At 36.5% G+C, this 144,179-nt stretch overlaps 2 protein-coding genes across 2 annotated transcripts; both read left to right on the top strand.

Moving 5' to 3' along the window:
• Positions 1–67,651: 67,651 nt before the first annotated feature.
• G2E3 (G2/M-phase specific E3 ubiquitin protein ligase) lies at positions 67,652–88,815 on the top strand. The gene is given in 18 exon segments (XM_031049071.2): positions 67,652–67,693; positions 69,770–69,969; positions 70,304–70,355; positions 71,391–71,488; positions 73,473–73,574; positions 74,131–74,255; positions 75,956–76,121; positions 76,772–76,878; positions 77,792–77,908; positions 79,298–79,422; positions 79,513–79,642; positions 80,327–80,452; positions 81,559–81,775; positions 81,777–81,870; positions 82,542–82,723; positions 82,880–83,052; positions 85,853–86,052; positions 86,862–88,815. Coding segments are annotated over 17 exon segments (2,280 nt in total). The 5' UTR covers positions 67,652–67,693; positions 69,770–69,936; the 3' UTR covers positions 87,095–88,815.
• Positions 88,816–91,813: 2,998 nt separating this feature from the next.
• SCFD1 (sec1 family domain containing 1) lies at positions 91,814–141,203 on the top strand. The gene is made up of 25 exons (XM_034062126.1): positions 91,814–91,871; positions 94,084–94,154; positions 94,980–95,068; positions 95,964–96,054; positions 96,835–96,957; positions 98,148–98,235; positions 101,639–101,728; positions 102,887–102,942; positions 103,866–103,951; positions 105,639–105,738; positions 108,846–108,985; positions 109,924–110,014; positions 110,370–110,443; positions 111,901–111,982; positions 118,560–118,656; positions 122,425–122,495; positions 123,286–123,365; positions 124,054–124,116; positions 125,140–125,215; positions 126,515–126,568; positions 131,154–131,206; positions 133,654–133,687; positions 134,898–134,963; positions 138,802–138,870; positions 139,857–141,203. The coding sequence occupies exons 1-25, from the start codon at positions 91,841–91,843 to the stop codon at positions 139,878–139,880; spliced, it is 1,899 nt and encodes a 632-aa protein (XP_033918017.1). The 5' UTR covers positions 91,814–91,840; the 3' UTR covers positions 139,881–141,203.
• Positions 141,204–144,179: the final 2,976 nt, after the last annotated feature.

Here is a 144,179-nt window from a genome sequence, read left to right as displayed (position 1 = left end):
ACAATATAAGGTATGCATCCTTTGTCAGTGGAGAGACAGCTGTACTGGGCTGCAACCACGGTCAACAGATTTCAGCTGGCCAGCAGACTTCAACTGGCAGCAGAATCCCCTTTCAGCACAAAGTCAGATATCAAACTACTGGCTATATGTGCCCCTTATGGCCTACAGTTCTAAGATTACTAAGACTGCCTTAGGTTATAACAGGGATTTGTTAATACTCTTTTTATAAAAGCAGAAGACAGAGGATGCTTTTTGTTCTTGATACTTCCATCCTTTGTTACCACCACATCTTAATTTACCCCATAGACACCCCTTCTTCCTAAACGCAGACCAGTGAGAGGCTTTAAATTTGTATGACCCCATTGGGTCTCACTTTAGAGGAATTGTCAGGATGTCCTGCCTACTCAAGGACAGGAAAGAAACATTTTTTATTGAAGACTAAAATTCAGACTAAAATCTGAATAAGTTAAGATAGGAATTATATAAAAACACCCCTGAGGATTTCAGATCCTATTGATTCTCTCAAGTGTTTTCTAGCCCAGTCTTGATTGACTACTCAAGTCTTGATTGGCTTTGTATAGTGCTAAAATTAACTACATCCTTGAAAGCCTTATTAAATGTCATTGGATATATTCAAGCATTTACATGTTTTGGTGTTTGGCCTTGTTTTGAGCAGTATAACTTAATCAGCAGCCATGTAGCAACACCCAAGACAAGTACAATAATAGCCTTGTGTTCTATTTTCCATTAATTGAGATGGAGCTTGCACTGCCTTCCATTGCACTTGTATTCATTTCTCTTTTTTCTATAAACAAGCACAGTAATATATTTTTAATTAGCAATGAAATAATGTATATAATAATATCAAGCTGCTTTCATCAAACTCCACATGATGATGATAAACGTTGATATTATACTCAATTTGGAGTCTCTCCTATTTCTGTCGTTACATTTTTCAGGACTTGGAAGGCTAACCCCATGATCTAGTTTAAACAGATGCAAATTAGGATTATAGCCAAAATATATTCTGAACCAGGAAATGTATTACTGAGTTCCATGATAATGGCTTTTTTAATATGTTGAAAAAATGAATGCAGTATGCTACTTTCATTTTCAGAAATCAGTTACAGAGTGTTGTATTGTAACCAGAATTTTTGGTGGGTTAGGTTGTGGGGTTTTTATGCTTTACTTTTTTTTCCAAGAAAACTCATCATTTGCTGTACAGAAATCCAATTATTTATTTCACAATCTCTGTCCAGGCTTCAGTTGAAAGAGTATTTCAACAGTAACCCTGGAATTACCATGAAGGAAATATTATTCAGCTTTTCCATAGCATCCATAACTTCTTAAAGTGCCTCCACTTACATCAGTCTCTTTCTTTGTAAAATAAGGTTGAATTATACACTTATTTTGAGTGTACTGACTTGGTAGATAAATGGAGTGTTCTAGTTACACCTGCAGGTTTTTTAACATTTTTGAGAATTACTCTGCACATTTTTACTGCTTATTGCAATTTCTGCTCTACAGGTATTTCTTCTTGGTAGGTATATTTCTCAAAAGCAGAAAACTACACTCCTTTTTCATAATCATTGTACATCAAAGGCTCTCAAAAGCAAATCGTTAGCCAACTGTGGACGGGATTGTTACCAGCAAAAGCCCAGTAAGACTTTATGGCAAACAGGATTGGCAAGAATACTGTCAAAATAGCCTTTACAATGGCTTTCTTTTTTTAACAATATTGGGTATAGCAGTGTGGCAAGCTGACAACCTTTGGAAACTACCATCAGAAGAGTTGTTCTGTATTTCTGCCATTTTTTCATGGAGAGACAAGGTCCTAAGTTTGAGGAAACTGTACCTGGAGAAATGAACCCTGCTAAAGACAATGGCAAAATTCTCAGTGATTTCATTGGCATCCAGACCTAACAACGAAGTGCTGACAGACAAACCTATAGCATAGTTTATTGAAGTACTTACAGTTCAGTGTTTAAACATGCTTATATGAAACCTTTTGCACTACTTCTTAAATATCAGGTAAATATATTATTAATAAAACGTTTCACCTAGGATTTCGTGCTCTAAAGAAAATGCTCATAGCTGTTGAAAGACTTAGTCTTTGCAAACTACTTGCTTTTGCATCTTAGGCTAACATTTCTTCTAATTCTCATTTAAAAGGATTCTTAATTTCAATCACTCATGTAATTAAAACCATTTTAATGAAAAAAAAAAATAATTCTATATAATAATACTGTAAGCATTCTGTCTCTTCAGAGATGTCATTGTTTAACCCCAGCCATCAGCTAAATACCACGCAGACACTTGCTCACTCCCTGGGTGGGATAGGGAGGAGAATCAGAGGAAGGGAAAACCCATGGGTTGAGATTAAAGTTTAATAATTGAAATGAAGTGTAATATAGTAATAGAAATAGTAACAACAGTAATGATGATAATAGTAGGGAACAAAAAAATAAGGTGAAATAAAAATTCAGGAAATACAAATGTTGCACAATACAATTGTTCATCACCTGCTGACCAATGACCACCCTGTTCCAAAGCAGCGTTCAGTGGCTCCTGGCTAACTCCCCCCAGGTTATATACTGAGCATGACACTCTGTAGTATGGAATACCCCTTCAGCTAGCTTGTGTCAGGTGTCCTGTCTCTGCTTCCTTCTGGCTTCTCCTGCCCCTCCTCACTGGCAGAGCATGAGACACTGAAAAGTCCTTGATCAGAGTAAGCACTACTTAGCAACAGCCAAATCATCAGTGTGTTACCAGTATTGTTCTCAGACTAAAGCCAAAACACAGCACTGCACCAGCTACTAGAAAGAAAATTAACTCCATCCCAGACAAAACCAGGACATTATCTACACTTTATTCCATACCATTTACATCATGCTCAGATACGACACTTTCCATTATGCCATCACCTTTTCAGTTTCTTGATATCTGTACATACACATATCAGTCTATGGATCATGACTATAAGATGGACTCAAAGAAGCTATTGAGTTCTTTTAGTCCATAACTTTTGGCTCCATCTGTCATAAGAGTCTATCAGGCTAGGAGAGAAGGTGTGTAATGTTGGATTATTGCCTCCTGAAGCCAGCGCTGATTTCATCACTGCTGCGTTCATCTGGTTTCATCATACTTCATTCTTCATTGACTTGATGATAGAAAGGAAGACGGGTTCAAGCGCCCAAGTCCTGAGCAGTAGAGACAGGAAGGTGAGGCACCCAGTGCAGTGATGGGAATCTAGTCACCGTAAATTTGATAATATACAGTATAATATAGCAGTTAACAGCATACAATTTAATTAATTGGTTAACTACTTAATAATTTATTAATTCTCACCCAAAATCTAATCCCCTTGAGGTACACACTGGACTTGCCCATCCTCATATTTTACCCATCAAGTGCACCCAGATCCTTGAGCAAAAGCAGTCCCACAGATGGGTTTGCCTTTACCTGAAGAAGGAATAACCCAGACTTTTCCCCGGCAGATTCTTTTTTGTGCACCACAGGAACTTCATCCCCTTCTGCAATACAGAAAACTTTTGATTGGGATGGTCAGGCCCAATTGGTAGATCCTCTAGCCACCAACCAGGTGGCTTTTGATAAATGTGTATCCCAGTGTTTGAAAGTCCCAGCACCCATTGCTCTCAGTGTAGTTTTTAACAGCCCATTGTACTGTCCAGTTTTCCCAGAGGCTGGTGCATGGTAGGGGATGTGATATACCCACTCAATGCCATGTTCTGTGGCCCAAGTGTCTATAAGGTTGTTCCGAAAATGAGTCCCATTGTCTGACTCAATTCTTGCTGGAGTGTCATGTCACTACAAGGCTTGTTTTTCAAGGCAGTGCTCCAGACAGAGTGTAAGTTCCTAGCCAAGCACAGTATATGTTTCCAGCCACCCCATGGTTGTTCAAGCACATGGCACTTGCCTTGGCAGATTTGTGGGAGTGTGATATAGTCAATATGCCAGACCTCCCCGTATTTATACTCCAGCCATTATCCTCCATACCAGAGAGGCTTTAACGGCTTTAACTGCTTGGCTTGCTTAACTGCAGCACATGTTTCACAGTCATGAATAACCTGGGCAAAAAGTGTCCATTGTTAAGTCCACCCCTCGATCATGGGCCCATCTGTATGTTGCATCTCTGCCTTGATGGCCAGAAGTGTCATGGGCCCACTGGGCTAAAAATAATTCACCCGTATGTTGCCAATCTAAATCCATCTGAGCCAATTCAATCTTAGCAGCTTTATCCACTTGTTGGTTGTTCTGATGTTCCTCAGTGGCCCAGCTCCTTGGGTACATGAGCATCTACATGGCGTACCTTCACCACCAGGTCCTGCATTCGGGCAGTTATATCTTGCCACGGTGCAGCAGCCCAGATAGGTTTACTCTGTGTTGCCAGTTGCTCTGCTTCCACTGCTGCAACAACCACACAGGGCATTTACTACCATGAGTCAGTATAGAGATAAAGTACTGGCCATTTTTCACATTCAACAATGTCTAAGGCCAGCTGCATGGCTTTCACCTTAGCAAACTGACTTGACTGGTCTTCTCCTTCTGCAGTTTCTGCAACTTGTAATAGCTGCAGAAACTGCTCCTTAGAGCCTCCTTAACTCTATCCCAGCCAAAACCAGGACAAGAGGTAAAGCAGCACAAAATTTTAATGCAAGCCTCTGCCTGGCTGTATTAAAAGTGTTCAGCCAGCTTTAAATCTGATTAGTATAACTGTTACAGATAACAGTGAAATCACTTATAATTGTAGATAGTCATAGCAACTCAATATTCACAGTCCACACTGTAGTAACATAGGTGTGATACTTAAGCAGACAGACACAACTATTCCTTGTAATAAAGTATTTAATTTTGTTATTAGAATAATAATAGGCATATCAATTCTCTTGTTAATTACACTTCATGTTAATAAGATCATATACAAATACCCTTTCAAGCAATGCATTGTAAATATACCAAGCTACAGTTCCATTTAGAGATGCACAATATGCCAAAAGTATCTGGCATCAGTATTTCCAAAAATGGACACAGAAAAAAAAAGAAGAAAAAGAAACCCTATGAAGAACAAAGCTGTTGGCAAAGAGGGCAAACCTCTATATGGTAGTGTTTAGAAATAATTGAAAGAGGCTTGTTTTGGTTTTTTATATAATAGTAGTTCTCAGAGTGCTGAAATGCTTTATTTAATGGTGATAACGAGGATGATAATACTGATGTACCAAGAATTAGCTGGGCTGACACAAGTTGTGCAGGCCTTTGTCAAAGTATTGATTCATTATTCCTTTTCTTCCTGACGCAAATCCCTTTTGATATCCAGCAGAGCAAATAAAACTTCTCTATTGTGCCAATTCACTTGTTCAAATCTCTGCTGTTAATCACACTTTATGCACAAGAGACAAGATATTTTTATGTATCAGAAAAATTTAGAGAGGTGGTAAATGCATTTTTTTTTTCCAAAACCAAAAGCAGAAGACTAACAGATGAAATGCTGACTTGAAGCTCATTCCTGTGTCCCCATTTCAGGAAAGCTGACTGATCTGTTTACTGGCTGAAGGACTGGACTTAATATGAGCAGGAAATATGTAAGAAGGAAGACTTGGAAAAAACTAATTCATGTAGGGAATTAAAGCAAATGTGTAATGCAATTATCAATACCAGACACAGAGAAGGATTTATATTATTTCATGAATGTTTTAACTTTTGAATAATTTTTTCTCTTAACATTTATTTATATACTTTACATAAAATCTGAGCACTAAACAAAGCCTAATGACTGAACTTTATCTTAATTTCTCTAAGTATCAAAGCTTTACATTTGAAAGAAAAGACTGATAATTTGTCATAAAGAAAAAAGTGTAATCATATAAAGGAAAACGAAGCAGAAGGACAAAGATGAGCTTAAGCAGCTGGCATTTTGTATTGTAACTGCAAAAGATAAAATGGTCTGTGCTTGTAATATAATTATCAGGTTTCAATATTATCTTAAGTTCAGGTATAGTTATGAGAAAATCTGAACCCTATACACTTAAATACTTTAATTAAAATACAGATAAGCAGTTCCTAGCTGTAAAATACTGTGATTATGCAAATAAACAACGTGAATGAAATATGAGCTTGGAAAATGCTAGGGCATACAAGATCTGCAAGTTGTAGATGTAAATAAAACATTTACTACAACACTGGTAATTAGTGCAATTCCATGAGCAGAAATTATAGAGCTGGAATAGAAATGGAATGGAATATTATGTTTCTTAGTAGTATATTTCTTCTCTCTCAGCACCATAACTGTAAGAAAAAAACAGAACCAACATTTTACCTCTGTACAAAATACAGGCAGAAGAAAGGCTGACACTGAGCCACCACCAGAATGTGTAACATTATAGAGAAGTGCATGGTGGCAGAAGGACTGGGTAGAACTAAAACTGAAGTCTAAGCCAAATTTGTGAAAATTTCAGGTTCAGGGTTCCAAATCAGCTGTTCTCTGTCTTTGCAGTACATCTGACATATAGGATCACAGAGCTGGAGATAGCAGTTCTGGACAGAGCTGGAACTCAGATTAATTTCAGTTAAGTATAAACATCCACATCTCTTTTACCTGGTAGTAAGTTACTACATAAGACTGAGTTTTCAGAAGAGCATGGGATATTCACTTTTGGCGCCAATTTCTGGACCTCACAATGGAGGGATGTCTGAGATAGTCTTTCTTTTTATTCTGTGTTAATTTGTAAATGACTGGTGTGGACAGGGTTATCCTGTCTCCCATGAGTTGAACAGATAGAGCAGCTGCCTGCTTTCAGTATAAGGACTACCAAGAAGGCTAGCACTGCAAGAAAAAGCTACAGCTTGGCCCAGATGGCAAGTTACTTGCTCTGAAAGGGATTATAGCAGGAGTGATCACTAAGAAGCCTTTCAGACTGGCATGCAATCAGACTTCATTTATGACTAAGAGAAATCTTAACTGCAAGAGGCATTCCTTCCTGTTTCCCATTGTTTCTTGATACATGTGGTTCTTGATACACCTACAGTTCTGAAAAATGTCTGCTGGAAGAAACAGGTCTACAGACGAACTTTTCTGTTAGCTTAGCACAGCTACAGATAGGAATTCTTTTTCATGAAGAATCATAGCCTCTTAAATCCTTTCATGTAATGACTATCTACATATTTTATTATAGCCAAAATTCTCCTATTTCAGCACTAGCATTTGATCAGGGACAAATGTTTCAGATGCAAATGTACCTGAAACAGCATAGACAGATTTTGTCTCCTTGAATACAAGCATTATCGTATAATATCTCATTTTAGTATTTCCACTGATCATACACTATGTGTATCGTTGTGAACATTTTGAGAAAACAAAAAATTTTTAGTCACATACAGTGACATTCCAGTGTGTTGGAAAGTTATAGGATGGCAATTTGCACAGTATTAAACCCAGACAGTGAAGACATGGAGCTCCAAGCGGAACGTGATTCTGAAACCATTCCTTTCTAGTATCACTTTCTGTTCTTTGCAATGAATTTTTAGAAGGCTCTATTTTGCATTCCTGAATTACTGTCAGGGAGGTTGTGCATATGTGAGGAAAAAGAATGTCATCTTTAGAAAGGGAAATGAATTGTCTTACCAGTGAATTAAGGATGTGAAAATCAACAGATTAATAGGACAACATATAAAATATAAGTTCCTAAGAACAGCTTTGTATTAAATCACTGATTGATGAAAGAGCTGTGAAAAAGTATTTATTCCCCACTTTTCATGTCAAATTATCTTTAAAAGCATGAAGCCATGTTAATACTTTCAATGATCATGCTCTCTCTTTTACGTACATAGCATAAAGATTTCCTAAAAAATGTGAACTGCACATTGGCTGTTACAGTCAGGAAAATATTTGTTTTGCTGTATTTTTCAGGAAGCTAAATAATCTATATCGCGCATCCAAAATAAACTATTTTTGTGTATACCAGTTATTTGAATTAAACACTTTCATAATATACATCTTTCCTGTTGAATGTTTTGAATGCCTCATCAATGACAGATGAGAAAGTTTTTCACTATTTACAAAAGGTTTTTAGCACAAGACTATTAAGAATTCCTTTTTTAAACCAGGTTCTTTTAATGTTCTTTTTTTCATATAACAAGAAGACTTAAAAATAAATTTTTTTTCTGCTTTTTCAATCAAAAATTCTTGATTGAAAACTTGAAAGTTTAAGACTGTAGGCATTACATTGAGGTGAGCACAGTTTTTACTGCATATAAGCTAACCTTTCAAGGATTTACTAAATTCACTGTCTTTAAACCTGGGGTAAATTCTGCCCCTGGGTCAGCGTGTGCAATTCTCTTTGAATCTGGTGCGAATCCTATGTGAATGACTCAGGCAGGAAATAGCCTGTAAAAGGGACAGTTTTGCCTTCCAACAATTCATTCACTACAAAAAGAGGCTTTAATCGGTCTCCAGAACAATTCACTGTCCAAGCGAAATAGTAAACCTCTGATATTAAGCTGGGAGAGATGATTAATCTTCAATATAAACTGGAAGAGACACTGTAAGAGGAAGCTGAAGCTCTTCCCTGTGTCATGTCCTCTGCTAGAGACATTCCTCCTGCAATGGTTCAGGTAAATAAGGCCATGCCCCATGCTCAGCAGCATGATGGAAGCAGTCTGGGCTACCAAGGACATCAACACACACAGTGGCTGATGCATAACTGCCTTGTGATTCTTTGCACCTGCTTTTCTTCTGCAGGGAGGCTGGAAAATAGACATTACCTGCCCACCCCAAAACTTCCACTGTAAATTCACACTTAAGACATAAAAAAACGTAATATGAAAATGGGAGCTCACCAGTGTCACTGGTCTGGAGTTTTTCAGCCATAACATTACTTGTGTCCCAAAAATGCTGTCCTGTGATCAAACAGAGCAGCTCCAGACATGACTTTGTCACTTAGAAATCAAGGTTGAAAGACAAAACCATATTTGTACATCTCATAAAATGTATTGACTCAGTTTAAGCCATTTCTTGATGTCAGTACTTTTGCACTCTAAGTTCAAGAAAGGAGGTTTTGTTACATTTGGTACAAAAAAAGGTTATCTTTTCTCTGAAAATAGAAGTGCATTTGGTAGCTTTAAAAGAAAAAACTTATGTGTTGATCTACACAGTATGACACTGTGCTAACTGTAATGTGTAAGCCACGTATAAACCTTTGCTTGTGAGGGTCATTTCTGAAGTCTTTTTACTGTCTTGTGCTTTAAGTTCCTGAAAAGTTCTCAGACAAAAGTGAAATAGAAGATTTGAGTCAAAAGGAAATGATACACATTATAACACTAAGTGAAAAGGCACCAAGTAAAGTAAAGTTTTGCTTTTGCATCTATTTTACAGAAAATGCCTATCACAAAAATATAGCAGAAACAGGTTTTTACTCCTTTACTGGAAATTGCTTTTGGAAGCAGATGAGCGTACTGAATGGGTTAACCAGAAAAAAAAACCTGCCTTACAATACCTGCCATCTGTGATTATTATAATCTCACAGACAAATATAATTACAGTGTGTGATGTCTGTTTATGTCTCTGAAAGCTTTGATTGTGTATTCTTGCCTGTATTACACTGCAAAACAGATAAACAATTATATTCTATAGTAACTCTAATCCAGTGCTAATGCCCTGAGCTATGGGTGTCACTTTGAATTGCAAGGATTTATGTGATACTTATATCTGGCTTTTTCAGGTGAATTTGACCACAATGCTCTTAGAGTTATCCTCATTTGTAGAATTTAGAAGCTGATTAATAGACTGCAGAGAGGAATGCAATTACTTAAATAAAGAGCACATACAATAAAATCATAGTTACTTCAGAGTTTCATTATCTGATACAGGAATGAAAAAAGAGGTTGTAGTAACTTTGTAATCATTAAAATATCAAGGTAAAACTTCTCAAATTTTAGAGACAGTGTTGATTTTAACCTAGAGTAGGCTATGTACAAATTCATCATAACATGTTAAGAATGTGAATGTTGCATTCAAAATTAAAGCTCTTAGGTGGCATAGACCAAACCTCTACCTGATTCTCAAAAAATTCTGAGCACTGGAAGGCAAGGAACAGAAGCAAGTAAGTGGGCACAGTATTTTATTTATATTTATAAATATTTTTTTATTTGTATGAGCATTAGGTAAGAAATGGACACACAGAAATGAACACAAATTTTGTATGCAATCTCTTGAGATGAAGCTGAATCTCTGATCTAGAGGAAACTAGTTCAATAGTCGAAGGTTTCCAGAGAGATAATGAGACCTTAAAATATGTTCTTACACTATGTGATGCACACATACAGTCCACATGAAGTGTCACATCCTATTTGATACATACATAGGATCACACATGCAAATGATGACACAGCATGAATGCTCACTCTAGTGGGGGTGACAAGTCACTCCTTAGCAGTGCTCACATTGTAAGAGATCTTTGTTTTCCCCTCTTCCTAGCTGCCATGGGGATAAGAAAAAAGATGAACTAGAAGAAGTTCGTGTCAGAGTCCTCTCTTAGGATTTTGGCTGCTTAGGCTTAGAGCTAGCACTGACAGTGAAGCTGTGCTGTCTTCAATCAGAGAGCTGTTTGAGCAAGAGCTGTAAGAAGCCTTAGCTGAGGCTGTTCTCTTTTACTTGGGAGCTGTGTTACAGCTGGCAATTGCCCTTGGTCCCTGCATGGACTTCATAGCCATGTGGGGTGGCCTGGCCACATACCTCACTGATCTGGACGTAACCAACTGACCTGGCTTCCAAGGACTTCCTGGCTTGTCCTTGGACCTACTGCTATTCTTACTGTTCATGGACTTGCCTGCTGGCTGACATGTTAGCTAACTGCCACCTATCAATCACACCATCTGCCTTGCTGCCACCCTTGGGTGGCAGAACAGCCTGCGCTTGCTGATCCTTCTCTTTTGGAGCACAATGTGATCACAGTTTGACCACTGTTAGAATGAAGAAAACACCTGAAGACTATAATGGTTACATTTCAGTTCACCTTGTTTAAGCTTAGCTTTTCATTTCTGTAGAAGTTTCTTTTCAATATGCATTTCTCCTGTGTCATTAAAATTTTGTAGGCCCTTGAATTGAGAGGTTGATAATTGGTACTTTAATGAGACTAAGGTAAAGCACTAGCCACTTTGACATTTCAGTTTTCCTATATGTAATGTGCTTACCCTCGTTTAAATGTATCTATTTGGAACTAAATATGTAAGTCAAGCCTCTGAGTACAAATAATACAATAATGTTTGTAGGACACTGTAGTAACAGTGTAGATGCATTCTCTGCATCATCACAAATGTAAGTCAGAGCAGGCAATATGGACATAGCAGGCACAGGGTCTTGATACTTTCTATATAGACATAGCATATAGTCACAGAACTACAGTAAAGCAAAATGAGCATCCTCATTCATACTGTTTATGCTCCAGCTCTCTCCATGTATATAGAAATAAATTCAGACATTTAAATTAAAGAAAACTTTGGCACAAACACTCAAGCACACTCTACTAAGTGTATGGGGTTTTTTGCTTCTCATGATTTAGAATCCAATAGCTAAGAATGTTTTAAGACAGAGGAAATAGCTTACATAAAAGTGAGACTATGCCAAGCCTGGTGCTTAATTTAACCATACAGCTTTTTGCCATTTTTTTTTTCAATTTGTTAATTTCCTCATTGTCTAAAATTAAGTTGAGCTTTCACGAATGGCCTTTCCAATTTTTGTATGCCTGTTGTAATAAAAAGGTGAAAACAAAACCAGATACAGATACTACAGCCAGGATCCTAAAAGAAAATTTTTAAAGTTGTAATCTAGTTTCAATTCCTTAAAAAAAAAAGAAAACACATATATTTTTTCTCTTTAACTACCTGCTACAGGACTGACTGTGGTTCCTCACAACCCTGCAAGTTTCTAATACAGAAAGTGGTATTTATGCTGATATTGGTTTGTGTCATTTGTCGACTTTGTAAATCAGTTGTATTCATCTCTCAGATACCACGTAAATTTCCTAAGTGAGATGCTGAAACATGAAAGAATACATTGAGAACTGTGGTCTACTGGAAAAGCCCAGCTTGTATTGTACATGCAGAAATTCAGTCAGTCAGTAAAATTAAAGTGCAAAAAAAAAACCATTTTTGAAAGTGAGGAGGACCAGACTCAGGAATACAGATTATTCTGGTGCAGTTTTTTAAAATGCTTTTCCTAACTGAAGCCAGGAATAACAGACATAGACAAGATAAATAAAAATTATATATGCATCAATTAACAAATTAAATATCTACTTTGAAAATTGTTTTATTTAACACTTGAAGACTTCAAAAAGTAAAATAGATGTTATCTAAGTACAAGGCAGTTTTTTCCTGATTTCTTAAGTGTCTGAATCTGTTCAAGAATACAGGAAGGGAACAAAGTGCTGGTGTGCTCATCCAAAATAATGCAATTTCTATGCTTTTCAAATGGCAGAAGCAGATTGTTTGCAGATACTTACTATGCATATACCTGAATTCCTTCATGGTGAGCAAGCTGGTGTTGTAGCATACGAATAATAATAAAAGCTACCCAAATGTTCAAAATGCCTTTCAAGTGAGATTGTTAAGATTCTACTGTTTGGCTCTGTGCATGTATATATGTGCCTGTATAGATGTGTCCCTGAGACTCCCAAGAGAGCCAGAATAGCTCGATACCCAGAGGATCACAGCTGGTTACCTTTTAATACTCGTTTAGCTTGTAGCCATAAGGGTGTAGTTTTGTATAGAACCTGGAAACATGTTCAATGATGAGTCCTCACTCTATCTATATCACTTGTTAAAAAGTTTTGCTCCAACATTTCTGCCAAACATAAGTAGGTCAGGTTTGAGAAAAATCTAATTAGAAATGGGTCTCAGTATAAGCTCTATTTGAACATTTACTAACAGTGTTATATTCTTAAATGACGTGCAGTAGTGTGAACCTTTGACTGAGAAAGAACACAGAAGATGCTACTTGACTGCAGAGATAAGTGGCAACATAGTTATGCATTTCTCTACAGCTGGAATGATCAATTCTTCTATCACTTCATGATACAAAGACACATATTAACATTAAAGTTCCAGCCACTGGTACTTTACTATTGAATCATACAAAAGCTCACTTTTCTACAGATCTTAAAAAGCAGCTGCCACAGTCTGAATGTTTAAGATGAAATATTTTCTTTGGAAAGTAAGTTTATTTTCCTTTGTTATTGTATTAAAGTCACTAGCAAAAAGAATAAATGAGGATAAATTGATAAGTAGTACAAAAAATTGAAAATTCATTCATAATAAAGTAACACCCCACATTTCAAATAAAAGTTCTGGCTTTTTAACGTGAAGCTGACCTAGCAATTTTTATTCCTGAGTCACAGAGAGAAATGTTGCTGTTCATTGGACCATTAACAGCATGAAAATCTGACCATTTTGCAGATTTATGGAATCCCAGTAGGATATTCTTTCTAAATATAAACTATATGCTATACTCACAGGCAGAGTCTTAAAATAACACTAATTCTCTCATATCAGCATTGCCAGGAAAGCATTGATACTTTGAACCAGTGCTGCTGGGCAAGTCTGTAATTTCAAAGCTTGAATGAAATCTAAAACTCTTAATACAAATGTGTATCAAACACCTTGATAATTACCCACAAACAATATTATAAATAAATAATTTTTTCGGTAACTGGAATGTTATCTGAAAAGATCTGACTTCTTAACCACTTCTTTTTAATCACTGTAATTACTTTTACTCTAGGAATGACGACATGCACAGAGTGCATAAAGGGAAAGCTATTTGTTTGCAGACAGTCTATATATAAAATATAAATGTGATACTGTAATTGGCTACAGGTTTAGCTTTTCCATGATCACTCTCGCACATGAAGGTTTTCAGAGCCATTCTACTGGCAGTTCAGTGGATCTTCAGTCTACTGTAATTTTGCAGAAACCGTTGTGAATAAAAATGCATTCTCTGAATTAAGAACCAACTATAGACTACATATAGGATATAGTTGATAACATATGTCTGTAGATTCCTTTTATTTACGAAACGTTAAGTTTCAGCAGAATTGCATCTGGTTTGCATTTCTGAGGTAGAGGCATGCTTGTGCACATATTCTATATCTTTTTCTACATTATCCTGGGATTTGGAATCATACTAAAGCGGAACACTATTTTGTCAGCTTTTTGTAGTGGAGAGACATAAAGTGACCTTTCAAGTGACATTTTCATTGTCTGTGATAGGGAGGGGAACCAGAGGAGGGCACAGTGGAACACTTTAGAAGAGTCTCCATCAATGATGATGTTCAGAACAAAACTTTGATCATTCTGCAGGGGAAGATATGGCTGGCTCCAAATGCCTGAGAGCACTGAGGTCCCCAGTAGCAAACCCCCAATCCCCTCTCAAATGCACTCACACCCCATACTTCTGTCCACTTCATCTACTTATTAGTTAGTCCAGTTTGATCTTTGCTGGTACTCACATTCTTTCTCACACATCTGAACATGCTTCAGTCACTGGCACCACAGACACACAGATCCTCCAACCCATGGTCTGACACCCATACACACACATGTACACAGAATAGAAAGTCCTTCAAGCAGTAAAGACTTGAGAAGAAATTTAATAGGGAGAGGACAGACTGCATGGATCAGGAGCAAGGCGTAGCCACACAAACATACCCTATTTACGTGTGATAAACCTTTTTATTCCTTTATTTTTCCCACACTGGTTCCTCCCCAAATCGCCTAAATTCCTCTCATTGCTTGCCCTTACTTCCTCCCTTAAACATCCCATAGAAAATCCTCATAATGTTTTCATACTTTAAGGCAGCAACACCCATCAGTCCAAAGGATGCTCCAGCACTGACTCATCTTGATGGGTTTCACCCCTGGCCAATGGGGCTCAGGCTTTCCTGAGAGGAGTCTGATAGTATGGCTATTCCTTTTAGGCCTTAATTTGCACTCCTTACCTGCTTTTGTGTCCCTGTGCTCCTCTGATCAGGTGGAGATGGGCCTTTGATGGGCTGCTGTCTCCTGCGATGTGCCTGGAAGAAACTTCATAGGGTGAACAGACGTAAACTCTTAGTGCAAATTTAGTCTAAGGAAAAAGGAGAGAACACTAAAGACCCAGGTAATTTGCTTGCAAAGTAAAAGTCGTGTTGACTGTTATGCAGTATAATTGAGTTGGAAACAGAATGCGTGTTGGTTCCAGTGGAGTTTCTTGAGTTCCAGTGGAGTTTCAGCTGCTAGAGTGCAGTCCTTCCAGACCTACTGGGGATTTAGGACAGAGGTGTCTAACCTATGCATTACCATTGCTGATAATTCTATGACTGTTCTATCAAATCTATTGAACATGTTCATGTGGTTTCCTTCAATTTTTACTCTTGCAATCTTCTGTTGTTCATTTTTGTACCACTTTGGAACTTACATTAATAGGCAGGACTCTCATTTGTCATCTTCAGTAGCAGAATGATGGTAAATTAACTTTTCAGATTAAATTCTGAAACCATACGTTATAAGAAAGAATCCAAGAGAGTACTGTGGGAGAGAACCCTCAACCAAGGACAATGCTGTTCCTGAAGGATACCTTTCACATGTAAACCATACCGGGTGTTAGAAAGGACTCAGGATTACACATTTAAATTACTTTTATAAAGGTATGGAAGGATTTCAGAAAGCAATCCTGTATACTGTTAAAGAGAACACACAGACAGCATCAGAATGGATATGATCAGGGGACTGGAGACCTCCCATATGAAGACAGACTGAGAAAGTTGGGGCTGTTCAGCCCAGAGAAGAGAAGGCTGCATGAAGACCTCATAGCAGCCTTCCAGTATCTAAAGGGGGCCTATAGGGATGCTGGGGAGGGTCTATTCATTAGGGACTGTATTGATAGGACAAGGGGTAACAGGTTGAAACTTAAACAGCAGAGGTTTAGATTGGATATAAGGAAGAAATTCTTTCCTGTTAGGGTGGTGAGGTACTGGAATGGGTTACCCAGGGAGGTTGTGAATGCTCCATCCCTGGCAGTGTTCAAGGCCAGGTTGGATGAAGCCTTGGAAGTCATGGTTTAGTGTGAGGTGTCCCTGCTCATGGCAGGGGGGTTGGAACTAGATAATCTTAATGTCCTTTCCAACCCTAACTATTCTATGATTCTATAACATTAAACATTGAGCTAAAGGGTACTGCAACTCACTCTTAGTCTCTCAAAGTTTACATCTGCTGCTGCTGCTGAATTTCCACAATATTAAACATTCAGTAGCTAGACAGGGAATTATTTTAATATCATCAGATTAAGTCAATAGAAAACACAGATATTACATTAAAATGTTGTTAGATGTCTGCTGGCATGACTGAAATAAGTATTTGGCGCAAAGTGTTCAAATGAGATGACCTGGAAACAAGAAGAATTTGGAGATCCTAGATCAAATTATTGTCTGTACTACCCAGGTTAAAATGGAACTACATGTTGAGGGGGCAGTTTCATTGTATGTAAGTCAACTATGAAAATAAACAGATTGTTGTAAATAAAGAGTAAGACAGAAATAATACTTCTTGTATATAAATTAGTAGTATGCTCTCCCATTAAACTGATTTCAGTACTGACCATCTTACCTCAAAAAAGGTTACATCAATAATAGAAAAGGGTTTCAAAAAACATTAGTGAAGAAATGTAAATGGCTTGGCAAATTTGAGTAATGTGAAAGATCAGCAGTTTCAATCGAATGAAGAAGGAAAGAGTAAAATACATAGAATAAGATGAAAGAAGATAATACATGTCATAGATGTACAACCTAGGGAACACACTGCCATGCAATACTAACAGTGCCTAATGAATTTCAGATTTGGAAGTCATATAATCTTTAATGATAGTGCACATAAATCAGCATATAGAAAGTTCAGAAAAAGTACTTTTCTCTAGGTAGATTACTTCAGATATGCTTATGTGGAGCCCTTTGTGACTTCCCAGGAAGTGTCTGCCAATTTATAAAGAGGAAGTGGACTGAAAGTGTAGAGAATTTCTGGTTCACAATATGTATGTGTGACTGTATTTTATTAAATAAATATCAGAATATTCTCCTGAAATATGGTTAAGCACAAGTTCAATTTTTGTACCAATATATTGCCTCCTTTCTTGTTTTGATCCCTCTGCATTTGGAATCATGAAAGCAAGAAATTTGCTGAGTCTTCCTGATTTTTTTCCTGTTTCAATGTTCCTTTTGTGAGTTCATTGTAATGCACAGAGTAATACTAATATTTTGTTATTGAAAAACAGGAGGAAATGCACTGAAAATCACTTTAAAGTTTCCCTTAGGTTGCTTCATATTAGACTTCCCCCACTCTCAACTCCTCCATATTTAGCATGTTTTAAAGGAAGGCAATTTATTGTCACCAGAAACAGTATTCTTAGTAAGGCACTATGAATGATTGCTGTCACAGCTCAGAGATGTATTTCATATTCTAAGGGCTGGCTCTAAACAAAAGCATCCTTTATTCTCAAAGAAGTGCACATAAGATCAAAGTATTAGCAAGGCTACTGTAGCTGATCTCAGCTATAACATATTCTGTATGTCTAAAATTATTATGATATTTTATTTATGTAAACACCATTTTAAAACTTCCAGATGAGTGTTAACTAGTTAATATAGGGCTTCACAAGATCTTCTTGGCAGAGAAAGCTCTCATTGCTGCTAGATAAAGCAAGATTTTTTAATATATATTATTCCTCAGCATTAGTGGTGGGCTCCAAAGGAGCAGTTATCTTGAATATCACTGACAAATCACAATGTTGGAGTAAGTTCCATAGTGCTACCAGGATATTTGCAGTTCATCACACTCCCTTTTACGTTTACTAACTTTGATGTTAATCCATGAGTAGGATGTCCTTCAGTGAATGAAATCTATTTTTATAGCTGTTTTAAAACTTACTGGATTGCAGGCACACCTACTGAAATCACTCAACCAACTGAAGAAACAGAATGAGATTTGGATTATAGGGTTTCAGATAATACCAACTCCCTTGTGAAAGGTATGTTATTTCTTCTCTTTGTTCTGCTTTTGGAAAAGTATAGCTGTGGGTTGGTGATTTTTCTCAATTGTATAGGTCATAGGAATTATAAAGGTTTCCAAAGTAAAATCACATTCTGTGTCCTGAACAAAGCTAATCCAGGACAGAGTGGTTTGCAAAGGTATTTAGTATGTTACATATGATTATCATTAGTGTTCTTTCAAAAACATAGGAAGATGTCCTTTAGCTATCTGTTCAAAGCAATTCAAATATTTCAGTTTTGATTAATATTTAACAATATAATAAGTTATCAAAGCTCTTAAAATGAATGACACTACACAATATATTACACAACCATCAAGGGTAGAAAGCATTTTTGTCAAAGTGACAACCAAAGCTGATTCCTTACAGCAGGGATAAAAAGGTTGCTGCCCTGCTAATCAAATTCCTTGAAGTCAGTCAGTCCTAAAAAGAGCAACTGACTCAAAGGATTTCAGCATGCACATCTTCATAAGCTGAAGGTGTGAAAAATATTGATGCTCTAGAGAGAGCCAGCCGACTACAGCTGAAAACCTGGCATTTTTCTTTCAAAAACCTTGATGCCTTCTCCCTTGGTTATCTATGGACTGCTAAGGCACCGAAGTTGATTTCAGTGTAGATATTCACATGCTAATTTTTTTCAGAAAAACCTTTTGTTTCCAAGAAAAGCTGCATGAACAGGCCCTAGAGGAGTACATTTTGAGTATAGACAGACATAGATGAATTTAACTGTATTTTTCTACTAAAATAATGCTCATTCATCTGAAAAAGTTGCATTCATTTACATTCTGTAACTTTTGTGTGTTAAAATATATTGAGTGAATATACCCACACTAATGCTGAAGAAATATGTAAATTTGTCTGTATGTAACGAGACAAGGGGGGGAGGGGGCACAAAATGGAATATATAAACCTTTAGAATCAGTTTCAAGTAATGTTAAGTCTGATGGCTTTATAACAGTAGCAATGGAAAATTACTGAAGTGCATGATACATAGAAAAAAAACAGAGTACGGCTAGAGAACATACTGAGAATTCTTGTACAAGATAAGCCATTGTAGTTGACGTAGTTTTAGGCCCTATGGCCTTAGTACAAAATGAATGTAAGAAAAAAAGGCTAGAAGAACAGGACGCAAGGATAAGGAGTATCTAGGAATGGCAGGTGTCCAGAACGGGCTACAGTTAAACTACTGATAAGCAGAAGGACAGGAGGATTGGTATGTCTGTGGTGTTAACGAACCACTTAACCTGGTATAAGCATCTACTGCGCGTGCTTCAAAGGCTGCCAGAAGTGATGAAGATTGTTGGAAGAAGTAAATGACCCTCAGAGACCACCACCACAATTTTGTTGGCATGCGGGAAACTTTCTGGAAAATTATGTAATTCATAAATAGCCTCATGAATATGTATGCATGCCCAGAGACTACATAAGAACAGCTTGTGTAGCAATACAGGGACACACGTTAGGAGGAGCTATCCCCCGTGTCTCCTGGCACCACAATAAATACCTGCTTGTCAACTTGAAAACTTTGTTGGCAAGTTTGTTGTGGAGTTTTCTCCAAATCAGTAAATATAGTAAGAGGGGCAGTTTATACTGACCTAATAAGGCTTTTAGCACTGTCCATCATAGCTTCAGAAGCTGCCGTAGAATGGACTCAGTCAGAGATCAGTATGATCAGACAAAAAGCCATTTATTGCAAAGCATTAAGTCCTTATATACTATTGCTTACACACACAGCAATTTGGCATATCATGATTGGATACTTGTCTTGAAGACCTTTAGTGACTAACATATAATTGGTTAAGCACAGGTGTGAGAACTTGACCTCGAAAGCTTGCCAACAGTCCACAGTTCTCATCACTCAGTGAATTCCAGCTTCTTCTTATCTTGCTTGCTTAAGCCTCCTCGGGCCTCTCATGGCCTTGCTGTATCCCTCGGAGTTATTCAGAGCTCATGTACCAAATATCCATTCTCCTGTGAGAACACTGTCTCCACAAGAAGCAAATTAAGGTACAGTGACAGAGTTACTACTAAGTGAACTAAAAATCCTTCCACATTATCTAGCTAGAATAATACATCATTACAGGTTCCACAAGCATATGTCCCGTGTTTGGTTCAGTATTTTTATCATCGATCTTCATCATGGAATAGAAAACAGGTATCACATTTGAAGACGACACTACTTAGAAGAAGTTGCAAGTATAATGGAAACCGTAGTTGTTTTCAAAAAGGTCTTCATAAACTGAAATGGTAATGCTGAATGAAAAGAGGCTGATGCTCAACAGGAACAAATGTCAAAGTTTTACATAAGGGTAGCAATGATTAGCTACATAGAGACAGTATCAGGTGAGGGAGTTCTGCAGAACACAGTCTGAAACAGCAAGTCTCCTTGTTGTTCAAGGCATGTGAATTATCCTTTTGGTATGCTTGATATCATCTGGAGAACTCATCCAGTCTTGGAGAATGATACTTTAAGAAAGTTGTGCACATCTGGACAGAGTCCAGAAAACTAAACTGGACAGAGAAACTAAAATGGACAAAGATCTGGAAAACATGATGTACAATTACAGGTTGGAAGAAAGTTGCTAACAATGACTGAGAGAAGGCAGGAAGGAAGGGAATATGTTATTAACCTGGTTTAGGCTGGATAATATGAGAATAGCCTAAAATTGCGGGAAAACAAAATTTAAACTGGACATTACAAACTACCATGCAAATAAGATGTATAATAACATTCAGGTTTAGGTAGATTCAGCTGATTGTAGAATTGCCAATAGCTGCTTGAACTCTAAAGACAGGTTTGGTGGCTTAGTTCACCAAAACTCAATATCACCCCAAATTTAGTTTTTATTAGCCAGTCTTCATTAAAAAAGAACAATAAAGTGACAAGATCTTAATTGAAAGCATTAATCCCATTTGCAGAAGTTTGATTGTCAATTTACACATTTACATGAAACATAGAGTACAATTAATCATAACAAATATGAAGTTACCAATGAGTAAGCATTGCTTTAGGAGGTGGGAAAGAGTATTTTGCTTTTTAATTTGTTAATGATTCACTTCTGAGCAACACCAAGTATTTCAGCAGGTTATAATGGCATCTAAACATACCCAGAAGACCTTGGCATTTTCAAAGCTGGGAAGAGAAGGCAGTGAAATGATGAAAGGAAACTTTTCACCACTGAGTTAATATTAAGAAAATCAGAAGGAGTGTGGGGGAGGGGGATTTTGAATATGAATAGCTCTCAAAGATAATCTGCTATAAAATTAATATGGCTCCCCACTGACAGAGTCCTTTCCACTAACGCAACTTGAAGATGCAGGGTTGTACATCAGCCAGAAAAAATGAAGAATATTTCAGCTTTACAGCTAGATAGAAATAGGGCGAATAAACCTTTTGGAACTTACTAAGTACTTTTTGAACTTACTAAGTACTAGGTAGAGGTACAGTAATCTCTTCATTTCTATACCTATTGTCTTAATACCTGTATTATCTTTTTTTGTTTGTTTTAATCTTTTAAATGAATACATTTATTTCACCATTGTCTTAAGACAGATGGATTTAGCTGTTCTATAATAAAAGTTCTATTTAATTTTCAAGTATGTGCTGAACCTGCAGAGGGGACCAACCAAGCACTCTGGCATCTCCCAGCATATTATTGGAAACTGTCATTGTGTCTGCTCTCACTGGAGAGCTGATAATCTCGGCATCTACAATTAGAAGGATTTTATATGTCACCAAACAAATTGTTTGGAATGTGTCAGACCATTTCTAAATCCATTTACTAAAGCCTTTTAGGACCAGATTTCATAAGATACATCAGGAGTACTTCAGATTCAGTTCATTCCGTTTTGCAAGAGGAGAGTAGATTGGATGATTTTTTATGTTCCATTCCTATTTTCCAAAAGCCTATGAGCCTCACTCAATGAGCAATCAAAGAAGGTATTGAAGCATAGCTAGGTGACAGAGATTATCTTTAATCCAGTTAACCTAGTAGGAGCAATGAAGAGCTCACAGACTTTTTAGAGCTATACAGGCTTTCTGGCATCCAGGATACACAATCACAGGCTCCATTATTATAAAGTGCCAAGTTCCCTGAGATTTTTACCTCTAACATATTCTCTTTCTCTAAAGTCAACCACAACAACCTTACTGGAGACATAGCTATTTTTTCCATCAAGAATATTAGAAGGTCCTTAGTATGTGCCTAAGTTCAAATGAGACAAATCTTGGCCAAAGTGGGTGTCAATTTTTATACCAAGCATACAGCCCATATGCAACTGAATTATCACAGATTAATAAATTTGCATGATTAACTGTCGTGGTTTAAATCAAGTCCACACACAGCTCGTTCATTCACTCCCCCCCCTTGCTCTCCCAACTACCAGAGAGTTAGGAAGGAGAATCCAAAGAATGTAGCCCCCATGGATTGAGATAAGAACGGTTTAATAGCTAAGGCACAACACAAATCACTACTGCCATTACTACTACAAATAATAATGATACAGCCAATAACAAGTGAAGAGAATACAACACCTCACCAGCCACCGACCCACAACTTACTCCACCTTGCTCGACCGAGCACCTACCGATACCTCCTCCATCCCCCCAGAGCTCCAGCCCTTCTGGGTCTCTCCTGGTTACACCCTGGGTATGACGTGCTATGGTATGGAATACCTCTTTGGCTAGCCTGGGTCAGGTGTCCTGTCTCTCCTTCCTCCCGGCCTCCCCTCCTCCCTGGCAGAGCATGAGCACAGAAAAGGCCTTGGACAAAACAAACATTTGAGCAGTAACTCAAAACATGCTCGCTATCAGCAAACATTCTCAGCCTGAAAGTCAAAACACAGCACTGCACCAGCTACCAAGAAGGAGAAAAAAGACTGCTACTGCTCAAACCAGGACATTAGCTTAACTGTGATTGCTGTCTCCGTCAATGTAGTCTGCAGAAAATGAAAGAAAATATTACTTAGCTTAAACTGAAATGAGAAATTAATACCAACATTTGCCTAGTTACCTATGAAAAAGAACAGTACCTTATATATCCTCTTCTATGTTGTCATCTAAAAAGAAACAAAAAACACAACTTTTCCAGAAAAAGAGATCACTGAGAAAATCTGAGGTATTCCACTTTATAATCACTCTTTGTATGTTTTGGTCTATGTTTTTATTTTTTTACCTATTTCATAAATGTAATTGATAAACAGAAACCTTATAAAGGATTTAAAAGTCTGTGTAAGAAAATATGGGCACTGAAAAGAATTTAATCAAAGTCTTTTTATTAATAGCATGCTCAGTTACCATAGCTCAGCCAGCATACATTTATTTTCACTGTGGTCTCTTTATTTTTAGTCCAAGGCTTTAGTTTCTTAAGCCAGACCTTGCAACACTGAACGAAACAACTCAATAAAACAAATTTGGATACAATACTCAGAACTGGTACTTACTGCAATATCCAGTGTTGGTGACGGGCTGTCTGGAGCCCTGCCAATGCTGATTTAGCAGTATATGCCAGCTCAGTGAGTCAGAAACAGTTTCTACATGTGCCAGCTCAATTGTGCAAGGTTGCTCAGAAATCCCTTTCAATTTCCAGGCAGAATAATTGCTGTATTTCCAATCTACTTTCCTTAGGAGAAAGGAACAAAGGAAAGGAGAAGCATCAATAGAATGGCTTTTACTATCAAATTTGTAGCCTGCTCTGGAAGGTCATTGCTTTGAAAATATTTCACTGTAAGTGAATATTTAGGTCATGTGATTGTGGGTGCAGCTTTCTGTCATTCAAGTCTGAAAGAGTGAAAAATAGCAATGGAAAACAATAAGTGCCATAAAGCAGTAGGAAAAAGGTTAACAAAGTCACTTGCTTAGGAAAAAAATAGTTTAGCAAAGACTCAGGAATGTACATGTGTGGTTCTATGTAAATTTAGCCCACATTCATATCTGAGAGAAAAAGAGAAAGATGGAACACAGGTGTGATCTTTTTAAATATGTCTTTAATGAAATCTGGGAACAGAATGAAATTATCTGGTAACAGCATAGCTGTTGGGATAACACTTTCCCCTAAGTATAGAATGAGTTTGCAGAAAACACCAGTTTCAGTCCAATTCCTCTGTTCAGCTCACTATGAAATATGTAAACTGCATTTTTAAGAACCAAGCCAAAATACTTATTCATCATTTGCCTGGGACAGCGTCATTATTAACTGTTTAAATAAAAAGCAAATTCTAATTTAGTCTTTATGGAAGCCAAAACTAACTGGGATAGGCCTATGTAGCTCAGTTTAAAAAATGGTAGTAAAACTGGGTAAGAGGATAAAATGTACATAATAATAGTCACTGAAATCTGCAGCCATCACTTCCTGAGTACCTGTGACAAGACCAGTACAATGTAAAACAAAGGAAAGTTGGCATCTACTCTGATTTCTATATAAGGAAATTACAATCTCAGTAACTGAGAAACGCCATTGTTGGAACACCCAGACCCATGTTCCTTATCCCAAAATCTAGTTATTAGCTGTAAGGGGTGATTGAAAAAAAGGAATTCTCTATTCCTAGGTTTTAAATGAACAACCAGCATGCTCAGTTAACACTATTTTTTCCCAAGGGGAGAAGCATCTCATTGTGCTCCCACCTGTCTTTCTCATGTGACAAATGACCCTTAATTCCAATGGGCTTCAGAGTCAGATGACTTCCTGCTATTTTTAACCATTGAAAGATCCCTCTCAGCATTTTTGTACAAGTCCTGCTTTCTTTTCTGCTTCCACCATTGATTGTAACAAAGCTGGCTGACCTTCCCATCAGAATTCCTTCTTGATGAGTTTTCTATGCCTGTTATCTTTTATTTCATGTCTCGCCTTTGCACAATACCAAGCAGGCTTCTGTAGCTAAGGCCTAGTTTATACCATTATAATCACTTGAAACACTGAAGAACAGTTTCCTTTACTTGCTTCTAGACATTATTTACCTTCTACACTTCTCCAAAAGGAAATACTCAAGAGTTCTTAACAGTTGATGAGGTGCTTATAATAATTACTTAGATGGCACAGTTAAAAACAAAAAAAAATTCTTTTTTTTAATGCTGACCCCACTTCCTCATTAATACAGCTCAAAGCAAAAACTGAAAGATAAAGATGCAAGGGGAATTTTTTTTAGGTTTAAAATAATTTTACTGTTGTTAATGGCAAACAACCATTTTAACAAAATCATCAATTTAATTTCATTTCAGTGTATTTTAAATCTAAAGCAAGACTGAATGGGGTTTTGAGTGCTTCAGCTTCTCCTTTAAAATACATGCATTCAAAGACACACACAAAAACTCTAAGTCCAAAAACTGTTAAAAACTATAAAATCAAACATATCTCCAAGAAGAAGAAATAGATACAAAGGCTGAATTTCCAAGTCACCATGCAATCCATTTTCCACAGTGTGGTTGTTCCTAAACCACATTCTCACATGGCAAAATTTAGCTCACAATAGACCTGAAACTTCTCTGAGAGAAATGCAGCTGTCTGAAAGGTGCGGCAGGTGTCATAGCAAAACATTGCATCATGTAATGATATTGTAAGTGTCATAGTGACATATTAAGCCAGATTTGACATCTGACAGTCTGTGTAGATCAGCTACTGAGCTATGCAAATACATAATGGGGACAGATAGTACTATGCCCTCTTTGCAGGATAGAAACTAAGTTCCTCTTGGCAAAGCACAAACTTTGGAACAAAATTAATTAACAATTTAGACTTTATTTCTGAATTATATGTTTCTTCACCCAGGGATATATGCATTGTTAAAGGCTATAAGGACCAGCAAACTTCAGCTTAAGCAGGAGTAATTTGTGTGATCTTTGTCAATCAGTCTTTTTTCTATTACTGAACTAAGTTTTATTATTAATGAAATGTCACAGTACACGTTGGTCAAATGACTTTCAATATAAAGCATCTATCTTTTTCCAAGAGCAGCTTTGAAATGACTGACATAATAGGGAAGATCTGAAGAACCTACTTAATCTGATAGCTGGCAAATGCAATACTGGGCACAGTGTGTTATGTTGTCTACATCGGTGGCAGTTCCTTATATTTGTCTACATGTATGCCATTAAAAAAAAAAAAAAGAGTTGAGAACAGGGGACTTTGATACTGATGGATCAATGGATTCCTAAGAATCTAGCTGGTATTCTCAAGAATTCTCAACATAAATGTGAGACAATCATGCAGTTATTTCTATACCTTAATCTCTTCCTGCAGTAAAACTAGTGAAGAGTGGAATAAGTCAAGTAAATTAATTTAGTGCATTTAAAATTACAATGCAGTAGATTGAATATTATTCCAAAAACTAGGGGGTGTAAGGCAAGGTGGCCATTGACCTATAGAAGGAACAGCGATACATACTAGAGGGGGGTTTTACTTCAGTTGTGATTCTGGCTCCGATTTTCTGTAAAATGTTGAACACCATGTTCTTTCCAGATTTTCTAGTAACAGTGCTTTGGTTCTGTCCTTTCCAATGAGTCTGTTTAAAGATGCTGGAGCATGTCCTCTGCCTTTTCCCCTACCACGCAGAAAGCAAGATCCTGTTTCTGCTGATTGCACTCATATGGCCCTACCAGAAGAGAACAAGATCTGCTTGAGAGCTTTTGCAGTCAAAAAAAGATCATGAAGATTTCAGTTGTTTGTAGACTTGCCTTGCCAGTTCATTCCATACTGATAGCCATAAATTGGGCAGATTACTTAACATTTATAAATATACATCCCTCAGAAGTTCTTTAGATATTCTGACAAGTAGCTTCACACTTTCAGTTCAGCAGTCCATCCTGTCTACTTGATACCAGCCTTACGAAGCTTCACAAGACCCATTTACCCCTATCATGCCAAGAAATTTTGCATGCAGTCCAAAAGATACCTTCTAACTTGGTCTGCAATGAATCCAGAGGAATAACCCATATTTTTATCAACAAATTGATGAATAACGCGATTATATGACAGCAAGAAAAACCTGAAGCCTAATGCTTTTGGAATGCTTGGATGTTGTGAGACAGGGTATCCCAGTTGCTAACTAGAGTCTGCTGAAGTAATTTAAGTAAAGTAATTATATCTGAAAGTTTTGGGCTAGAAAAACATGCAATAGATTGAATGTGAGCATGAATGGTGAGGTTGTACCATTGGGCTGTTTTATGACAGTGGCAAATGAGCACTCCCTTATTTAGCTTTACTGAAATCTGTTTACAGTGATAGACTTACCTAGTTATAAACAAGAAATAGATTCATGCTCCTGACAAATCTAAAATTCAAGGTTTATTTTTGAAATTAAATTTGAAAGTATTGAAATGAATATGATTTAAGAAATTATTGGAATGCAGAGAATGAACACAGAAGACTTGAAGTAGGATGCCTTCATTATTTAAATGAAGAATATATAGGGTTATGTTATAATCAAGGCTTCATCTGTTGAATTGAAATGTGTGAACCTGCATGGGAAAAAATGTATACATTTTTACATTAAACTGATAAAAACTTTCCGAATATACCCTCTCTATCTTTTCTTTTACAGATACATATCTGTCAAACTCGTGATTACTAAATGCAGTTCTATCACATAAAAAAATGTATCTGTGACAAAGATGAGATGACTGTGAACAAGGCCAGCGACACTGAGCTACAGCAGGACAGAATAAAGCAGAAGGTTTGATAATGAGAGATTACACTTTCCAGCTATTCTTGAGGACCAGAGACCATTGGTTTATGCTGGCAGCAATTTCCCTAAGCCATGTGAGATGGCATACCTCAAGCTGTTGCAAATGTAGGCTGAACAACCCCAAGCCATGGCTCTTGGTTGGATCTAGATTCCCTGGGGTATAAAATATATTGAAAAGGCTCCTAAATAGGGGCTGATCACTTAATTTGACTGTTTGAATGGAAGTCCCACATATTCTTCAATCACTAACACTTGTTCACAGCTCCCTTGAAGCTTAATAATCACTTCTGATTTTTTTTTTAAATTAGATTAACTGCTCATGGTTAGAGTTTTACAACTGTAACATATCAAACGTGTTAAGCAGTACTTATGCACTGTCCCCTTTTCTAGGTTCTGTAAAGCCGCAATGAACAAAGGTTATTAAGTTCCTGCTGTGTTTAAGTTTCCTACAGGTCAGTTTTAATAAACTGTTTCTTTAGAAATGTACAGTGGCCACATTAATCCGAACTCCTTGAAAATGGAAAAGTTAAATCAAGCTTTCCTAAAGAACTCTTAAAAAGAGAAATACATTAGTATTCATTTGTAAATATTTAAATAGTCCATAATTTATCCTTTTCCTGTAAGGAAATTGTGGTTAATTGCAATGGTTAAAGATTGTGTTGTACATTTTTATGAAGTAACAATAATTATAGCATTTTGTCCTTTAAAATGTCACTGCAAAAAAAGTCACTCAAGGTTTTCAGATTTAGCGAACAAGAAACACGTTATCAAAATACAAACTCCATTTATTATGCAAATTCTATGTCAGACATACCAATGACCCTTTTAGTCATTCCTCTACAGGAGCTGGTTGATTCATGCTACTAATCTAAAAAACATACAAATCACAGCACTAAGAAAAAATTCTTTTCATAATGTCAGATAATGTAAACTTTATCATAAAATACTTCACAATTACATATATATTGTATTTCAATTTAAATCCAGTCAGGTGTTCTGTAAGTATAGTGTGCCTTAGACTGAAGTAAGGCATTTATCCTAAAAATGTACTGACTTTGTTCACCTAATTATGTTTAGATATGTAAGGATGTAAATGTGTATATGTGTGTCTGCTCGTGTGTGTATCATACAGACCATTTGTAAATTGCCATAAAGATTAGTCACCTAATTAGTTGCTACTGTATATTATTTTTAAAAGATCCCAATAGAGGATACATTGGCAAATGTTCAGACCATCTTTATGTTATTACATCTAATTGTAACATCAACACATTTAATTATCAAGCAAGCATGAACAATTATGTCATTACTTTGTAAACATACATGAAAGGTTAAGCATCACTGCCGTATATTGTAAAATATTAGTAATATCATAAAAGACAACCATATCAAACTTTTTGCCAGTCTTTGGTTTACTCGTCATTTGAGAAAGTCACAATAATGAGGTTACTAACAGAGAAGATTGTTTTTCTGATGGAGAGTATGTATCTATTGCATCTGAAAGTTTGAGAGACATCTGCATTATCTTTTATCTTGTTGAAATTATTCATACAGGCATAAGTAATACACCCTTTACAATTTATACACCCTTGACAATATTTAGTCACATACATGCCACCACAGAAAACAGAAACAAAAGTTAATTTTCCTTCTGAAGAGGACTTGTGAAATATAACTTACACACATCTGAAGATACAGGAGAGAAAATAATCTAGGTTCATAGAAGCTGCACAGTGCTTTTTAATTTGTTTGAAACAAGATAAGGAGTAGTAGGTAGTAATTTTATATTATCACTTTAACACATGCTCCTACACGAAAGACAGTAATTTTAGAAAATGGCTAGAGTTAAGGTTGTCTAGCACTTTAGCATTTTAATATTCAGTTTTGACTTGCATTAAATCTGCTAAATTTTCAAACTCTGGACTGAAATTTTTACATCAGGTGTTGGATGGTGAATATTTCAGAAAGGTTTGCCAACACTTCAAAAGCCTTTCATAAAAAAAATTCTTAGCTCATGTATGCTTTGGACCATAAACTTCAATTTTGTCCAGTCAATTACAGTCAAGTTATAAATTTTCAGGTGGCATAGCTAATGTTATACTAAGGAATATCACATACTAGGTCTTAGGAAGAACCTTTGAGAATTGAGCAATATAATTTCCTGAACAGTAGGCATATTTAACTCAATAGCATATGACACTATGTGCAATAGACATCCATCAACTCTATCCAGCAGCTGACAGGCCCATACAGTCCAATGTACTCCAATTGAAAGAGATGAGGTGAAATCTAAAAGTGGTTTAGGCATGTCAGCATCAAACCACATACATTCTAATAAACCTACTAAGACCACAGGCTCATTAGCTGCACGGCAGCAATCTGCCAACATAACTATACTATTTCCCTCTTAATTGCTCCAGAGTTCTTTTGCTGTGAGAAAAATACCTGTGAAGCATGCTGGGAAAATGGCTGTAACATCACCTTAGAGACAATAGCCTACTACTTATCAGTTATTTTCCCAGATATACTGCTGAAGTTCTGTGTTGGTGATTATATACAAGATGCAACATGATTCCTATGTAGGTAATTTTTCCTATTCATTTTCTGGCAAAGAAACTGAAATCGTACATATTGCAGTGCAAGAATGTTAATTTTCTAAGTTAGAAACTAAAAACTTAGGAAATGCAAGAATTAGGGTTGATTCAGCAATGTTAATTCAGCCCTCACACATATGTTTTAAGCTGTAGGCCTTATCTGTCTGTTCTTGCAAGAATTTTTTCACATTTTGCCTAATTGAATAGACTACACTATGTTCTGCAAACGTATCGAGGATAAACTGAGGGAGAATAATGACCAAGAGAAAACTGATTCATCCATCATGTAACTAGGAAAGTCTCTAGGAGCAGAGTATGTCTGGAAATGGTAAGTGAAAGATACTGGATTTGAGTTGTAACAGTGGGAACTAAATCTATCACAAAGTTCTAATGTGATGGTAATCGAGACACTGAAACCAAAATTTTCACATATGGCTGCTAATGGCTGCTAAAAATTGCCACATTTTCTGGGTACCTATTTGAGTCATCCTTGGCAGATACACAGAAGTGCCAAGTGATCACAGCTGTGACTGAAATGAGTTGGATCTATGCTTGTTATTTAAAATGCTCTGCAAAATCAGGCCCAAACTCTTTCAAATTAGGAAAATATTAGTGAAAACTTGATCATTTTAATTTTTTCAAAATTCTAATTTCTGGTACAGATTTCCTCAATATTGGCAGAATTATTTTACAAGTTCTTGAGTTTTTAATCAGCTTATGGTTTTAATACAGAATTTTTCAGTGTTTTGATGTAGCTTGCATAGGTAAGACTTTAATGCCCACGTACAAATGACCTATATTCCACCAAAGGTCCTGTGCCTGGTGTCAAATTCAGAAATTACATTAATGCTTGCAGTGCTTTTACTTGGAACAAGCTGATTTAGCCTCTGAACAAATTTGGCACTGTAATGACTGACTGTAAACCTTAGCTGGTTAAACAAAATTTCAGATGGTCACAGAGATGCTATTTCCATTGCATTATATAGGAAGTTCATTTCCTTGCTTGTTTTCATTGTTCCTACACCCGCTGGAAATGTGGAGTGTCTTCGTCATTTTCAGAAACTTACAGACAGCACCATGCAAGGACATATGTTGAAGACAGAGATAATCAAGCATACATCAAAGATTTCAGTTTCTGACCTCTGGGCTTCTTCCAAGCTAGCTTTCATCTGAGATGTGATTTTGTTTTTTTTTTTTAATTAACTAAATTAACTGACACTTTATTTCCTGGTGGTAACAATATGATGTTTATAAGCAGGGTATATCCTGTATATCCTACTTTGCAAAAACAGAGTTTTGGTAGGAAAACTTGGCTATTTCTAGACAGTGGACAAAATTAGCCTTGGAGGATCATAGAATAACAGAGTGATTGAGGTTGGAAGGTCATTAGTCCCACCCCTTGCTCAGGCAGGATGAGCTAGAGCAGATTGCTCAGGACTATGTCTAGTCAGGTACTATCTTCACAGAAGACTCCAAAACCTCACCATACTAACACACCTGTACTCAAGTTAGCTATATTTATTTCCTTCTTGAATTGCCTAAAAGTCCTCACTGCTAAGTGGTTATGCCATTATAACCTAGCACAGACCAGTTTTCATCAAACTCTGACCTACTTCTATGACAACTACTTTCTTAAATTTAATGCAAATTAAATACAATACCTTCCAAATATGATAATCCTATAAAATAATATAAGAAGCAGATTAAAACCATATAGAATGAAAGTCACAATAATTTTGACTGAATTCAGTCTCTGTTTTTACAGGTTTTCATCCACTGTCCTGATTTAAACAGTATAGTCTGCATTTTCTACTCAGGCACTGAGCCTGTAAAGATGTAATGCACACTTAATTTAATAGGTTTCATCTCCATTGAATTCCAAAGCATTAGTTTTCCATGTTGTAAAGTTGTAAATGGTTGTTCCATCATTGTAGAACTGGTGTTTGTGGTCTGAGAATCAAAGTTTTCTGCAGCTTTGTTGAAGTCTGCTCTTCCTGAAAACTGAACTTTTGAACACTATAATGTATGATGACATATAAGCCGATAGTATTGCTGTTAACTGTGATGTGCTGCAAGTTACTTTCTTTTTAAAGTCTAATATATATTCCAAGTTATTGTCGGCAAAACTGTTTGGCATTTCTCTTTCATTATTGCTCTAAGCAGGTTTTATGAAAGATAGTTGTTTCATTACTGTTTACTCTCTTTTTCTTCAGAATGTATGGAAATTTGATAATAAAGTGTATGTTCTTCTGTAAATCTGAGAATTATTGATCCTGATGAAATATTGTAAAAGGTATTGCAGTAGTTAAGCAGAAGACTGGGGAGAATGAAGAGGTTGCAAAGTCTGTTTGTCACCAACACAGATAATCAAAAATTCATACAAAATTCATCATTGCTTTACAGCTCAGGCTATTCAATCAGTAAGAGGTAGTGCTGGACAGGGTGTATATATGTGGGATATGGTGAGTTGTGGACTTTATAATAAAGGAAGGTGAATATTTAAACAAAGGAAAAGGTTTGATCTTGGAAGAGAATGTAGAAAAAGGGAGAATAGTACCCTGAGCCTCAAAGTGTTATGAAGACACCAAGTGCTGAAGTATTGGACTTGAGTACAAAATGATCAAACAGGAGGAAAAGGAAATCGTGATGTGAAATGAGGGAGTATTTCTGAAAAGAGAGCTAAAGTTCTTTTAGATCTTAATGACTGGAAAATTATGGGAGATTCTCAGCTAAGAATGGTTGAATCACGTTGTTGAAACTGAGTGCAGAAAAAGTAAAATAACTCACATACAGAATTCGTGGTGTGCATGTTGACATAAGAGGGCAAGACCTGCGATAGATTTGAATGAATGAAATTGAGAGTGGAGACAGGGAAGAGGTGACACAGTGATAAAAATTTATCCCAACCTGTCCTTACTACAGAGTGTCCCAGTTTTCTATTTTAGCACTGAAAGTGAGATGAAGAGTGCCCTTTTTTTTTTTTTTCCTGAGTTTCTGGCCAGCTTCCTTTTCCCTGTGCCAGAATGTTTCCCTGAGAACCCCTGAACACAACACCCCAGTTTTTCACTTTAAAAATATGATCAGTCTGCAAGGAGATAGAAAGAATCTGCAGATTGCCACTGACTTACCAGTTATTTTGGCATCATTTTCCACATGACCTATCTTGGAAGCTATAACTCACATTGTGAGTTATGCTTCCGAATGGAAGCCTTGATCTTTGATTTTGCAGCGCCAGCCAGTCTCATAATTTTGATCTGAGTAACATCTTGGTCTGATGTTTCTCATATTTGCTATCTTTGCTTTCAGGTCCACCAGTGTAAATATACTAGTATTCAGTTAAGTGTCTCAGTCTATAGAAGTACAATTTATTTTGAATTATAGTCTACCATATCATGAGGGACAATAGAGGTTCAAAATACACACTGACTCTCTAGAATGTGGTTAGTCTCTTGGTAACCATCCACCTTCATCAGCTGAATGAATATTTAGTATAGCTATCTGAAAAATAAACACTGATTTTCAGGCAGAGTGATTCCAAATATGTTATCACAGCTAGAAATCTAGACTCTTACCAAAAGCCTCTGGATGTAAATGTAAATTTGGTATACTAAGGATAGAAGTTCATCAGAAAGAGAAATAAGACCATTGTTCTTTGACAGAAAACATAAAATAGATTCCAACTTCTTCATCCCTACTAATCTGTGAATTCCTTGGGAATTCATTTTCAACATAAGTCCAGTGCAGAGGAAACAACACAATCTCTTGGTTCCTCAAAAATTTGCCATCCTACTGGGATGATGGTGCTTCTCCCTCTTTCTGGCAACGAATTAAAAGGAAAAGAACTTTCCTTCTCCATTTGTGCAGAGAAGGTATTTCGCTACCATCTAAAATGCAATTTCTCCCATAATGAGTAAGCTGTAGCGCTTAGCTTCCTTAAACAGCCTCTGGATGGAAGTGCAATGTGTTCCAATACAGTTTGCTTTCACATGTGCAATTTGTTTGTGACGCATGAATCCCCATCAATATGCCTTCTGTAGAAGATGTTACAAATGCCATCAATCCTTTATTTGTATTTGAATCACATGTATAAGGCACTGAGATTTCATAAGATACCAAGCAGATTTTGAGAGGACAGCAGTTTTCATCTCCAGAGCAAAAAAAAAAAAGAAAAAAAAAAGAAAAAAAATCATTTATGTGCAAGATTTTAGTGAAAAGTCAATGTGAAAGAGCAACATAAATTCCTGACAAAGCCTCCCCCTTCCAATCCCTCCCACTGCCTCTCCGTTGTCATCCTTAAGTATCACCTCTTCTTTCCATCAGGACTGGCACTCAAGGATACCAGATGGCAGCCTCAAGATTGTAGCACCCTTTAATGTCTGCCCTTTACTGTCTGGCAAAAGTGTTGACATTTCTGCCTTGAATGAGAACTGAAAACATTTAAAAATATATTCAACATGAACAGTCAGTGTCTAAGATGTTGTTTACACACTGCTAATGGGCTTTGACTTTAATAGAATGCTCCCTAGGTCTGCAGAACCCATAGTCAGGTGTGAACTGGGTATTTTCTTCTGTTATTTCCATTACATTAGAGAAATAACCAGCCTTGCTGCCCAAGTACTTAAGAGCTGCACATACTATTTCCATCATCGAATATGAAGGCACTATTCTGGGGTTTCTTGCAAGCACCAACCAGGCTGTTAGAGTACAACCTCCTAGAGCAGCCCTCAGGAAGCTCTGCCTCCTCCTCTAGGAGGAGTTCTTCATTGGTAGGATCAGGAAGAGTACAGGCTCTTTTAAGGGGCAGAACTAAGAAGCTCATGTGCTGTTAAAGACTTGAGTCTTGAGCAATCACTGGATCTTAATACTCACCGTCACAGGATTTTGTCTTTAGTTGTGCACTGGTGTTCAGCAGGTAAATTGTACAAATGTCCCTTCCTTGCTGAAGGTAAACTTTATTTATTTAGTTAGCTGAACTGAGGACAAAAATAAAGGAGTGAATTGTTAATTCTTAAGAGTAAGCTTCAGGGAAATCTCTGGAATTCTTTTTTTCTAAAGGATTCAAAGCTGGGACCTGAACCCATATGACTGGTATTTTCTGTAAAACACTAAACAGTCTCAACATACAGTACAGCAGAGTTGCAAAAAGCTCTTAGTAAGTCATGGCATTGGGCACTGGCTGAATGCACCCCTGACACTTTTGAAGAAAGCACTGCAACTCCTGCAGCTCATTTATAGCACAGGATTATAGTTGATGGACATTTAAAAAAACTGTTTGTCTCCTCTTCATCAGGTAGCTCTTACTATAAAGTTTTGAGACAGCATTTCCTGGTTTACATGTTTGCAGAATTTTCTTTTTTGTTGTTAATTTGTCTTTAAATTATTCCCAGTTGTTAAAAGGCAGAATTTTCCCATTATCAATATATATGACCCTTTATTCTTCAAATATGTGGAGCAATTCAAGACATATGGGTGACAAAATGTCAAACATAATTTACCAACAAACCCCTTGGATTAATGTATACTGCTTAAAGATTTAGCACAGAAGGACTACACATGTCTGGGAAATGAATACTACTTTCTGCTTGCAAACCCTGTATTTTGACAGACCATATTGTCTTGAGATGGAACATTGGAAAAAGAATGAATAATTTAATCAGAAATAGATGAGACAAATAGTGTAAGGGACAGTACATGGATTTCCTTCTTGAAAGCTGAAGTCTACCCATGCTTCCCATGACCAGCAACTATTCCACACTAAACGGTGAGCTAATCAGAAACAGGTTTCTTCCTGTTAGTTTCTACACCAAATAAATAAAACATTTAGATTGCTAGCAGATGCAGTGAGTTGCTCCATGGATTTAAGGAGGCACATAGCTTCCAGTGCCCTTACTAAAAGCCCGTAAGATTGTTTCAAAACTACTCCCAGCTGATCTGAAATATTTTAATCTATTTCTTATTCAACAAAACAATGAAAACAATAGGGTTCATTTCCATGAACATGTTACGTAAGTTTACTTTTTATCTGGAATAATATTCCATATGATTTGTTTATGAGAAAAAACAGAACACTATTGTACTTCATTAGACATCTCCCTTCTCTTCCTCAGCAGCATGAACTGTAGAGCAGAGTTATTTTTAGACAGAGAGAGCAGAGTGAGAAAATTTGTGTCTTATTTAATCAAAAATACATATATTAAGAAATAAATATGAATGGTCTCCTTTTATCAAAAGAGGAGGAATAAGCATGCAGGACACAAATGGCTTATGTCAAGGCGTGCTGTTCCTGCATTTCCTTACTCTTCTTTCATATTTCAACTGTTGGTTTATTTCATCTTCACATTAGGACATGCTGAGTGATAGTTAGTGAGATGTAGCGGTTTTAAATTCGCACGTCTGAAACCTATTTATTGGTATTTTGATGACATCTAGCGGTGACAAAGCTGTTAGACAATTTTACGTCCTATGCTGATGGGTCAGGATCATCGCATTATGAAGAATGCTTGTAACTGTGGGTGCAAGGCTGGCATTTTGCAAGCTATAGAAGAAAAGGTTCAGCAACAGTCCTCTCCTATCACTGCCTAATGATAAGGGGCAGCAAATTCTGGTACTTTTCAATACAAACGAACTGTTATTCTTGCAGATTGTTTTTGGGATTTCAAAGTCAAGTTCCACGGATATTGTTAAGAGTGGTAGCAAAATAGCAGACTAGCAGCAGGGTTAGCCGATGCCATAGTGAAACCTTGATAGCCAGCCTGTTCTTCAGTCTCCACCAACTGCCAACAAGATAAAAATACTGTGTACAAACTGTAAGTGCTTGTATGTGACAAAGCAATACCTGACAGAGAGCTGCAGAAAACATGGTGGGCTTAGATGTGCCTAAATGAAAGAAAACGAATCTCAGCTGCCCTGGTTGTGAATATCAAACCAGTTTTACATATGTTAGATGGTTGCCTTTGTTAGAATTCACATCCATATCTGCAAAATCAGTCTCAGGCCCAGTGTATGCAATAAAGTAAAAAAAGAAATCAAGCTGTGAGAATTCTCTTTTCTCTCCCTCAGAGAATTAGTGTTGAATAGAGATACTTTGGTTGAACAGCACTATTTTCTACAACACAAACATTTTATTTTTAATAAATATTTATGAGGAGTTGGCAGGGGAGGAAGAGGTTATATTTTGTTGATTAGAAAAAAACAGTGATTCAATAAATGACATTACGCTACTGGCTTTTCTGCTTTTGTTTCAATACTATGAATATGTAGTGAGAGCGTGTGTGAGTGTGTGATTGTGTGTGTGTGTGTGTGTTTGAAAGAGAGAAAGAGTGTGTGAGACAGGTGGCAGTGGGGTTGCTATAGCAATTACTTGTCACTAATGATAGGAGGGTAATTACTGCAGCAAATTCCCACATAGCTATTCAGCACACAAGTTAGACTATTTCCCATCCTAAAATATTCTTTCTGTATTTGCAAGATTACCTTTCTCACCAGATGGCTACAGGCTACATTTCTAAAATTTACAATAGCATAAAACCAGAAGTTCATTAGTTATGGTGTCACTGGCACCAGAATTCAGTCAGCCTATTTTGAAAGAGGCAGTGAAGTTCCATCTTTTGGCATCTACTTTTCTCGAGACACAATACAAAATTTTGTTTTTCAGAACGCTTTTTGTAAGTTCAATGTCAAAAACACATTGAGGTCACCTTCAATTTAGCATTCGAGTAATCGAGATTAGTATGTGATTGAGTCTGACTCATCACTTAATTGCACAAGATGTAAATCAGGTTTTTCTGCAGTGAACTAATAAAATTAAACTATTAATAACTGTGCAAACAACTGCAAATCAGGCCATGTTTGAAGGAAAATAGACTCAGGCTCTGAGAGAGTCATTGGGAGAGTTTCATTGCAACATGTTCATTAGTATATTTTTCGCTTCCTCTCTTTCCATTATTTGTAGCTTGACAGTGGCTTGTCACCTCATGCAAATCAGAAGAAAATCTACATTGCATTTCATCTTTAGGCTGGTTCATTCTGCAGTGTTTAAAACATTTATAAAGGAATAAATATAGATGGAACTTCTTTGCTAATATATATAATGTAATTTTTTGTTTTTTTGTAATCATCACTAATGATATAGTTTCAAAAGGTGTGTGTCTCATTTCCACAAAATCATGGTGTTACCTTGGCTACGGTATTTCTTAATTATTCTTTCTTTCTTTAATGATTCTTTTTATCCTTTTACCCGCCTTTTAACAATGAAAATATGGATTACGGACATTACCTTTTAATTAACTGGTGGCAAATATGTGGCATTACAAGCTGCTTTAGAGAGTTCATTACCCCCCCCCCAGCTGGCTAGACTGTGAGGATGTGAGGGAATAGACAAAATTTTCTGTCATTTCAAGAAGATAAAGTAATGGATTTCATAACTACAGGCTGGAAAGATAGAACCTAGGCTTCCTAGGAGGATGAGATTGTCTATTGTGCCATAATTAACAAATGTTTGATGCACTCCAACATAAGTGCATTTCTTTCTGACTCACTTGTAAAATGTTAAACTGTGACTCTCTAGTTACTGGTATTGAAAACAGTGCAAATCTGCTTACCTATGATTATTTCATTTTCCATCCTTTAGACAAGTTACTAAGAAATTAATGTTTTCCCTTTCTGTTTCTCCAACATTGCATTTTATTAATGTAAAAAAAAGATAACTGTTATTTGGTGGACTAGTATTGCTAAAATAAACCCTTATAAATGCAACTGTTAGCAGTTACCTTTTAGTACAACTGAGTTATTTCAATTCATAGATAAAAACAGGTTAATATGCTGGAAGTTAGAATTCACTTGCCAGCTGGTGACCTTGTACAGTAATTAAAACAGTACTTGCTATAACAACATCAATAATTGTATGTTTAAAGAAGATTTTCACAATTTCCTTTCCTTTGTTTATGCCTTAGGTGAGCATTTCATAAATGGGAAGGTTGATTTATAATCTGCTTCTGATGTGTGAATCAGTAAATCTTATGAATCAGTTTCTCCTCAAAGACAGCTCTTGAATTCCCAAGGATTTTATGAAAAGCACTTCCCATTTTTCTCACTAAAAATATATAGTTTGATGCCAATTAAAATTCATTGCACAGTCTATCCAGTAACCCTGATAATCAGTAAAAACATATCAGAGAGCAAGATGGTTTCTCCAACTGAATGGAAATCTCAACAAGCAGTTAACCTGCAATAGGAAGAAACTCATTACTGGGATAGCTTGCTGCCTTGCAGCACTTGAAAAGCTGATTAAAGAAATAATGACGTGAAACGATATAAAATCCTGGCAAAAGTGCTAGGGAGGATGATGACAGATATTTCAGCTTGCAACAGTACTTTTTTTTTTGCTCAGAACAACAACAAAAAATATTGATTTGACCGCTACACGTTATGTTAATGTACAAGAATGACAATTTCTTCCCCAAATCCCCACATTGCTTTTATTATTTCAGCTCTTTGACTCTTGATGACTCAAGTTGAAGTCCCAGATGGACTTCTGACCAGCAGGGTAGCTGATTTCAGAATCAAGAGAGAGAGAAAATGTGTAAACTTGGTAAAGCGCTCCACAAGCTCCAGCTTGCAGAGCTCACAGAGATTGCAGCCCATCCAGCTCACAAACTCTCACCTAATACAACATGCTGTAAGTTGTGAAAAAATGTGTTTAAGTATAAATAGTCTCTACTGGCTTCAGGAAGTAAAACTGTTCCCTTAGTTTAGTCAACACATTGCTTGCTGGGGAAGCTGAGAGGCCAATGTCCTAGGCTCACCAGTGATTTCTCCCTGCAAAATGAAAGTTAGCAATAATTGTGAGTATAATATTGTCTATTAGGTGGTGCATAAAGGCTTGCATTGTATGTACATACTGTAATTGTATAGAAAACATTACAGAGTGAGCCTGCTTTTAGCTTGAAGCCTCATACAGTGGTAATTAAGGAGAACAGTCTTTTGATTTGCTACTATTTGCAGTTCTGCAGGAAAAACTGAGTTTAGACTATCTTATGCTGTGCATTGTTGCCATGTTTAATCTTTTGATTCACTAGGAACAATTACATGCGACACCTATGGGGAATTTAATTGCTTAGCTCCTGCTTCTACAGCAATTGTAATTATGGTGCAGTATTATTTGGGGGAGGGGGGAGAGAAGAGGGGAAGGAAAAAGAGAGAGGAAAAAAAAGTGTGGTGTTTTTTAGAACATAGCACTGAATAATACCAAGGTTAGATTTATACAACAGCATAGCTCTGAGAATTAGCTTCCAGAATTAACCCTGTGTTTCTTTTGATGGGAGGCCAGGCAAAATAAAGCATTGGTTATTCTAAATATCCACATGTAAAGCTTTCCATTCAAGCCTATCAAACGCATTTATCCTCCCAATACATGTGGGAGTTAGCACAGCTTCTTTTTTTTCCCCCTCCTTTTCCAGCTGAGGAAACTAAGGCACAGAAGTGTGCTGCCTGATTTGTCTTTATGAAAAATCCAAAAGACAGCAAATTAGTATGTGAGAAATTTTTAATTTCTAGCATTTCGAAGTGCCTTTTAGGGGATGCAGCTTTGAAAGAAACAAAATGCACAAAACCTTTTTAAGCCTTTTTAAGCTATACGACACTCAAAAATTCTGTAAAATGGAGCATAATAAATAAATGAATAAATGTTGCTGTGCATTATTCTGCTGATAATTCCTGTTGAACAGAATTGAAGATGTCATTGTCTGAATCATTCTGCACAATCCCAACCAAAGGAAATTGTAGACAGGATTATCCTATTGCATTCTGAAGGAAATTTTACAGAGAATCCAAGGAGCACTACTGTATTAGAATTTGTTCTTTTCCTTATGAAAAGAAAGAATGATCACGGATTTATTTGCAGTAGGCATTTTTACTTCTTTCATCATCATTATGATTTTCAGAACTGATCTTGATGGCAATTAACGTAGAAATTAAACTGTCACTGCAAAGCCCTCCAGTGCCTTCATAAGTCAACACTAGTGGTATACAGATCAAAATCAGAACCACAGAATAGAGCCCATTGTGGTTGAAGTACTCATAACATTTAATAGTTATGCTGAGGTTTATTTGTCTCAAATAAATACCAATCATGCAGAAGTGAAATTCACTCAAAAATTTCCAGAAGATACCTGTTCTCCTTGAACATCTGCTATAGTCCCCTTTAAATGATATGCAACATGGCCAAACACGTGCCCTATAGATAGCAAAAAGGAAACCCTCTCCTTTGGTATAATTATACTCTACCAGAAATATACGTTTAAGATAACTACTAGGTTTTTCTCTTTGCAGCCTATCAAACATAAGTTTAGTCATGCCAGGGAAGATATAATGCTATAATTGCCTGTATGAATCTTGGTAGCATTTAGACAATGTGCTGCAAAGTGAAGGTGCACAGTACATACTCCTGCAGATCTGCTGCTGTGATTAACCTGAAAAACTTTGTATGAGAAAGAAAGTAACTAAGAGAAATGTGTTTTCTTCAGATAATTATTAACTTCTTTTGATACTGACATCAACAGAACTGACAGGATCTTCTGAAAGTCAAGATTACCTTTCTGGAAGTTTTGCATTCTTTGTCATTAAAAGAAAAAATACCTCCATTGGCATTTTAAGGTTTTCTCAAGTTTCGTATTAAAAACCAAAGAAGTTCATGGAAGAACCTTTGAAGGCCAAAGGGAACAAATCTTATACAAGAGCCTCTACATTTTTTTTTCCACACAGTATAGCCTCCTTTTTTCCAGTTAGTAACTGTAGCTACATATAATTATGACAACAGCTAGTCATTTCACCGAATTAGCAGTTCCATCTGTGAACTATCCACATCCGATCTGCCCGCCTTCTATGATTATTTTATAAAATACTTCTTCTGGATTGGAACAAGACTGGTCAGGTTTTCCACTCCGAATCTAAACCATGTGTTCAAATCCAATGTGATAATCTCCCCGAGAATTTAGGACATGGGAACTGCCATTTGAACACCTGTACTTTGCCACCATCTGGCCAAACAACACTGGAGAAGTCATTTGAGGTCTTTGTTCTTTGAAATTCTCATTTGTAAAGATACTGTCAACCAATATTTGCAAATTGCTTTGTGTTTCTGTTGTAGGTTTAAAGCCATTTTTGTCTTTACCTTAAAACCATGTTCTGACTGTTTCCTCCAAATTTACATATCTAACCCCAAACCAACCAACCAACCACAAACTGCATCCTTTGTTTTATAATGTGAACAGTGCAGGCACAGGACATAAGAGAAGAGACTCCAAACAGTCTCTCTGAATGCACTCTTAAACATGCCTTTCCATTGCAGATATTTGCAAATGAAACCCCGTGATGCAGCATTTAATTCCCACGAGAAGTGCTATTCTCATTATATCTTCTGTCTGTATACAAGCTTCTGCTGTGTTACTTGTATTGCCATTTTCAGCAGGGAACCAGAAGAGAAAGGATAGAAACTCACACAGAATTACTAAACTGTAACACAAAGATAATGAACTCTAATGCAACAGGACAGCAAATTAAAAGACTGGGAAGTTGTCAGCCCATGTAAAAATAGGAAGAAAAAGAGCTTTATTCCATACTTTTGAAGCATTCTTCAAAGCTCATAGAGCCTACTAAGTAAAGCAGTCCAGTTAATCTGCCTAGAGCTCCTCAGTTCGGCTCTCTTTACAAAAGAAATCCAACTAGACATTTTTAAGAGCAATTATTTTTTTATGAAAAGGAAATCACTAAGACCCAGAAAGGCACATTAGGGGCTAGAAGACACACCAATCAGGAAATGGTTTAAGATCCCCATTCAGCTCAATTTGTTTTAAAGTATTTCAAACCCTCTGAATACAGCAAATTCTACAGATAGCCAAGTGGCTGGGAGACTTTGTGCATATTGCCAAACAGATTTAAATGCAAAACCAAGACTCTTGTTTCCTAAAGCTGTAGAGCATGACTATAACACTGTCTAGTCTTAAGGCAAAACCAGGTTTCACTGGTTTTATGTATTTCTCTACTCTAGTGCTAATGTTCCCCTTCTGTTTAAATATACCTACAGAAGGATAAACCCCTGCAGAAAACTGATAGTTTCAAAAATGGTATGGAGTTGGCAAAATAGTGCCCTAGTTCACAATATTATCAACTACAAGCATTCAAACATCACTAAATACTCCCTGTCATATGCCTTGAGACCAAAAATATAACAGTTTTAAAATATGCATTTGATAATACACTTCAGAATTGTACTTACTTTCATTTTTAAAACTCTTATGAAAATCTAAATCACATGTTTAGACATGAAGCCTAGGAATTTATATTTTTATTAAAACAAATCCCCAGCTTCCCCTCTATCCAGATAATTTCAGCAGCTGAAACATACAGAAATGCACTACATATCACAAGACCGTGTTAAAAACTGAAAGATGAAAATGTTGGATCTACAGGCTGCAGTTCAGTTTTATTGCTCAAGAAATTTACAGGTATTGTCCTGTGAAAGGACACAAACCTATTGTAATCCTGACCTTTTAAAGTGACTTGTAACCTGCCACGTGTAATTAATGGGATTGGGTCAAGTTTGGGATTTTTTTTCTGGAAAAAAAATAAACCATCTGAATCTCTTAGTCAGGATAGAAACCTGAGAGCTGAAAGAAATGAGGGCAAGGTTTTTAGATCATTGTGGGAAAAGGCACTGCCACTCAGGAAATCGAATATTCAGCTGTGTCTGCAGGTTATAGACAGCTACGACATAATCTTTCAGCAGAATGAGAGAGACTTGCAAAGTCCTTTGCAACGTTTGCAAGACAGAACAATTCAGAATATTTCAAACAAGACTGTTGATTGTAAAAGCACATTTTCTTTCCACTTACCCACATTTCTGATTTTAAGGGCCCGCACAGTAATGATGAAGCATAGGGAGCTGAAAAACCCATAAAAGCTGCACACAGAATCCCTGATATCTGATCAAATACAAACTACTTGAGAAATTTCATAAGCAACTGCAGCTATTTGAATGATAAATTAAAAACCTTCACTGAGAGATAATACATGAAATAATGTCTGTTAAATAAAAATTAATACATGGGCATTAAACCAGAATATTAATATAACCAAATGGCAAAGACCAGATTTGCTCATAAGACATGTGGAAACAATTTCAGAGATTTTCAGTAAAGAAGCACTGTGTCAGAGACACAGTGAAAGCAGTTGGTTTCCACATATCAGCACAAGTTGCACCACACAATGCAAAGAAAAGCAGAAGTATATCAATAAGCACATAACTAGAAGACAAGGCTGTTCTGATGGTTGCAGTCATGCAGGAAAAGATTTTTTTCTTGGATCTCATGAAAATGTACAAGACAAAAGTTTCTTTCAGATGACATATTTGTGATATTGGAAACAAATTAACATTAGAGAAGGATTAGGAATGATAACTTGGTGAAAAAATATTAATTATGCCTTTTTATATGTAGGTGCACGTTGCAAATTCACAGTGGCAACTTCACATTGTGACACAAAAGTTTCCAAATGCAAAACCCTAAGGGGGGTTCTCATTAATGCATAAAAAGGTGAGAAAAAAACCCACAAACCTTAACTAACTTACTGATATCCAAAAGTTATGATGTATCACAGGTATAACACTGAAAACTGTGTAAAACACTTTTATTACATATAAGGTCTCATCAACATTCAGGCTAAGTAAAAGCTGACCATGACTGAATTCTCCATCAATGACTAGAATATCAGTGTGTACCACAGTAAAGCAAAACTATTTTGAAAGTGTTATAGAATAAGAGGTTTAAGTAGGTGAACACAATAATTGTCAACACAAGTGCTGCTATTAAAGACGAGAATAAACCTTTCACCCTAATAGGTAGGACACAGTTGCAAGACACTGGTGTGAAAGTAGAATTAAGGCAAGAATGACAATTGCATGTAGAAGAAATGTGACTTCAGCCTTTCAAAGTAATGGTTAAGTGATTCATTCCATGGTCATGATAGCTATTCTTGCAGATCACTCTGGTTACACTCATTCCTGAGGGTCAGTCCTGGAAGGGGCACCCAAACTAAAGAAAACTAACGCTCATACAGTTTCCTGATTCTTTCAGGATACTCAAAATGTTCCTATACTCCACCACTGACAAATTCTTACTTGATCACTAATAGTGAAAGTCATTGCACACAACAAACAAATGCTACGATAGAAGCCCAGCTGAATCAGTTTTTTTTGGATAATAATCTCCTGGGATTCAGGATTGAAACCCTATGAACAAATGTCCAGTGAGACATAGAATCACTTTAGCTAAAAATTTGTCTGTCTCACAGAGTGTGCTACTAAGTGATTTTATTGGGTATTTGTTGCTATTTTTATTTGGCATAATGTTTTCTTTTCATTTGCATTGAATGGTAAGCAAACCAGTCTCAACTTCAATTAATTTAAGCATTAAAATAGACTGTTTCATTGAATCTAGCTTCATTTGAGCCAGATTCTGTATTCTTTTTGCATTATCTTTTTCTATCCTTCAAAGAATGTTTCAAGAAAAATGTTTATAAAAACCTCTTTTTGTTCTGCTAACCCTGCAAACTAAACATGTTCCATTTATTTTTAAATTAAGAGAAAATTAGCCAGGTGTGATAGATAAGCTTTCTATACACAGGTCTAAATATTGACAAAAGGAGACGTGTCACTGGAAAAATCATCAGTCTAGCAATTATCACGTTAGCATGTTAAGTGGAAAAAGATGTGAAACTTCCAAATGTGTCAATACAGATTATTTCATTTCCACCAGCTATCAGCTATAGTGTGAACATCAGTGCCTTAATGCCTACTCAGCAGCAGGTCATCTTTTCAAGCAAATGCGTTAGTGTGGCATCTAGAATTGTCGGATCTGCAGCAAAACTAAGTATACCCCTTCAGAAATGGGCTGCCAACCAAATATTAGGCATTTCTAGAAGTAAAGAAAGTAGCGTGATAAAGCCACAGGACAGGGACAGGAACAAGAAGTCAGCTAGGACTATCTTTCTCACAGACATGGCAGTGACCTTCAGGCCTCAACCTGGGTGGACAGGGAACAAAGCAGAAGGACCTGGTCACCAGAGACGAATTAGCAGCAGAGAAGAAAACATGCTAAATTCCTTTCTTATAGTAGGTCCAGAAACCAGCTGTGATTTTAACATCTGGTTCTGCCAGACTAAATCCAATCTCCTTCAGTTCTGTCCTGATCCTTTTACAATTGCCTGCCCAAAACTTAAATGGGATTGGCAGTCAAAAAAGAAAACCTTTTCCTCACTTTCTTCCAACCTCTGCTACACATTTCAGGTCCCTAAACATTAATAATTTTTCAGATAAGGAATGTATTTGCCATTTTCATAGTCCAGTGAATGCCACATTAGCTGCAAGACAGTCTAACCTTTTCAATTGCTGCTGTCTGTCAAGAATTTTTCAGTAAGTTAAATTAAGGTACCTTCATCAGTGAGTAGCAGGCAAAGTAAGAAGGACAGAAAAATGATCAGTGTAGTGTATTTAAAACATAAAATTTTCTTTACAATGTAATTAATTTATTTCAAGAGTCCTGAGTGGACTAGTGCCTACAGTAGGTTTGAAGTTGAAATTCTTTCTCTGGTGAGTAACAGCACTGGCAGCTTACAAGAGCTAGAATCAGGATCGATAATAACTCTCAGGATGCATTATTTTGGAGGTGAAGCTCACAGAAAGTTCTTACCCCAGTGTGACCTAACAGCACGAGATGAATACCCTTGAGACCAATTAAACTTTAAGGCATCACATATAATCTAAGATTTTTTAATATATTTAAACAAAATAATCATTTACTTCTCAAAAAGCCATCACTACATGATGTGTGCTCAAGACATGAGACATTTTTGGTAATGATTTATCTGATACGTGTCAATATAAGGGTAGGAGCAGAGGCAGTACCTCAAACAAAGCCTGGGGACATCTATAGAGAGAGTAACACTGATTTACCATTATTGTGATGTAACGGTTACTGTGACCGTTACTGAATGACTCCAGGCTACATTGTGCAATTTGTATGGGTAGTTTTGTTAAGAGCTACAGTACACTACTGTTGTATTCCAGCTAAATTATGTCCCTCCTTTGCAGACTCCTCTAGGAGAACGCATGCAGGCAAGGTAGAATTTATGATGAAGCTTGATCCCAGAAATCCAGTTGCTGAACTTGTTTATAACAGCATTCATTGTATCAGGGTCTAACAGACCTTTGTGGGTGAAGATGAACAAAATTTTCTTAATTGTATTTGCACTGATTTTTCCTTAGAAACATCCTTGTTATTTTAAGCATCTTTTGCCTCAGCAGTGAATTATGCAGGCCACTGATGGGATAGTGCAAACATTATTGAAACTACCACAGAAACAAATATGTATATGCTAATTTTTAGTAAGTACTGACAGATTATTAAGATGTATTACTTTCTCATCTATTTCCTTTAAGAATTTTACTGTTCTTTGACTTTAGGCAAGAGCTGCCAAGCACATAAAACAAGGACAAAGTCACAAAAAGGTGACATTCAGATAAATATCACAATTTTTATTGAAGCACCTCTACAAACAAATAGTTTTTTCCTATATTTCATTGCAAATAGTTTACATGGTATTAAATACAAGATATTGCAGTCATCCCCTTCTTCCCTTTTTAAATGTTCTCAGGAGTCCAGGGCTTGCAATCTCCAGAAATAAATAAGTATTTCAAGATAAAATTTCAAAAGCTAACAGGAAAGGTATTTTAAGATTTCCTTTATGTCTTTTTTTACTCTGCCTTGGTGCTCAGCATCATGCAAGATTTGGCCCCAAGTCATGGAGATTTTAGGCAATAGTTTCCCCATGCTTAAATTTTAAAAGTAGTTGCCATAGCAACTGCCAGACACAGCATATGGTGTGTCTGTTACCTCCAAAATAACAGAGCAATTTCTAAAGAATTTTCTTTACAATATGTTATGAACCTTTGTACTTTTTACAATTTTTCAGAGTGCAGTATAAGGTACTGTTGTTCCCTGACATTCTCTTCAAGTTGAATGCTCATTTTGTAATTTTCTCTTTCATATTAGGCAAATATTTCCCTCTCTTTCTTGTCTTTTTAGTCTCCCAATATTCAGCAAAACATGAAAGAATAAAGTGAAGAAAAGAAGACATCTATTAAGCTATATCTAAAGATTTTACTTAGTTTCCCTACAATGTAACTTTTCCTTCATGGTGACAATCCAAGAGACAAAAATACAGACAAAGACGGAACACAGAAAAAGACAGACATCTTATTGAAATTTCCTTAATATGCAGGTGCTGGGCAGTCATTTTGCAGAACTATATGCAGCCTTCAACCCTTTGAATCCTGTACTTGCCTAGCATCTCGCCTTTGCCTTCAGTGAAGACCTAGTATCTGCCTCAAACAAGAGGAACTCAGAAACACACCTATCACACCTCTTGTTCAGTAGGCAGTACATTCTCCTTGAATAGCCAAGACCTATGCTGAAGACCCTCTTCCAAGATGGCTTGGCTCTACTGTGTGAAGCTCCCAAAAGGGAACCCCCTAGGACAGCCTGCAAGTGGGATGACACTACCTACCTTTATCCACATACTGGATATCCCACTGTCCAGCAGAGCTCCCAACAGTTAAGCATTTCAGTGGTTGCCTGGCCTTGTAGAATCACATGCAGATTTGGGAAACAAGGGAAATGGGCCTTTATTCCTCCTTCTGCCCATTTGTAGTTGTATAGGCTGAGATAGGATGAAAAGAATAGTTACAGGATGAAAAGAATAGTTACTAGGATACGTAATAATGTTCTGCTCTCTAATTCTCTGTCCCCTGAGTCCTTCATTCTGACAACTTTCTGCAGTTAAGGCATCTTCTGCATAAATCTTCTAAAAAATTAAAAAATAAAACTCCACCAAAACAGGATGTAAGAATGCACATTTAATTCCCCCCTGAGGAGAAGCTAAGAAAGAGAATGAACTATCCATTATACACTTAGTTTAATGCATAACTACAAGGTGCTGGCACTACTCTGATGAAGACAGAAGATGGTGTAAGAATAGGATGAAATATTTTAAAGGGAACTTTGCATGTTTGGTTTTCTTTGGTTCTGGGTTTTTTTTTTGTTGTTTTTTTCTTTTATTTGCTCTTCATTTACCAGGGTTACTTCTCAGGAAAGGGGTAGTCATACTGTAAGTAGAATTTCATGGGATTACCTGCAAGAAATCCACGGCCAAATGTTTTGCCAAGAAATGCTTGTATTTAATTAACTTACATGGTTCACAGCAGCAGTTTATAGTGTAGATACATCTTTTGAATCTTCTTTTGCTGCCTGGGCAAGGGGAGAAATTGACCAAAGAGCATAGCAGCAGGTACTGTTTCTGGGCAAGTGTAGGTTTCAGTAAAGGCTAAACGACTGTGCTGTGGGAAAAAAGGGATAAATTTTTGCTGCTAAAAACAGGCTAGTGACAGCTTTTTTTTTTGCTAGTAATAGCAGTTGAAGTTAGCTAATAACCATAGTTACAGGAAAAGCAATGGCAATAACTGGGTTTTAGCTGCTAAATGGCATGTAACAGAAGGAGAAGGAGGGTCATGTGTGAGTTTCACCTCATGTTAGTCATGCATTATCAGTTTATTAACCTGGAGCACTTCGCAGAAGAAAATTACTTATGGTGTCATGACTGATTGAAGTATAGTGAGAAAATATGATAAATATGTTAAACTAATAAAAAAGACATCGTATTTATTGAAACTAATAAAAAAGACATCATATTTATTGTATATAATGTAAAAGTTGTGATAAAATGAAAATTCAATAATGTACGAAGATATAGTTGTAGTACACTATGCCACACTTTCAGTTATGCTGCAGATAGTATCACAGCACACAGGTAGATCATGACTGAAGGTCACTTCAGTACCCAAGAATGTAATGTTTCTCCTAAATTTGTAGTTTAATTGGTTTCTGTGGCTTAGTTTTCCTTGTCAGCTCATGGATGGCATGATCTGTTGCATAAGACACACACCTGACATTAGGGTTTTCACAATTCCAGAAAGGAACACTTGATCTCTTTCCTACTTAATCACTCCCCTCTTCTGGAACAACCCCTTTTCATTGACTCCTGAATTTTTCTAGTTCTGCTCTTAGCAATCAACCACCAGACCTCTTAGTGTACAACAGGAGGCTGAAAGAAGTGGTTTCATTCAATCTTAAGAAGAATAAGCAAAGGGGAGAACTTACTGCTCTTATTGCTGTCTTCCAAGTGCCTACTTAGAAGCGTATGGAAGCCTAAATCTTTCTAGAGCACCCAACAATAGGATGCGAGGTGGTGGACACAAATTGCAATATGGAAAATTACAATTATACGTTAGGAAAAATATTTTCACCATAGCCAAACAGTGGAACAGGTTTTCCAGAGAACTTGTGGCATCACCACCACTTGGAACTCAATAGGGCAAGGCACTAAGTAACCTATTTAAGTTGGTCTTGCTTTGCAGGGGGAAAGCAAGGGGCCAGATGACCTCAAAAGGTCTCTTCCAAGCTAAATTACATGGTGATTCTGTGATTCTGTTCAACTTCAGCTCAGGAGAGCTCAGCAGGCAGTGTTTGTGATTTATTGAAGAAACAAAACTAATTGAAAATCTGAGTATGCCTGACAGAATAGGTCCCAGTTATAAGTGAAAGGGTGTGATTTACCCAAAAGTAGTTTGGGCCACAGAGGGAGTGGCTGGCATTTTTCTCTTTGGAATGTACTTTTTTCAGTATTGGCATAGAACATGTTGAATTTAGTAGTTATTCCTGATGAAAATATAAATAGCACAGAATCAACTCCTAAACACAAATGCAACAAAAATAAAGTAACTGATAGGTTTCCTCTCAGTATTGCTTATTCTATTCCAGGAAACATAGAACCCAATAAATTACATTCAAAGCCCCTCTATAATTAAGTGTAAGGGAAGTATATTCCTACAGTGTATTAGTGACTCCATGTAAACATATTTTCCTCCTGAATGGTTATAAACAGGCACATCATAACCTCATTTTTAGCTTTCTTCTACATTGTAAATTCATTTTTCTCTTTGCAAAATGTCACTTTCGTTCCAGCAGGTTAGTCCCAGGAGGTCTGGTAACTACAATTACTCCATTTAAATATTCCACATATCTGTCAAGACTCAAAAGAATTCTGTAGTGTCAGTTTAAATATAAATATATATAATTCTAGTTAATAATCATCACTTCAAGTCTGTTATGAAAACTGTATTAGTCATTCAGAGTGTGTGTGATGTTGTGTATGTATGCAGCATTTGTTGCAGCTTTTTCATTGATTTATTGGTTAAAAAAACAACCATACTAACTAACACATCAATGATCTCATGAACAAAACAATGCTTTTCAGAGGTACACTTGTCTATAAGTTTTTATTCTAATTACTTGAGGAACAGTCTGAGCTTTTCATATAGAAAAGATTAAAAATTATATAATACTGTAAAGCAAATGTTACCAAAACATACTTGACATTTTTCATTTCCCTATCATTTCCATCTAAAGAAAATCTTTTCATTTACCAGTGACCAGAACTTTATCTTTTCTTGGTAGGGGATAGGAAGGTCTGGAAGAGTTGACAATTTTCTGCCACTTTCTAAATAGCCTCAAAAACTGCACAGTCAAAAGATTTGCATCTTAGCCGCTTAGAAACTAAATTTGTAATGTTGATCAAATATAGATCACAGTTTATTTTCCTCAAGTTGAATGTGCTCATCAGGTCTTTATTCATTTAGCCTGCTAGAATAGCCTTTGCAATACAGGTAAAAGTGTCACTGTTTTTACAAAGTTTCAAAGCAGCAGAACAAGTAGCCTTATGCCCAGCAAACACAACTAATACCAATGAATAGCATTTCAAAGCTTTTAATCTCCATGACAACCCACCTCAGATTCTTCAATAAAATGCCACTTTAAATGCACGCAAACATACTCATTTATGCACACCTACCATGTGTTCATAAATTTCACCAGTGCTGTACACCTTAAAAACATATATAATGCCATTGATGTCTTTCCCTTGGAAAACTAATCAGTCAGTGCTCCAGATAAAAACTTAATCTGTATCCTTCTGCGTATATTAACTGTTGAATAAACAAAAGGCAAAGAGATGCATACAAAATGTCTCAAAAATATAAGGACATACCTTGAGTTTTGGCAAGCATCAGGAGAAATACATGACATTTATATAAATCAGAAGAATCACTTCAAAGACCTACACAACAAAATCACAAATTGCATAGCAGAATTATTCACAGTACTTTTTCTGCCTCAAAAAGGAAATAGTTGTCTTAAATATTATAAGCAGAGTGCTCACTAAGCTGTGTGAGTAAGGATCCAATTATTGATATGAGTCAGGTACTGATGTAAATGTGGCTCACACCTAATACTGGAAAATCACAACAAATTTTAAAAAACTGTCCAAAGTTCAATTTAAGCCAGTCCAGGAAATGGGACATTACAGAGATTTGCTCACATAAAGGATACCTGCTGCCATTAGCCCAGCTTGTAATACTGCATTTACAAATCTCACTAATTACAGTCCATTATCATAGAATCATAGACTGGTTTGGGTTGGAAGGGACCTTAAGGTCATGTAGTTCCAAGCCCCTCCCATGAGCAGGGACACCTCACACTAGACCAGGTTGTCCAATAAGCCCCATACAGCCTGGCCTTGAACACTGACAGCGATGGGTCAGCCACAGCTTCTCTGGGCAACCTGTGCCAGGGCCTCACTACCCTCATAGTGAAGAATCTTGCCTGGTTTGTGGTTTTAGGACTACTGGTGCTGCCAAGGACTGTAACACACCTGGAGGATGTACAGGATCAGTGCAGAATGCAGTGTTGTCACAAATGAAGGACAACTTATGCTCAGACCTGGAAGTGGGCCTGCCAGACTTTAATTTGCATGACCTGAATGGATACCCACAGCTACAACTGTGGTTGAAAAGCCTGTGGCTTTCAAAGGCAGCATGCCCCCTGCCCTGAGCCTCTGCTCCAGCAAATCCTGCCAGCATTTCTACAGAGCCTGTTTTAAGAACCTCTCATATCTAGCACTCCTATCCAATCACAACAGACTTTATTAGTAAGGGTTAACTGCATGTTTCAAGTATGATTTGTACCTGTTAAGCTACTCTGCAAAGTAATAGCCGACAAACTGAGCAGATCTCTTTTCCCCGCTTTCTCCCATGCTGTGTCAAAGGGTAGCCTAGCCATAGAAAAGAAGAAAAGGAAAGAAAGGAAATTGGAAAAGGAAGGGAAAAGGAAAAGGAAAACACCACCCCTCACTTTCTCATGAGTCTGCTCATCACAAGACCTTTTATCCCAAAGAGCATGGTCAGTGCACAGCAGATGACATGAAACTCCTGTGAACCTCACTGCCAGCCTGGAAGCACAGGTGAGAAACTCAGCAGAGGGAACTCTTAAACAGCACCAGGTATGTTTTGGGATCAACAAGAACAGGAAGTCTTAGCATTCTCCTTCTTATCTGGTCCTTTCTGCACTGACCTCTGCTACAGAACACTAGGCATACAACAAAGGCCACTTCAGCACACCTGTATTTGCATGGTATGTCACGGAACTTTAAGGGCTTAGGAAGGGTACAGGTTGAAAGCCTTCAGTGAGAATATGAATGGCTTGGCCCCTAAAAGAATCTCAGAAATCATTATGGATGCAGGCTAGTTGGCTTGTATACTTTGCTAAAAGACACAACAGAACTGTGCATGAGAAAATGTGAAGAGGCAGGATGGGTGGGGGAGCATTCTTTAGTGCTTGGAGTAACCAGTGCTGCACTATATAGCTAGCATGCAGGCATCCTTGAGAAGAAATCTATCAGCTATGTTAACTTCACTTATTCATTTAAGATTAGCACTCTAATAAAAGTTCCGATTTTATATCAGCACTAACTTTTGCTGTTATATCCAGTCTTGCTTCCTACAGTCCAAGTACATCTTACATAATGTAGCAATGCTAATAATGCTTTCTGTCCCAAAAGCCTCCAGTATGGACATCCCCCTTCCTATGACTCTGTCAATAGCGAAGACATGTTGTGCATCCTAAAATGGTATTGCATTATACTATAAAACAAAGATAACTTGCTTAAGCTTTGTGGATAAATGCCAAATTAAGTTTATTTTCAAACTTCAGTACATTAAGCCTGCACTCCATTTCACTGCAAGCTAACAAAATGAGTCTGTCAAAATGTATTCCGCAAAAGTTCCTCCTCTGCCCTGTAACTTGTTTGCATAATACCTTCCCTGCTTGAGAAACTTCAGTATGAATTCTCATTGAGACAGAAACTCATCTGCCTTTTAGTCAGGCATTTATGCTCACTCTATATCTAGCAAAAAGAAAGTCTAAAAGGCCAAAATCTAATTCTTTCCCTAAAGAAGACTTAAAATCTTTTCCCGTAGTAAAAAGTAGAGCTCCAGGGTGACAGAGGTATACAAGAGTTTACAAGGCAAAATAAAACCTTACTGCAAAAAAACTATTTGAGATGCTTTCTCTTCTAGCCTTTCACTGATGACCAGCTGCATCACTTTGAAGTTTTCATTATCCTCCCCCCATAAAAATGGTCCACCTAAGTTACCAAAAGACGCTGTACAATATATAATCTCCTCTCATTCATGTTGAATACTGCATGGAACCTCAAAATATTAATACTTGATTGTACTGTTTAGATTGAACATCTAAATTTCTTACCTAGAGTTTCCCTGAAATGCTTTGTTTTGGTAAGCTGATGGTGATGGTGACAAAAAGAGTTTAGCTGTTATTTGTTATTTAGGTATTTATTTCTCAACAAAAGGTAACTTTTAACTTTAAAAGTAACTTTAAGACTTAACTTGTTTTGAATTTCTAAAATGCAAGGAGTCCCAGGCTGGCCTGTCCACCTCTACAGCAGGAATCATTGCAGAACATGAAGCCTGTAGAGAGTAACCTTACTGTTTTCTCACTATTCCTTTAAGGCATTGTTAAAATCAAATTAAAAAGGCAGCAAGTTGGACTTTTCATGGTGCCTGATATAGTTCGGAGTAGATTAAGAAAGCCACAAGTTCAGAGCATACAAATTCTTATTAATCACAAGGATATTTTTACACTATAGTGACCACATTGATAACAACTTCATTCTCGATAGAGAACCCTGTGAACAGATAGCAAAAACTTTTGTTGCCACCTGTGTTTCTAATAGAAATCTAACATAGGGCCCACAGGTTTTACACAGAATTAGTAGAGCTTTTCAGCTGACAAGACCCAGTTCAGGTTATTAGAAGATTTAGCCATGCAATCCACAGTAACAATAAGCAAGTTCTTCCCACTGCATGAGTTTAAGGGTTAAAACAATGCTTCACTTTAAAACAAAAAAAAGTTTTATATGTTCATTTTGTAACTACTGCATCATGCAGTTAATTCTCGAGTCAAAACCACTCTTTGTCTAGGATCCTAATGACATTTACAGGGCCTACAATTAAATAAACAAAAGATAATTTGCCATCTCTCAGTGTCATGTCCTGTAAAAATCACATACTGTACTTTTACAGAAATGTATCTTCTGTTTAGTTTATTATCTACAGAGAAGTTTTAGATATCTTTTTTTATGTCTCGTAGCTGTAGTCTCTAAACTGTATGTAATTGCTTTCAATGAAAAAAGAAAACTATAATGGGAACAGCTTTATTGTCATATTTTTACTAGTGGGTGTGAGAAGTGATTTAACTTACAGGTACTGATTATTTAATTGTATTGATATAGAGCATACAGCCTACCATGACTAGTGAATCATTTAGACTGACAAGAGGAGGTGTAAAAATTCTTCTTGCTTCTATTCTGCCACATCCTTCCAGTTTTACAAAGGAAAAAGCTTTATTCATAGGTGGGGGTTAGTAAGCCATTAAAGCTCTTGACAACAGCTATGAATGCATAAAGCAAACACGTCAAATCTATGAAGTATAATTCTGAAATTAACTGGATAATGAAACAAACTATTCTGAAGGATGACTATATCATCAGATACACAATATAACTGACTTTGAGCCTACATGTTTTAAAAATAATCTTTGTAAACTTTACAAAATTAAGCTTATATGTAAATTGCTTATTCTAATGTGTTCCATTTCATTTGTTAGCATGTGACCTTTACTCAACACAGTTGCATAAACCCATTTACTTTTTTAGATGTGAAAAGACACCACAAACTATTAGAGTCTTAGCTACTTCATTATGTATGAAAGTAATTGTAATGTGTATTTTTAAACCTATGGCCCTGCAACAATAGTTGATTAAAAGAACATGAATTTAAGTCTGCAAAATAATTGTGCTTTGGACAATATTTGACCAAAAATAATGAGCAGAATTTAGACAGCTTCTTGATCTGGCTTTCAGCAACCTGAACAGAAAAAGCTACCTACACATAGGCTTAAATATGACTGTTTTGAGTTCTACAGTAATAATATACAAGAATAATAGGACACAGATTTTAGGTGTATAACAAAGCTCGGCTTTGGGGCTCAAAAAATTCTGGTTTTCTTTCCTTCTTCAGCAGCTTTGTTCATGTTTTTCACCAAACACAAGATGACAAAAAGCAGATGAGTAAGGGATTTACATCAATCTCTTATGCTTTTTTCATTATCACTTTTTGATAAGGGTAATTAAAAATAGTATGCAAGTCATCCACTTTCTTTAAATATAGTTTTGCATAGTTACAACCAACTACGGATTTTAAAGTTATACTTTTTCTCATTGTTTTTCCTATAGTATTTGAATAATAAATATCTTTGTGTTTTTTTCACTACATAGTATATGATCCAAAATTGTTCTATTTTCCAAAATTCCTTTATTAGTATAAATGAATATTCTAAGAAGCTGGGGAAAAGTAATATACTGAATGCATTAACTAATTTGCCTAGCAACAGAAACAGTAAGGGTAAGATGAGATTTTTCTTCTCATACTTTTCTTCTTGTTATTAACAGAAGAAACAAAATAAGGTAAAAGCTGTGTTAGAGGAGATCCAGCACTGGTAAAAGAGTTTTGAACTAGTGATTATATTCACTAAACAGTGAAAGGGCACTTTTAAGTACTGCCACGTGCCTGTTTTGCCACAGATGAAGTGGTTTTCTTCAACACATTACTAAAAATCTGCCCGGTACTTGTAGTCCAAGAAGAGCAATGTTGTTGAAGGGAAATCTTTTCTCCTTTTTTTGTTTTGTAAAAAACAACCACAGTGGGTCTGCCTGCAAGGCAAGACATCTCAGAAAATGAAAACATTGACAATGGTTGCATACTCTGCACTTCAGAAGTGACATGTTAGTAATGGCCCATGGGAAGGAAGCTGGCACATCTGGACAGCTCTTTGGTGAAAAAAAGTTATATTTTATGGAATAAAAATGAATGAAATTTTTGACTGGCTGGCTATCTTCAGATAAGGAAGCTAAACTATACTAAGTAATGCAACATGAAAAAATTACTAGTTTCACTTGGATGACACTTGAAAATACTCCTGTTCTGAGGTGAAGTTTGCAGATCCTGACAGAAGAATCTTTCTGCTTGTAAATTTAGTACAGCTTACTTCTAACAACTGGGATTTCATGGTTGTTAATCTCTGCGTTGCTTTTCAGAACAGTGCGTAACAATATTTTTATTTAAACATGAAGTAAAAATTACAAGTATGGTAATTTGCCCTATTTATCAATTTATAATTACTAAAAAGGATGAAACCACTAGAATTGAACTTACCCTTTGAAATGACAGGATTGATGAGAATCATAAGAACAACTTAGACACCTGAGTAGTTAGTGAATGCGAGCATTAATACAGGATGTTGTAAGTCTGATACAGAATTCTATTAAAATATTGTTATTCAGCACCAAATTGTAAAAAATATTTTAAATGAGGTGAGAAATCATAAAATTGTAAAGCTTAAAGAACAGATAATGCAATTATAACAAGATACAGGTGAGCTACTTAAATTATCATATTCCACTTAGTGATCATAATCATTTTGCAACTCTATTATATTAAGCAATGAGGAATAATTTAGAAAATCATTGACTCCATCTAGTGGTGATTTTTTGTCATTTTCATTTGCAACTCTTGCTTTGGTACGGAACTTTATACCACGCTTTGATTTTAATTTGTTACACTTCCAGAAACAACAACAGATGACAACAGCAAGCCAGCTGATTGATATATGAAATGCTTTTAGACTTTTTATAGTATTCAAGTAAATCAGTTTCAGAACCTATGCTTAAGTGTATAAATTTTAATCTTAGGAAAATCAGTTGGTAGTAATGCCCTTATCTCTTCCAAGAACAGTGCTGAAAATATCTTGCAAAGAAAGTCAACATAATTTTTCATACACTACAGCTTGGAAAGCTGACACAGGGGGAAATGAGACAATTTTGGCCAGTGCCAGAATGTGGAAAAGAACCTCAGTCTCATCAGCCGCTTGGCTCAGCCTTGTCCTGCAGAGAACCAGGATGAGGGAGGCAGTCTTTCTCTTTATACGTCTTTGGCTCATATCACAGACTAGTGGTGACTGGTACTTTGTAATAACATATGAAATATGATATTTTCTTTTTATAACTTAGAGGAGGGACCCATGCCACTGCAGCCACCACATTGGCTATGACAAGTAACCAAGTTTGCAGTCTGCTGAGAGGATATAAAGACTCAGACCTCAGAACATGATTTGCTTACTCAGGCCCCATGAGTGTACAATCAAATGGCATGAAGAAATTTACACTGCCACTGCCCAATGATCTAATTTATTTCATAGAAAACAAACAAACAAATAGGTTAAGTCCCCAGAGTAATAACTGTCATTTTTCAGAAGTATTTAATGCAGATTAAGTAATTCTGGATACTCTTGTTTATGTAACAATTAAAATGTAAATTTGCTAGTGAAGTTTGAGAGACTTGGAAAGCAGCACCCCCTAGGTTGTCACATGTTTATTCAGGGTCACTGAAAGGAAAATTGAGTCCATAGTGATCAGAATAAAAGGAACTAGAGACGAAAATGAAGACCATTGTCCTCGGGGGCATGTGGACATCAAACAAGGTTAGTTTTGATTTCTCTTGGACCTCAGGAAGGAGGCCCAGTATTCATCTCCAGAGTTGCCATGACAAGGCAACAAAAATGTCCCAAATATTGTTCTGCTCTATGTAAAGTCAAATACATAACACCACCCAACCAATAATTTGGAAAGCCAGGAATAAATTGTGAATTGGTCCACAGTTCTGATGAAATAGCAATTGCTGATATAAATAAACATCATTCCATAGGCAGGATGATCACGGCTCAACTCTAGCTTAATCTGACTATCACTACCTTGACAGTCACAGTCTGCACAGCAGTATCATCTAGGACACTGAGCAAAGGATTAGCACTATGGTGAACTGCGCTTTCAGAGCTAAAATTTGAATGTTGAAAGCATTCACTTCACAGTTTATATATATCCACAGATTATTCTGAGTAAACTTGGCAAACAGAGTGCTCTCCTAAAAGTGGTATAAATAGTACATGTCAATAAAGAAGCTCATTTACCCTCTGCTGGTTTTAATCAACCACAGTTGGTCCACAGAATTTGTACAGCTAAGCCCTCTCCCACTCAAACTATATTCCTTTGACAAGGGTACTAATGAAAATTCACTGGATTGAAGGAATTCTTAGCTACTAGCTCTCATTCTCCCAAGTTATTATATGTGTTCAGTACACCACTTCTAGGACAAAGTAGCATTCTACACGCTGTGCTTGTCAACACCTGTGGATGAATAGGGCATCTTTAAATAATTCTCTAGACAACTGAGAGTGACTTGGTAGCTAAATAGCTAAAAAATGATAGAATTTTATAGGGTACTTATTGCTCTGATATGATTATCAAAACAAAAATTAAGAGGAATTTTTTTCTTTTCCAATTTTCAATTCACCCAGGGTGATTTCAGGTCTTCATGTATGAGACAACTACAGCTTAGCAAGAGATCAGTCATTTAGGGTATATTACATCCTTTACAGCATCTAACTAATAATTTGATATGAATAGTTTTACATGAGTAAGAGTTCTCTTCTGATTGCCCATAAACAAGATGTAGATGAACAGAATAAATGCAGAACTTGAAACAAATAAGAGTAGTGTATTTCTCATGCAGCAAATGGGGCTGCAAGAAACACAGCTTTATTAACATACTAAAAAACCAATGCCAGGTACCAGCACTTTTCTATTTGCCTTTTAAATTATATCCCAGAGCTGGCCCCAGTGCACAGTTCCAATACTGTGGTCTTATAGCTGTATATCAGAATGTTCTCTTCCTATTAAACTCATACCTTCAAGAAAGGAAAAAAGGCTGAACAGAAGAACAGACCTTTTAATAGGAATAATTTTCCATGCTTCTGGTTTAAAAATTATCAATTTTATAATAAAATTCTTTATTTGTAACTATTTGCATATTTGAAAAGAGTAAGGGCTGTGCTCCCTCTATAGTGATCCAATAAAAGAATGTATTCATGGAACTAAATATTCTCCTGCTATTTTTAACCTTTTGTCTAGCCAATTTTCAGATCTTGGGAAATTTGCAGAATGTGAGAAGTCTGGATAATCATGGACTGTGGTAGGGAGTTTCAGCTCTAAATTTCTGCAATGAGATAATACCTATGAGACAACATCTCAACCAACCTTATTTGTGTTCTTTAAAGGTCTTTCTCAGTAGAATGGGAAGATAGTAAATTAAAACTAGAATACTTACGTAAGGGTACCACAGCTGAATTCAGGTGCAGGGTACATCATAATCACTAAAACCACCAAGATTTCAGGTTGTCTATTTCAGAACTGAGAATTTAATCTCATCTCAGTGCTTGAGAAGAGGTTTAAGATCAAATTTCCTTTTTCTGTAAATACAAAAGAAATCATTGGTAACAAATACAAAAATACAAGACTCATTTGTCACAGTGAATAACCCTTCCTTGGCTGGTGTTACCTTATCTGGTATTTTCCTTACATCTATTCACAAACTGCACTGCATAGGCCCTTCCCTTTCATACTCTACTGCAGCAAACAAAATTGAGGTATCTGTGGCAATCCCCTGATACCTTCATACTTTTCAATTAAGTGAAGCACAACTGCAGAGAGGCCACTAAGGCCATCACCATTTTTCTTCTGCTTTTGTCAGACTCCAGAACTAATCTTTCATGGTGAAATTCCTATATTAGCATCACAATCTTTTGAAAAGCAATGAAATATTACAAGCCAACAATGAAATTGCAACACACAGTCTGGATCTTGGAGCTGAGATCTTTATTCTTATATTATTCAAAGGCATTTATGCAGCACATGACAACTATGTACGCACTCAGGGTACACCACCAGTTTCAGTGGACCTGTGCTTCTCTTGTGTCTGGGCTGATGAAGCAGTTACAGCGTCCCCTGAAGGATGATCTGCCATTGAGAAATCGAAATTAGCATCTTGATTGTCACAATGCCAAAGGTCTTTAAATAATACATGTTTAAAAAGAAAAAAAAAACCTTATTTTTGTCAGGGCAGCTTTCTTTTTGGCTGTGAGGCTTTGTCCCTGTATTTGTAAAAATTATAAGGTCTTTATCTATGTTATTGTGAATGATGTGCAGAACATCAGTGTCAAAGGAAAAGAAAGTAAGACTGACAGAATATTACATTAAAGAAATTTAAAGTCAGCTCTAAATGATGGTCAACCCTCAATGATAGTTCAGTGATGCTTTCCAAAATCTGAGGCTCCTCATTAAAGATAAGAAAACAACAGCATGTCATATTTTATTAAGACCTAAAAATTAGTATTCATGACCTCTCCAGTAGGGTTCTCCATGAGCTTTTAGCAGAAGTAACACACTGAGGAGGGAACAGACAGAAAAATCCAAATAAAAAAAAGCCATCATACGATGTACATTTTTGGTTGATTTCAAGATGCTTCAGAAATTTCTGCTTCTGCATCCACTAACTGCTCCCTCATCTTAGCCTTCTGGGATGGCTTAAGGCAACCTTTATCCCTCTGCATTGACATGGACTTGTTTAGTTATTACTGAATAAGTAATCTGACTAGTCTATCTGACTGAAGTACTTCTGTTCAACAGGTTTCAGCTAAGTTTGCTTCCTCCTGCTCATTTATAAAAACTTGAAGATTTCCATAGTAAACTAAACAGAAAATACCAGTCCTTAAAGGAACAAACCTTTGAAATAAGTATTTTATTTAAATGCTCGAAGATCATAGAATCATACAATAGTTAGGGTTGGAAAGGATCCTAATTATGGGCAGGGACACCCCACACTAAACCATCTCACCCAAGACTCCTTCCAACCTGGCCTTGAACACTGCTAGGGATGGAACATTCACAACCTCCCTGGGCAACCCGTAACAGTGCCTCACCACCCTTACAGTAAAGTACTTCCTCCTTATATCCAATCTAAAGTTCTCCTGTTGAAATTTGAACCCATTACCCCTTGTCCTGTCACTACAGTCCCTCAAGAAGAGTCCCTCCCCAGCATCCCTATAGACACCCAACTTTCTCAGCCCCTCTTCATATGGGAGGTGCTCCAGTCCCCTGATCATTCTCGTGGCCCTCGTCTGGACTTGTTCCAACAGTTCCATGTCCTTTTTATGTTGAGGACACCAGAACTGCACACAATACTCCAAGTGAGGTCTCACAAGAGCAGAGGGGCAGGATCACCTTCTTTGACCTGCTGGTCACACTTCTTCTGATGCAGCCCAGAATACAGTTGGCTTTCTGGGCTGTAAGCGCACACTGAAGCCAGCTCATGTTCATTTTCTCATTGACCAACACCCCCAAGTCCTTCTCTGCAGGGCTGCTCTGAATCTCTTCTCTGCCCAACCTGTAGCTGTGCCTGGGATTGCTCTGACTCAGCTGTAGGACCTTGCACTTGTCATGGTTAAACTTCATGAGGTTGGCATCAGCCCACCTCACAAGTGTGTCAAAGTCCCTCTGAATGGCATTCCTTCCCTACAGCGTATCAACAGGACCACACAGCTTGGTGTCATCAGCAAACTTGCTGAGGGCACACTCAATCCCTCTGTCCATGTCACTGACAAAGATGTTGCACAAGACCAGTCCCAGCACCGATCCCTGAGGGACACCGCTCGTTACTGGTCTCCAGCCAGACATTGAGCCATGTTTTATATTCTACTTAACCTTTGTAGATAAGATTCTTGCTTGAGATGTGTTATGAATTTCATAAGCAAGGCTACCTCTCTCCCAAATTATGTAAAATATTTGTACACTCAAATGAATATCTCAAAAAACCTTATCCTCTTTTAAAGATTTAATACTGAAAGACTTCAGCCTCCAAAGAAGTGGTAGTAGAATATCAAAACATTTCTCCAGCTACCTCTTTTCCTTAAAGCTGTTTATGAAGAAAAGATGCAATTTTCCTTTGAAATATTTCATAAGCCTACCAAAAATATTTTTTTACGAAAACAAATTCAGAGTGCTGAAGAAGCTATAAAAACCCATTTCTCTTTAAGACCTAACAGTGTTCTCCTTTCCTTTAAAAAACAGGATGTTATCTTACTCTGAAAAGATATTGTGGCTGCCTGTTTGCATCTCAATCAAATACTTCACAAAGTATCATCAGCATCACCCACAACCTGCAATTAATGACACTACAACATGCTTTCGGCAAGGCAAGTATTAACAAACATTTAAATATAGCTTTCAAACATAAAACAAAACATTCAAGCAAAGCAGCATATTTATACCTACAGGCTAGAGTTCGTTTGTTTGGATTGGGAGATAGCAAGTGCAAGGATTCCTGCCTCTCGTTTACAAGATGAAAAAAGAAAAAACTTTCTAAATTTTTGAATGAACCTAAATATCTCAATAAGCAAGCAAGTAAAACCCCATAGAAACATAAACTACAACTGGTCATCAAACGTAGAAAGGTAATTTTAAGTGCTTTCTCAAGTTCAGGAAGGCTAACATAGATGTAATCACCTTCACCTCAATATCGTGGTTGTTCCCCCACAGTCCATCTACGCAATGCAGCAGCTTTGCCTGTAACAGAGTGCTGATTGTGAATCACAGTGTTCAGACACAGCAAAAGAGAAGCACCATTTAACCTTTTAGCTCAGGAAGGAAAGAATTATAAGTAATTTAGCTTATGTCCTGTCTGAAAGGCCAAAGAGTGGAACAAAGTGGTATTACATTTATATAGACACATAAGCTCCCAACCCAGAAAGAACACCGCAATGCATGCAGCAAAGGAGCTCCATGGGGTGAAACCACGCTGTCTCACAGGAGGGAAATAGCACGCTTAACTACTGTTGCTCACATACCTGCTTATTATCTGAGCAACCTGGTACCAGGACATCTGAAATTGCTGTTTTGTGAGGAAATTCCTGCTGCCAATGTGGCATGTTTGAATTCAAAAGACGTCACAGTAAGAAGTGATTTCAGATCAAAACTTTCAAACAAGGACCAGAAAAAAATAATAGATTTTCTAACAGTTTTCCAATACTTATAAAGGGCCTACAAGATCTCCGGAGAGAGACTTTTAACAAGGGCATGTAGTGATAGGACAAGGAGAAATGGCTTTAAGCTGAAAGAGGGTAGTGTTAGGTTAGATATTAGGAAAAAAGTCTTCCCTGTGATGATAATGAAGCACTGGATCAGGCTGCCCAGAAAATCTGTGGATGCTTCATCCCTGGGAGTGTTCAAGGCCAGGTTGAATGAGGCTTTGAGCAACCCATAGAAGGTGACCCTGCCAATGGCACGGAAGTTGGAACTAGATGATCTTTAAGTTCCCTTCCAACCCAAACCATTTTATGATTTGTGGTAAATAGAGTTAGTACTTTTCAAAGGGTTATATGAAAACAAAGGAATCAAGAGAGTCCACGATTTAAAGAAAAAAATAAAATAAATAAAGGTAAGCTCTCCACCACCTTCCTAAAACCAATGAAAGAATAATGACCTGATTAGGTATTCTTTCAATTTTATTAATATATAAGCGCATCCAAATGGAGTATAAAATGCGACCATCGAGGTCCTAAAAACTTAACAAGTGATGACACAACTGAGTATCTCCAGATGTGATTTGGAGTTCTAGACAGCCTACCATACTTCAGATGTTTAGAGGAGGATGCTATTGCTTGTCAGAGTTTTACATAAATATGGAAAAATGTTTGAGGCTGTCTCATTAACAAATAATAAATAAATAAATCCATTTGAACCAGCAGAACATGCAGATACATTAAAATGTTAATTCCACCTTTCGAGTCTTCTCTCCATTCTTTACAGGACTACCTGAATGACTGATAAAACACTGAAATAAAACAAAAATGTTCAGGCTTTTTCTGACTGATAGTAACTACTTATATATATACATACATATATATGTATATATATATAACAGAACATATGAGCTGACCTGAATGGAATATTCTGTATTTGGAAATTACCAGCTTACAGCAAAGAAACAATAGTATATACTACAGCTTCCTTTTGACACAGTCTGCCATTACAGAGGCATTCAGATGGTAAAATATCAGCATAAACATAAATACACAGCTTTCGTTGAGAAATTTCATTTTACTGTAGCAATGCCATTATGCCCAGGTCAGCACTGCAACTGGCCTTAAGGTGGGGTAGGTTAGGCCCCTTGCGAACAAGCCACAAAAGACAGTATTTTATCAACAAAGAAAGTACATCTCTAGGAGGAAAAAAAAAAAAAACTAATGTAAAATGTGAATTCTCTCCTCTAAACAAGATAACAAGTTTTTATTAAGGGACAAAGTCAATAAAGCAAAAGCAAACAGCGCTGGGTGCATGACCATAGCCAGAGGCGCAAATGATTAGTATTTGTTACAGGTTTATATACTTTCACAATTCCATTAGTCACATACATATTCATAATCCCTGCATGTAGGCAGGGAACATTATAATTAAGTCCAGTAATTTATTATCATAAGTTTCCTCCTCTTGGCATCTGCGCACTGCTCTTCAATGATTGTGGGCAGGGGTCTTGAGGATGAAGTAAGCAGTCTTCCTCATGTGAGTAGGGGTCTTCAAGATGAAGTAAGCAGTCTTCCTCGCAGTGTACTTTTCACCTTTGGCACAGTTGAACGCCCCAGTAATCACAAAACTCGCAGCCATATCTGTAATTATTCTGATAACTAGCAAAGATTTAAAACAGTGTGACCTTCCTGCAGAATTTATAGCAGGATGGGCAGACAAGGAGTATCCCAAGCTAGCAGATGTTTGGGAGGCTCTGTCTCTGATAAGTACAAGGATGGTGTGAAATACCTCATTCATGTATAGTGGGGTCACTAAATCTTGTTATCTCACCACAGACTTACAACGCAAGCATTGTTCTTTAAAACTAAAGATACTTTAGAGGACTAGTGTGAAACAATTAACTCACATTTAGTGGGGCCACTAAATTCCACAGGCTAACAACATAAACACTGTTCTCTTTCTACAACCTAAGTTAAGCTAAAAAGTACTTTATAGTTTACAGGCACTAGCTTTTCTTATATCAAGCATGCAAACCCCCCCTTTCTTCTTTTTCTCTTTACATGGGACTATATGACTCCGTTTTGCTCATCTTGTGTCTTCATCGAGCTTTGGTTTTGTTACTATAAACTTGTATAGTTACATCCACATAACTACACCTATGATTTGCGAAAGCCAATACATTTATGTGTTTATCACACTAACAAAAAAAAAAAAAACAAAATCAAACCTAACCCAATCCAGAAGACAACAACTTCTGGGTTCCTTAGGAAGGTACTCCAACAACAAAGGAAGAGACTGCCTGGGATGCTGGGCTAAGGGTGAAGTTTATAGAGAGGCCAAGTTAGACGAGGCAATCTGGTCCAGTGGAAGGTGTCCCTGCCCGTGGCAGGCAGCTGGGTTGTAACTATATGATCTTAAGGTCCCTTGCAACTCTACGACCTGCGTCTGGTCACGACAGCGGTTACTGATGAAGACAGGTGAGGCTGCCGACACGCCACCGCCTGGCCACGGCCATTTGTAGGGGTTTGCTCAGCGCACCAGCGGCCACAGAAGCCAGAGAGTGCCGGTTCCTGCCGCTGGGCTCAGCCGCTCAGGGCTGCCAACCGTGCCCTCCAGTCAAGTACCGATCTCCATGTTCGCACAACCCCACGCCCGGCCAAGGCAGTCGAGCACCGATGCAGCGGATGGTGGGCGGGGCTCGGCGGGAGGCTGGCTCCCCGCTTCCGGCCCAGTGGCGGATGTTGGAATTTGAATTGTCTGTCAGTTAGCTGGAACGCCGCTGGTGAGTAACGTTTTGAGAAGCTGCGGCCTTGCCTTGGGGCGGGCTGAGCTTGAGGCAGGGAGGGGAGGGCTACCTTGCAGGGGGCGAAGGGAGAGAGACTGGGACTGTGAGCCGCCGAAGGGCCAGTGTGAGCAGTCGTGGTTTTCTGGGAGCGAATCCCGCGGGGCGAGAGTCACTCAGTGCGGCCGCGGGACGGAGGGAAGGAGGGAGGGAGGCGGGACGGGGCCTCGCGGGGCGGCTCTTCCCACAAAAGCGCCACGGCCGTTCTGCCTGTTGAAAATGGCGTTAGCCAGGTTTGGTGGTGAGACCTGTGTGGGACTCTTACGGTAAATGGTCGCCCGCACTTAAGTAAGCTGGAATTCCTGGAAGCATGGTATGTGCCGGTGGATGAGCTCCTTGCAGGACACGGCATCGTGTTAAACACCGCGAGGGGAACGTACAGCACGGACGGGTGGAATCCGGGAGGGTTCTTTGTCCGTATGCCAGAGAAAACGTGTACCTGGAACGTGGCCTCGGGAGTCGCGTTTGTTTCTTTTCCCGTTCTCTAGTTAAGAAACTCCTTAAAGCACTTTCTGTTCTGGAGCAGTAAAGAGATAATTCGGCAAAACGTAAATATCCGCTTTGAGGATTATTTTTTTATCCTGTTTAGGCAAAATAAACGCATTCTATTTACATTTGGGTTTTCATAAACACTGCGTGGTAACGTGTTTCTGTATTGAAAATAGACTGATGCTGCACTGCTTTATTCACGTGGAAAACCCCGTAGGACTTGTGCCCGGAGCCTCAATGGTTGCTCTCGCATATCCTTTTAACTTGCAAATTTGAGCTCCGCGTTCATTTCCCTGAAACACTTTGAACCAAGTAGAAGGAACGTGGAGGGGGGGAATGTAATACCGATTTTTTTTCCCTGTTCTGCTGGAGCCAAGGAAAGGTGTAGGGGAAGGTGTATTTCTTGCTTCCAGGCACGTATGTGCGTTCTCCACCAGCAGGGCTTTTTACAACCCACCGAGGTGAAAATCTGATCTTGTGTGGTATGTAGAGGCTGTTGTCGCTCTGGTAGGTTCAGAACGGTGAAACTGGCGGTGACCATTGAGGAATGCCGAAGAGAACGGAACGTGTGAGCTGCACGCTGCTCCGTCGCTGCCCCCGTTCCTGATCGAGTTTCTTTTTTGTAACTTAGAAAAAGGTCTGGGTTGTCGGTGCAATGTGTTCTTAGGAGCCTCTTGACCTAATTCCGTTGCGGCACTGTTTATTTTTTAGATTCTTTTCCTTTTAGACAAAGGTCTTTTGTGTAGAGCTACTCCGGTTCTCTAGCGAAGTGCAGTGGCACAGTTGCCTTATGTCTGAGACTTCTGCCTCCCTTTTTCGTTTTTGTTTGTTTGTGAGGTTTTTTTTTTCGCAGTAGAACTCTTCCAGAAATTCCAGTGAAGGAGCTGCAGTACTTTGCAGTAGTTTGGATTAGCCTGAGGTTTGTTCCCGAAGCCTGTACCTGGGGGTCATGAAAACTATAAATACCAAAACTGTGATAGCTCAGAGTCTGTCAGGCTTCTGTTTTGGACGCTGGGCTTGCTACTGGCTGCCTCCCTGTTCACTTTGGCATGTCTGAAGGAAGTTGTCTGCCTACCTGTGAGGTCAAGCATGGAGCTGGAGGCAGTCACCCATGATTGTCTTGCCAAACTTATGTTATCCTTTCTTCAGTTTACTAAGAGAAGGGCAATTCAAAGATCTACATATATGCTCTGAAAAGGGTTCTGCTTTACACTAGAGAAAGAGTAGTCGTGCTACAGTGAAGAAACAGGTATTTTTAATTTTTTTTTCCTAAGGTGGGCTAGGTTGTGTGGTGTGGCACACAGTAAAGGCCAGCTCCCCCTATATCCACGTTAATATATCTTGGGGATCTCATTTTTTAGGGGCATGTGATGTTTGAAAAAAATGTGGGCTAGGTCGGTGTTTCCAAATAAATTATTTCCCAGTCTAGTATGTAAAGTACATAGTTCTGAATAGTGTAAATTCATGTTTATGCATGTCTCTGTCCCCTCACTGTTGTTTTTTTGTTTGTTTTTCATCTTGGATCAGGATTTCTTCAACTATGCCAGGATACTTCATTTCCTGCAAACCGTGGAGACTATCTTCATAGTTATATCACTGTCCTATCTATTTAATTTTTAATGCCACGTTCCTCAATCTTCATTTGAGCTGGAGTCACTGCCACCTCCTTGGCTGTCCATGGCTCATTATTTTTGATGTTTAAGATAACTACAAACTCTACTGTACAAGTAAGTCTATATGTAACTAGCTGATGCACTGGACTTTCAAAGAAAAAACAGAGTACCATGTTTGGTAGTTTAGGGAAATAGTTAAAAGTTGCTACATGTTTCATTGGTCTGAGAATGTTTTACAAACAACTGCATCCTGCTTTCTGAACCCCTATCTCTCACAATAACAGCTGAATTTTAATATTATTTTGTTCTTGATCCCATATTTAGTTTACTGAATTTGGGTGGGGTTTTGTTTGTTTTTCTTCCATTTAAAATAAATGTAAAAGTGGTGTATATTGGTCATTGTTAATGCATGAGATGTATTTAACACCTCATTTCTTTTTCATGACAGCCAGAAAAACTCAGGATGAGTGTAAACAATGATTTACACATTCAAAGCTCAGGTAAGTAAGGTTTTTATTTAACAGTTATAGAAAACTTTAATCTGCATACATAATAACAGTAAAACTTCCTTTGTTTGGGCTAAAAGGATAGGTTGATTTTCGATTTATGTTGGAACTCACTTTATGTCGGAACTCAAATTATGTTGGAACCACTTGTAACTGGTAAACGTCCTTGGATTTGTTTGCTTGAAATTTTGAATTTGCTTGAATAATTTAAAATAGTCTTTTCTGCAGATATTCTAAGAAAGTAACCTTGGGAATTAGCCTCCTAATCACACACAGCTGTGTTTGAGCTGTATCATTCAAGACTTTCTTAGGCTGAAGGCACCTCTAGTCTCATAATGACTATGTCCTTGATAGAATATTGAAAGTGTATCTTGCATCTATTGAGAACTGAAAGAAGATATTATATCTCAGTGGAAGTGTTTTAGTGGACTAGGAACTACAGAAATGGGAAAAATCTAAAAGTTTTAGTTGACTTAAGTGTTGTCTCAAATCCTTGAATGTTTCGAAACTAGCACGTTTTAAAAGCACTGGTAGCATCTGACTTGACACGTACAGTCAGGATACCGTTCATGTGCTTTGCACAGAGTTATCACAAAGGTATACAAAGAAACAGTTAAGTTGCTTCATGGGTTCTAATATGATGATGTCTTTATGTACAGTACTAAAACCAGTTATATTTCACACGTGGACTTTGTTAGCCTTTTGATAATTATCTTCAGGTGTTTTGGAAAGAACGTTTCAGTTGGGAGTGCAGTTGAGTTATGAATTTAGCTTAGGTAATAGTTCTTTCCTGAATCAGAAAGCAGGTGGAACTGGCAAGGTATTTTCTTTTTAGTAACTACAAAAGGAGCAAATAGTACCCTCTTCTGTATTTACTGTAGAATTCAACATTAAGCAGAGAGGAGTGCCCACTGTCCTTTATCCAGTAATCAAGATGTGTGCGATTAAGAGACATAAAAATTACTTCTCTACCAGTGCTTCACAGTAATTCATACATTATGTGATTATAGACATGATTCTCTATTTTAGCTTGTGTTCTCTGTGGACGGACAGATGACTGCCCTGAAAAGTATGGAGAAAAAAAGACCTATGTGGAATACAATCTCACTGTTCATTATTACTGTTTGGTAAGTATGTGGAATTGATCTTGCAGCTTGTCTGTTTCAACAGAAAAATAAATTAATAAAACATATTAAATAATAATAACCTGTCCAAACAGTTGTTATAACAGTTTTGTTGTTGTAAAGCCTGTACCCTTGAAACCTGTCATATAGCAGATAAAATAGATTCCAAAAAGACTTATCCAAAACTAAATTCTGTTCATGATCCATTTAAATTAATTTATTTAGTTCTTCCAACCTGTTGTAGCAATGAAGGCTCATATTAAGAGAAAAGGAAAAAATGCCCATGCATATTCTCTTATGTAGGAGAATTAGAGTTTTGAAATGTGGAATGTGAAAATTCCACCCCTTGTCAAAAAAAGTAGAGAAAAGTTGTCTGTTTTTTCTTGTTTCTCATTAGTTCTTGCTTGGCTGTATTATTCTACGACATTACTTAGACATTGTAATGCTGAAGAAATAGTCCTACTATTCAGTTGAGTAATACGCACCCTACTGATCATGTAGAGCTACAGTATCACTGTTTAGAAAAAGCTTGTAATTTGAACAGAGCTATGAATATAAACTACAATTGAGTGTCTTTTGTTATCACTTGACAATTTAAAAGATTTATATTCTTAAAGGTATACTTAAACTACCTTTTAAATTAAATTTTTGCAGACCTTTAAAATAATACAACTACTTTTTTTAACAAAAGGTTTTTTTGTTAACACAATTTGAAATTTTTCCCCAAGTTTAAAAAAAGTCTCAAGAATATCAGGAGCAATTTGAGTGTTTTGGTTTTTTGTTTGTTGGGTTTTTTTTAACTCAACCAGTCTTTAAAAATTGTGTTGACTACAGGTGGTTTACTAAGTTGTATATTGAATCCTTCAGAGCCTAGGCAGAGTGGAGGTTTTCTGAGTTTACATAAAAATTGATTATTTTTTTATCTATATATTTATATTTAATTTTTTTTCGTAAATTTTAAGCAGCTGGAAGGAAATTTAGGTGTGTTCATGATGCTTTTGCTTCATGTATAGGCCATATGAAATGACAGGAAGGCCTTTCCTGGTGGAGCAAAACAGCTAGAAAAGGGTGTGCTTCCAGCACTGAGCCTTATGACTTATAATACATTCTACAGTGATGAGCTTCCTGCAGTCATCTTTTAGTTTTGATCCCTGATCCTTCTTAAAAACAAATAAAAACCTGTGATTTTACTTAACTATAATGTATATTATATAACAGAAGAGTTCTTCTAGGAAGAGGCCAGTTAGTGGTGCAGTTTGATTTTTCTTTGCTAAATGTCTCACATGTGGGAAAAAAAAACATTCTTAATTTGATCTGGAATGAATTTTATATTTATTTGACTAAATATTGATAAAACTCTTTAGTTAGAAAATGATCCTGTATTAAAATTATAAAATAAATATAAAATGAGATTGTAAAGAATATAGGAGGCATCAAGTTGTGAAACTAGTTACTTGAATTTTGTCATGTAACTGTCTTGCTTAGTAACTTTAAATTATCATTCACCTCTTCTGACTTGCCTAGTTACAGGATTCTGTTTTATTTAATTTTCTAAAGTGAATTACTCTTCCTCTTAGGTTGCACTTCAGTAGAGATACTTCCTACTGTGCTTCATTATCTCCACAGCACAATTGTCATTCACATTAACTAAACTAATTTAATTTTGCTTCCTCTGAAAGTAATTGTTTGACAATTATCTGAATAGTCTGTATACTTTCAAAGGAAGGTAGAATACACCATTTTGGGTTCTGCTGTATTACCTAAGACTTTGATGTTATGAGTATTTATTTTCATGTTACTATTCCCTACTGTGTCATACCAGATAAAATGTATAGATGTTTTGGATGAGTTTTAAAGTTTTTCATCATTAAAATGTTTGCACACAAGCTTTGTTAGACTAAACTTCTCTTACTTGACAATTACAATGTAAGTAATTGTAAATCTTTAGGTAGGTGAATGTTTTAAAATACTTAATTTGTTTTCATAGTTGATGTCAAGTGGCATTTGGCAGAGAGGGGAAGAAGATGAAGGTGTAGATGGATTCTTAATCGCAGATATTAGAAAAGAAGTGAATAGAGCTTCAAAACTGGTAATAATTAAGTCTTTGGCCTTTACGGGGGGGAGAAAGTAACTTTTAAGTGCACTTAAAACCTGTGGCGTTTGTTTTGTTTTCTTGACAATGGCCAGTGTGCTGAATTTTACATGTAAGTAACAAGTATATTGGGTTCTTAGAAGCCACAAAGGCTAATAAAGCCTGCAAAAGTTTATTAATATTTTTTTTTCTGGGTATGTTGCAGATAAATAAGGCTAAATTACACGTGCATAATACCTCATGACATTATGCTGAGTCTCAAGCTGACATCTAATTTTATAGATGCATTTAAGCTGTAGGTACTGGTAAAATGTGTTTTGGCTTATGTATCACAGGTAAATATGCATATAAAACAATATACAATCAAAGTCTGTGAAATAACTATATATCTTTACTCTTTGAAATAGAGCTAAAACATAATGGTCTTGTTGCAGAATCTATTGGCTGATATTCTTTCTCGCACACTTTGTAGTATTTGTTGCTTTAATTCCTGTAATTTTACTTCGACTTTAGAAATAACACAATATTAACATGTAAGCAAAATTATTCCTAGAAATGTAACATCTGTAAGAAAAAGGGTGCTTCAATTGGATGTGTAGCTCCCAAGTGCAAACGAAGTTACCATTTTCCTTGTGGGACACAAAAGGAATGTATTTTCCAGTTCATGGAAGACTTCAGGTAAATTTTGGGATTTTGTTGCTTTTTCATTTTCAATTCATTGTATTTATACGGGGGGTGATCTGTTTCTTAATGGGTTCTCATTGGATTAGCTATTAATTATAAATGACACCCAGTTTATCTAAGGAAAAAATACCTGATTAGTGAAAAAATATGAAGGCCAAGCGGTTAAACTGTATTCTAACCTATAAACTAAATTCTCAACACTTAGAAGGACTAAATTATATCCTTCAACAAATCATTATATTGTTTATGAAATTGAGCAGTAAGTCCTAAACCCTGAAATAAACTGCACAATGGTTGAGTTTGGGTTTTTTGTTTGCGTACCTCCTTTGCTGTGCCTTTGTTGAAATGGCAGTGCTCTGGTTGCCTATCTCTCAGCAGTCAAAATACACTGTATGCTATTCCATCATGTTTCAAAGCACAAAGCTTCTAGATCTGGTTGTTAGAGATGGTCCACAGGAGAAATCTGTTTAATGTCAAATGTCTAAAAAAAACCCATTTTATTTTCTTTTGCTATTATCGGTCTAGAATCTTGCTGTAGTCAAAATACTCTTGAGGGCATCAGATAATGGCTTTATTCTACTGTAAGCATAGTTTGTAGGATGGGTGGTTTGAAGTCTGGCAGGCACTTTAACTCATTAAATAAACGACTTGTAGTAAGTTGAGCACATGTAAAAATGATACATTTCCAGAAAGCTTCCATCTATAGCTGCATTTCTTGGCTGTCTTAGATCTTCAAGAATCAGCTAAATTATGAAATTTATCATGCTACTTAGACATGGCAGAATCAATATGCAAACTCAAAATTGCTCTTTTAATGTCTTAGTAACATTGAAATTAGGAAGAACTTAAGGTTCTGAGGATAGGAAGCACATTATGTGGACCAAAAGGTTTATGATCTCTGTATATTGAATAGTGTCAGTTGCCAACATGCTTCTTCCTTATAGTGATTTCCTCTGTTAGATACGTAAGTTGTTTAAATGTGTTGTAGTTTAACCCTGGTAGGCAGCAGAGCATCCCACAGCCACTCAGTATCCTCAGCAGGATGGGGGAAGAATTGGAAGGGCAAAAGTAAGAAAACTTGTGGGTTGAGATAAAGACAGTTTGATAGGGGATGCAATAGCTGCATGTGCAAGCAAAGCAAAGTAAGGAATTAACCTACTGCTTCCCATCAGCAAGAAGATGTTCAGCTCTTTCCAGGAAAACAGGGCTTCACCACGTGTACAGTTACTTGGGAAGACAAATGTCATAACCCCAAATGTCTCTCCTCATGTTTCCCCAGTTTTATTTCTGAGCTTGACACCATACAGTATGGAGTACCTCTTTGGTCAGTTGCAGTCAGCTGTCCGTGTTGTGTCCCCTCCCAGCTTGTGCATCCCCAGTCTACTGCTGGCAGGGCAGTGTGAAGAACAGAAAAGGCCTTGTCTCTGTGTAAGCACTGCTCAGCAATAACTGAAACATCCCTGAATTATCAACATTGTTTTCAGCACAAATCTAAAACACAGCCCTATACAAGCTACTGTGGAGGAAAATAACTATCTCAGCCAAAACTAGTATGTCTCTGCCTTTTTGGCTTGTTACACAGCATTTATTCATGAAAAACATACAGCAAGGAATTCATCTTGCTATCGTCAAATTTTATGAGGGTGGTTCTTCAAATGTTGTTTTGATTGATAACCTTATGTTGTTATTTTTAGATCTTACTGTTGGGAACATAAACCAGTCCAAACGTTTCCAGTTAAAGAATCTGGGGGAACTTCACAGTGTACAATATGCCTGGATTTGGTTGAACAACTTCCAATATACACTGTATTAAGAAGTCCTTGCTGTAAAAATGCTTGGTTTCATCGAGAATGCTTGCAGGTAACACAGGTTCTCCATTTCTTTTTCTCTTCTCCCAGAGAGCACATTTCTATAGTGTTTAAAAATAATGAAGCATTAGCTTAAAATTGTGCAAAATTGCTTATTAGGTTTAATGTAGGCAGTAGGTACACAAATGTACTATGTTTGAAGGACAATTGTGTTTTGGAGACAAGTTATAAGAATTCCCCCCCTCCATATTTCTGTATGTGTCATGCCTTTTGTTATTTTTAGGAACTAAAATCCAACCTCAGTAGTTGCCTTCTTGCAAGTCATTACATGCAGAATCATAATGCTAAATATATTGTTTATCCCTCATTAGTTCTCCTTGCCTAAGTCCAGAGCTGGAAAAAGTTACGAGGTTCTTTTTGTAAACTCATTCTAAGTCTGAAGAGGTTGACTGAAAAGGATTGTGATTTTGTTTAGGAATCTGATTTTAGCATGTGGGCTTTTGTCCTTTAAAAGAAAATGCTCACCATTTGCTTCAGTGTGAGATGACATAATGATTGATGTCATCTTTAACATCCATGTCAGGACAATATCCATTAATGTAATGGTTATAGATATTAAAGCATTATGTATTAGCATCCTGAGGACAGTAGCGACTCAATAATTGGTTTGTTGTTTTTTTTGTTTGTTTTTTCTTGACCCAGTATCAAGCTTTGAGTGCTGGGATATTTTTCTTTAGGTGCACAGTATGTAATAACAAGGACAAATTTCAGAAAGAAATGTTGAGAATGGGCATATACATTCCAGAAAGGTAAGTAATTTTACCAATAATTGCCCTTCTATACCAACTTTGATACGGTGTTAAACCTATTCTTAATGTATTCAATGGAACTGCATTTGTTAATATGTGAAACTTCAGTTCTGCCTTCAGTGATAGAATTGTTTGGTTTGGGAAGGATTAGCCTGTTTCCTTTTAGTTATGTATAAAATTGTCAAAATCCAAATTAGTCATCTCGAACATAAAACATAAAAGCTCTGAAAATTCACTTGTGCCATGATTCAACCAAGGAACTGTTTAAAAAATCAAAACACTTCTTAGAAGTTTCACATGAACATAGGATTATGTTTTCTGTGCCCAGATTTTTAAATTATCTGAATTTTTGTCCAGACAGATTGATCATTTGGCCATCCAGCTTCCATCTTCTCCCAATCCCATTTTAGGGATTGCTAACGATATGGTTAGTATAACAACTGCTTCTAAAATTCTGAGTTGTGTCCACCATTAGATGGAGCTCAAAATAAGACACAAAGACAGAATCTCAAGATTCTGGGGAGGAAGAAAAGTCAAAATATTTGTTGAACTTTGCCATACTGGCCTGGAAAATTCTGCAAGACCATTTTCAGTGGTGACTTAAGTAGACTGCCAAAACAAATCCTCATGTCCCTTTGAGAGACAAAGTGGAATAATATGAAAGAGACAAACTTGCACTGAGGTCATGTGAAAAATAATAAATATTTCAATCACAGTAACTTGACACAGAAAAAGGCTGTGTATTTTATGGTAGCATTTTTGTTCCTAGATCTTTTTCTTTCCCCTCTGAGTTCTGCCTAGAACGTGACTAAGATTCCTGTAGTTATTATATGCATCTTTTATAAAGACAGAGTAACCCATTTAAACAGCCAGAAATACAGATGTAATAACAAATCTTCTGCATTGTTTATAGGGATGCATCTTGGGAACTTGAAGAGAATGCATATGAAGATCTACTGCACTGTTATCAACATTGTGATACTAGAAGATGTCTGTGCAGGAAAGGAAGAGACTACAGTAAACCTGATAGGTATGACTCTTGCAGGAAAGTGTAACCTAGGATGGAATAGTTCTTTGGTGGTTTGGTGGTGTTTGGGTTTTAGTTTGGGGTTTGTTTTTTGTTTTGGTGGTTTGTTTTTTAATTTAACTGCTTTAATACTTTTCAGCATCAGTTTCAATGTCAAGCCAAGACGCCATGTCCAAATAAAATGTTTGGTTTACTGTCTCTAATCGTACTTCAATTCTGTTATAAAAGCCAAGAAAACCAAACCAATAAGTTACCTCGTCCTGGTTCTCATATGATACAGAGCTGAAGTAGAATATGTATATCCACATAACATAACATGTAGATTAGCATGTGCCTATTTTATGTATTTTTCATTCAAAGATTAATTCAACAATTTAACTGTTAGAATATATTAATGAATTTCTTTCATTAAAGAATTCTAACGGTATTCTAAAGTACTAGACTTGGCTGAAAATCAACTAGCTGTGTAAAATAAAATCACTGTAGCTGCAAGCTATACCTTCATGCAAATGGCAGCTAGAATGTTGCTGATAACTTAATGAGAGGCTTGAGTGGTCATGGGAAAAGGCTGTCCTTCTCTACCACTTGCTTAATTTTTTATTAACAAGTTCATTTTCTGCATTATTTCATGTTGTGTGTTTCTGAAATGTGTGTCTTCCATTGGCATGAGTATACTCAAAGCTAAGTTATTTCTAAGTTAGAATTATAAGTTATTTCTGTAGTACTGTGGTAGATTACTCTCTGTAGATACCAACTTGGTTTTGTATAGATTTGACCAAACTTTTTTTGGTTCTTTCATGGCATGTGTGCACCTCAAGATTTACTTTGCCTTTTAAGAGTCATACGTTAGGCTTCCAGCATTTGAACTAATATCAGTCACACTTTTCATTGTATGTTTAAGCAAAATTGAAGAAATATAAACAGAAATCTTAACAGATACCTAAACACTGTTCTAAATGAAGAATCTTATTCAGGATGTGTAAGACTAATAAGATAAGCTACTTGAAAAAAATTACTATTTGGAACTATTTGGAATAGTGGATACCCATAAAATGAAGGATGTTGCTGGGTAATAATGTGAGGAGAAAATACTGGTTGCAAGTTTTGTCTTTAAGGCAGGGGAGCACACTAACTCACACCCTCTTTCAATACAAGGTGCTGGAACATGGGTAGTTTATTTTTTTGTTGGGTTGGCTTTGTTTCGGGTTTTTTACATATAATAATACTCAAAGGAATTGTGAGTATATCTTGTCTAGAAAAATTTCCCCTTTATTATATACAGTGCTACCACATTGATAAAACCATGCTTTGTTAGTTTGGTGTCTGGATTACACTTACAGTTGAGTGAGTGTTCTTTGTTTTAACTAGTGCCATTGTTCTGTCTAATTCTAGTAAATGGGAAATAAAGCGTTGCCAGTGTTGTGGTTCCCGTGGAACTCATTTGGCCTGTTCATCTATGAAGTCATGGGAGCAAAACTGGGAGTGCATGGAATGCAGAAACATCTTGGTAAAATCAGGTAAAATTATGGACATCTTATAATGATAAATTTTATACTGTGTGTTTTACAGCTAGCAAATTTACTAACATAATATAACATAATCAACAGGGAACTACAGGAAACAGCTGAAGCGTTCTTTGGCTACCTCTGAAAAGACAGATGGGACAACTTGTTTGCTGGAAGAACCATCTCCAAAGTGCCCTCGGCAGTCACCTGGATCTGAACGCAATATTCTTCAGTGTGTAATTTTCTGTTTTCAAGCAGAAACTGATTATAACATAAAACAGTATTTAAACATAAGGAGGTGATTGCTTATTCCGTAAGAGAAACTTCTTGCACTAAATTGCAAACTGAATAAAATTGGAGTAAAGTTTAGTGACTGAAGTTTACTAAGCCCTGATTCTGTAATTTGCTGTTGTTATTTGCCTTCAGTGGCACATAAACCCACTTTTAGGTTGATAAAATTGAATCCTTGTAAAGGGAGTCTTAACAATGCAGAGGTAACATTGAATGTACAAATGGCAAAACTTAAAGCTAAGATTGTTCATCAGTATTTTTTCCACATGAATGGCATTCTAGAAATCTAGCTTACAGAGGTGTAAGCTTGAATGTTTTCCGCTGCTGTAATGAAAGCTTTTCAAGTCTATAGAAACTAGTATTTTTAGGTTTTACTTGATGTATCAGTCAGGATTTCCATCTCATGTATGGGATCAACTAAAAACTGATCTTAAAACCACCACATAATTAAATACTGAATTACTCTTTTTAGAACTGTAGTTCAGGCACTGGTAGACTCCATGTAGATGAACATACAAATGAGATTTGGTTCTGAAACGGGAAAACTATGTTGCTGCCTTCAAATATGAAGTGTTTATGCATTCTTCACTTGTATCTCTTTTCAAAATACTGTTTTGAATTATAGCTCACCAAAGATTATGTGCCAGAACAACTTGTCAACCTGCTCACACTTAGAACTTCCAGCATCCAACAGAGTGAGGACGTCCTTATCTCCACTGATGTTGAACAGGAACTGGTCCCCGAGGAAAAAGTATTTTGTTTTCTATTTTTCCTATGTTGAAGAGTAATCTAGCACATTGCTTTATCCCATATTTCCTACAGAACATGGTGTGTGTGGTTGTATATATAGTGGCTATATATATTTGTGTGTGTGTGTATGTAGTCACTGGAAAAATGGAATGAGTACACTGAAAAGTTGGAATTGTAACTTAATGAAAGCTTCTGTTGTTTCTAAATGCAGGGGGTGAGGAGAAAGGAGTAATACCTATTGAGAATTTTTAGGTTTGGTAGTGAGGGAATCAAAACCCAGAATTGCATATTTGTCCTTGTGAACAATAGCTGTTGTTTAGAAAAGGGTGAATAACAATAGTCCTAATTACATTCTTCAGATTAGACATGTCCTGAATTTTCAATGGTTTGGCATTTGTGCCATAGGGTTAGTTTGTGATTATGCAAAAATCAGCAGTAAAGTAACATGGTTTAATATGGAATATTCAGTTTAGGGATGCAAAATTCTTTGTTTTGTTGTATTTAGTTTATGAATTCTACTTGTAATATATGCTAAAAATACTGATGAGGTAATTAGTTCCAGTTGGTAGAGTTAATACAGTTTTGTTGCAAGTTAGAAAGCAAAGGTCTCATTTAGACTGGTGTCTTTTATAAATGAGAACTGCAGCATTTCCCCCACTCAAATCTATTTTTTATTATAGTGACAAAGATTAAATATTAGTGAATAGCTGATAATATGTTCCAATTTCCTTGCTAACACACAAACATGCAAAGCTCTTCAATTTCTCACTTGTTTCTCATTATTCACATGAAGAGTAAGTGTGAGAATTGATTGGCACAGTGTTGGTGTAACTGAATTAAGGAAATAACTATTCATTTTATGCCAAGGTAATTATTTTTACCTCCTTCCTTTTCTAGCTGCTGTTAGGTACTTTAAAATTTGCCACCAGAGTTAGAATTTGAATAATCTACACTAAATATTTTGCAGATAAAATGTAGGCAATACCTAAATATACCAAAATATTTAAAGGGGTGTTTTTCTTAATAGATTTTAGAGCGTTTCTTGTATAATTGTTGCCAATTATGAGCCATAGATTTAATCTGAAAATATATGCCACTTTCTTGTAGGCGTTTAAGAAAGGAAAGAAGGGAAGTTTCAAATATACTGAAGGAGTTAAGGCTGCAAGTTAATGCAAAAACTACAAGGCTTAACATCGATGCCGAAAATATCTGGAATAGTGCTTTAAAAGTATTTAGACAGCGCAACTTCAGTCCTACAAATGCCATTGAAATAAAGTTCACAAACTGCAAAAGTAGATCAAAGACAGATACTTCTGCTGCAAAAAAAACGTCATTTCTTCCAGTTATTAATGCTTCATCTTCAGAATTCATCGTTGTTTGAGGGCTCTTCTGCAAAGAACTTGTCCCTTGATTTTCAAGGTAATTGAATATTTTGTTCAAGAATACATTAAGACCTGTGTAACTTTAAAGGTGCTTTTTTTTTTAATCTCCAGCCAGTAAGACTGTCAGTTTGCAGTTATAGTCCTGATGGAAAGAAATTGGGTTTTTCTGAATCTTTTTGCTATTCAATTCTTAAGGGAGGTGGCGTGTGGATTGGTAATTTAAAAAAATTGGTTTAGTTGGAAAAGTAAACAATAGAAACAATAGAAAACAATACAGCATATAGTTAGACTTGGAACTTTTAAATTGATTTATTTGTTCTCTACAAGTGAACTTCTTCCTGACTTGCTTTCTCTGTTACTTATTTTCCTTTCCTCAAATTTCTAAAATATTATCTGATAGCATGATGACTGAAGACCCACACTTGGTTTCTTTGAGTTCTTATGCTTCAAAATTAAACCTGTATTGGGTACAAAGTGCAAGGATGTTACATCTCCTCGCAAACATTGATAGTGGCTGAAGGGTTGGAATAAAAAGAATGTGATATTTCTATGTAAAAAATATCAGTCTTATTGTTTCAACTAGCAGGAGATGGCGATCCTCATTTGTTAAATCTCTTAAAGAAAAAAGAAATTGCATTATAAGATTTCCTGTTTAAAAAAAAAAACAAATTCTGTGCATATATAGTAAATACTTTGTTTTATTTGCAGCTGTAAAGGAAAATCTTTATTTTGAAGCTGGTAAAATGATCGCAGTTTCTCTGGTTCATGGTGGCGCATCTCCTGGTTTCTTTTCCCAAACGCTGTTCAGTTGTCTTGTCTATGGTCCAGAGAATGTGAAGCCATCTTTGGAAGATGTTGCTGATGCAGATGTCGCAGAAACAATAAAAATGGTAATAAAAGTAAACTTACTGGCAAGTTGTTCATGACTATATTTGGAGGTATATAAGGGCTTATTGAATATAACTTTTTTTCAGATTAAAAAGCCTGTTTTTCATATATATACACATGCTTGTAATAAATTCCTTGCTTTCTATTTTCTCATACAGATAAAACATGCAAATAGTCTATCCAGCCTACAATCTACAATAAACAACTGTTACGAGTTCCTTGATGCTGCTGGATGTTTAAGACCTGTAACAGCTTTGTGTGAAAAGGATGTGCTGGTGAATGACCTACTGATCCATTATGTGATCAAGAGAATCATTTCACCTTTAGAAAGGTTTGCTTGAATTTTCAAAATTCCTGGATATTTTCCTCACCGAAATACTAAATAATACATTTCTAAAACTAACTTTGACATGTTCTTACTTATTCTCCATTTTGACCAATGTACTGTAATTTTCAGTGGATTGAGTAGCAAGTGTAACTAGTTAAACTGAAAGAATGAAAATATTTCGCTACATATCCATTCCATTCCACTCCTCCTTGGTCACATTCCTTTTTAAACCTTCTGAAGAGGGCATAGTTTTAAACAATATTGTTGTCCCAAAAGTGGGATTGTTACCTGGTGTGCAAAAAGCCAATACACACAGAGTCAAGGTATTTTATCGTCAGTTATTTTGCAAAATAGGGTGCTGGGTGGAAGCTCTGCAAAGCTAACAGACCTTAGTTTTGTGTACCTCAGATAATATACATTTCAGAGAAAAAAATTGTTTTTTATTGGTCAGGAGTTACCAAATATATGATTAATTAGTACTTTTGTCTTCTACTGAGTAAGTTGTTTTTGCTTGCCATGTAAATTAGTACACATGCTCCATGAAGGATGGAGGGGAAAGGGGAGAGGAGCCTTTTAGGTCCTGAATTTGAGTCAGTGGTCACAATCTCTCCCTACCACCTTTACTTCTCACCCAGCTATTGCCATTTCTTGTTAACTATTTGTTTTTCTAGTGCTTGTTTTCTGTTTGGCACCTTCTGGTGCAGATGGTTCTTTATCAGTCCTTTAGCCACTTCCAAGTTTAAGGTAGCTAGTAAGGATGCATTGCTTTTACAGATTCTTGTTTTTCTAAGTGTTGTTCTAAGTGATGTTTTCTAAGTTTTTCTAAGTGATCTAAGCTAGATGTTAATCTAGCTGGACACTGTTATCACCAAGGCAAATTCCAGGCTCGCTGTGCAACAGCATGAAAAGGCTGCGCAACTGGATTGCTCACGCTTATGTTAATTTTTAATTTAGAATTGCTTGAATTTAAAATCTTTAAACTTCAGAAGTATTAAAATATGTTTAGAATTTAAATGAGTTTTCCAGAGTTCGAAGTAGGGAGTTTGTGTGCCATTAGGAGGGCAATAATGTGCACAAGTGTAAGTTGGCCTACTTAAAATTGATGCACTGTTTTTTTCCATGAGGTAGTGATGACTTCAGACAGCTGGGAAAGTTGCAGCTGTTGACTATTTTTTGATTGGTTTCTCACCTTACTTCCACGTTACATTCTTTCAAGTGCTCAGTAAAAAGACATATGCTAATTTATCCAACAAGTGTAGTTTGGTTTATACATAACACATTTAGGGTGTTATCCTTGACAAATTTGAATCAACTGAATCTCGAGAAGCTACAAAACTAATTTTGATTGTGAGGATTTTTTTAATAAAGTTGAGAATAATTAATCTTTCAGTGAAGACCCTCTTCAGGTGGCATATTTGACCAATCTATTATCATTTTAAAAGTAGCCAGTTAAAAGTGAAAAGTAGTAAGTAGCCTGTTCATGGGAAAATGCTGGTTTGTGCATTTCTGGAGATGTGTTAAAAATGTACAACAGGAGGGAGTACAGCATAAATGTTCTTGTCAGGGACTGTTAGTAAGGAGTTAGTCAGTTTATCTGTTAATGTTTTACACCACTGAAAGTACACGTTCAGCATCTTTATTCTGAATTTTGCCAATTTAGTCTGTTGATATCTAAAAGATGACGAGTAAACAACTAAAGTGAAATTTTAATTCTGGTTTAACATGGTGGTTAAATTGTAAAGCCAGTTGCTTGAATTATTCTTACCCAGAACACTGTAACTAGTGGGGTGTTTTCAGCCTAAAGAGCTTTGATTTTCTTTTTTAAAAAAATAATTCACAGAAACAAATTGGTGTGTAGGTGAAAAAGGGACTTCTGGAAGTCACCTTCTTCACTCCCATCCCGCTCAAGCAGGGCCACCCAGAACCAGTTGCCCAGGACTGTGTCCAGACAGCTTTTGAATATGTCCACAGATGGAGACTTTCTGGGCAACCCTCAGAGTAGGAAAGTATTTGCTGATGTTCAGTTTGGAACCTCCTGTGTTTCAGTTTGTGCACATTGCCTCTGGCCCTGTCACTGGACTCCACCAAAAAGAGCTTGACTCTGCTTTCTTTGCATACTGCATTCAGATACTTCCACACACTGAGATTCCACCTCAGCCTTCTTTTCTGCAGGCTGAACAGTCCCAGCTCTTTCAGCCTTTCGTTGAAAAATTATGCTTCAGTCACAGAGCCCAGCACTGGACACATCACACCAAGCGTGGCTTTACCTTTGTTGGGAAAGGTTCACCTCCCTTAACCCTGGCCAGTGGCACCACAATTTCTTATGCAGCCCAGGATACTGCTATCTGTATTTGCCATGGGGAGAAATAATAACATGTAAACACATGCAGACTGCAGAAGCCAAGTGGAGGGTATCTCTTCAGACACCTGATTCTGTCTAGGGATGAAAAGGTTTCTGAAGGTATATTTGTAAGAAAAAAATTCAGTATGTTCTCACATAAAAATTAAAACATGGCTGTATAGTCAAGTATTAGCAAATTTAGTTTCTGTTTATCACTGCTATTTCTTTCATCTGCTCCAAATGCTCCACAGGAACAGATTGTTAAAATGATAATTCAATGCATTGTCCAAGGTAAGATAAAGTGGGACTACCATGTACGTCTAATTGACCAGACTTGGAGACTGCAGATGGGAAAACTTCATTATGTCTAGTCTTACAGCTTTATGAAACACAAAGTATGATTAGTTAGTTACTACTTTTTTGATCCATGCATGCTCTTCTTCCCCCCCCTCCCTCTTCTAGTTTTAGGCAAGGTTTGAGAACTCTTGGTGTGCTAGAGAAAATGCAAATGCATCCAGATGCATTCGCTAGTATATTGTGCCACAAACCTGAGGGACTTTCAGTAGAAGCTCTCTGTGATCTCTTTACAATCCATTCCTCATCAGATGTAAATGAAGTTGAAGGTGCTGATTTTTGGATGGCTTATTTGCAAGATGTGAAAAGTAAGTAACTTTTTTTTCCTTTCTCCCTGTTGTGGTTTAAGTCCAGTCAGTAACCACGTAGTCGCTCTCTCACTCATCCCCCTTCCTCCCCCCCAGCTCCTAGAGGGAGGCGGAGGAGAATCAGAAGAATGTAACTCCCACAGGTTGAGATAAGAACAGTCCAGTAATTAAGGTATAACACAAACCCACTACTGCTTCCACCAATAATAATAATAATAATAATAATGTGTCCTGGGTTCAGCAGTAGCAGTCATTTTTTAGTCCTTCTTGGTAGCTGGTGCAGTGCTGTGTTTTTGACTTTCAGCCTGGGAACGGTGCTGATAACATGTATGTTTTGAGTTACTGCTCAAATGTTTGGTTTGTCCAAGGCCTTTGTGAGTCTCATGCCCTGCCAGGGAGGAGGGGAGGCCGGGGGGAAGCAGAGACACGACACCTGACCCAGGCTAGCCAAAGAGGTATCCCTCTCCCCCAACCTGAGTGGTTCAGAAAAATCCTTTATTCCTCTATCTTTAGCTTTGCTGTTAATTTATTAGATAATGTCTCAAGATGAAAGCCAGTGGTCTCTTGTTGCAGAAGAGGTTTTCTTCTGTATTTACTTTAAAATTTCTCAAAACTAACCCAAGTGGGTTTTTCATGCTGACAGTTTTCTTATTGGCCCATATAAATGCATATTAATTCAGGGTATTGATGTGGGTTTCCTGATTCCAGGGTTTTTTCCATCTAACACTTAACATTCAGGTTAATGGTTTATTGGTAATAGGGAATAAATGATACAACCTCATCCTACTTGTGTTTTTTCTTTTTTTTAGGTGGTGAGTCTGTAGTAACGTTGGAGGATATTCTGCTCTTCGTAACAGGCTCTTTTTCTATACCCCCCACTGGGTTTGATCCTGAACCTACTGTTAAGTTTTCACATGTAAGGTATCCTGTTGGAAACAGGCTCCAGAATTGCTTAGAGCTCCCTATAACGAAGACATATGAGCAGTTTAAGAATAAAATGGAGTTCACCATCAGAAACACACTAAGAGTTGAAAGAGAATAAAAGTTTTGCTACTAAACTGGATGTTGAAAACTTCCAACTCTCTGCAGGAATGTCTGCTTGCAAATCGCTACTGTATTTTGGGACAGCATCCTCTCGGCCTTTTCCCTCAAGCATATGCTAAAAGTAGTAATTTTGTAAGATAGAAAACAATTTTCAGATGAAAATGCTCTTTACATGTCGAAATATCTTCCTTTTTGAAGTTGGCTTTAAGAGTCAGCAGTCTCTTAGAGAAGTACTTCAAATGCCTACTTTTGCCATAGACAAGCATGAAATGTCAAATTATGTAACTTCTAGCTATTTCCCAGGGGTAAGTATGGTGATTGATTTACATACTTCGTTAGCTTATTTATCAAAGTCAAATGAGTACATTTTGAAGATCACTGCTATAGAGCTTTGTCTCAAGTAAAAGTGTGATGCAGTTCTTCAGTTGTTCCATGTATAGTTTTTTCAGTAATTGTTTTTATATTGATGACTTGAGGGGGAACGGCAGGTGATGATTCATACAAACCTGTGAAAGGTCATTTTGGTTAGTGCATTAAAACACAATTAAGGTCTGGAGAAAACCTAGGCAAAATAATTAGTGGCAAGAACAAAATCTGGTTGAACTTGCGTTTCTATTGTTAGACAAAATCTTTGGTATTTGCACGTTTCTGCATTCTACTGTTATACATTAGCCTTTATTATACATGTAGACAAAATAGTAAAACCTAGAAGCAAGTCTGGAGTAGGCAACAATAAGTGGTCTTTCAAAATGAAATTTTAGCTAATGTTCAGTGTAAGAATTTGTTGCTCAGAACATGTTACTTTATCTTCCATGGAAGCCAGTATTTTCATAGGTATATACACTAAAACTATTTATTGAATTAAAGGCAGTCTACCATCAAGCTTGTCAGTGCCTGCACTTTTCTAGCCTTTAGCCTAAACTCTTTTTGTTTAAATGTAGGTGCAGTCTGAGCAACGTCAGCTGTATGAAATATATTCCAGTTCTGCAGTATTTGCATAAATAGTAAGCCATAAAAGATACCTACACAGTAACACTTTAATGTTACTAATACTAGAACTATCAAACTAAAAGGACGTTTAAGTACAATTTTATAAATGTAAGTAGGTGTCTTTTTTTTTTAATTATTATTTCCTTCCATGTCAGTTTGACCACCTTAAACTATGTCCCAAACATAGGTTTTGTTATAGATCTATAAAGATAGATATATATTGGTATATATCTATATATATGTATAGATATCCACATTCCTCAAAATACCGAAAAGCTGAAGAATAATTGTATACTTTTTAATTAATATAGCTTGGGTTTAATTGTAAATACAAACATAATTGCTTTACTTTTGATGCCTTGGCAAGAAGGTACATCCACAATATATTATAAATGGATAAGTGTCTCAGAAACAAAAAAAACACCACCAGAACCGGGGTAATCTGTTTTCAGGTTCATTGCAAGTATTCCTCTACTTCATAAATTGTATTACTAAATGCTAATTACATAACAGTGTACTGCCACTCCAGAACTATGAAGCAGCAGTCAAGACTCACAGAATTGAGACCATGCTGTAAAGGGTTAAAGACAAAGAGGCAAATGGGTATTGTTCATTAAACAATATGCAGGTATTTTGAAATATTTTTTAAACTGCTAAAGCTTCTTTCTTGATCTGGGGAAGGGTTTTCTGGTTCTGAGCCAAAAGCATATTAAAGTCCCCTTTAAAATAGGTATCTGTGAGATCTTGGGGAATGTCAGTTGACTGTTTATAAACAGTTTTTTCCTCATTCCATTCTGATTTTTTTTCTCCAATAATATTCCATGTTTATTGTCTTTGCATAATTTTTAAATGTCATACTGCCAATAACTTCTTTATACTCTTACCCTTCAGAATGCTCTGTTTGTCGCAAATTCATTTGCATGACTATTCATTGTATGTTCATTTTCTTAAAACACAGCAGTGTGACTCCTGCAGATGGGTACACCACTCATTTTTAAAGTATAATTACCTAATGGAGTCTTCCTTTTTCTTGCTTAGTCAGAGATAAATGTCTTCTGTAATACTATGTTATTTTTCTGTATGGGAAGTACAGAACTTACACAACTAGCAACAACAGTGTGCAGTTTTAAAGGACAGTTTGTGGACTTTTGGTACCAGTAGTTGTAAGGGAAATGGTTTAGAACTTGGAAGTAATAAACTGTATTTTAAAACCTTCAGTAAAGAAAGGTAATGTGATTATAAGGCTTCAAAAAGTACCTGAGATAAAAATGGGGTTCACGTGTTTTACTGCTTATTAGTTTTGAATTCAGCAGTTTTATGTAAAGGTAGAACTAATGTCATTTGTAAGTTAACTTTAAAACTCTGATATACAATGCTGTATCAAAACACGGAATCCACAAAGTCTTCAGTACTGCTTGAGAAGACTTCTTTCTTACACAGAACTTGTTGTCATTTTCTAATACTGATATGTACACATTCAAGACAAGTTGCCCTTCCTTTCTTGTTTCTTTGATCAGCTAAATCTATACGTTCTAATATAATCCTTGATATATACAAACTGTATTCCTGAATACTACTGTGGAGAGGAACTTTCTGTTTTCTGCTCCTTTTCACCATTTATATAGACCAATCTTAAAATTACTTTTAACTGTTCACTAAAATTCCATTGAATAAGTTGCCTTCCAGTCCAAACATAGAAAGGACTCTTGACTGGAAAACATAAAAGCAATTTCTGTATCTATAGTGACCATCGGGTTTTCCGTTGCTATAGCAGGTCACTGAAGTGCAATATTAACATGGCTTTCATTTACATAAACTGCAACCTGAGGCATGTCTGGAAAATACTTTAGAGAGGTTGCTTACTTTCAGTATTTCTGTAACACAAGGAGATTGACTGCATCTGCATTAGTGTTGCATATTAAATACATTTTTGTAGAAGTTACAGCTTTCAAAGACACAGCTTTCAAAGATGTGTCAAGGCCACAAGAGAACTACTGCAGTCCTTTGTGTTTTGCCAAAGTTCAACCCACAGCTTCTGCATCAAGCCTTAAGTTTCCATCTGGAATTAGCACATCAAATAAGCTATTTATTTTCTAGAGTGATCATTTTGTAGTAAACAATAATAGATTAGTATTAGTGGTCTGAAGAACAAAACCAAAAACCAAACCTCAACTATTAGATATGTTTGAAAAATGATGGGGTAAGAAATTCCTGTGACTTGATTTCGCTAATGTAAAAGATGCTTACTAGGAAAAGCTGTTAACTTTTTTTAACTGGTTAATGAGTGAAATACAATCAAAATTAAAGAAATTAGTATTAGCTCATATTTAAGATCTAAACCATTGGGTACTGCTGCTTTGGCTTTTTTCATTAAGCCGTTCAGTCTTGAGATTGGAAGACTTGAGGATTTAGAGAGGTATATGTGAAATACAGGGCACAGTATGTCATTAATTCACACATTCTGCATGTGCATTTTGAAAATAGTATAAAAAAATCTCATTCAAATAGAAATAAATGACAGTGCAGGCTACAAAATATGCTTTTAAAGTGTCTTGATTCTGCATTACATAAGGCTCAAGCTTTACCCTTTTTTCACTTAAGGGAATATTAGTCGGGTAACAAAAATGAAATATGAAAACTTCTGGAATCACTATACAATAAAATCAAAGTATTAGTGTGTGTAAAAAAAAAAATGGAACCTTCGATTTTGTATTGCATAAACAATGCTCTTTAAAACTTGCAATAATTGGAATATTACAAAAAGTATGATTTTGTAAATAGTTTTAGCTCTAACTGCAGGATCAGTGCCTGAACTGTTGCATCTTCAAGCAACACTGTACTTGGCAGGTATAGCATCAGTGTTGAAGTAATTGGTAATTGTGGGAAATAACTGCCTTGTATATACTCAAAGTGCAATAAAAAGTTGAATTCCTTTTGGAATAAATATATAACTTCACTGGTATTATCTTGGTGATTTAATGGGTTTTAACTGTAGAAATGTTATCGCTATTGTCTGTAGTTCCATTTGGGGACCTGCATCCACCTTTATATACATCCATAGTATGTTTACCGAGTACGATATATTCAAAACTGACTTGGAGTGAGTCTATGTTTGGAGAGACTCTCCACTGCAGGACTTGCGTAATGGTGCAATGATAAGCAAAGATGTGATCAGACAAAGGAAGGCTGTGTGCTGATATGTGCTACCTGAGGCAAAGGCAAGTAACCTTTATTTTGCGTAAGTCACTAAAACTAATACGTTTCAAAAACACTCAAAAAAAAAAGTCCTTTGCCTGTAGTTAATGTTTCTCGGGGTTGCCCTCCATCCATTTAAGAGCGCATTTCATGTGATTGTTGGAAATTCAGTCCAAAACAAGAGCAAAAATTGTTAATGCCACTTTTTTGCTTTGGTATGTGGAAGGAAAAGGGGAAGGGGGGATGAAGGAGAAAACAAAGGTGAAGAGAGCCCCAGCACGTAGTCTGAAAGACCTCAGTCTGTTTTTATGTTCTCAGCTGCGGCAAAGCACGGGCCCAAATTTAAACCACAGGATCCAGCTCCCTCACGACCGGGTCGGACTCCAGGGCTCCGGGCGGCAGCGCTGACCCCAGCTCTCGCCGCACCTGGCGCCTCCGGAGCCGGCGCTGAGGAGGGTCGGCGAGGACCCGCCCCTCGTGGCCGTACGGGCCGCCACGTCGTCTGGCGGCTGCGTGCGCGGCGGTGGGCGGGGCACGGTGCCGCTGGCGGGGCAGGAAGATGGCGGCCGGCATCCGCGAGAAGCAGACAGGTGAGCGGCTGCCGTGCCGCGTTGTGGGGACTGCGGCAGCCGCCTCTGGTGGGGCGGGACTGCCCAAGGTTGGGCCCGCGCTGCAGCTGGGGTCCCACCTGCCTCCCCCCGCCCTATCCCCGTCTGGGCCACGGGACCGGGGTGGCTCCGCGACGCCTCGCCTCTGTCGGGGGTTTCGCGCCCGGTTTGGCTTTCCCGGCAACAGGACGGCAGCACTTTCTCTCCTCCTGCTGCTTTTCCTCCTCTTCTGGCGGCAGCTGGGGTGTTGCTCAGCTGCCTGTGCAGCGGCGGGCCTGGGGCTCCGGGAGCCTCTGGGCGCAGCTCTTGCCGAGTGGCCTCGGCCCTGCTGAGGGGCTCAGGGCCGCGGCTGGCGGTGCGGCTCCGGGGACGTGGCCGAGGTGCCGCCGCGGTGTGGAAGTCGTCCGGGGAGGGGCTCCCGCGGGCCCGGGACCTGTGCGGAGCCCTTCCGAGGCCGCAGGCAGCGGGCTGTGTGCTCCCTCGTTTCGGCTGCCTTCTTGCCCGTTGCAGCGATGAATGGGAAATACGGTTTAATGGTGCAAAATCAAAGCTGCACTTGCGATGCTCTTCCTGAGACTATATAGGGCTGTCGGAGTGTGTACTGACCGTCAGGAAGTTGAGAGTGAGAGATTACACAGGAGGCTTTCTGTGGTTAAAGGGCTCTGGCTCTCCTTACATGCTGCTCTGAGCCAAAGCTGACTCTTGCTTCTCTGTCTTGATGCTGCTTTATGGAGTCTTAAGCTATCCATTTGAACATACTACTGAAGCATAGAGCCTGTCGACTGCATAGTACTCCGCTTACTCTGCAAGGTTTTGGTTAGTAGTTTGAGCTAACCCTAACCTTGTCACCTTCTCCTTGACAACTGCAGTAGCTTTCTGGTGGTACAAAGGGTTCTGGGTGCATTTCTTTAACATGAAATGTCTAAAATCATTTGCCAGACAATCTCAGTCTTCATTTCTGTGTGGACCTTAAATATTTACTAGTAGTATTCTTTTTGTACCAGAAGTCTACTTTCTGTAGTCTCATTCCTGTGGCCATTTACTATTATATCACTTTTTAAAGTTCCTTTGCAATTATTTACTTCACTCTACTGCTTTTCTGATAAAGCCTGCTGTCTTTGAGCTCTTATTCCATACAGGTTTATTCTTTTCTGTGCTTCCCCTTGTTTCTTGATTATTTCAGTCAAGCTGCACCGCTGAACCATGTTGTCTCTCCCATTGGGAGATCATTTGCAAGGAGATAGATTGAACAACTAAAAGATACTCAGAAAAAGGGAAGGACTTACTATCATTTGGTGTTTGTATTACCACATACGTGCATTATTTGTTGTGACCTTTACCCTGGTTCATAACTAGTCAAAGCATATCATCATGCAAGCATGGTAAAAACCTGATCCTTGCCCCAGAAAGCATTCAGCCTAAATGTGAAAGAAAGTTTCACTGCTGGTAATGTGATTTGAAAAGGCAGTGCAGTAGAGGAGGAAGCAGGGACAGTCTGTGAAGGAGGACTTTAGAAACATTACCTGGGCATGGGTGGCCTTCAACACCGCCAGGGATGGAACATTCACAAATTCCCTGGAATGGGTTGCCCAGAGAAGTTGTGAATGCTCCATCCCTGGTGGCGTTCAGGGCCCAGGTTGGACAGAGCCTTGGGTGATATGGTTTAGTGTGAGGTGACCCTGCCCGTGGTAGGGGGGTTGGAACTAGATGATCTTAAGGTCCTTTCCAGCCCTAACTATTCTATGATTCTATGATGGATGGTGGTAGGAAAGACGAAGTTCAACTGAAGTTGAGACCTGCAACATATGTCAAGAGCAATGAGAAGAGCTTCTGTTGCAACATTAGTAGCAAAAATAAGGAATAAGGAAAAATGCTGGATCATTGCTTAATGGAGCTGGTCATTTAGTGGTGATGGACACAGATGAGGCTGAGGTACCCAATGCTTTCTTTACCTCTGTCTTCACTAACAAATTCTCTGAGGCTTCTGTGTTACTTTGCAGTCAAACATGGAGTGAATCCTCTTAGAAAATTTTCTCATCATATGAAGGAGAAAAATAATGAAATGTGACTTTGCATTTATATTTTATGGTGGTTTTCCTCTCAAATGATAAGTATGATAAAACCTTGCTAATGTGTTTAATCACTGTTGTTGAAGTGTAAGAATAATAAAGCATTATTCTGCTTTGTTTTCCAGTGGCTTTGAAACGAATGCTGAATTTCAATGTTCCTCCTGTTAAAAACAGCACAGGAGAACCAGTGTGGAAGGTAAGAACTATTTGAATAGGAATAGGAGAATTTTACAGTGTTCAAAAAAAAGTTCAGTTTTTCAAATTTTATCTAACTCGAGCATCTTCTTTATGTTATGAACTTTTACAAAATAATTTTTCATGTGGTGTGAATATACAGAATTGAGTATCAGAATTGCTTAGAGAAATACTTACTTGAGATACTGGCTGCTTGAAGACACAGTGTCTGACTGTGTAGGCAAGATTATAATGAGTAACTGAGGAAGACATTTTTGAAATATACTTGTGATGTTTCTCATTGTGTGACACAGGTGAACTCACAGAGTCGGAAATGAGCTTAGTTACTTAAATTGAGAACAAGCTCAGCTCAAGCTGTGTTTGTTAGTTTTAAAGAAGTAGCTAACTTGTAATGTGTGAGAAGTTTTTCCTACTACAAAGTATATATTCTGTCTCTTCATCTGTTCTGTTGTCTTTTATCACTAGTTCCTGTTTTCCCCCCTCCATTTCTTCCTCTGTTTCTTCCAAATTCAGAGAAGTTCTGCATTTACAATAATAAATTTCTGACAGTGAATTCCTGTTTGACTGACACTTTTCAGGAGATGGAAGTTACTATTTTTTTCCCCTTTAGCAGAGTTTTTCTTAATTTTTTTCTTAATTTATTTATTAATAAGCATACACGTAAGTCCATGACAAATTAATTATTAATTGTAAATTGGTAAGTGTTTAGCACTTCTCAGGTTATAGTAGTAGTTTCTTAAACTGGAATTCCTGTATCCACTGTATCCTGTATTCTGCAGTATCCACTTTTTACAGCATTTTGTAAGAAGATGCATATCTTTTTCAGGTTCTCATTTATGACAGATTTGGCCAAGATATAATCTCACCTTTGCTGTCAGTGAAAGAGCTGAGAGATATGGGGATCACTTTGCATCTGTAAGTACTTTTAAAAATTTGGGATTTTTTTTTTTCCTAGAAAGAACTTGATTTAATATTCCTAGGAATCATGAACACTGAAGATCATTCAATGAATAACTACTGAAATAAAAATTATACCCTGACTTGTTCCTAAAATCTGGTGGCATTCAGAATCAGGGAGTGGAGAGATGATTCCATATATTGGTCAATAGGATTTCTTATGAAGTACAGAACTCTTCAAAAATAAAAATTATCCAATATGTTTTTTTTTTAATCTATACAATTTCCTGCCTGTTACATATCTGTAACAATTATTTTGGTGCACACTGTTTCATGGGACTGTGCATGTTCTCTGCTTCTCTTTTTACACAGAGTTTGTCTCTTGTCAAGCAGGTGGAATCTTTGAGTATTATTTTAAGGGATTTCCCATTTCATTTTCTCCAGATTACATTTATTTAGTTCATTGTCCTTCCTAAGTGAAGGCTAGAAGTGGAAACACAGTTTAGCATGTTGACATAGCAGCAGAAATACGAGAAAAATGTGAGAAGCAGGAAAGGTGAGTTTAATACTGTGAGATATGCAGGGGTTTTGTTATGTCAACAATTTATAATTGGTATACGAACTTGGTAGATGTGGTATTTTACCTTCCTCTGAATGGATTAATCTATATTTGAAGATTTATGAAGCCTTTCCTCAAGCTTTGAATAAACTTCAGCAACATCTATTGAACAACAGAAAATGCAAATATGATTTTGGCAATTTTTTATGTGTTGCTCTTACAAAAAATCTAGCTGAATGTAGGGAGAAATTGTAGGAAATTAAATCTGTCTGTAGAAATAATTTCTTTAACTTTTATAATTTTACACAAATCAGAGGAGGAACACATTAAAGATGTACTTCTTCTTCCTTTCAGGCTTTTGCATTCAGATCGGGATGCTATTCCAGATGTTCCAGCTGTTTATTTTGTGATGCCAACAGAAGAAAATATTGACAGAATGTGCCAGGTAACTTGCATTCCTAATGTTTCAAATGAGTGGCACAACAGCGTGTAGCATACTCCTGCACTCACCGGAGTGTGGCTGTTCTGTATCTGCTCATTATGCATATCTGAACACCTTTTCCTGCATTTTGTACATATTAGCACATATTTGTCAAAAAATATTACCTATAATTTTTACACACAAAACTTCAACTCCCAGAAAGTAGAAAGGTAAGTATGTCTTCTCTTTCAGAGAGAGTATTCTGTGGGTGAAAAGACAGGATGAAGGGGGGGCACAAATTGAAATACAGGAAATTCCATTTAAACATAACAAAAAGCTATTTTAATGAGGGTGGCAAATGCTGGAACAAATTGTCTAGAGAGTTTGTGGAGTCTCCATCAATGGAGATGTTCAAAACTTTGCACAATTCTGAGCCACCTGCTTTATTTGACTCTGCTTTGAGCGTGAGGCTTGGACAAGGTTAACTTCAGTTTCTCACATTCTCTGGGAAGGGAAAAGAGGAAATGAGATTTTTAGTCAGTAATAAGTTATGGAATAATAGTTGCTGTCTGGCAGCTTAAATTTCATTTCCTTTTTTTTGCAGTTTTGTGTTAGTTTGGGTATGTTTAGTTATGTAGTGAAAATATGATGTACAGGGCTGTATGAACAGAAAGACAAACACTTCCAAAAATTTATTGAACTGTGGTTAATTGGAACATCACATAGTAAAAGTATGAATATTTTTTAATTAGACATATATTAGTATTTATTCAGGAAAAAGCTTGTGGTTTTCCTTCCTTTTAGGATCTTCGAAACCAGCTTTATGAATCTTATTATTTAAACTTTATTTCTGCCATTTCAAGAAGTAAACTGGAAGATATTGCAAATGCTGCCATAGGTGCTAATGCAGTAACTCAAGTGGCTAAGGTAAGAAAACACTCCAGTCTCTAATGTTAAAGATACTACCATTAAAGGTGGTTTTGCATTCTTAACATGGCCACTTCAGTGCCATACACAGCTTTTCTGACTGAATCATGAACAAAATAAATGTTTGGGTAGATTCAGTGTTAGGCATAGATTTGCTCTATTAAAAAGGAAATCTACAGTCATCTCAGTATAATGCAGCTTGGTACCATGCTTCAGCTTAATCAAAAGTTCACATGCTGCAAGACCTTTATGCTAAATGATGAGGGGAAATAGAGTGGTTTTAGAGTATTCCCAATCTCATCAGCTCAGTGAGTGCATCTAGTGCATATATGATAGGGTGAAGCTTTTAGCTCCTAAATACACTAAAAGTGCAGTATTAATGTGTTTGTCATTTTTAATAGGCAGTGTACTGGAGAGGTGGATGTTTCATACATACACACTGTTACTCAGTACACTCCTGCACCTTTATGATTTAAAGGCAGGTATCAGGTATTTACCCTCTTATTTTTGTTCAATGTCTGTACCAAAATCTGTAAATGTTAACTGATTGCTTTCATATACACTTAAATACATTCACCTGTTCTCAGTCCTATTAGGAAGTACTATTAGGAAGTACTACTGGCATGAGAAAAGGAAACTCTTGTGAAATAAAATGAAAACTACTAGTATTATTTAAACTTGAGCTCTCAGTAGGAGTGAATTGGTGTAGCACTGTGAACTAACCTTCTTAAGTGTTTTTTACGGTTGTGGTGTCCCATGTTATAGAGAGATATATTTTTTTTCCTGAATGTACAGGAAAATGTTACAGAAATGTTAGAATTCGTGGGCTGTAATCTCTCATTGTTTAGCTATTGCCCTCTTTCCTTGATCCTGCCTAAGAGCTCAGCCCTGTTTATGTTGTAGTCCTTCATATTAATAAAAAATAGACCTGTAATTTTATAATGTTCTCAATATGGGGTTTTTTTTCAGTGATGCTTGGCTACTAAAAATTTGTCTGCAGAAATATTTGTACTGTTTTCTAGTGTTACCACTCCATCCTTGCATGGGCTTTTTAATTCATACATGGTATCTTAATTTCTTTATTTTAATGGGTAGTGCTGTAAAAGGTTCAAAAAGAAGTAGCAGTAAACCACAGAGATTTTTTAATGCTTCACTCTCTGCTGTACTGACCATTTTTCTTTGATTTCTAGGTGTTCGATCAGTATCTTAATTTTATTACTTTAGAAGATGACATGTTTGTATTGTGTAACCAAAACAAAGAACTTGTTTCCTATCGTGGTAAGTAAAATTTGTATAAAAAATTGTACCAAAACGTCTGATACTGAAATTTACTCTTGAAGTGATAGCTAATTCTAAGCAATTATTTTATTTTGATCTGCTCAGAATTAAGGATTATCTGCTAGGTGTTGTTTAAAGTCATGAAGGAAGCAGTTCTTGGATATTAATTTCAGCATCTTTACAACACAGCTATTGTAATACTGAAAAATACTGATGTATCTTTAAATAACAAATTTAGTCAAGCAAAGCTGCAGTATAGGTATAAAACGAGTAGCAGGCCTTTTTATACATTGTTGGGGTTTAAGCCCAGCTAGTAACTCATAACCATGCAGCTGCTCGCTCATTCCTCCCCTTTCTCCCCCCCAGCTCCTGGAGGGATGGGGAGGAGAATCAAAAGAATGTAACTCCCACAGGTTGAGATAAGATCAGTACAGTAACTAAGGTATAACATAAGTCACTACTGCTTCCACCAATAATAAGGGAAGTAACAAGGGAAGAGAATACAACCGCTCACCACCTGCCAGCCAATACCTGAGCACTGATCTAACCCTTCTAGTTAACTGCCCTCAGTACAGTGGGCGTGATGTGCTGTGGTATGGAATACCTCTTTGGTTAGTTTGGGTCAGGTGTCCTGTCTCTGCTTCCTCCAAGCTTTCCCTCCTCCCTGGCAGACCATGAGACTCAGAAAGTCTTCGGTCAGACTAAACATTACTAAGCAGCAGCTGAAAACATTGGTGTTATCAGAGCTGTTCCCAGGCCAAAAGTCAAAAACACAGCACTGCACCAGCTACTGAGAAGGAGAAAAATGACTGCTACTGCTGAACCTGAGTTCTGTCTCACAGAAGAGGGAAAAAACCTCTTCTGAAGGGCATTTTTGTTTGAAAATCAACCTTTTTCCGCTAAAACCTGCTGTTAAAGAGGTTTAGTAATAATTGTTTTGTGTTGTATTTGTGTGGATATAAAGATGCTTGAGCAGCTCTCATAAGATACCTACTAGCTGCAAGGAATTTGAATTTAAATGACTGAAAATGTTTTGTGTGTTTCTGCGCGGTTTGTTTTCCATTCTTGGACCACTGAAATTTGCCACACACCAGATGGTTTCACACTATATTTAAACCAGTCTGGAAGTGGGCTGTTTCCAAAAGCTGATCAAACAGAAATCTAATTTCCCATACAGAATGATCAGTTCTCCATAAGAGCACTGATCCAGTGCATCTCACTATGTGAGGCAGTAGGAGTGCAGGGGCAAAGAAATGGTCTTCTTTTGCCTTTGGAGAGTAACCCTAGCAGGAAACTGCCAGTCTGTATATGGTTTCATAATCTGCATAAGTCAGTGTAAATCTGATGGTGAGGAAAGACAGCTACTGTTTTTGCAGCAGTACTACCATATGTGGTAATGCATGTAGCTGAATGGGTGAACTAAGAACAAATATGACAGAAAAGGTTAATTTCCAGTTTCCTGATTTCCTGTCTGTATAACTGCATTTACAGAGAGGTAATGTCAGGATAAGTAAGCATGATAACATTCTTCAGTTGCATAAAAGGCTTTCACAGACAGAAAGAAGGCAACACATTCTGTCTGTCCTTGTAGAAATGAACAAGAAGTGAGGACCTTAAATTGCAACAGGAAAGTCCCTGATCAAGTACTAAGAGCTATGGCATTTTTATGACTGGGAGGCTTTGGGAATTAGTGTAGACACAGAAATAACAGGGGGTTTAACTCATCTTTGGGTAAGAGGACTGGCTAGATAATCCCTCAGGCTTTCTCTGATTCTTTTTTTCTAGGACTGTGTAGAAGGAAGAGTAAAAAGATAGTATAGGTATAAAGTCAATGTTTTTGGCATCCTGGTTGATGCTTTGTGAATGCTTCTTTACCAAATATGGATTGATTTTGTAAAACAACGAGAAAATGTAGGAGATCTAAGCTTACTTTCCTGTAGTAGATGTATCTCCATAAGCTTGTTACAGTGGAGAGGGAGGAATATATAGAAAACGCAACAGAACATTTTACTGAAGGGTTATTAATGGAGTTTCTCAAAGGTTGACCTATGCAGCAGTAATACTGAATATTTGTGTTGATTGCTGCAGTACAAAAAAAACAGGAATGTGCTCATAAAATGTGCATGTTGCACAAAGTTAGAAGTCACCAACGGTACACAGGTTACTGGTACATCATAAATGAGTATATTAAACATAATGAGAAAATTAAATTTTAAAAATGAGAAAGAAAAGGGACTAAAACCAAGATTATTTTCGCCTATAAACTGGGAGAACATTAATTGGAGATAACTACAGAATGATAGCCCAGTTATTTCAAAGCTTTAGAAATTACAGGAAAATACGGATCCTGGGAAAAGTCTGCCTTTCTGGGTGCTGATATTTCAGAAACTTGAACTCAGAATGAAAAAAAAAAAGCCACCACCAGGGGCATGTCTGTTGCTGCATCCCAGCAGCATAATAAGTTTGACTTCCTGAGAATAGCTGCTGATAGAAATTGCTAATACAGTTCATCTGTCTAAAGTTCTTAGAGGACAAAGCAGGGGGGAGAAAAGCATCTTTAAAGTTAAAGAAAAATTGTAGCTGGCCATGCATAAATTTGAGATGGAAGGCTTAATGTTTAGAGCTTTGAATTTAATTTTTGAAGAAAGAATGTAAGACAGGTAGTTATGTGAGAAAATTTTAAAGATAAAGTAAAACGAACAAGGATGGGATTTATGGCATGACTTCAGAAATAGTGCTTGACTTGAGATCTCTGATAAGAGTAGGTTTGATGTTTCCTGATGGCCGTTATATTCTTGTCAGTGTTAATTATTTAATAGAAATGTTGCTACATGTTATCTTTTTCTGGCCTAAATGTGCGAGAGAAGTTATTCCATTTGTAGTGTGAAATGTTTTAAAAGTTGTGAATTATCCCTAACTTGGAGACTGACTGTAAATTTATTAAAAAAAAGGAAAAGTAATCTCCATTACAAGTAGTGGCATTCATTTAGAATCTTTAAATACAGATAACTGCATACTGTAATTCTCTTTAAATTATACAAGTTATTCTTGAGGATGCTATATCTGATGGTTGGTTTCCAAGCAGATAGCCATTTCTGTTCCATAATGTTGTTTTTCAGGTTTTCAATAACGCAATACTGACAAAATCCTGAAGTTACAGTATGCATTGTCAGTGATAATTGGAAAAGATTGTGTAGTGTTCGACCTTATACAGTGAGCAGCAATTAAGTTCTCCCATTTTTTTTCTTAAATGGATGTGCTAAGAGGGGCATTTCACAATTTGATCTCTGCAATAAATGCTGTTGGCTATTAACAGCCATTATGTAAGAAGAGGATTGTTTTCTCATGTTAAAGTGACATAAACTTCTTTAACCGTATTCTTAACTTTTCTACACTGTTTTAGCCATTAACCGACCAGATATAACAGACACAGAAATGGAAACTATAATGGACACTATTGTTGATAGTCTCTTCTGCTTTTTTGTTACACTTGGTAAGTTTTCAAATTTTAGCATGTTTTCCATATGCTTTCCTTTTCGAAAAGATCCATATTCAATGAGATACCTTGAAGCTTAGTGATTTCTTATAGCAAATGAAAAGCAGAATTAGATCAGTGACAATTCTCAATAGTTCATGGGGTGAGTTAACGACCTTACTATACATCCCTGCAAGAGACAATAAAGTCTGTCCTACATGGGAGTGAGTCTTAGTCTTCAGTATCAATAGGAAAAGAATACTGAAATGCAAATCTTAGTTTGCAGTAAAGATTAATAGTGCTTTAAGTTTGAATTTTAGATTTGTAGCTCTCAAAAAAAAACAAAAACCAAACAACAGATAACACAAGAAAGGGCTTACATAAATAAACCCTGGAAAGATCTAAGTGAAATAACTGGAGTAATAGGTAGATACATTAAATTTGCTTATATTTTTAAAATTTACTTATTTTTATTGTGAGTTTTCTTGATACTTAGCTTGTACGTTTTTCACAGTGATGACATTTAATACAAGTTCTCACTGAAATCAGTCAGTCTGAGACAGCATTCCTACAAGGGGAGCTGGAGATCACTGTAGGGCAGTCTGTTCAAGGGAGATTCCCTTGGACCTATTGAGTTAACTTTTAAGTGTTAACATGATACAGATTAAGTCTCTTTTACTCAGTCACTCAAACTCTATGGTGTTAGAATTTTCATATATATGCATGAGTGTGAGAAATGGTAGTTAACAGTTTTGAAACCTGAAAGCCAATGAAAAACATGCTTGTGAAAATAACCTCACCCTGCAGTGAGTTGTAACTGACCTATTGTGATGTGTTATCAGAATCATTACTATAATTTTAATGGGACTTTCAACCTTTTGAAACTAAATGCCTCTATATGAAATAGTTTGTCGCCTCTACAGCATATTAGCTATCTTTCTAGTGCACGCTATACCTCTCATAAATTCCTATATGAGGTATTAGTTACATTTATAAAACTTTAATATTTCTATACAGTATTTTTTATTTCATAAAGACCGCAACAGACAAATTTAGTGTAAGTTTGTATGATCCATTTGAAAAATTTAATCTCAGAATGTAACAAAAATGTGAAAGTACACTAACTTAAAATCTGAAAATTAGAATACGTGTAGAAGTCAATGTATCTCTTATTAGGAGCTATTCCTATAATCAGATGCTCAAGAGGAACTGCAGCTGAAATGGTGGCAGTGGTAAGAAACATGCTTTTAAAACTCCTAACATCTTGTTTACTTTTCTCAATACTTGGCAGACATCTAGTGTCATTGTATCCTTTTCCTTATGAAGGAAATAAAACTGGAAAGGAGATATACCAGTTTTCCTTCCTGATTTTAGTTCCATGGAACTCATCTGTGGAAATTGTAATATTATGGAATAAGCTGATGAGAAAATTAAACATGAATAATCATTCCTAATCTAGAGTTTATAAAGATTTTCTGACAGGCATTATAAGTACAACCATTAAAGTATACCTACAAAGCTTAGAACATGGCTGTCTGGCCTGGGTTTTTCTGTGTCTTAGAAATTTTTATCTATCTTGTTGGAAAACCCCCATAAGTACAAGACATTTTTACTATGTCAAACTAAACTGACTGAACTTGATCAGCAATTAGGGATGAAATTACCGAACTAAATCACAATTAAAAGTCTCTGAAGCACTGTCTTCATTAGGGGTCACTGTTCTTAATTTTTCTTGTCTTCCTCACATCTTTCTTTGACTGTGAAGCCTTAATACTGATTAAACCTAAGCACTCAGTGTGCTTGCATTCATATTGAGGGTAACCTCATTTTTATGAAACAGTGTGGCAATGTCTTGGTGCTTCTTACTGGGATTTTTTATTCACACATTTAGGAAGAGGGTACTTACTGTCTTGGGAGGAGATTAGTGGACATAAAGGAAATACATTCTGTGTAGTCCTGGATGTAGATAAAAATGCTGGAGGGAGAAAATGGAAGGAAGAGTTTTCTTTCCGGTGTGCAGCAGACTCAGGCTTCCTGCAGCCAAGACTTTTATAAACTACACAACCAGCACAATAAATCTGTGAATGTTGACCATATAAAGATGTTAGGAAACCAATGGTTTATTAAAAGCTATTTTGTTTTTCTCCCCCCTCAGAAATTAGATAAGAAGCTCAGAGAGAATCTAAGAGATGCCAGAAACAGTCTTTTTACAGGTGACACACTTGGAGCTGGCCAGTTCAGGTATGACATTAGTAATAAGTATGTCTTTTAATTTTTTTGTATCTCAGTTGTCTGAAATATCTCATTAGGATAAGTCACCACTGTTCTGAAAACTGAATTTACAGGAATTCAGTTCAAGTTCTATATTAAAAGATTTTACATATCGTTACGGGAGTTTTCCAATCTCTGGGCATAAACAGTTTGAAAACTTTTGTAGCTAATAAGTGTGCAGTTCTAGGACAGTGAGACAAGAATTATTTAACAAACCAGGTAATTTTGTTCACCCTCAAATCTATCAAGAGCCAAGCTCCTGCAAATACACCAATTTTACAGGACCATGATAATCCAGTTGGATGTCTGAACATAGCTGTTATCAATCTTTAGTCTATTAAAAAGAAAGAAATGCCCATTTTCTCATTTGTGAGCACTGTAGTTATGTAAAAAGCAAGTGCTTCTCAGCTAATTCCTGTGTGCACCAGAGGAAGACTGCTTAAGGATTACCACTTGGATAGTTAATAACTGTTAAGCCATGACCATTTGAATCCTTAGAGGGGAAAGAGGGTGACAAAAGACATTGTGGATGTTTGCATGCAACTGAGAATGTGATTTTAGCAGCCTCCTGTGTATCCCCCAGATAGCTGAATGCTCCACAGGCTGCTTTAGTAAAGCTCAATACAGGCATTTACACTGTACATGAAAAGGTGAGGAGGCATGTTGGGAAGACTGTAGCTGAAGGAGATGGTTATGATCTCCTAACCGGATATAAAATAGTCATCATATTTTTTATCTCAAATTAAGAGCAGAACTTTGATAAAAGACACAAAACATCAAGGGTGGCAAAATTGAATGAGATAGAAAGGTATTAGGAGAGAGGATAGCTGTGAAATACCGCTTACCCCATTTGCACTGGAATTGAATTGTAACCACAATTTTCCCATTTCAGAAAATCAAAATGCCAGGAAAGAGAAACATAAGAACGTTTAACCAGTTAAATAGCTGGTTTTCAGAATTGAATGGCTAAGGCTCTTGAGATAAAAATACTTAATGCAAGGAAATCCAGAGGATGGCATTAATATGGTTTTACTTTGTTTAAATACACTGTAATTTAGCCATCATATTTACTGTAGGGTTAATGTGCTTAAGGGAAATGGTTCCAATAATGCTCTGATGATTCACAGCCTTCTTATTTTCACAATAAATTTTTCATGAAGCCATAATTGAAGATATTTAGGCATTTCTGCGTACTTTTTCCATAAAATTGAGTATTGATGGAATTACCACAATGCATCTATGAAGTTCATAATTAAAAGCCCTTGAAAGAGATATTTTTATATTTGAGGTTTATAGTGGGAATTAAGTTGGAATATTAGCCACTCAGACAGTTGCTTGGGATGCAAATGTGTATCCACATGAAGAGATGTTAGTTAATAACCTAAAAGGCTAGTTACTGTTCGTCTTCTGGATAATATTTACGCATTGGTAATTTTACTTAGTACAAAAAGCAATAATCTTTTTGTCATTACTAAGTGATTCATGTAATTTCTGGCAGTCATCAGCTGCAGATGCTTTGGGGAAGGCTGGAGGAACTCTGCAGTAAGCAGTTTGGCTTTTAGTTTGGAGATAAAGAAGGTCGCTGAAATCGCTGAGAATGTTACTGAGGTGTTCTAAACATGTTTAAAGAAATACTAATACCGTGTCATCTTTTCAGCTTCCAAAGGCCCCTGTTAGTCCTTGTTGACAGAAACATAGATTTAGCAACTCCCCTACATCATACATGGACATACCAAGCTTTAGTGCATGATGTTCTGGTAAGAATAAATCTGATTTTGTTACCAAAACTATTTTTTCCTTCAGTTTGTTATTAAACTTAATACCACATGCTCTCATAATGCAAAATCTGTTCTGTCTGTTAATTTGGATATTGTTTAGTAAAAAACAACTTGGAAAATTTTATCTAGAACGGTTATTTAGCAGTAACTTCTAAAATGGTTAAAAATTTGAAATCTTGATATTATCAAAAGATAGACTATTCAGCACTCCTGTGTTTTTCTTCAGTAGTTCATTATCTTTTCTGTTATGTAAACTCCAGAATCCCTTAACATCAATTCAGTTTTGAAAAATAAATGCTTTTAATGAGGTTTTATAACCAATTTTAATATGTTTGAAGTTCTAATAATACGTGCTTCTGGTTTTCCCCACAAGGTGGTGTAAGTGTCCAATATAGAGATACCAAGTGTATTCTTAGTAATTTTTTGGAAATTCAGGTAGCCTTAGATCAGTTTTATTTCTTCAAGCTTATTTTGTAAAACCAGTAGTAGTAGTAGAAGAAGAAATGTTCTTGAATGAAAGAAGATGCTGTTTACCTAGTATTCATGGATTTCATATATACTTATGAAGTAAATAATGAAAGATACACAAGTAAGAATAATTACAATCTGGAGACTTTATTTTGTACTCCAGAATTAGTCATGCAAATCATTTAAATATCTTTGAGACAAATTTTGGTTTTATTATTGAGACTGTTAGAAGAATATGTAAGATATGCATATATACATATGTGTTTGTATACAGAGTTGGTTGTGAATTGTATAGTCACAATTATTTTCTTCAATGACTGTTGAACTACCTAGAGACTTGCAAACAGAAGTACTGAATTTCTGCACATTGCTTTTGAAAATCAGTGAAAGAAGGGGGTGAACAGGGGATGGAAACCTGAATTAGAATTTTTACTAGTGTAAACACTATTGCACAAGGTCTACACTTACTTCAGCTTGTCACATTGCAACCATTTAATCTGCAAATACTCACTTACTAGATAGTAAATCCATGCAGAGCTCCACATACTTGCCCTCCTACTCAGCTGCCAGGTAAAGAAGGTAGTGTTGGGTGGCCTCAGGTATGCCCTGGGGTACAAGTTTGTTGCCTCAAGATGCAGAGGGATCAAAGATGTAGTGGAAGCTTAGGACAACTACTGCTACAAATATGGAGGGGTATTAGAATAATACTAGATGAATGATTTGAGAATCATGGGATAGTTGTCTGTGCTGCATCAGATTTCAGTAGTTTCTCTGGAACAACTTGGTAAATGGTGCATATTGCATCTAATTTTTATTGAGTTGACAGGATTGTATTGTGAAATTGTAACCAAGTGGCCTGTGATTCCATGTCAAGGGCATAAGTTTCATTTTCAGACCAGTCAAGTTACTCACTTTAAAGGTCAGCATGCCAGGTTCTTTGTGTACTGAGCACAGTATTTCATTAAATAACCGCAAGCAGCCTTTGAAAAGGCCATAAATTGTAACTTGTGAAGGTGTTAACTGAGGTGATGATTATGTAAAATGTATTTTCAAATAAATCTTTGGTTTTTTTAAGCTCTCAGTTACAACAGTCCAGGAATTCTGTGGGATGATGAACTAAATGCTAACCCAAGCACAGAGTTGTATGCTGCATCCATTTAGATTATAATTGTGTTTCTACATATAAACAGGCTTGTATGAAGAGATTCCCCTTTCTGAATAAACAACATTTCACAAGTGGATATGGAAAAATGGGAAGCATTGATAGAAAGCCTTATAAAGACAAAATGGGGTGGTGAAAGGAGGAACAGTTAATCGGTGGGAATTATTTTGGTAAAACGTATACATGCCAAAACAAACTTGGAAACTCAGGTCACTGGTGAGTTAGTTTAACCACTGGTGAACCAATTTAATGTCACAGCTTAATTGGCAATGAAATTAATTTATTTTTTTTTAAGTTTTTGTTAAACATACATACTTAAATACTTTTTTTTGCTGGAATGTTAAACGTGTCTTGTAAGATGAGGTTTGTACTCATTCACTGCATATACTTTATTTGACTAGCTACTTAGTTTGGTTCCTGTTCTGGAGTAGTTCATTTATAGTATTTCATTTGAAGTGTGAACTCTGCCAAGGGATAACTAAAACCACTTTAAACTGTTGACAGATTAATTTACAGTGATCTAGTGCTGTTCACTGTAATGACAATATAATGGTGGAGTTTTATTTCTGAAAAAATACATCTCTTCTGAAAGAAGCATGGCAGGTTCTGTGTGGTTGTTTTGTCTCTCTTTACAGCCATTTGCCAAGCATAGATCACCTTCAGGTTTTTAATATTCTTGAAAAGGGTTAGAATGAAGTCAGCAGAGGGAATGTGTATGCTGCAGGAAAACACAGAACTGTTCTTGCAGGCGTAATGGGGTAAAGAACCAGAAGACATGCAGGGAGTGATGTGGTAACATATTGTGTGATCATAACTGTGTCATCTACCAAAACAGATACAGTTTCTAAGTTCATGCATTGGGAAAGAAAAGCTATATAGCGAAATGGCAGCTTTGTTGCAAACTATTTAGTTATCATGCATTCACTATTTCACTAGTGTTTAAAATAATTGGAAAAGAATTATGAAAGTGTAACTAAATAGTTCTGGTAGTGGATGTTCCTGTTGCTGATGACCAGCTTCTTTGCAGTTTTGATACATTTGCTGTAGTTGTGTAAGTGAAATTCAGCCCTCAAAACATTCTGTGTCTGCAACCAGGAACTTTTATAGTTTAAAATTTTGACCACCTGTTAGACCTCAGTTATTGCTAAATAAATGTTTTCCTGTACAGAGAGCAGTGTTTAGAATACAGTGTCACAGACCAGTTGCATGTGAGACAATCGCATGTCTTTGCTTCATATTTGTTGCTGTTCTGGTGTTTTTTCAATGAGTGTGAGTAATTTTGGAGTTCTTACATTGCTGTTGTTACTATCTAGTTAGTAAACTGTGTGCTACCATCTTATGAAATTCTAACAGCTGTGTTGATATTTTTTAGAAAATATCCTAGAAGATAATTGGCTGACTATAAAAGACTGATTAATTAAAAATTATCAAATATTTACTTTTTTTTTCTTTTTAGGATTTCCATTTGAATAGAGTTAACTTGGAAGAATCAACAGGAACAGAAAGTTCTCCAGCAGGTGCTAGACCTAAGAAAAAAAATAAGAAGTCCTATGATTTAACTATGTCTGATAAATTCTGGCAAAAACATAAGGGCAGGTAAGCTGTATAGGTGCCAAATTTGTATTAATATAGTTAATAAAAATTCTAAGTATTCTTCATACTATGGTAGCTCTATTTTTAAGCTTCTTTGAAGATGTTTTGAGGTTTTATTTTTTAAAGTGTATTGGGTATGGCTGAAATGGAGTTAGTTTTCCCCTTAGCAGCCTCATAGTGCTGTGCTTTGTATAGGTATCTAGAAAGGTGTTGAGCAGTGAGCAGTGCTGGCACATCATCAAGGCTGTCTCTCCAACATTCTTCCCTCACCAAGTGGGGCAAGATGTTGGGAAAGGACATAGCCAGGACAGCTGACCCAGACTGACCAAAGGATATCCCATACTATATGACATCTGCTCAGCAATAAAAGCTAAAAGAAGAGAGGAGAAAGAGAGGGCATTCTTTTTTTTTTTATGACATTTGTCTTCCAGAGCAGCTGCTTCCTGGGAAGTGGCCAGGCATCACCTACAAATGGGAAGTAGAGAAGAAAGTCTTTTGTTTTGCTTTGTTTTCTCATGCAACCATCACTTTTTCTCTATTAAACTGCCTTTATCTTCACCCCTGAGTTTTGGGGAGTTTTTCCATCTTATTTTCTCCCTACCCATACTGCTGAGGAGAGTGATAAAGTGTCTTGGTGGGCACCTGATGGCCAGTCAGGGTCAACCCACCACATAATGAGTTATTATCATCCATGTTAATTGTACAGAGCGCAAAATCATTCTTATCAAAATTCCATAGAAGTATTGAAAGCAGTGAATATATCTTAGAAAGTTTAAGTAAACCTACCTTAAGATTTTATTTTCACTGATTTGACACTGCTGTGTGATTGTGTATTGGTATTTGTGAAGACATTTCCGTTATCATCTTGATCATGCAGCCTATCTGGTTCTGGTGTTTCAGTTTGTTGATTTAACTGAGCCTAATGCAGAGTATTGCATTAGTCCTTTTCCAGAGGTAGCTGAGTCAGTTCAGCAAGAACTGGAATCCTACAGAGCCCAGGAAGATGAAGTCAAAAGGCTTAAAAGTATCATGGTAAGTTTTATTAGCTATATGAGCTTTATGTAAATCACAATAGGACTTGCAGAAATGCTTAGCCTACTCTGTCATCACCTTTTCCCGAAAATTATTACCACATGCCAAATTTTAGGCTTAATACAGTCTTAAAAGTAGAACTAGAAGTACCAGATTTCATGAGAAGGTTCAGTTTCATGCATGTATTTGATTTACATTTGTATAACTTCCGTACTAACTATAAAAAACACAATCCAGACATTAATACCATTATAGGAAAATAGGTTCTAAATGTACAGACTGTATTTGCATGTGAGATCTTTATATTTATTCTGACTATTTTTACTCCTCTTTCCAAATCCTTCCCCAAATCCAGGGTATAGAAGGGGAGGATGAAGGAGCAATAAGTATGCTTTCTGATAATACAGCTAAGCTAACTTCAGCTGTCAGGTAAGTAATCAATAATGCCTTATTGTCTAATTAATTTGGAACCATTTCTAATTCTTTCTGTCATTTCACTTTTGATATCCTTCAAATTAAATAACTTTAAAAGTAGGCTATTCAGCTTGGTAACAGAGTTTAAGTGCTTTATAGTCCTGGTAAAGATTAATGCTATGTCCTTGACAAGTATTTGCATATGTAACTTCTACAGCATGTGTGCGTGAGCCCTCTACACACAGATTTGGAGTGTTTCCTCAGCAAAGCTGAATATTCTAAGTGCATCATAGATGAGCTTACACTTTTCCATCAGAAAAACCCAACTACCTACCTCTTCATTCCTTCCTTAAATAAATTGTTAGTGAAAGCCGCTTCCTGAAGCATCTGCTTGCTGTGCACAGTGTGTAATCAGTTACCTGTAGACTAATGTAGTTACTGTAACATCTGTTGGCAAGATTATAGTCATTAAGAACTCTGCATGGGAAGTTTACTCCCTTCCGTGGAGACCTAGCCACCATGGATGACACTGAAAGTCTGAGGTTTAGACTTGTTCCTCATTGTAAATCTGTTTTTCTTTCCACTGATGCCTTGGAGAAGAAAGATGTTCAATTCGCTGCATTTCATAAAGACCATAATCAGAAGGAAGAAGGAATGATTCTTATTCTGAGGGTAGATGGGGTGATATGCCCAGTGTCCTGTGAAATCCATCATGTGTCTTCATAGGTTTTATCTTTGTGAGTTTCAAAAGTTGCTTTGTATGCTATGCCATAATTAAAATTTGATTGGAATTCGAAAGGATGTGTGATGGATGAGTTTCAAAAAAGCGAGCGGGTATTTGTAAGCTCCCCCTATAGTTTTAAAATTTTGTACTTCTCAGGATGCTGGTTTTCAGGTTAAGGCAGCAGGGTATGAAAGTGGCAAGCATAAAAAGCTTTCTTTGTATGACTAAAACTCCCTCTGGATGTTTCCCAGTTCAGTTATCCTCTGTCTGAGTGTTTTCTGTAATCTGACATTATTAAGGAAAATCTTGGCCCCTTTCAGAAAAGTGCGTTACTGCTATTTAGCAGGTGTGTCAGATGTGAACTAAATGTTGCTTATATAAACCATAATTCTAGTAGATTATTTATTTAGGTAAGTAGGGCATATATCTGTTGTTGATCACAAGCTGTCAATAGGAGTGTTAAATTATTAGTCAAGGTATATTAAATTGCTAGTCAAGGTAAAAACCTGGTTTACTACATTACATGTGGATAATATCCTTCTGTTATGAGAATTATTATATCTATACTTTGAAATTTTTTTAGTTCTAATCCTGCTGTATGCTGTAATTTTAGACTTTAATAATCTTTAAAGGTCCCTTCCAACCCAAACTGTTCTGTGCAGCTATAAAGTTTTTTGTACCAGCTATACAATACACAATTCAGCTAACTGTGCAACTCAGCAGGTTAGTTTGTATTTAATCTCTTCAGCTCTCTTCCAGAACTTCTGGAAAAGAAGAGGCTCATTGATCTTCATACAAATGTTGCAACAGCCGTTTTGGAGCATATAAAGGTATGATTGCTCTCCAACTTCAGTTTTCTGTCAGTAGTGCTCCTTACCTGGAGAAATAAATTTGAGCAGGTAAACTAAGAAAGTGAGCCTTCTCAATTGTGCTACTTTTTGCAGAAATCACTGTATAACATTACTTAGTGTTAAAGGCTGAGAGGGAATGAATTTTGAATGCCTTGACATGGAAAGTGAAGTAAACATGAACTTTTTTTATTACCAGAATTTACTAGTATACTCATTTTTTTATGATGGCCACAACTTTATTGTGGGTTAAAGTCTTCCTAAAATAAGTTTGATAGAAGTGTTTTATTTACTTTAGAGATGTGTCATGGCAAGTTACAACTTCAGTCTAAGTAATTTTCTGTTCTGTATGTGTTTATCAGAAGGGTATGGTTTCCTGTTCACCAATGAAAATGATACCCAGAGGTGTGGCAATAATGATGCAAGTTACTAAACTGGTCTTTGCAGCAGGGTCTGTTAGATGTCTTCTGCATAATTTAAGCACTTCAGAAGGATGCTTGTCCTCTATTTAAGTCTGCTGCTGTTGTATTAGAGAACTTGCAGACGGTTTCACTATCAAGTAAAGACCATGGTTACTACTAGGATAACTTGGAAGATGGATCTGTTTTCAGACAGTATGAGAACAGAAATTACAGATGAGACTTTCAGAAACACTGGAATTCTGTTTCTGAAAACAATAAAAGTGCCAGGACTCATTGAAAATCAAGTTAGAAAATTTTACCCCAGGCTTTTTATAGCTCATGGAAGGTGATGTGTTTCAAAGCTAACTTTACCATTTGTAAAGTGCCTAAGATCTGTCCTCAGTTATTACTGCTACTGATATTTTTAAGCTAACTACTGTAAATGAACAAAGGATTCATTCTGTGTTTTAATAAATTAGTTTTACACATTTATAAAATTGGGAAAGAGATGTGTATCTGTGTTTGGCTCAATATTGTAGGGCATAGTTAATGTGCTTTTGCAATATTAAGCATGTCAGTTTCCATATCTGGCAATTTAAAAGCACTACATTAGTACCATTAAAAAAAAACCAGCAGCTACCAATGTTGATATTTTATTTGATGCCTTGTCTGTAAATTCACTTTTCTAAGGAAGATACTGAAACACTAATGATAGGCCTACACCAGTAGTATTTTATATATTATTTTTTGGATGGAAGACAGGTGTCAGAGTAAGATGTGGAATCGCCAGTGTGCTCTTAGCAATGGATTGGAGCCAGGTACACTTGGTCATTCCCTGTTAGATGCCAGTGACACACTCTTCTGTTACCTGGAGGTTGAAGGAATTACACTACTTGCCTCTGCTATAGCTCTGTACTAGCCCTTAGGCTTTCTCCTCTGACATGGAGCTTCTGGAGAGTTCCCAGAGTGGTGATCCCTTTCTGCATACATGATTTTTAATTCTGGTATTGCAAAGTGCTCAGGCTCTTTACCTTCTTATTGTATAACTGTCAAGATTGCGAGACAAATAGGCATGCAGTTTAGTCAATATAGTGATGATAGTAAATTTTATTCCAACTGCTTTGTCTTGTTTGTTTTCTCCCCTCTTTTCACTCTTCAGTGTTACAAAAACTATCTTTCTCTCTCAAGCTGTGGAATTTTAACATGCAGGATGATATGCTACCTCATGGATTCCTCAAAAGTACTCTCAAGAAGTGCAGTATCTTGGCCAGTACTTTTTACAGAAATTCTGATGTCACCTTGATGCTGTGGTTAATAGGATTTATATACAGTTCAATAATTAAATCAGGTTAGGATAAGAGAGAATTCTTCTGGCAAGTGCCCAGCTTATGAGGAGCTAGTGAGGCACTATGCTCTTTTTCAAGTTACTATGTTTTCACTTTTAAAATAATCTGGAAGCACATTCATACTTTAAAATAGGCTGTTTATATTGTCCATCGTGGTTTTTTACTACATTGAGTATTTGAGCATTTTTCTTCCTTACGTACGTATGAATCAGTGCAAAGAATACTAGGAGACCTGCTTTAGGTATATTAGGGGAATTTATTTTTTTCTTGTCATATTTTTGTGTTCAGTTTACAGCTGCTTTCCACATTCTGTTGGATCATTTTCTAAGACACAGCAAGAGGAAAACAGAACTTAATCACATACTTAAGATCCTGGCAGTTTTCTGGCATATCTTACTGTTTAGTGAAATAGTGGAAAGAATGCATCACTCTTTTCACAAAGTGAACCATCAAGTATTTATTGTCAGTGCTTAGAACAAATGCATCCTTGTTTTATATTGATTGTTTTTTCTCTGGAGAAGCTGGTGACTGAAGGACTGTATCCAACAGATAACAGATTGAGCACTAGAAATATGGGCATCTTTCTAGCTGCTCTGGAGTTTCAGTAATGCTTATCTTTGCATGTTGTTCTAGTATGAATACAAGGGTTACTGAAATATGTTAAATCATGGCCTATAACTTACATTTGTTTGGTTTAGGGTTTGGGTTTTTTTATTCTTACATAATTTTCTTATCATGTATATTTGAATTTCTTTGATCTCAAGGCCTGATGCTTTGACTCCGTTACTGTCATTGCCAGTAGACTTTCAAATTACCAAGTTCATATTTTGTAAATGAATTCTACCATTGTAACTACTCTGTTTTAAATTTCAGATTACATTTTTGTCTTGCCATGTAAACAGAAACAGTATGTGTTTGTGAAATATGTATGCTACAGTGGTCCAGGCTGGTTTCTGTAGTTCAGAACTAATAATTGAGTAACTTTATAGTAAACAACAGTTTTTTCGGAGTTCTGTTACAGGACCCTTCTGGCATTACTTTGTGCAGTTCAGTTGAAGGGAACTGTCTATATCTGCCACTTTTGAGTCCCCTCCCAGGGTTTCTCTTCCTCTTGCTAGAAGCACACTGTAATTACCTGACCAGCCTCACTCATTCTGGGGGCTGTTAGTTCTGGTTGTTTTCTGTCAGTATTTTTTGAGAAATTCCAGTAATTTCTTAGAAAATTTCTTTTCTCCTCTGTATGTTCTCTCTCTCTCTCCAAAAGGAAGAATTTGGTACTATAAAGAGGATAGGAGAGCCTCCTGGAAGTCCTTACAAAAATGACCCTCCAAGAGATTTCAATGGGTCCTGCTTCCAATTCTCTGCTTAAAAAAAGAAGGAATTTTGTATTCATTTTGGACTACAGTGACAGGTAGAGATTCCCATGCGCTTCAGTAATTTTCCCTAAAATAAATTTTGGCTTATTAATAGCCTGTTTCTAAAGATGCTTCGTGGAAAGCTTTGTCAAATATATTAAAAGAAAAAAGCCAAACAGACAAAACCCAAACTTAAAAGACAAAGCAAGCTGAAGTGTAGCACTTTAGCTACAGTACAGGTCCTGTTTCTAAATTGGCAGATAGATAGCTCTCCTGAATGAAGCCAGTGTGGAGCAAGGTGTCATGGTAGGAAATTAAGAGCAGGATGCAGAAAGGGAATATCTGTAAATGTGAATGCATCTTGGTTTTATTACTATTTTTCTTCACCTTGCTTGCCAGTTTGGCATCCATGAGAACCTCTTCTTTGCTGTCTTTTTTGTAATTAAATCTACAAGATTGTTTAGTTCCTATTCCCGAGCTTTTCCTGTTGGCATGTCTTTGAGTTAGCCATTGCACTTACTTAAATTAAATGGGACATCTGCTTCTTATCAGCACTTCTTAGACAAGTTGACTCTTCAGGAAATAACTCTCATTGATGTGGCATATCTGGGAAATCTGTCAGAAGGTAACTAGTAGTGCTTAAGGCTATTCAGAAATCTGTATGAAATTTGGTTAGATGGCCATCTAAATCCTAGGGAGCTAGTATAAGAAAAATGACTTTGCATCTTTGCTAGTAACCTTTATTGGTTATCTCATGAAGAAGCAGCTGAATGGACTCACCATATTGATCCATCTCTATTGTTCATGCATTTGTCGCATTGAAAAGAGAGTCTTGAGATTTTTATATTGCTGCTTACCTCTGGTGTGCCTCTTGTGAATAGAAATAAAGGACCTGAAGTTTTAGGATTTTCAGTTTGTTCCCCTCCAAAGAGTACTGAGTTCACATTTCAAAAGTAGTTGTCCAATATTTTTTAAGAGAGTAAGCATACATGTACTGTTAATGTTCCAGTTTAGGCTCAAAGTATAGCAAATACATGCAACCAGTGAGTTTTCTTTGCTGCAGTTAGTCCGTTTTGTTCAGCAGTCATGGTTAAACAGTCATAAAGTTGCACATGGTCGAGAAGAATTTTACCTAGTTTCTGCTCCAAGTAAGTTAACAATTGTAAATCTGTTCTTACAATTAAAAGTATTTCATGTTTGAAGTAGTTTTATTTCAAATTTGGATCTGTAAACAAATATAACTAATTAATGAATATTTTTGTGTTTTCTGTTTTTACATGCCTTCTGAATAAATTTGTCTTACACAGATCACCAGCTAAGATAATATGGGCATTGCCAAATTCAACAATAATATATTTATTTTAATAGGATTGAGTTTCCGCAATTCAAGACAGTCTTTTGGTTGTTGGATGCCTTCTGTCTGGGAAAAATACTTCAAACTTAAAAACATGGAATTTATCTCCATGTATGGAGAAACAAATGTAATTAAAATACAGAAAGCAAGTGAATGTAATCAAAAGGCTAGAAAAACTGTAGTAGGTTTTTTGCAATTATTTTATCTCTCTAGAGACAGTTAAGGAAACTATAATGCATGTCTCCGAGATGCTGTAGAATTGAAGTTACAGAACACATCTGATGTGCCGGATGCCAAACTACATCTGACATAGGGACTTGTAAAAAGGCTGGTAGCTCAGATCTAGTAAAATGTTAAATTAGTGTAACATAGCCTCTGATAATCACTTTAACTTTGGTTAAATACAGGAGTAATCCAAGGTTTTACAGTAGCATAACTGCCAAAGTTTGACTGTGACTGCTCCTCTAACATGAGCTCAAGGTAAATACAGCTTGAAAGAAGTCTAGCTCTGTTTTTAGTGAGTAGTCATTTTTTGAGCACTCTTCATGGTAATTAATTTTATAAGTTGTAATGACAAGCTTCCACAAAAACCTTATGTTGCTCTTCTGCAACTAACTGCTTTTCTTAATTAGTTCAGTAGCTGGTGAATGAGAAATAGAGGAGTGCTACACAGCTATCTGCACCATAAGCTGATCGCCAAAGGCTTTCAATATTAAAATATTTTTATGACTTACCTTTTGTTTTCTATTCTCATCTCCAGCTCTTTTTTTATGAACGTACAGTATGCAGAAGGTGAAATACCCTAAAATTCTTTGACTAGAGAAGTACCTTTCTGTCTTTTCTTCTTTGTTTTTTCCCTTTTTTTGAGGGTGGTGAAATACTGTTTTTTAACATTCCATTTCTTTATTTGTAATCTCAGGAATAGTTTTAGTAGAGTTCAAAACCATGTGAAAAACAGACTTCTAAAGTTTTGGTGGTGCTGACATTGCAACAACCACTGCAGTGGGTTAGGTGCTGCCATAGCAGTTTTACATGCCTCAGTATTATAAGACAAAATTTCTTGAATCTCAATCCCAAGAAAAGCACCAGTGACTCTTGCCTCACTCTGGCAGTATCATTTCAGTCTCCCAAAGAGCATTATGTGGAGGTGAAATACTAACAAGGCAATGAGATGGAGAATCCACTCTGCTGGTCTCTTTGAGCCAATACATAGCTGAACGTGTCCAAACACCAGGATTTAGTTAATTACTGGATATGAAGGTTTTGAAAGATGAGTAGTTGTAACATTTCTTGTGATGCTACATTTTGATGTTTATATGGTCATAATGATGTGTGATGTAATGGATTAAGTTTTGGAATGCATTTTTCTATCTTTAGATTGTAACTGCATGATACAGTGGTTGAGAAGTGCAAGCTGGGCTGTTTGTGCAGACATATTGCAATGCAGTCATTAGTTGCATGGCCATGTGATGTCTTCCTTAAAGCTTTTGCCTCACTAATTTTGTGCAGTCTCTGTGCCATCCTCCCTAAAATAGGGTTTTCTCAACTTGATCTATATGTGACACTGTATAATGAGAAACTGCTTTTCCAGTGTTAGTAAAATAATCTAATTTGATCTGTAGTAGTTACTTCGGTACCAGCCCAAGCTGCCAACTGTTCTCTGGGATGATACTTTGATGTAATTAGGAATTTCCTACATTTATCTGCATTGAGTAATTGCTTTATTGACTGAGAAACTTAATGTTCAGCACAATATGTGACATAATATTCACTTGGCCATTATTTTTTCCTTTTACAGAATAACACTGTGTATGATGGCATGTAGTTTTCAGCCATGGCAAAACCATAGTTGAAAACAAAGCTTCCAGTTTAAATTTTACATGTTAGAATTAGCTTGCTTAACTTCCATTTTCACTTTTAATGTGAAAATTACAGAAGCTTAAATTTTCTGAGAGTTAATAAAAGCGTATTATAATGCACTTTTACTGATAATTTATTTTAAAAGTGATTTTTAAAAACAGCTTAATAACTAAAACTTTTTAAAGAGGAAATGAATATTCTTTCACAGCGTTACGCCGTTAACCCTAACACTTACTCTTTCAGAGTCGAAAACTGGATGTGTATTTTGAATATGAGGAAAAGATAATGAGCAAATCCACTCTGGATAAATCTCTTCTGGACATGATTTCTGACCCAGATGGTGAGTACTTTAAATCTGAACTTGATATAAAATTTGTTAAGATACACCATAATCTCTGTACCTGCTGGGACTTCAGGATTGGTAAAGAACTTATGTGCAACCTGTGCAAGACTTGTAAAGAAAACAGCTTTTAGTGATAATAGTAGCAGTCTAGAGAGTTCAGTATTACAATTGAGTAATAACCAAAATATTGGCCGCTTGTGCAGCTCCACTAAAATCCCTTCGTAACTATTTCTGAAGGCCAAAATATTTTTTACTTTTGTGCTTCTATAGTATTTATTAGTATAACATGGAATTGTGTGGTCTAGACAATACTGATTCTTTGAAATTCTGCTACACATTTTATAATGCATACATACCTCATAAACAGAATGAAAAAAGGGTATTTCATACAATTGGTTGGATCAAGGGGTTGTAGTGTAGGTAGTGCTTGTTTGTGTGAGCAAAACAATGGATAGGAGAAGGTGCAGAGAAGGGAAGCAAGACATACATTGGCCAGTTTACTGAGAAACACAAGTTTTGCATGCATTGACCCAGCTGTGTCTTGTTTGTTTTCACTGTTTAAGAGCAATGCATCCAGGCTTCTGTCCCATATAGAACCTATACATCACACTGGGTGATACTCAGGTTCTCTGTTAGCAGAAGTCACTAGGGGTCTCTCTGTAAAATGCTGAGACCAGAATGGGTTTTCAGCTTTTCATAATATCATAGCATCAACTATCTTCTCAACCTTTCACAACCCTCTAATGGATTTCAGTATGATCCAATACGAGTTGGCTGGAACAAAATAACCTGCAGAGCAAGATTGTAAAACTGAAGTTATGACCACTGGCCTGTCTTCATATTGGCAAATGTATTGGCAAACATCAAGCATTGAGAGTCACAGGGTTCCTGCTCTTTTTCCAATATGCTCTTTTAAGATTTTTTTTTACTGCATGCTTATGTTTGTAGTCTTGTAGCTACATACGGGACATAATGTCTGCTTGGAGTTTGTACAATGATTCATATTTATAGAAAGAATATGACTTTAAAAAAATGTTTTACTAGTGTCTGCGCTACAGAATCAAAAGAAGTAGTAGTAGTAGTAGTAGTAGAAGTAGTAGTACATGGTTAGCAGAAGCCTAAGCTAAAATTTTACAGATCTTATGCTGGATCAAGTGTAGAAACTAACAGACTATCAGGAAATCTAGTGTCAGGCATCACACTGTAATTGAGTGCAGACATTCATTGTTAATATGAAACTAATATGTACTTTATTAAGCATCAATACAGACTAGACCCTTTGCATGTTCAGAATCAACCATTCATTTACTGTTTTCCATTTCAGCTTTTGTAATTGCATGAACTTAGATATGAAAACAGAAATTATTATGCGTGCTAGCATTTCCTACTGGATCACTTTTTACCTGAATCTGCATTTTCTGTGTGTTTTTAGATCAGAATGTAAAGTAAATTGTTTTCCAAGCCTCATGTATCACATCGACATTCCTATTAGCAAAGTTCCTGGTTTTTACATAAGAGAAAGTTTAGATTTCCAAGCTAAAGTTTTCCTTCATAAGCTAAGTATTCAAGTATTCACAGTTTCATATTAGCATTTTATAAGTATTGTCTAGGTGTAAGGTAAGTTTATATAACAAGGATTTAGGTTAAATCACAGAGGTTGTTTCTGGACATGCAGTCTTGTAAAAGTGGCCAGCTTCCTGTTGTGTGAATCACTGAGAAATACCAGCTGAAAACGCTTTGAAGGAGTAACGAGCCAAGTCTTCCAATGCTTTCAGTGGCGAGCTACTTGTTTGCATTACCTGTGGGAATACTTGTCTTGTGGACAATGATATCTATACAGGTCTTCTCAAAAGCACTTAGACTTGACCACTTAAGAGCTTTAGGTTTCGGTGTCCCATTTTTTACTATGTTATACTAATCTACTGCTTAGGGGTATTAGCTGCTTCCCAGTTCAGTGGATATTATATCCTGGAGTAGTGATAAAATGGGAGGCAACGGTTTTACTTTGCTCTAGTAGCCCTAAAGGCTGCCTGCTGGTTTTGGAGTGGAAAATAAGATTGTTCTGTTCTACATTTACCAAGTTGAGTTTTCTTCGGAACATTCAGCACTCCCCCCTCTCTATGCTGTCAGACGATAGCCTGGAAAAGAAACAGTGAACATTTTACAGGCAACTGACCTGGGTTTTATCACAGCTATAATTTGCATCAGTAGTATGTCAAGAGTAAAGTACTTTTGCCAAACAAAGTGGTTTTCCTTAGTTTTAGTAAAGTGTACACAATACAGTCACAGATTTTTTTTATTTTGTTTTTTTTTTTTTAATTTGTGATCTTTTAGTAAGACAAAATATAACTTACACTCCTGTGAGCACAAATCTACTAGTTTTGTAGATTGGGTAAATAGGTCCAGGGTATTCCAATTGAAAATGAAATGTAGTGATCAGCAAAGTACTGAAACAAGCAATAAACTGGCAAGCTGGAAACCAAGTTTCTAAGTTAGGTACAGAAGCCAGACTCAGTTACACTGTATATTTAGAATGTTAAGTGCCTTTTTTACCCATGTGAACTGGAAGTGGATTTCTACCTTGAAAAGAAAATCCAAAGTTTCTTTAGTTCTTGATCTTCTGGCTTACTGGTATTTGGTAAATGTTAATAAAAATTATTTCCAAGGAAAAAAATGTACCAAGTCGTAAAATGTTCATTTTGACGGCACTTACTAGTAACTTCTGCCAAACTAAACATATGCTCACATAGAAACAAAAGTTGCAGATTAGATTAGATGAACCCCTGCTGACATGATCCACATTGGGGGGGGATAGGGGAACAGCGAGGGGGGGATGAGGACAACAGGGACAAAACAAAAAAAAAGTGAACAGAAAAAAAAAATCTTTTTTTCTTGCCCACAGGTACAAGCAAGTTAATTTTCATAAAACATTATATTTAAAGGTATCCAATTTTTCTAATGAAGAATTGAATTACAAATTTGAAATGTTTTGAGAAGTTGTACTTCATGTGAAGTCACTAATAGTGATTCTTTACTAATAGTGATTCTTGTCTAGAAAAAAAGTGGATGGTGTTCAAAATCTGCTGTTAGTAGGTTATAGTTAAGTAACAGAGGGATGGTCACATCGGCATTTTGATCTGGCAGAGAAGTTTGATTGCTATTGATAATACTTCCCAAGAATTTGTAGCGGTGTTCTTCTCTAATGAATAGTGTGCAAAAGAAAATTGAAGCAGTGAAAACCCTTCTAAAGGCAGGCTGGATGGTGAGACATTTTTTCCTGACCAAAAGTTCACATAAGTGCTTTTGCAGCCCTCAAGTGTTTCACTACAGTCAACCACAGAGCTGCATAAACAAATTGTAGAGTTAAATAATACTGTGCTGAGGCTTTTCTATGATTTTTCTTTAGTCTTCTCTTTCATGGATGTTCTTCCTGCTAATGCTTGCAGTCCCTGCATAAAATAAGACATAATGTCCACTACGTAACTTAGTATGTTATTTGAAGAATAATATTTGCCACAAGCAAATGGGGAAGTTCAAGTAAACTTTCAGGAACACTGAGCCAGTCTAACCCGTTTTACAATAAAACTGCTAAATGTCTTTCTGCCACTTTATACACTGAACAAAGGCATGTTAATAGATAGCAAGTACTGTCATAACTAAAAGTCTGACTGTGCTGAAGAGCATTTGACACAGCAGCTTAGTTACAACTGTAGGGTTTTTTTACATTTATTTTTTCATTTTACATTTATTTTTTCTTCATTGCAGCGGGAACTCCAGAAGACAAAATGCGATTATTTTTGATCTATTACATAAGCTCAGCTCAGGCACCTTCAGAGGTATGTGTGTTCTTTACAGCTTCCAGCACCAAATTTTACCATACAGGATTTTTTGGTATCTATTCAGCACTAAGTAGGTAGTGCTTCTTCTCTTGAAGCAAAGTATGAAATGCCCAGCAGATACTAAAACTTCAAATAAGTCTTGCAGTATTATCAGGGAATCTGCTCACAAAGCTTTAGCCACCGTTTCAAAGGATACGAATGATTAGTAGGAAGGAAGATTATCTTCTTAAATGTTTAGTTCAGAGGTACTGCAAGGCACACCTTGGCATGCTTTCTGTTATTCTGCTCCACTGCTCAATAGAAGTAGATAAAACAAAATGTTAATATGACTCATTTCACTCTACCTTTGTATATTCAAGAATAATGGGGTCAGTTGACTAGCAGATGAATGCGAAGTGCTTCTTGTGCCAGTATCTGAGTAATTCAGGAAACAATTTCTTAATATTTCTTTTGAACTTAGGATGATTAATTTCAAGAAAGATTTTTATTCTATAGTAGAGATACTATGTAGTAGATTGAAAGTTTCCCATATCTGAAAGTGCACAGGATTTAATTCTACTTATACTGTTAAGGTAAATGAGAGGTGCTCATCACAAATTGCATTTTAAGTTTTATTTTCTTACTTGGTAGGAGATGGGAGAAAGACTTGTAATTACTGTTTAGCTTTGGTTAATGCTATAACTTTATGCTGTTTATTTAATATTTAGGTAAGGGTATCTTGCCTTTCCACATAAAGAGAGCTTAGAGTAGTTTCAGCCTCTTGTAATTCTCCGCTTCATACTTTCAGATTGATTTGGAGCAGTATAAAAAAGCATTGACGGATGCAGGTTGTAATCTTGCTCCTTTGAGCTACATAAAACAATGGAAGTAAGTAATTTCTTTTTTCTATTATGTGAGGCTATAACTGGGTATGTTTCACAGAATTCATCGTTACCAAAGAATTATTATGTTACTTCTCATACATCTTAAATTATCCTTAAATATTAACTTGGGTGACATGGCTTAGTGCAGGTTGTCCCTGCCCATGGCAGAAGGTTTGGAATTAGATGATCTTAATGTTCTTTCCAACCCTAATTATTCTATGGGTTTATGATTCTATTAATTTTGGCATGATTTCTTGCTGTCCTTGTTAAGGTAATACATGCAAATCTTATTTTAAAACTAAACTCCAGTAATGCCAGAACAGTCTTGAAAATGACAGACCTTAGCGTACTTACGGATCCAAGACAGAAACAACTTACTGAAATAAGTTAAAAGCTGTGCTAGTTCAGACTCCAAACTTTATTGGTTCATACCAAAGGACCCTGCTGCCTATCAGTTACTCTAGTTTTACATGATAGCAAAATAAAGGTTTTGTCTTTTAAGTACAAAGTCAAATTCTTTTCAGTTCCATAACTGTTGCATTTTAGACTAGAGAGGTGCATGTAATAAATAGTTACTTCCTGAAAGAGTTTAAGAAGTAGAAGTTTTTTCACTTTTGGATGACCAGAGTGAAGCATTCTATAGCAGTATGTGGTATGAGATAAGCATTTGATGTTTGTCCTTGCTTTCACAGGGCTTTCACTAAGATGGCTTCAGCTCCCACCAGCTATGGAAACACTACGCCTAAACCTTTGGGGTACGCTTTTGATTCATTTTCTGTAAGCCTTTAGGTTCTTTTAGCTTACTTTAGTAGTACTGAAAGTGTGAGTACTGCTATACAAGGCCCAGAATAAAATTTTTCCCTATTTGTAAAAAGTTTTAAGTTACAATTACTCATCTCTCCTTAGCAGTGCACAGGACTTACACACAGGAAAATAAAAGTTATCTGTGACTAAATCCACAAAGTAACTTAATATAGTGATATCTGCACCTGTACATTAAATGTACTCTCATGGAAGAAGAATTTGGCACCAGGAAATGGATTTATGACAGCCATCATCTTGAGCCTTTTTTAGTCAGTGGCAGAAGATAAGGACAGTCCTGTGTATTCAAAACTGTTTCTCTCCAAGGCTTGAAGAAAGTCAGGAGTGTAAGAACACACTGCTCTTTCATTAGGATGTCCTGGACTGGGTGTCCAACTGTTGTTAAAAGGTGTAGCTATTTATTTCAACACATGAAAAGATAATGACTCTGCTAAGGGTACATATACCCATACAGGATAGGATATGGGAGTTAGGTCTTTCCATGCTTGAGAGGATTTGGTTCTTCATTACCAGCTTTACTTTCAGGAATGCACTTGTCACTGTCATAAAGAAACTGTGGGGCAGTATGGTTAGAGAGAATTCCAGTGTTGTCTTGCTTGGAAAAAATGCTGGTTGGTTGGTTGGAGACACTGAGAATCTCTGTTAATTGATCAGGATACCCACTTGAAAGGGGCACTCAAATCCTCACATTACTGAAGTTGTAAAATAAACTTTTCAATGGATTAAAGACTAGAACTCAAGACTTCTACTGATAGGTGAGGATCTAACTGCTAGTTTATAGGTGTATTCCCATAAGGTGGGTTGCCATGCGGTTTGAAGAAAATATTTCATGACAAAATTAATTAGTTGGTCCTCCAGTCCCATCAGGTTTAATGGGAATTTGATGTCAGCATAAAGCTTAAGAATGAAAATGTAAAAAAGAAGATCTTACACATAACCTTTATTTTGTTTCTCAGTCTGCTTTCACGTGTTATGAATACAGGATCACAGTTCGTAATGGAAGGAGTGAAGAACTTGGTACTGAAACAACAAGTAAGTTGAAACAAAGAAAGAAAGCCTATTACATGAGCATTGTGAACATTTAGAAACACAAATTTTAATGCCTCTGTCATATTAATAATACTAGTTGGGTAGTAAAAGAGAAAACCAAACATGAAGCTCTGCTGGTGGGTAGATCTGCCACTTTGTTGCTTCCAGTTTTTAGACAGGTAATGAATAATGTTCAGATTTTCTTTAAATACCTCCATTCATAAGAAATTAGAGTGCAGTATGTGTGATAAAGATTCATTTCGGCATCATAAAAAGAGCATCTGTGAATATTCAGACTAGGGTAGTTCATAAAATGTTACCTGTAACAATAGATAATATTTCTACTCTAAATGAGACCTCCTATTCTTCTTATATTAAACAATTTATTTCTTTTAGCATATGTGGGTTTAAGAAGTTTTATACTTGACAAAATGGCTTTGTTTTGTGTTCTAAGTGAGCAAGAAGCTATAATTACAATGTTTTTAGGATATCTTTTTCCTGGCTTTTAATTCCTTCTCCGGGTGTTTGGGGTAGCCAAATAAAATGCTGTTCTACCTTGTATTTTTAAGCCTGATGTAGGTCTGTGGTATTTCTGTTAAAGTTAACTTCTTGTTTCTCATTCAGTCATTTGGGGATTTACATTGTATTTTTTACGAAGTGTTTTTCAGTATTATTTGTAGACTATCCTTTGGAATGTTCTTTTTGATATATTGTGTCAACAAGACACATTTCCAATTCCGTTGCTATGTAAACGCTCCCTCAGTTTATTCTAACTAAAGTGGTTTGACTGTTGAATACTTCAGGTCTTGTCCAAGCTAACATTTCCCATCTTAAATAAGGAAAAGTCATCTTGAATCTCAGTTTATTCCTTTCCAGTTCATCCAAACATTTGTTGTCAGGATTGCTTCTTTTACTCATTTCTCTGACACCAGTTCTTTTCTAGAATCACGCCCTTAATTCTCATCTTCGGCTTTACAACCCTTCTTTTAAAGTGCAAAAAACTTCTTAAGAATTCCTATATTAGCAATACTTAAATACAACTCTGTTCCTATCTTCACACTTCCTTGGCACTTTCTGTTCCTCCCCCAGCTAGATGCTCGTCAGATGTTTGCACTTTCTGTACAGAAAGGTAGTTCAGGTGATGACAAAAATGCTCAGCCTTTACAAAAATATAAGAGGAAACCAGTTTAAAGTAGTATTTCAAATGCTCTGTAAACTAATTTAAATAGAAATAATAATTTGCCTGTGAATAATTCTTGGGAGTATTTCAGTGTTCCATTAATTTCACACTGTGTTTTACAGAATTTACCAGTCACACGTATATTGGACAACCTTATGGAGCTGAAGTCAAACCCTGTGAGTATTAACTCTTCACATGGAAAGAGGTGGAACAAATGAAATCTTGAGGTTGTCATGCAATATGCCATGGCTATTTTTTCCCCATGATAATGAAATTAAAACTAGTCATGCTGTATCTGAAGAATAGAACCATTTTCACAACTGTTTTGTAGGATTTTTTGCATATGACAGTTTATTGTGTCTCATTGGACCTAATGGTTTTGAGGTTTTCATCTGTTCTGAGCTTCTGTTAATCTTGTGTTATCTTGAGTTTCTGTTGCTCCTAAATTTCTAGGAGTTAAACTGTGGGATGAAATTTTCGTTGCATCAAGATGATTTATTTTTTTTAAGAGTGTAATTTCAAGAGGAAGCTAGTTGCAGAGAGGTATGCCAGAGACAGCTCTATTTCACACATCTTTAAAGCTTTGCTATTTAGAGGAAAACATTTCAGGTTTTATGTTTGCAGGCAGAGTTAATTTTGTGGCAGAAAAGTTCTCTTCTTATTTCTGTGAAAATTTACTCAGACGTAAGTTACAAACTTCTGAAACATTTAAGTGTTAGCTATGTGATCAAGACATTTACTAGAATTTATAGCTAAAATAAGTATCTTTATACAGGATAGATAGTCAAAGCAGTTTGATTTTTCTTTCTATGTACTTTGTTCCTTCAGAGTTCTTACATACAACCATCCTGTGCAGAAAATTGTTCTGAAAAAGTCACCTGTTAAAAGTCATTTAGAAAGCTTTGATACGTTTGTCACATCTCAGTCTTCCTGGTTTAGCGACATCAGCATTAGATAGATACAAAAGTAATATCTCACACTAGTTAGTAGATTTAAAACGTTCCCCTTAGTCCACTTTCACCTTCAGTTATTAAGTATATGTAAAGAGATAAATATGAAAATTATCAACATGCAAGTAATCCTGTCTTTTCTTAAACTGTGCTTCACAGATAATTAATCTTAGATTTTTATCAGAAAACTTACTTTTAATGAACCAAGAAACTGACACTATTTTCAGTGGCAGCAGGATGTTGTCCCTACTTGCAAAACTTGGAAAAGATGTACAAGGCTAATTTTATATGATCAACCAGTAGAGGTCACTCAGAACACCTAATACAGAAAGCTGCAATTACAGATAACTTACAAGTAGCTGAAAAATAATGCAAAATCAACACTAGCTTCCTCAGGCTACAATTTTAACACTTGTTTTGGAAAAGTTTACAAGTCATATGGGTTGTTTGGGTTTTTTTGCTCACCTGCTGTTGTCACGTACAAACCAACCATGATCACTTTGATAATTTGGAGAAAACAGTCTTCTCACTTGAAACAGTAGAGATTGAGCCAGTCTGTCAGACAGCAGCTTCATGTTGCACTGCCATGTCTGAGATTGAAATTCACGTTCCAAAACAGGGAGTCGTACTTTTCAATTTATAAGAGAACAGGCAAGCCCTAAAGAATGATTCTCCTAACCTCCAGGAAAACTGACAGCAACTTTTTGAGTAAGTTTCCACTAACAGAAGCAAACCAGAGAGTCATTGTGGAGTATGTTCAGATTTGCCATACTATCAACAGAAGTGAAATTGTATCTGGAAAAGGTCAGTGTGTAGAAATAATACACTACTTTAGCCTTTGTTCATCTTCTGATGTTTGAGGTCATTTTCCATTCCCCACAATAAAAAAACTATTGTTTTGCAGGCAAAATACAAAGATGGGGGGAAAAAAAGCTTAACATTTTACTTCATTTTTTTTTCTTTTTTACAACACAGAAAAAAAATCTCCTCTATAGTTCACTGAATCTTACTGACCACAGTGGTCAGTGTGTGAAATGCATGGATGGAAAAGACAGAACTTGCAAGGCAAATTAGAGTAGATTATTGAGAAGTCAAAGAATTATTATGGTGAATGTAAATAGTTTTTCTAAATATAAAATGCAACAAAGTATATTGAATGTGCAACTTGAACCACAAATATTCACAAATATTATTGTCAGTTGAAATATTAAACCTATTCAGAATTATATGCTCTGTAGGGTTGTCTGTCAGTCATTTTGTGTGTTAGTTGTCCTTGCTGCTTCTTTTCTCTCACAAGGACAGCTACCACAAAATGAGTCTACACCTGTGTTGTCTGAGTTTTTCAGAAGCAGGAACAGGTAGAACAGTTCTCATAGGCAATAATACCATCCTGTGATTTTGTTTTAATTTGTCTAGGTTGTTTAACTGTAGTTACACTTCTTGAAATAGTTAAAAACATTCATGGATGATCTTAAAGCAATCTGTATACTTGGAGGCAGGGGAAGGGAGGTGTTAATAGTAACATCTTTTGCTTGAAGCAGGTTTTTAAGCAATTGCTTTGGGGACTATGTTTTTATAAAGGAATGTTCTGTACATAAATCTAATAACATAGTTGCTTTGTTTTGGTACGACTAGAGTTTGATTAAAACCTTGAATCTTCATAGCACAGAAACAATCATATTGTCAAGTATACACAAATTTTAAACCATGGATAGGACATCGACCACCACTTGGTATAGAATTATGGAGGTTCTTCTAAGTATCTTACACAAGATGGTTTGACTCTTGAGAAAGGACAGTTTTTGATAATAAAACATGTAATATTTGGGAATTTTCCATAAAAGGCATTTAGCCTCCATCAATACAGTATATGTATTTGCATTGACTTTAAGAGGTAGATAAATCTTATTTGTGATATGTAAGAATGGAACTGTGTTTTGGTTAATATCATCCTTTTCAATGACTATGGTATCTTTTAGGCTTAGGATACTTACTATATGACTGACTACTTTTCATGTATTACAAAGAAAAAGTCTAGAAGAGGGGGATTTCCTTAATCGAAACTAGTCATGTCAGCTTCTGCAGAAAAACAGATACAGGCTGAAAGTAAAGGATAGTTCCATGGGTCTTTTACCATTTTAATTTGAAATCTTAAAAATTAAGTTTATAATTTCAACAGCATGAATTTTATTCTTTAATTGCTTGGGAAAGTCACAAATTCGGTTGTAAGGAAACTGCTATACAGCTGTTTTTATTGGCACACTAACTTCTTCGGAAATCAAATAAAATCTAGTAGGGTTTCTTTCCCTGCATCTGCAGAAATGATTTCAGCAGGAATAGTGTATTTAAACAATGACACAAAACCCCAAAACTAGCTTATCACATTTTTATTATTTTACCATTTTTAGTGTGTCTACTTACACAAGCCCACAACGGAAAAACAGAGCAGTAATATATTCAGGAGGAAATGTTTGTAATATTGTGGGGGTTTTTTAAACTCTGATTTTAGTTCTGACATTAATTTGAATTCATTTTGACAAGCAGGGAAGCTGCAACTCTTTATCTAAGTGAGTTGAAGGTTCCTTAAAAACCTCTCAGTTTTAGTCTAGCAATATTTATCCATTCCCAGCTTTCTCATTGCTTCAGAGTTGCTATGCCACCTTTATGTACAAGGATGCCAAAATCATGAATGCTGGCAGACTTTACAACTGCAGTTGACGTTACAATTGGAGCATACGAAAGTATTTTACAGAGATTCAGTGTGTAATTAGATGTAAACTTTATTAAAAGCCAAACTTGAGGATAAGAGACTTATTTTATGTAATTATGTCAATGTCCTTAATAGCAAATAGATTTATTTTCGATGTGTATAAATACCACATGTAAACTGTTTTGTAGTATTAAAGATAGTTATGCTTTATATAGCTCTCATAAATTCCCAGATTGTCTACTAAACAAGGAGAATTATGTCTGCTCTATAGAATCATTAAAACACAAGAGATTGTGCATGTAAGCATCCAGATGAAATCAACTGTAGTCCTGTATGCAGTTTAACCACAAACTGAACTTCAGAGTACCTGGACGAAAATGTAGTATAGAAACAGAAGAAAGCCAAGTAGTTGTCAGAAGCAGTTACTAAGAAGTTTTGTTTTTCATCCATAATAACTGGCAAAAATCCTGGTTGTTGCCAGTAAAAATAATGGAAGTGCCTCAGTGTTTTGTGTGAAGAAGAATTTTTTTTTTTATAGTTTAGATAGACTTTTCAAATTCTTGTGGAACTGGTTTTTCTTCAAGAGCTTAATTTTGGTTTAATAGTAGTCATAAATCATGAAATGAGAAGGGTAACTTACGTAACAGTAGCAGGTTTTGGTCTGCCTTGTATTTAGCATTCATTGCCATAGAAGTGTTTTGTTTTAGAAAATTAAATCAATAGCAGATATCTCTAACCTGGAAAATTTTAGCATTTATAGCCATGTGATGTGCCTCTAAAGCAGGTAACACCTTAATTTTAGTTTCTGCACGCTGCCTTTCTGTTGGGATTTATTATGAAACCAATGTATTTTTTGAAAGTATGTAACAGGCAGTTTTAGATGGACCAGAAACAAAAAGCTTAATAGCAGGCTTCATATCTCTCTCACTGTTGTTTATGCAGCACTGTGAATATTAGTGGACATGACAATTAACTTTGTAATGATGTGACTGCTATATGGAAAATGACATTGGCTTGAATGGTGCTCAGTGTTATAGGTAGAAGCAGAAATTCATAACCCAAAATTTCAGTCTTTTGAGATAAAAATGTACTTTTTGATAGGAGACAGATGACTACCGGTATTTTGACCCCAAGATGCTGCGAGGCAGTGACAGGTGAGTTTATTATGAGTTTTGCTTCTTTCCTTGTACCTTGTGAAAAGGCAGATTTAAGAAATGTGGGTTTATTTTCCTTGCTGACTACACGTAATTAATTTTAATCATTAATTCTAAGTCAAGACAGTTGGTGTTGAAGTAGTTCACAGCATGAACTTGGCGCAACCAGACAAATTGTTATAACACTGTGGAGAAAAAAATCTGTTGTTCCAGTGACTGACCACGTTGCTGACATGTACATCGGTTCAGTCACAGCAATGTGTGCTAAAATTTAGCAGTAATAGATGTTAGAATTCTTTATAGTTGTACTACTCTTCGAAGTTTTGTTGGTTTCAGTGTTAAATTAGAAAGTCATCAGAAAAATTTTGGTGCACTGTTACTTTTTAAACATATTTAAATAAAATTTGTATCTATTATTTATTAATTACTTCGAAAAAAAATCATTAAGAATTGACTTCAATTGCCCTTGGATAGGCATGTGCACGTTTTCCATTCATGTGTATATGAAGAGAGAGTTGGATATCATTTATTTTGCCAATAAAAGAGAAGAAAGATTAAACTAGAAGTTTATAAATTTATACATTTTGCTTTATATCTTTGACCAATAACTGTGGCCGATAATGTCATCTCTAGTACCCTAGAAACAGAAGATACTTTGCTTTACCTTCTAAAATTAATTTTAATCGAACCGCTGGAAAAATAATCAGCTCATTTAATAGCAGGGCCTTATTACAGGATGAATATGGGTAAAATAGGTCCAGACTTGCTTGTAGTTATTTGCATTAAAATCAGTCCCTGCTTCCTCTGGTCTTGAAACACAAAAAGTCTGTTTCTGAAAACCTGACTAGTAATGGGAAACAAACGTGTTTTATTGGAAAGTATTGTTACAGACTACATAATTTTAAAGATAAGCAGATCTCAAATGCATCACAGAAGAAAAGTGTCAGTATTTTTAGGAAATTTTGTGCAAAGGTGTTTTATTAAAGCTGAAGCTGTTTTTCTCATGTAAATATGCATTTTTACCCACTTCATGTAGTTCTTACGTTGCTTTAAACAATGTAGAATTTACAGAAGTTCATAAATGTGCCATTCATCATAGTGAAAACCTTCTAATTTCTAGTTTGGGGTTTGTAGAGAAACTCAAGTTATATTCCTTAAATCATTTTTGAGCATGACGGCAAAACTCTTGCATAGGTATATAGAGGTTTGTCTAACTGTTCCTTAAAATATTTATGTGGATGATAAAAAAGCATAGGTTAGCTGGCTTTGACAGAATGTTACTAGTTTAAAATAACTACTATTTTTTCTAGCCTACTGTTTTAATACTGGTATTTCTACCCATTATTTTTTGAGTAGGAACTGTATTACTGTAATTCAGTCTTAGCAAAACAGTATCTTTATATACTGTGTGTGTAAAGCCTACCTCAAGTATAAACAGCCTTTGCTCCCAGAAAGGAAAGGATGGCACAAAGCACATGTGAATTTGTCATACTGTATTAAACAATGAGGGAAGTGGGGTAACAGTTCTGCTTATGAGGAGTCTGTAGTATTCATGACAGATCAAAACAACATATTAGAGGTAACTGTTCCCTCTTAAAAAAAAAAAAACTTTTTCTGATACACTGAAGACTGTGTTGAGGCAATTGTTGTTCATCATTCAAAGTAAACTTCTAAATGTAAGCTGAAGGGGAAAAATGCACTGTTTAATCTGTGTTAGAACATAGCATGATATTTGACTACCTGGGGCTACAGGCAACTACAGGACAGGAAGGTGGTGGCAATGTGTGAGCAGCGGGCAGGAGAGCAGACTGACCCTTCAGAGCTTTCTCTTTGCCTTTTCCCTTCCTCCTGAAGGTGCAAGGTGATGCAGGAAAAAAGGTTTCTTGCCCTGCTACTTGCTTGTGTCTAAGACTGTATTCAGATGGAGAGGAAGAGCCTATACCACCCAAACTGTAACTTGCCTCTTCCTCATTAAATCTTTTTATTCCTAATGTTGCTGTGTCACCAGAACACATACCTGCAACAGTGAGTATGTAACGCAGGCACAGCAAACTAACTGGCCTCACGTAGTTAAGATTCCAGTAGGCAGGGTTTGTAAGTGTCAGGAACTGTGCTAACACTGCTGAAATTTTTTACTCATTGTATTTGCTCCTAGCCAGCAGCACTGGAGTTTAAGGTCTGAAGTGTTGCCATAGAGCTTATGATTCAAACAGAAACCATAAAACTGATGCAGTAGAATTCCTATTTAGCCATGTGTTCAGTCCTGTAGAATGAATAATTTTTCATAACAAACTTGGAGAATGAATGTAGAAGGTCAGTTTTTGTTCTATTTTACATCTTTGTCTAATATTGTACTTAGAAATATGTTACATGATTCTTATTTTGCATATTTGTAGTAATGTCTTAACAAAATATAAAGTGAAGTTTGTTTGTATTTCTTTTTATAGCTTAGTTCCAAGAAACAAAAATCCATTCCAGGAGGTAAGTCACATAAAAATCATTTTTCAATGTTCATGTGTAAAATATAATAAAATTCTCAGGTGCCAGTGATTTTTGATGATCAAAGATAAAAATAAAATTAAAAAAAAAAAAAACCACAAACCAAAACCCACAAGAGGTCTTGTCTGCAAAACCCGCTTGGACTAATTTTATCTAGTATTGACTATAATTAGCTGTTACTCTGAAGAAGTGTTTTTATCTTCAAAGGACTATGTCAGCATTAACTAATACTCAACAAAAAAAAAAAAAAAACAAATCTAGAAAATTCTTCTGGAGGTAATTGCAGGGTTTCATTAATATCATAATTGGGTATTCAGCAGTTCAAATCCCACCACTTAAATACCAGATCTTTACAATGCTCTTCAGATTCAGTCATTTGTCCAGCCTTAAACAGCAGTGTTGGCTACTGCTTTAAGTGTTTTAAAGAGTCTCTTCAACTAAAGGAAAAAAGCAAAACAACACCAAATGTTGTCATTTTATATAAATGCCAGTAACTTTCAGTATTATTCAACATAATTATTTGCAAATAGTAAACATCTCACTTATCTGATCTTACTGCCAAGTTTCATAAGCAAAATCTTACCTTGGCAATACACAAATGTCTCAGATATCTCCTGATTATCCTGAACAAAAGAAATACTGTGTGGTGTCACATATATTGGTTAACAGATGATTATAGCAAAAACATCAATAGTAACAAAATCTTTATAAAATTCATATACTGTAATCAGACAGTTTTGGATATAAACCTCCTTTTTCTATTCAGTGATTGTTCCCCTTTAAACACATCAGAAGATACTGATGGCCTTTACCTGTAATATTGTAGATTATTACCAGTAGGAATGGGGGGGGGGGGAATAAGGAAATAGTGTATTTCTTTGTAGTGGAAGTATTTTATTTGTGTCCCAAATTATTCTTACTCATCCATGGAAATATTTCCACTGTTCCTATGGACACTGGAGATAGCTCCACATGAAAAAAGTAACAGGTTGGAACTGCATAGGCTTCAAATATTTCTTAGTAGAAGATAATGACATGCTAAAAGCTCTCAACTTGCTATTCTGCATCCTCCTAAAACTGCAGTGTTATTAGGATTATTTTTATTGTATCTATAATGATTTGGTATGTATTTTACTACTGAAATGTTAAGAATTTTAATGCAAACTCTGATAATGTGTGTGTTGCCTTTTAGGCGATAGTTTTTGTAGTTGGAGGAGGCAACTATATTGAATACCAAAATCTTATTGACTACATAAAGGTATGTGCACTTCTGTTGTTTATAACTTGCTGATAGAAACCAGTTTTAGCAGGTTTTCTGTAACATTTAGTATTTAGAAGATTGAGTCTATGAAAGTAGCCTTAACATCCTTAATATATAGGGAGCCTGGGAAAAAAGAATAGAAGAAATCAGTAGACAAATGTGGATCATTAATTCAGATCAACAAAGAGTTACTGTTTCCGGTATTTTTGCTCATGTTGCACTTTTTAATTGAGAACTGTATTCTGCTTTATTTTATCTTCATATGCACTAATGTGGTTGAAAACTGACATAGCTAACTGAAGTAACAGATGTAGCTGACTGAATTAACCTGTCTTCCGTACTGATATATCAGATGCTGTCAGTTTGTCTGTTCATATTGTGTGAGAGTCCTGTTACTAGTTTTCATTTGCTGTTCTTAAATAAAGCAGCTGTAGTGTATCATAGCCTTGAAAGTAAGGAACTACACATAATTCTCTGGTTTTCTTAAGTCTTGCAGATGAGATATGACAGTGTTTTTTCACATGCAATTTAGCAGTAATAAAGTCAGTTCAAAACAAAGCCTACAGATAACAATATCTTAATTTACAACAGCCTTACTTGAACATAATGTCTGTTGTTTCTGAGGATAACATAATGCAAATATGATACTGTCTGTCAAAGCAGAGATCAGAATGGCATCAATATCTAAGCATTTATTATTTATCCCCCTTTCAAAGTTTTTGCTAATGCATTAATGGAACCGCATTCTTCATATGCTGCATCATTTGATTCTGCAGAACTCTTAAGAGGTGTTATATGCAAAAGGAAAAAACCCCATAACTGTCATGCCAGTATAACAGACTTTATGTCTCTGGTTCCAGCTGGCCAGCCTAGCAGCCTAAGTCAGTGGATGAACAAAAGTAACTACATCATTACAGTTCTTGGGGTGTGGAGGTGGAATTCAAGCACTTCCCAGGATTAAAAAAATACATATCATTAAATAAATGTGGGGCATTTGTCACTGAAAACCACTTCTTCCACAAAACAAGCACAGGAGACTTTTGTGTCCAGGTGAATCTTGAAGAACTTGAAGTCAGAACAAGTGTACCAAGTTGTTTCACAGCCTCTTAACAGGCAGCTGTTTTGGAACAGAGCTGGTCTGGGTAGGAAAAATGAATGAAGAAGAATGTAAGTTAAAGAAATAATCTAGGCTCAGCTTAGCATTTACCATCTTACTGATAACTAATTATAGCATTCAGTGAGGAACTTCATACAAAGGCAGGAAGCTGAAGTTTCTGAGGAACAAGAGGGCAAACAGAAGGTTATTTGGTAAACAAATGGAGAGGACAGAAGGAACTAAAAAATACAGGAATTGTAATTTTAGATCTTACAGAGCCAGAAGGTGGATGTGGTTTTTCTTCTTCTGGAACCCATGGGCAGTAGTTTCTTCATCATCTGTTGTCACAGCTGAAGAGTTCTGTATGGTTCTCCAACTAGAGTGTGTACTTGGTCAGTGGGAGATGACCTCCCAGGGGGAAAGAATCCCCCACCTTGATTCCACTGAGCTGTTGGCTCTTGAGAAAAACAAAACCAGAAGAGTTATTAAAAGCCTTAATTCCACCACCCCCACCCCCTCAGACACTTGTCTGCCTGTCCCAGGTGACTCTTACAGGCTTATCCAGTAACATTTGAGTTTTTCTGTGAGGTACACTTCCAGCATCTGTTGATTCAACACATGTAGCTTACTAATTATTCTAATATTCAATCAGTCTTCTCCCAGAATAAAAAGGGAAAATCAGAAAGTATCTTGCAAGGTATCTGCGTGCAAGAACAGAGCTTTTTTCTTTTCTTGCAAGCAGATACCACAACGATTTTATTCACTGTTTTATTTTTCTAAACACTATCTGTTTTGCCAGTTTGCCTCTGAAAGCACAGGGAAAGTATTTTAAATCTTTCTAAAACAGGAAGCAACATTCATTCAGCTTTGTCATTCTGGGTGTTTTTGTAGGAGAATTAAGAGAAACCCTCAAATCCAATTTTTTTGCAGTTCTGTGCTGTAACGGACTATTGCACATCATCAGAAAGCAAATATTTATGTCAGCAAGACAAATCATGCCTTAAAGATATTGACCAAGTTCAGATTAACATGCTCAAAATACGTCATCAAAATTGAAAGCCCCAGGGACCCTCAGGGGAGACTAATATATGGTTTTCTACAGGAGAATTTAGCATGTCTTTAATGCCCGTTTGTATGTGGTTGGAAGGGTACTGCTTGATAATCTGTTCCAATCTGTGCTAAATGTTATATCACAAGAAATTTAAATCCTGCATGGATTCTTGGTCATGAAAAAATGCTGGACTGAAGAGTGTTGAATTGGGCTTTGGGGGGGTTTTAGGTGTTGAGGACTTGGCTCCAACAGTTATTTGGAGATTGAGCTCTTTGTTTGAAAGGACTAAAAGATTAACTTTAAATAAAATCATACACATTTTAAATATTCACTTTTAGAACAATATCTACAACAGACTGGAATGTATTTTAGAGCTGCCTGGAAGGCAAAACAGTCCCATTTCACAGAATCATTAGGGCAGGAAGGGACCTCTGAAGACCATAGTCTAACCCCTCTGCCAAGGTAGGGCCACACAGAGCACATTAGACAGGAAAACGTCCAGGTGGGTTTTGAATGTCTCCAAAGAGGAAGACTCCATGACCCCCCTGAGCAGCCTGTTCCAGTGCTCTGCTTATTCGTATACTTCAATTCTTCTCTTGGTACTAGGCAGAAACAAACACTATTCAGTCATACTACTGAATGTGGAATCTGTCAAAGTACCAGTTTAGATCAAAAACAGACGTATTCAGGCATCAAGATTAAGAAAAAGCTGGTTTGAAATGTGGGAAGACACAAGCTCCAGATCCTGCTCAGAGATGAGAATAGCTTATTACAACAAAAGACTTAAAATTAATAAAGATGAGGACTTGAACCAGGATTACCATCTCCCCAGTTAGTGTGTGACTGCCAGCTAACGACTGTTCAAATCTGCTTCTGGTACTTTCTGCTGAAGCAGCACAGTTCATAACATATGCAAAAGCAAAGACTTATTTTCCCATTTTACTCTTTATTAAGAAATTTTTACCTAAATATGGGAAAATGCAAAATAATTTAACAGTGAAAAAAGTTTCTTAAGCCTATGCTTGAACTTTGAGGAACCATGTTATTACTAGCCCAACACTGGAAATAAACTTAGTCTGAAACTGTGTATTACTTAAACTAATTTTCATTTCCAGAATGCTAACATAGCCTTTTGGAAACCTTACTATCAAGTCCATACTGTTAAACCGCACACTAGGTTTATTACGCATCCAGTTGAAATCAACACAACACTTTGTTTCAGAATTCATTTACCAAAAAAATGTGCTGATTTTATCATTATGATCATATGGAAATCAATTACAGATTGAAGTTTTCAGGTTCTAATACAACAAAATCAGTAAATATGTCATTATTATTCTTAACACGGTGCCAAGTTATTGTAGGAGTTAGGATTGCTCAGGTAGGGATGTTAGCTTCCCCAGGCCATTCACAGATACATCAGAGAACTTGGCATTCTAGTGAGTTCAATGTGTGAGTTCAGTGTGTGAAATGCCTCATTTTTCCCACTTTCTTTCTGCTTCTAGTCGCTCATTTTCCACTTTAAATACAGGGTTGTTTTCCTCTGGTGAGGCAGCTGTTCATTTTCCAGCCAAAAGTGTAAGACTTCAACATCATCAGGGATGGGGCTTGGGAATTTTTTTGGTATGCCATTAGTTTGTCACTTCTTCTGCTCTGTTAAACATGTGATTTCTTTGTCTTCTTTTTAGGGTAAACAAGGCAAACACATCCTGTATGGCTGCAGTGAACTTTTTAATGCTACACAGTTTATAAAACAGGTAGGTACCTTTTGATAACCTGTAATATTTATTGCCTCCGTAACTGTGCATTGACCTATTTACTTTTAGATTTCTCCATGGATTTAAAATAAATAAATAAATAAATAAACATATATAAACCCCACACAAACTAATTTGGGAAAGATTAATACATGTTCTTGTTATCTGTTTTCACTTGATTGAAATGGGGTTTAGAGTCATTATCTTCAATTAACTTTTGAAGTCTTGTATTATCAATGTGAGTTCAAGGTAATGCAGGTAAACAATTTCATAATAACTACCTTTATGTAAATACTAATAAAAAAATGACCCCCTTCTTGATATTTTCACAAATAGCAAGTCTTTACAGGCTGTTCCAGAGACTTTTAAACTCAAAAACTGCTGTTTAACTGTGGTGTTTAAACCTTCATCCCAGATTTGGTTGTTTATAAATACTGACCTAGTGGAGCTTGATGTTGCCCATACCTATACCAGAAAAGCATTCTTCTGTTTAAAAACATTATAATCACCATTACATCTCTACGCCTTATTCCAGTACAATTGTAAAATAAAAATTGTGCACGGTGGTCAGCAAATAGCAGCCCTTCCGTAGCTGTCACCACCTATGGCTTTACTGCCTGCTCAGATGAGAATAAATTGTTAATCAGAATTACATGTTAAAAACTAATTTTTGTTGCACCTGAAGGAGAAACAGTACTTATCAGCTTATAACTCTTCAGTCAGCTTAATTAACTAACTTTTTTGTTGACTTCACTATGTATACTGTACCTTTATTGCTCAGATTTATTAAAATCCTAGTATTTGAAGCTTAGATCCTTTCCTGTGAGGGTATGCATTAAATATTCTATTACCAGCATACTTTTGGCTGTAAGAGGCAAATAAAAATAAAGCTCATAGGATAGAAGTACTTACTTTATGAACTAGATATTGGTTTGACTGAAAGAATAAGATTAGCAGCCTAATGGTTTTCTTCTCTTCATGTTTAGCTGTCCCAACTTGGCCAGAAATAAGACTGGAACACCATTACCTGGATGGCGAAGTGACAACAGAGAATTATTACAACATTCAGATATCTTCATAACTATAATTTTGTCATTATATTAAAGCTTAACCCCATTTCATTCATATGATAACTTTTAAAAATACCCATAATTAATATGTTGTATATCAACATTTCAGAAATAAACCTTAAAACTTGCTATGTTTTTAGTGGGGGTTGGTTTCACATTATTACATTCTAAATGCAGTGTGAGCTATGGTGTATGACAGAACTGGCTGAAAAGCACAGCATTTTCAAGTTTTTATCTATAGTTTCTGTTATAGTAAACAAAGCAAAAGCTTGAAGAAAAGGTCAAGTCTGTCTTTAGGAGATGTTTTCTTCTTGAAAGCCAGACTTTCTTTAACAGAATTGAAAAGGACAAAACTGCCTTTTAGGACCACAGACAAACAGCCTTAGTGCAAGAGAACTACTACAAGTTCTTACCCTTTTCTTTTACCAAAGCAATTATACTTGTACTTAGATTTGTGCAGTCGTTTCTTGATGGTCCAAAGATACACTTGACGTACAAGTTTCTGATACAGTAAAATTTAGCTTTTATGGTTAAGAGAAAATTACTTGCCTACAAAATTAGTTTCAACTGTTAAAACTGTACAGTTTTAAATTTTTAACCATTTTCTTCTGCACTTTTTATTGTAACTACTTTGTTATGTTTTGGAAGAAACCAAGTGATACACAACAGCTCATAACTATATTATAAGCACATATTTAAAATACAGTTTTTAATAACTGCACGAACTAGGAGCAGTTAAATAGTTTGAAAAATCTCACAATAAAATAATTTTGCCAGCTAGGACAGCTCTGAAGAGCACATGTGGGAACTGGGAGAAGGGAACAAAATTTCTTTATAGATGTAGGTCTGTGCCTCTAGAAATGTCCTCTTTGGGAGCAGCACTGCTACTGATGAAGCAATAATACATCTTCAAAATGAAGCCTAACATGCTGAAGAAGTGAGAAGAACATACCTGTGATTTTATTAACAAACTGTGAGAATTACTGGCTTACTGTAAACTTTTCAGCAGTGTTTTTTTTCTGCACTGTTCTTTAATGGTGAATGTCAGTTTTGCTCTAAGGGCAGCATGCCTATATAAGAAGTGCAGTTGAGCTATTCCTTAAAAGAATCACTGTAAAAATATGCATAATCTAGTCCATGGTATTAAAAAGTAATAATGTGATTTAATTTTTTCAGCTGAGTACTGTAAACTACTCCACACTACTACTATAAACTTTTAATCTTACCAAGTCAATAAATGCATTTATTGTGGTGTTAATTATAGTTGTATGTGAGGACTCTCCCATGCTTCAGTCAGCAAGAACTCATTGTGTCAAGTGCACTTTGTTATGTTAATTCCCTATATATTTGTTAGTAAAAACAAGGTGAAAGTGCATTTGGAAAAGAAAAACGACATTTAAGGTGTTTATTGCTTCCTGTGGGAGTGTGTTCGAGGAGCTTGAAACAATCCATCCCCAAGAAAACTGCTTCCTGTGCAAAGAGTTTTAACTTGGCAGCTGACAGCCAGCTTCTGAAAAATCTGCTGACAGCTTTTTGTCCACTTCTTGACCCTTCTCATTTAAACCAGGAGCACTCCTAAATCACAGCTTGCAGATTCTGCTATTTCAGTAAACTTTATAAAGATAAGAGAAATTACTTTGGTGGCAGGGATCAAAAACTGAATTTGCAGTTTTTACACTGTCTCTGAGATGGGTTTTATTTCTGCCCAGCTTTATGGCTGAATCTTGTGAGCGTGCACTGGTCAGTTCAGGTTTGGGGGTTTTTTCTTAAACTGATAAACACAGTTTTAGTACTTCTCACATTCTTCTCTTTCTAAACTAGCTTTCTGGTTTTGTCATATTAGTAGTCCTAAAGCTCTCCATTACCGTTAAAATCTCACATTTACCACTCTAACAGCGTACTCATCATGCTTCTTTCCTTCTGACCCAGCCTAAATCACGGCATGCTGGTTTTTGTTACAGGGCCCTTTTCCCTGAATACCTCTTGTAGAATTAGGAATGTAGAAGGTTGTACAAGAAGTCTCCATGATTGATCTAGAGGCAAACAATGTTACAAAAGAACTGGCTCTTTGGCATACTTACTCAGTTGATAGCCAGTCCCTATGCCCTTCACATGCTCCGAGGTTCCTCACAGGCTTGTGCTCATTATGCCCAGCTCAGCGGGTCTTTTAAGTAAAATTATACCATAGAATCATATAATCCCAGAATGGTTTGGGTTGGAAAGAACCTCAGGTTCCAACCCCCCAGCCATGCAGTGTTCATGTTGCTAATAAATATTTTAGGTGGCTGTGTGGCAGACCTGGGAGTTTTGGAACTTTTCTGGCCTACTCTGTCAATAAACCTCAGGCAGGGCTGGCTGACAGGGCTGTGCTAATGGCAAAGCCAGCTTCTGTGCCTCAGGACTGGCAGTTCTTAATTGGGCTTTACCTTCCCCTTTAGGTAAGCAAAAGCAGCACAAGGCTGAGTGAGTTTCAAGTGCTGTCCTTGTTCTCAGGAAGAAAATAAGCACTGTGGCCTTCACCTGTGGAAAACTGGCGCATTTGTCAGGAAGCAGAGACAAATCTTACAAATGGTTGCATACACTCAATCACTTCAAGAATTCACAGTTTAAAAGGTTCTTCTCTGACTTTCTTACATTTGAAGGGTTTAGAATATTTAGATGCCTCTGTTGGGTATGATCAATACAGGGCCTTTGTTTCTCAGAATTAGGCACTTTTTAAAAAAAAAAGTTCAAAGTTCTCATTATAAACTTTGTAGCCTTGTCTTTATCTACTCGTGTCTTTCCCCTTCTGAAAACCAAGCAGGACCAAATTTTACATTTTAAAATGTATTGAACTTACCCCACCTCCTTTTAGTAATTGCAGAGGTTGGATTTCTTGGTTTGGCAGTGGAGGAGCAATCTTTATCCTGTGAAACCAGAAAAATTCCCATAAGCCTCAGGACTATCAATCCCAAGTCTTACCTCATTCTTCCCATCTTATGCACGTGCACGTTCCTGGTTTTGGCAATCTAAGGGGTAGATCGTACACATAATGCTTTTAAACAAAATTGCTTGTTAGCACCTCAGCATGGCCATGCAATGTAATTAGTATTTACTGCTCCAAATCCTTGTATTATGTATGTATCATGAAAATAAATGGATGAAAATCAACCAGGATGAAAATTTAAATGCCAAAGAGGCGTGTAGCTTCCCTTAAGAATTGCTGTGGATTCTTTCTGTAGTTGCTTTGTTTTGATTTGGGCTTAGTAGTAATGATCTGATGAGAATACAATTCTCAACAGTGTTTCCTGTAACTGAAACCATCCTCCCCCCTTTTTTCATCCCTCCCCCAAGTAAATTTATAATCTTCCCTCTACATAGAGATCTTCAGAGGTTTTGAAATTATACTGAAAAATCACTTTTAACAAATAACAAAGGGATTCACTCCTACTTCATTTGGAGAATAAAATTACAGAGGTCAGCTCAGATAATTTTTCTGGTGGACTTAACTGAGCTGTTTCATTTACACCCTGAAATGAACTCAGACTATTTGTACATTCAGCTACAACAGCAAAGCTTGGTTCTTACTGCATCTCTAACAAGTAGAATAATTGCAACACCTTGTATAATGGCTTCAGGAGCTCTGCTCTGAAGTGTTTATTACAATGCAAGTATAGCACTGAATTGATTTAAAAAGAAAGAGAATCAAAGCATTAAATTCAGTATGTGCCTCTCAAAAAAAAGACTTTTTAAACTATAAATCAACATACAGTTGTCTCTTTCAAATGCAAATAATTATGTTTATACACTTTTTCTAGACTATGAATACACATTAAATGAATTAGATTGAATAACAGCAACATTTTCTTCCATCTATAAATCCCATATGATTGGTGTCTTCCTACTTGTTTGTCCTTTTATGCATTCATGTTTTCTGTTATATGTCCATAACAAAGACAATTAGAGCTGATCGTAAAACCACATGAGAGAGATCAGCCAAGGATTATGGATTGTGGCACAAAATGTTTCACAGGCAAACACACCATTTTTTGTGTAGCACTTGTATATTAGCAAAGCTAAGTGGTGCATTGCTGGTTTTGCTGGCACTGATAGTAAACCCTCACTTCCTATATGCGAATGAAGTGAAACACTGCTGGTATAGTACTTTCTTCAGATTCCCTTACCAGTATGTTCCGGTCCTCTAGGAGGGTCTCCTTTGCTTCATTTTCCTGGGACTGTTGACAGCTAAGCTACCAAGCT

This window comes from Melopsittacus undulatus, chromosome 4 (assembly GCF_012275295.1).
Source record: "Melopsittacus undulatus isolate bMelUnd1 chromosome 4, bMelUnd1.mat.Z, whole genome shotgun sequence".
NCBI classification, from domain to species: Eukaryota; Metazoa; Chordata; class Aves; order Psittaciformes; family Psittaculidae; genus Melopsittacus; species Melopsittacus undulatus.
This window is presented reverse-complemented; position numbering and strand designations above follow the sequence as displayed.

Coding starts and splice junctions, on each gene's coding strand:
- SCFD1 (XM_034062126.1), top strand. CDS start 91,841: ATGGCGGCCGGCATCCGCGAGAAGCAGACAG. Junction 91,872..94,083: donor CATCCGCGAGAAGCAGACAG/GTGAGCGGCTGC, acceptor TTTGTTTTCCAG/TGGCTTTGAAACGAATGCTG. Junction 108,986..109,923: donor TGGCAAAAACATAAGGGCAG/GTAAGCTGTATA, acceptor GTATTGCATTAG/TCCTTTTCCAGAGGTAGCTG.